Here is a 144,179-nt window from a genome sequence, read left to right as displayed (position 1 = left end):
CTAAAAAGATGACTTATTCCAATTCCACTAAGGTACTAAATGGAAAAACTGGTACTGAAATCCTGGCATTCAAACTCAATATCAACCATTATTTACACTGCGCCAGACACTGCTTCTCCTTGTCAGCTGCCTTCCCTGTCACAGACACCCATCTCAATCATACAGAATTTTGAAGGGATTGAAGAAGATGCCAAAATTAATCATATCTTTTCTCTTTCTCATTTTTATTACCTCATACAGCAGAAATTCTAGGAATATTCTCCCTAATTTATCTTGCATAATGGTAAAGCAACCTGAAGACACTGGTTTTAAAGAATTTGCTGGCCATTAATTGTCAATATTCGTATTTCCAGAGAAAGGACTAATAGAAAAGAAATCTTGGCCAACAAAAAAAAAAACAAGAGGGCTATAAGCTAGATATGAAGAAGAATTTCCTAGTGGGTTAAATTGTATAATGGGTTAAAGAAAACATCTGATAACCCTAAGCTACTTTTGGGTTTTCCAACATAAAATGTGAGGTGTTTAAGGTTTTATTGACTACACAAAGGATAATTTAAGAAATGAAAGCAAAAATTTCTAATTAGAAAGTAAAAGCAAAACAAAAATATTTATTAATCACTTACTATCTTAAAATCACCATGTTAGGCATCAGCTTATAAGTTATAAAGTTCTTTTGACTCTTTTTTAAAAGTGTGCTTTTACATCAGTCATTTCTCTAAACCCAAAAAAGAATAAATAGGGAAGATTAGCATATTAAAACTAATACAACAACCATATCTGAAAGAATATGTAATATTTTACACACACACACACAGACACACACATACACAAACACACCATGTTCTCTAACAGGCAGCTAAAGTGGAGGAACTAATCTGAAGCACTTGGAGTAAGGAAGAGTTGAGTTTGAAATCTGCCACAGACTTTCTAGCTGAGTGATTCTGGGAAAGTTGCTTAATCTATCACTGTCTGTTTTCTTATCTGTAAAACTGAAATAATAATAACTACTTCATGAGGTTATTGTAAGGATCAAATGAGATAATTAATATGTATAAAGCATTTTGCAAACCTTAAAGCAAGATATAAATGCTAACGATTACTATTATTATTTTGCATTAAAGGGAGGGAGAGACATGATTTTTTTTTCAATTCTTAACCTGAGTCATGGTTACTTTTTATGTTTGTACAAGTTTACTTTTATAATTTTGGTTCTGTTCATTTTTTTTTGGTAATTATGTAAATTGTATTACTTCTGCTTAATTTACTTTTAATAAGTAAGTATAATATTCCATTACTTTAATGTACCACAATTTGTTCAGCCATTCTCTAATCAGTGGGCACCAATTTCATTGCCAGTTCTCTGCTACCTCAAAAGGTATGACATTTTATAGTTTTGTGTATACGAAATATTTTCTTTTCTCTTTGATTTACTTGTGAGTGGGATTTCTGAGTCAATTAGAATGAATATTTTAGACTAGTTCTCTTCACAATTCCAATTTGCTTTCCAAAAATTTTGGAATAATTAACAATTTCACCAGAATTGTATTAGTGGGCCAGTTTTTCAATAGATCCTTCACCATTGACTTTATCCATATTTAAAATCCTACCTGACACATATTGACTGTATTATCCTGGGTCAATGACAACTTCTCAACACTCTAGACTAAGAGTTTAAGTCACAGAGAAGACCTTGACCAGAATTGGCAGAAAGAATTACTTCATCTGAAGGTACCATCTGCCAATGAAATAACTGGCTCAATCTCTACCCACTTGTAAAATATTGTGGTAAGTAGTATTAGATATTGGTCTTTTCCTTTTATATGTTAAACTAGTTATAGCATTTACAGTAGTTTTTATCAAACCAGAAATCATTCCCAATGCAATTCATGGTCTCTAGTTCATTGAAGACTAGGTTATTTGGTTGTTTTTTTGTTTTTTTTTTTTTTTATTCTGCCATTCTTAGTCTGTTCCTATGTTCTAACTTTTCTATTTTTTTTTAAAGTAGCAGTTTTGATTATTCCTGCTTCAGAGTATAATTTCATGTCTAGAAATGCTATTCTCCTTTCATCCCCTCTTTTATTTCCAGTATTTTCCTTTGTGATTCTAAATTTACTATTTCTCCAAATTAATATTATTATTTGTATATATCTAAGGGTCCCCCTTATTTAATAGCCTTAAACATGTAGTTTTAGGTAGTATAATCATTTTCATTACATTGTTGAGGCTAAGACATAATTTCTGGAAAGTGATTTGTATTTGTATTAACATAAATCTTAATTTTGGGATTATTTTGAATGGGTTTTCTATTGCTATTTTTATTCTGGATTTTGTTATTGCTGAGTATTATTGTTGATTTGTTTCACACCTTGCTACTTTACTTAAGCTACCAGTTCTCTCATTTGATTTATTTATTTGTTCTCTATGGTTTTCTAAGTAAGCCTCCATGTGTTTTCAGAAAGAGCTAACTTTGAATCCACTTTGCCAATATTTTATCTCCAACTTCTTTCTCTTGTTGGTATTGATGGGGTGCTTGGATGCTTGTGCTTGCACCCTAATTCTAATACCATATTTCTCCTTAGCCTCTGATTGGGTGTCTGTGCCTTGTCCCCAATTCCAAAACCACATCCATTTCTAAAATCACATCTCTCCCTAGACTCACAATACTGTCTCAGGCAGTTCCTCTTCAGTTCAAGGGCAGCATGCCCCAGCAAAATACTTCTCTCCTCCTGACACAGTAGCCAGCTATACCTACCTATAGAATTTATTGGACTCGAGTCCCTGTGTACATGCTAAACTGGCAGTGCACTGGGCCATAATATATATATATATATATATATATATATATATATATATATATATATATATATAGATATATAGATATATATATATAGATATATATATATATAGATATAGATATATAGATAGATAGATATCGATAGATAGATATCGATAGATAGATAGATATACACTCCCTTACATTTTTCTTGTCTAACAAGACATTCATAGAAGCAGCCTGGATATTTCCAGTCAGCCCTGACCATTAGTTGATTTAGTGACATTTCAGGCCTAAAACCACCCCTCCATGTAGCTCCCCACTTGGGGTATTTACCAGTGAACTCTGGGTAAGGTAACTGTGCAGTAGATACAAAAAGTGCATGTTCCTTTAAGAATTTACCACCCCTTAACCACTCCCTAATCCTACTCCAAAACAACTGATTAATGTATTTGGCAGGTTTTACCATCAAATATCCCTGCAAGGTTGCAGGTTCCCTAACAACTCTTGCCCACTGAAGAGTGTAATAAATTTTTGCCAGCTTGACTTAAAGAATGCTTGAGCCCATGAATTCATTCCAGACAACCCCAATCCTGTCCAGTACTCGGGTTCTTGAGGGGTACTCCCCCTGAGCTACCCTGTCTGGGAACTCCAGTTTTGGGGTTCCTGGACCTCATCCCCCTCACCCTCAACACTATCACAAACATATCTTAAAATTTGTCAAGTAAGTGAGCAATTAAGAAGTATCCTGATTTTATTCTATGTATATTTTGAAAGCTTCTTGGGCTTGCTGCTTAATAAATACTGATTGATTGATTAAAGTTACCAGAAGTTTACAGTGTTGTGCTTTACCAAGGGCTTTTTCAGCACTTAATCATTGAATAATTTTGTTTGGAGATGGTTTTTTTTTTGCAATATTCTTTTAAACCAGATCTATGATTTCACTAGTATAGATAACTACCACTGAGAAGTCCCTACTCTCTCTCTACCAGTGAAGATCAACAGCTGCTCTGAAATACATAATTTTCACCTAGGACACTGAGAAATTAAGTAACTCATTCAGGATCAAACAACCAGTAGATATCAGAATCAGGGATGTTACTTCAGGTTTATCTTACTTCTGGTGTTCTATTGACTATTCCAAAACTATTTCTTTAATAAGATTATTTATATAAATTACTACTCCAAAGTTTGAAACATCTTTGTGTACATGGTATAAATCCAAGTTGGCAATAGTGAAGATTTTTGATATATTACTGTAGTCTATTTGCTACAATTTTAAAATATTTTATATCAATATTTGTTGATAGTATTGATCTATGGTTCTCTTTGTTTTCATTTTTTAAACTAATAAGACCATACTTTTCTCATAGGAACTTCATAGATTGATTTCTCAATATTTTTGAGAATTTGTGGGTCATGTAGGCAAAGACGTATTTAGAAGAGCATGCTGTATGTGTTGTCATATCTTGTGGCAATTTGACTATTAGTCTTTCCCCTTCTCAGAATAAGTAAGTAGAATTGGAGAAGCATAACCTTATATGTGAATCTATGATCAATGGATCATAGATTTTGAACTAAAAAGGATCATTGAGGTCATTCAGCTGAGGCATTTATTTTAATAAATGAGGGACGTGAGGTTGCTTGTTCAATTTCGGACAGATAGTAACAAAGATATTATAGCAAGTAACAAATATATTAGTTAAATCCAGATCCTCTGACTATAGATCTAGTGTAATTTCCACTGGACCATGTTGCCCACCTAGAATTTAAGTTTGGATGGTTCTTTAAGAATTTGAAAGGATTCATTTAGAAACCCTGTTGGTGCATGTTGTCCTCCTGCACCTCTAACCCCTAATTCCTTGTGGTTAAACCATTTATGTTCTGTTATTGGAGCCATTTTATTCTTATGTGGGCAATTAGCTTTTTCCTCTAAATTCTAGGTTTCTCTAGAATATGATATAGTGTAGTAAGTTCTACTTGTTTTAATTTCTTCTTTCTTACTTTTTATATTATTATTTTTTATTATGGGAATTTTTTTCTATTTTTATCAAGTTAAAGAGTTTTTTTTTGTATTTTCAAAGAACAGACTTCTTTTATGTCATTTTCATAATTTTTCCATTTATTTTACCTCTAATCGTTAAGATTTCTCTTTTGGGCTTATTATGTATGTAAAATATATTGTGGTGACATATCATATAATTCAATGACATGCCATATCATTTTGTATTATATAGTTTCATAACATACTATCATATATTAAATCATGCCACCAAATCTGGCAGTATTTTGTCAGTCTCCATTCTTCTTGAACTCTCTAACTTTTAACATTATTGATCAGCCTCTTTTCATTCATACTCTCTTTGCTCTAGGCTTTTGTGACATTACATTCTCCTCATTCTCCTGCTTATCCAGTTGCTCCTTTTCAGTCTCCTTCCACTGATCTTCACTCTGGTCTTACACCTCCAACTATTTATTGGGCATCATGAACTGTATGTCCCATAGAAATCTTAAATTTCATATTTCTAAAACTGAGCTCATTACCTTTTTCCCAAAACCTGTCCTCTTTTGAAGCTCCTGCTTCAGCTGTGGCTGTGGCTATAGCAGCCTCTGGCTCCAACGGGAGCTGCTTTCAACCATCCGGCTTCTGCGGGGGTGTAAGGTACGCCGGGGAAAGCACAGGTTCTTTCCATCAGCTTAAGCAAGGGAAGCAAGGTGAAGGGGCCGACAGGCTTACTCCAGTCCAACATACAAACAGTATTCAGTTCAGGGGAAAAAGCCAAACTAGTCAAGGGCACTTGTTGACTAAGTGCTAAGGAGCCCATTTTTGGTTGCCAACACACTGAGTGGGAGGAGAAATAACAAAGGTGTTTATATTTATCAATGATTGGGGCAATATTTTTACATTTATTAATAGTTTACAAATCTTGAGAATTGTTTGAGAACTGCTGTTGCTATTGTTATTGTTATTTTTCCATATCCCTTGACCACTTATATCTTGGGGAATGGCTCTTGGTATTATATATTTTTGTTATTTCTCTGTAACACAATAAGTATTCAAAAAACTCTTTATCTAGGTCAGAACTATCTTGGATGTTTTTATTGCAAAGATATTTCCCAAACCACATCTTCTTTCTTATCATAGTTTCATTAATTTTGTTCATTAAAATTATTTCAATTTTATGTAATCAAAATACCTCTTTTGTTTTTTGTGATCAACTTGATTCCTGCTATTTACAAGTATTTTCCTACTAGACATAACTGTAAACATACCTGATATGGTTCTCTGCCTTTTTTTGATAGTATAAATTTCTGTATCAAATTTATGAATCCATGTTAAATTTATTGTTTTCATGTTATGGCATTTTTTTTTTACCTAAGGTAGATGTTTTTTCATAAGGTATTATTTTTACATAAGATAATCTCATAAGCCTAATTTCTGTCAGAATGATTTTTAGTTTCCCAGCAATTCTTATAAAGTAAGAAGATTTTTTTCATTACCAAATTAATTCATGTTTTCAGTTTCTTAAATACTTTTTTGTTGAAAAAAATTTCTTATTATTATTCTTCCTTATCTAGTCTGCTTGACTGAGCTAGGTTTCTATATTTTTTAAATCTGAAATAGATTTGATGATTTTTGCTTTATGATGCAATTTGACATCTTGAAGTTTTTTTTTTTCATTTCTACCTTTTTCCATTATTTCCCTTAAGATTTCACATCTTATCCCTTTAAAATGATTTGTGTAACTATTTCATTTAGCTCCATCAAGTATGTCCTTGTTAGTTTGATTGGCATAGCACTAATTCTGTAAATTTTGTATTTGCATTTTTATTGTATTGTCACAGCCTAGCCATAAATTGTGAATATTCCTCCATCTATTTCAATCTTTTTTTAAAAAAAATTATTTCCTTAAAATGTGTTTTATAATTTTATATGAGTTTTTGTTTTTCACTGGCAAAATGTGTTTTTTAATTGTGTCAATATTGGTCACAATTGTGACCTGGCAAATAGATTCTCAAATATTTAAATTGTCTAGTTATTTTGAATAAGGCTTTCCTTTCCATTATTTTCTCTTGGATTTTGTTATTATCATAATGAAGTATTATTGGTTGTGTTTCTGGGGGGGAGTGGATAATATCCTGCTACTCTGCAAAAATTATTGACTAACCCAAGGTTTTTTTTTCTTAATTCTCTCAGGGTTTTCTAAATAAACAAGCATTACCAGTATAAAAAAGAAGGATTTCTCTTCTTGCAATATAAATTAATTTTATTGCTAACAAGAAAATTTCTAGAATTAGATAAAATAAGAGTGAGAAAAGTGGATATCTTTGCTTTATTTTAGTTTTATTTATTGGAGAAGATTCTGATGATTTCTTTTGCACATAATGTAAGGTTTGAGGCTTTTTATTTACTTTTTATCATGTTAACATGAATACCATTCCTGGCAACAATATGGTATATATATTTTTTTCTTTTTAGCATAAATTAGTACTGTATTTTTCCTCTTTTTTGTAGAAATTGATATAAATTTATGATTTGAGATGTGTGGCAATTTTGTTTTTACTTTTAACAATTTATTATGAGTTTTTTCCTGCTAATATTGAGACATCCTTGAAACCCTGGCATAAATCCAGATTTTCCATAGTTAGAAATTATTGAATTCAATTGTCAGTCAATAAGTAACTCAGTATACAATAAAACTAAAACCTGTAACAACAATGTTACTAACAGCTGCTGTGAAGGTGTAAGGCCAATAACACAGGAGGGCTGCTAGCAAAGATTCTTTGATCTGCTTTTCTAAGGAAAGCAACTTTAAGGGGTTTACAATCTCACTTTAATTAAACATATGCATATTATTCACTTAGTACAGGGGAAAAGATCAGCACCCTGAACTTCAAAGAAAACACAAATAGAGATTATATAAACAGAGCAAAATTACACAAATCAACAGATAGACTACTACTGTCTGTCCAAGACATTATATACATAGTTACCAGAGAGAGAGAAGTGCCAACATCTGGGTTTTTCAAAGCCAGGGGGTGATTCAAGAATCTGGCTAGCAGCTGTTGTGGGGGGTGAAAGACCAACACAAGCCCAGCAACAAGAACGCTACCAGCACGCTGCAAAAGCACAGGTTCCCCTAGTTAGGTCAGTAGAGGTATGAAGCCCTGGAGAGTTGTGAAGCACTCTGACCCTGAAGAAATGTGTGTGTGTGTGTATATATATATATATATATATATATATATATATGTATGTATGTATGTATGTATATGTATATGTATGTATGTATGTATATGTATATATGTATATATATGTGTGTGTGTGTATGTGTATGTGTGTATATGTGTGTGTATATGTGTGTGTGTATACACACACACACATATACACACACATATGTTTTTATATAAACACGTGCATGGATGTGCATATATATAATAAATATATCTATATATCCTTATATATTTGCATAATGATGAGTACATATACATGTGCACACAATATGTGTATTGTGTGAGGGCATGTATATATACATATATATTCATGTATTATACTTGTGAGTGTTTTGTATATATTGTTCATAGTGTTGTTTTTCTGCAAAAAAAAAACAACTTTTGTTTAAAAATTTTAGAATGTCATTTTAACTCTCCTTTTATGTATATATCTTTAACTTTTGTTAATTGTATTGATAATAATGATGTTGTCTCTAAGGATATTTTAATTATTTCTTTAAAAATATTTATGATTTAATGTGACTTAACACCTTTTCTTTTTTTAAAAAAGGGTATGATTTGATTCTCAGAAATAAATACATCCTTCAGTGTTTGAATTCAGTAAACACCATAACTCTTTTAGCTTTAAATTCTCCAAGATTATTGAGTTATACATTTTCCTTTTTCTTTAGTTTCTCTTAGATTTGTCCAGTTTTAAGAAGGAAAAATCAAAATTTCCTGCTATTATTGTGAGTGTTTCTTCTTAATATTCAGTCCTTTATGAATTTAGATGCCATATCACTTGGTATATCTGTGTTTAGCATTCATATTGATTCATTTTTGGCAGTTCATTTGAACATAACATATTTTCCTCTTTATCTCCATTAATGTTGTAATTTTTTTTTAATTTTCATGATAGCATGTTTATAACACCTGCTTTTTATTGATTAAACATAGTGAATTTTGTTCTGTGCTCACATATTCATTCTTTATGTATTCTTAATTTTTATTTATTCATTTCTTGTATATTTTTTATATATCTGTAAATCTGACAGCTTTGGACTTTATGAAATTGAACCACGATAAGCAAATTATAGTTTTCCCTCAGCCATGGTGTTAATTTATGTATCTGATTGATCAATCATGGCTTCTTTTTTTGTCTACACTAAAACTTTCATATAGATTTTTTAAAAATTCATACATCCTGATGTTTTTTTTTTTATTTTTAATTAAGATTTTCTGAAAAAACTATTCTCCTTAAATTATTTGTCTTCATCCTATCTTAGTTTCCCACATATATATACACACATGTATGTATGTGTATATATACATATATACATGTATGCATATATATGTGTATACACATATATACATGTATGCATATATATGTACACACACTAATATATTTTCTTCTATTTCTGTATATCATATTCCAAATTTGCTGTTTTTCTTTAAGAGCCTATCCCTTTTAAATAGTATCTTATTTCTTTCCAATTACATGTCAAGATGATTTTTAGCATTTATTGTTACAAGATTTTGAGTTCCAAATTTTTCTCCCTCTCTTTCTACCTCCCCTCCCCTCTTCCAAAAGTGGTAAGTAATTTAATATAGGTAATACATGTGCTATCATGTAAAATATATTTCCTTATTAGTCACAGTTGTGAAAAAAGAAAGAGACAAAAGGGGGGAAACACAAAAAAAGAATAAGTGAAAAAATATGCTTCAGTCTGCATTCAATGTATATCAGCTCTTCTTCTGGATGTGGATAACATTTTCCTATGTGAATCCTTTCTACTTGTCTTAGAGATCATTGTGTTGCTAAGAAGAGCTGAGCCATTCATGGTTGATCAGTGCACAGTGTTGCTGATACTGTATACAATGTTTTCCTGGTTCTCCTTATTTTACTTTATGTCAGTTCATAAAAGTCTTTACAGGTTTTTTTTTTCTGAAATCTCCTATTCATCATTTCTTATTGCGCAAAAAGCATCCCATTACATTCATTCATATACCACAACTTGTTCAGCAACTCCCCATTTGATAGACATTCCCTCAATTTCCAATATTTTGCCACCATGAAAAAGGCTACTATAAATATTTTTTCACATGTAGGTCCTTTTCTCTTTTTTATGATTGCTTTGGGATACAGACCTAGCAGTGATATTGCTAGATCAAAGGGTATGCACACTTTGGTTGCCCTTTGGGTACAGTTCCAAATTGCTCTCCAGAATGTTTGGATCTGTTCACAACTCCAGCAACTCCATCAGTGTCTCAATTTTCCATATCCTCTCCAACATTTATCATTTCCTTTTCTGTCACATTAGACAATCTGATAAGTGTAAGAAGGTACCTCAGAGTCATTTTAATTTGCATTTCTTTGATCAATAGTAATTTAGAGCACTTCATCATATGCCTATAGATAGCTTAGATTTCTTCATCTGAAAACTGCCTTTCATAATTTGATCATTTATCCATTAGAGGAGGGCTGTCCAACCTTAGGTTTTTATTGAAACAACAGAAAGTATATTCTGATTTGACATTTTAGTAAGAGCTCTGTGTGACCATGGCTTCATTTACTAAAGCATTTATGTAAATTTCTGTGCTTGTATGTGGGCCACATAAATTGTACTGTGGGCCTCATGCAGCCTGCAGGCTGCATTTTGGAGAGCCCAGCTTTAGAGAATGGCTTGTATTCTTATATAATTGACTCCATTTTCTAAATATGTGAGATGTGAGGCTTTTATTAGAGACATTTTCTGTAAAGATTGTTTCCTAGCTTTCTGCATTCCTTCTAATCTTGGTTGTACTGGTTTGTTTGTATAAAACATTTTAATTTAATATAATCAAAATTATCTATTTTATATTTCAAAATACTCTCTATCTCTTGTATGGGCACAAATTATTCCCTTGCCCATAGGTCTGATAAGTAGACTATGTCTTACTCTCCTAATTTGCCTATGGTGTCACCCTTTATGTCTAAATCATATACCCATTTTGACCTTACTGGTATACAGTGTGAGATATTGGTCCATACCTAGTTTGTTTCCTATTGTTTTCCAGTTTTCCCAGCAGTTTTTGTAAAATAGTGACTTTTATCACAAAACCTAAGGTCTTTGAGTTTATCAAAAGCTAAATTACTATGGTCATTGACTACTGTTTCTTGTGTACCTAACCTATTAAAGTAGTCCACCAGTCTATTGCTTAACCAGTACCAAATAGTTTTGTTGATTACTGATTTGTAATATAGTTTAAGATCTGGTATGGCTAGACCACCTTCCCTTGAATCTTTTTTCCCCATTAGTTCTTTTGATATTCTTGACACTTTGTTCTTCTAGATGAAGTCTGTTGTTATTTTTTCTAGCTCTATAAAAATAATTTTTGGTAGTTTGATTGGTATGACACTGAATAATTAAAATAGATTAGGCAGAGCTGTCATTTTTATTATATTGGCTCAGTTTACCCATGAACAATTGATATTTTTCCAATTTTTTTTAGATCTGCCTTTATTTGTGTGAAAAATGTTTTGTAATTGTGTTCATATGGTTCCTGGGTTTGTCTTCACAAGTAGACTCCCAACTATTTTATATTGTTTATAGTTACTTTAAATTCAATTTCTCTTTCTCTCTCCTTCTGCTGGGCCTTTTTTTGGGGGGGTCATATAAAGAAAAGCTGATAATTTATATGGGTTTATCTTATATCCTTCAACTTTGCTAAAGTTGTTAATTGTTTCAAGTAATTTTTTAGTTGATTCTCTATGGTTTTCTAAGTAGATCATCATATTATCTGCAAAGGGTCAGTTTTATTTCCTCATTGCCTATTCTAATTCCCTCAACTTATTTTTCTTCCCTTATTGCTATAGTAACATTTCTGGTACTATATTGAATAATGATGGTGATAATGGACATCTTTGCTTCACCTCTGTATTGGGAAGGTTTCTAGCTTATCACCACTACAGATAATGTTTGCTAATGATTTTAGATAGATACTGTTCATCATTTTGAGAAATGCTCCCTTTATTCCTATTTTATCTAGTATTTTTAATAAGAATGGGTGCTCTATTTTGTCAAAAGCTTTTTCAGCATCTATTGAGATAATACTGTGATTGCTGTTGGTTTCGTTAGTGATATGATTGATTATGTTGATAATTTTCCTAATATTGAACCAACCCTACATTCCTGGTATAAATCCACCCGGTCATAGTGTATGATCTTTATCATATATTACTCTAATTGCCTTGCTAGCATTTCGTTCAAAATTTTTGCATTAAAATTCATTATGGAATTTGGTCTATACTTTTCTTTCTCTGTTTTAGTTCTTCTTGGTTTAGGTATGAGCACCATATTTGTGTCATAAAAGGAGTTTGGTAGGATTCCTTCTTCGCCTATTTTTCCAAGTAGTTTATATAGTATTTGGAATTAATTGTTATTTGAATATTTGGTAGAACTCACTCTTGAATGCATCGGGCCCTGAGGATTTTTTTTCTACAAAGTTTATTAATGGCTTGTCCAATTTCTTTTTCTAAAATGGGATTACTTAGATATTCTATATTCTGATCTGTTAATCTAGGTAATTTATGTTTTTGTGAATGTTCATTAATTTCATTCAGGATGTTGGATTTATTTGGCAAATAATTGCCAAAATATTTCCTAATGATTGATTTAATTTCTTCTTCATTGGTGATTTCTACCTTTTCTTTTTTGATTCTGAATATTTGGTCTTCTTCTTCCTTTTTTAAATTAAATTAAACAATTACTTTTCAATCTTTTTTTCACAAGACCAGCTCCTAGATTTATTTATTAACTCAACAGGTTTTTGCTTGCATTTTTAATTTCAATCTTATTAATCTCAACTTTGATTTTCAGGTTTTCCAATTTGGTGTTCAATTGGGATTTTTAATTTATTCTTTTTCTGTTTTTTTGAAGTTATATGCCCAATTCATTGACCTTTTCTTTTTCCATTTTGTCAATGTAAGAATTGAGAGAAATAAATTTTCTTCTAAGGATTGCTTTGGCTGAATGCTGTATGTTTTGGCATGTTGTCTCATTGTTCTCATTCTCATTAATGAAAGTATTGCTTGTTTCAACGATTTGTTCTTTGACCCACTTACTCTTTACGACTAGAATATTTAATTTCCAATAAATTTTTAATCTATCTTTACACTGTTCTTTATTGAATGTAATTTTATTGTACTAAGATTTAAAAAAATAATATTTCTTTCTTTTTACATTTAATTTTGAGGTTTTTATGCCCTGTTATGTGGTCAGGTTTTGTGTAGGTGCCATATGCTCCTGAGAAAAAGGTATATACCTTTCTCTTTCCATTCATTTTTCTCCAGAGGTCTTTCATATCTAACTTTTCTAATAGTGTATTTATATACTTAGTTTCTTCTTTGTTTTATTTTTGGTTGGATTTATTAAGTTCTGAGATGGGAAAGCTGTAGTTCCCTAATGTTATAGTTTTTCTATCTGTTTCTTCTTATATTTCACTTAACTTGTGCTTTATTTTCCATTTGGCCAATTGTACACTTTAAGGAGTTGGTTTCTTCAGTGGATTTTTTATATCTCCTTTTCCATTTGTCCAGTTCTACTTTTTAGGCAGCTGCTTCCTTTATCTAAGCTGTTGACTCTTTCATTTTTCATAATTCTCTTCCATCACTCTCATTTCTCCTCCCAGTTTTTCTTCTACCTCTCTTATATGATTTTTAAGCTCCTTTTCGAGCTGTTCCATGAGTTCTTTCCGGGCTTGAGACCACTTCTCATTTTTCTTTGCAGTTTTGACCATAGGTAGTTTGACATTGTTGCCCTCTTCTGAGCTTGTGTGTTGTTCTTCCCTGTCACCATAAAAATTTTCTATGGTCACACAATCATTTTTTTGCTCTATTTTTGCTCATCTCTTTTGGTCGTTTTCCTTTCTTTTACATTTGAGCTCTGCTCCCAGGGTGGAAGGGGCACTGCCTCAGGCTTCTTGTGCCAGGGGCTTCAAGTACTGGCTATTTACCTGGTGCTGCACTGATGTTACCCTCAGGCCCCTAGAAGACCCTCCTGTATGGTGCTATGTTGAGGGGAAGAGGAAAGGGGAGGGGTGGCTGGCACTGCCAGAGGCTATAGGGGTCTGGCAGCTTACTTGGTTCTGAGCTGGGATCCTAGTGCTGCTGTCTGGCATGTATTGAGGATAATGGGATGTTTCTGCATTTCCCTAGGGCTGCACTGGAACATCTGGCAGTCTGGCTGCTGGATATTTCCAGTTTGCCAGGGACTACAATGAAGCACGTGGAATCTGGCTGCTGGGGGTTGCCTCTTTGCCCTGGCCTATGCTGAAGCACATGGCAGTTCTTAGAACTGAAGCCTGCAGGTTCCCCTGGCTATGCTGAGGTACATGGGGGTCCTGGTGTTGGTGTTTGTCTTCTGTACTGCACTGGGGCTCATGACCTCCCACTGGTTTTCTGAGGTGAGGCTTGCTGCTGGCTTGCTGGGATTGCATTCCCCTTTTAACTGAGTGAGAAAGACATCTCTTGATGATCTTCCAAGTTTCTTTGGCTAAAAGATTGTTTCACCCCATCTTTTTGTTGGTGCTGCTGTTCTAGGATTTCTTTTGGGGCACTATTTTGTGGTTATTTGGAAGTGAATATGGGAAAGCTACAATGATTTATTGCTTTCTCCACCATTTTGGCTGCTGGAGAGATTGCTCTAGTGCTTATTCTTCTTCGGAAAGGTTTTTCTGTTGGATTTTCTAAATCATGTACCTTTTATTGATCTTATTTAATTCTAGGCTGAGAATTCCAATTTTCTTCCTCCATTTTCTTTGTTCCCTCCCCCTTCTGTTACCTTCTAGGCTTTCAACTCATTCCTCCTGTATGAGACTGACCCCAGTCACTTTTCCTTTCTTCTCAGAGATGTCCCTAGGGATTCCTTTCTACCTAACTTTTGTGTACTCAAATCTTCTACTTCAGTCCTTTAGTTATTCTCCTTTTCTTTCATAATGTGAGTAGAATTAGTGTCTGGGCAGAGCAGTGGATAGAGTGCCATGCCTGGAGATTGTCTCTATGACCCTGGGCAAGTTGTTAAACACTGTTCGCCTTAGTTCCTCATCTGTAAAATGAGTTGGAAAAGGAAATGGCAAACCATTCTTTGCTAAAAATCAATCATTTTAAGAAAACAACAAATGGGGTCATGAAGAATTGGCCATGACTGAAACAACTGAACAACAACAACAAAAGAACTACTGTCTACCATGTCTTTTGGTGTTGAGGTGGGTGGTCATAATGAGTTAGTGTGAAATGGGAACTGGGAAGGGACACTGAGGAACCAGACTGAAAGTTTGTTCTCACTGGTAATGGAGTATAGAGTAAGAATTGGGTCACTGAATGGCAATTTATAAAAATACAGTGAGAGAAATGATTATTTATAAGTAACAATTTGGGGGGTTCCAGAGTTTCCTCTGTTTTTAAAGTCCTGATTTTAAAAGTGCAGTCTCTTGAAGGACATTGCTGATAATGAGATTCGGTAAACTTTCTTGTTTAGAACCCACTCAGGGAGGTGTTTTGCTCAGGCTTGGGTGGGGCATAATTTTTTTAAATAGATTCCCCAAGAATGGAGGGAACTTATAAGTGGATGACTTAATGAAAGTTCAGATCCCGTCCCTTATTGTAATATTCATTCTCACATTAGTTGTTAACCTATCAGAGTTGATTGCCATACTTTTGAGCATTTGCCAACACACCAATTCTGAAAGAAAATATGAGCCTTGAGGATGCTACCATGATTGTCTTTTGTTCTAAGAGAGCTGGCCAAATGACCATCCTTTTATTAATAAACATGCTTGTTTTATAAATAAAATGATTAAATTACCCAGAAATTATGTCTCTCAAACCATTTTAATCACCACAACAGCTATTTTATTTCAACAGATTTTTTTTTATATTTTAAGGTACTGTCTTCTTACCTTGGGAATCCAGTTTCAATTATTTTGTAACTTTATACTTTATACATCATGTTTGTATGTATGCACTTATGTATATATGTGAATTGATTGACAGAAAACAATTACCTTTCCCACTTGTCAGTCTTTCTCTCTTTTGACTTCTCTACCGCCATGATCTTATTCCTGTTTTAAATTCATTTCAAACTCCATATTCCCAGTGAACTTAAAACAATCATGATATCAGCAATGACATACTAGCAATTTGAGTCTTGGCCTTTTAGAATCTGCTTCACTCACTCCAAGCTCCACATGTTAAAATGCTGTTTCCCTGGTAAATTTCCTCTTGTCTCCTCCTAGTCTTCTATTTCTCAAGAAAAAGTTTTTCATAGGCTCCATGACTTCTGCCACAACAAAACTCTATCATACCTTGGTAATGCCATACTTGATAATGGCCAAATTAATGGACTATAGGCATAGCAAAGTGATGTCCTTGTCCACTTGACTCTAAAAGACACTTTCCTTTCTCATTTCTTAAATTCTCTCAGGATTCGGGTTTTGTAATTCCTATGCCATCCCCTAATAACTTTTATATGCTGAAAAAGTGGGTTTTCTATTCCTCTTTTATTGTCTGGCTCATCTCCCTCTCTGTCTCTGTTTTCATCTCTCTGGTTGTCTCACCATCTGCCCTTTCTCTTCATCTCATCCTTACCTTTATTCTCTTTTCAAACTTATACTATGAAAAAAGAAAGATTGAGGCTCCTTATGAGCAGGGACTAATCCCTGCCCCATGTTTCTTCCTTCTCTAATAGAATGTCTTTTACTTAGTGTGCACACATGCTAATTAATTTTGGGATTTCAAATATTTGTTGAAAGATCTCATTCAGTAAAACAAGAAATAACTTTAGTTAAGTATGGTTGAGTTAACAACTCATCTTGGTAAATTAATTTTGATATAAGTGCAAAATTTTGAATGGAAGTTCCTTGAACATAATTGCTAGTTAGGACCCAGAAACTTCCCCCTTTATCCTCTACCACTTGACTCCAGCACAGGGCCAGAAATTAGGTGGTTAATTTTCAAGTCATGGATATTCCTCTAGCTACTTGGATAATTTCAGGTAATCACTTCACCTTATTGAACCTAGATGTCCACATGTCTAATATGACATGGTTGGATTCCAGTATCCTTAAGGTCCCTTGCAGTTCTAAGTTATATGAATGTATATATGTGTTTTGGGTGTTCCAACCCATGGCAATAAATCTGAGGATTTCCCTAGACTATGAGATTATGGCATGATATAAAGAAACACTGACAAGTGTTGGTGAGAGACTGGGAACACTTAAGGTGGAGCAAGAAAGATAAAGAAAGCCCCAGAGTATCTCATCTCTATGATTTTTCTTTCCTCAAACATCACTATCCTATATTGATTAAACTTTTATATGTGAGGGTGAGGATGTATATGGTAACCATGGGACCAGGTTGTGCCTAGAAGGTCACGTGGCTACTCACCCTAGTGAACTGTCATATAACTCTAAGATTAGAGACTGATGCTCTGGAAGAGTTAGTGCCCCCATGTCCCTGTTCCCAGAGAATACCAAAGAGTCAACAATTTGAATAAAAAGACTTTCCTGGAAGTAAGGAGAACTTAGCTCTATTGTTTATTCTGACACTAACTCTGGGTCTTTGCTTCCTGCTTTATAAAATGAAAGGGTTTAACAAGATGGTCTTTAAGTAGTTCTTTGCCCATTTTCCCCCAAAACTTCAAATGTATGAGGGGAGGAGGACTAAGTACCTCATATTTAAATATGAGAAGTGAGAAAATAATCATGTGGTTGATTTTTGACATGTACTGTGTATGTGTGTGTGTATATCCTATGTCATAATCATCAAAACTTCCAAGGGTCACAGAATTTGAAAGCTGGAAGACACCTCAATAATCATCTTGTCTCACCCATATAGGAAATAATTTTCCCTCATACCTGATAAGTAGTGAAGACCCTGAAAGGTGGGGGTGGAGGAGACTCAATATCTTTTGAGGTCAGCCATTTCTACTTTTGGGTAGTTCCAACTACTAAAATGTTTTCTTCATAGGAAGGAAAGGCTATTTTACTCTCTTCTTAAACTTTCAGAAGTTAATTCCAATTGCATTGGCCTTTATTTTTCATAATACTCAAGGACTGATATAAGAGTTATGTATCAGTCAGTGAGGAAACAAGAATTTATTAAGCATTTTCTATGTGTTAGGAACCATACTTTTGTATTTTGGGAATACAAATAGAAGCAAAAAGAAAACAATCCCTTCCCTCAAGGAGGTTAACATTCTAATGAAGAAAGACAACACATAAAAGGTAGCTGAAAATCTGGAAGTGTTATAGAGAAAGGGAAGATACTTGGTATAAGAGTATTATAAAGAATGTCTTATGGAAATGGTAAAGTAGTGCAGCCTGAAGAGTTATGTGTATGATGTGTGTATGTATGAATTTCTGTATGTATGAATGTGTATATACTCACAGAGGATGGAAACTAGAGATGCCAATATCAATATCATGAGGAATATGGAATATATTAATAAGGATTCTGTTGTACCTACCTCTGCTTCTTTGCAGAGATGGAAATCAATGGTTTTTGGAATATCAAATATTACATTTTAATTAGTTGCTTGTTTTGCTGATTTTTATCTTTTTTTTTTACTTCATCCATAAAGGATGGCCCTAAAAATGGAAATGAAGACATATGAGGGGTATGTAGATGTCTTAGTTAGCTAAGTGTCTCTTAACTTTAATGCACACCATTCCAGTGACCACTTTTGTGATGATTTGTTGCCTGATGACCCCAAAAGAAAAATGATTACCTTTTTAAAAAAAGTTGTTACAGTCACATTCTATTAAAAAAAAATAATTAAAGGCCTAATCTATATCCAGCAATTATTCTAAGAAATGAAGAGGACAGAAAGTAAGGGAGGAATACATTATCCATGGCTTCAAAATATTAGTATTTCAAAATTAAGGCATTTTTACATGAAACAGTAAAAAATAAAATGTGTAGTAGGTTATAATAATTTAAAAAATAGATGGGGTATAATGAAAAGGTGTTTTTAAGTACCTAAGACTAGAAGGGGAGAGAATTATTTAAGAAAAGCTTTTTGGAGGATGTCAAATTTCATGTTTGAGGGATCACTTTGGCCTGAGCATTTCAGGTTTAGAAAAAAGCATGAGCAACAGTATGAAAGAAATGTAGACAGAGAGGCATGAGGAAATAGGTTTGAAAAAAATATTCCGCATTTGGCATCTTTCTAGAAGAATCAGGTACTTCAGGACTGCATAACATATTACTTCCTGGATAAAAGAGAAAGAGAACAGTATCATAAGAAGGCATCATCACAGGGCCAATCCATGGCACAGGGCCAACCCCTGCCTTGGATCTCCACATAAAAACATAATAATGATGTCATCTCTATCTGAGATGATTCATATTATGGCCTTCATAACTTATAGCAACACTCACATATCTCTCGTTGAAGTTGAAGTTGGGGGTGGTGGCAAGATGCCTATGATGGCAGGAAAGAGTATCACTATATCTTTCCTTTCTTGACATAAGTAATACCATTTTAGAATAAACATTCATTTTCAGTGTTAAATGAGTGCTCACTTCTAATCTTTATTTTTCCCCTTTCATTACCTGAGGTCTAAGAGTATGGCCAAACAAAAGGCAAGGTCCATCCTGTTATAGGAACATTAGGGGAATGACAGAAGAGCAGATGAGAAAGGCTCTATTTCCTCCTTTATAACCCAACAAACTGCCCCCCAGAACAGTAGTTGCCAAGTTGTAAACCCAGCCTAACTATGTACTTGTTTCCTATAAGTACCTCTGGGACACAGTTTGTATTACGAAAAGCACTTACTCCATTGGTTGTTTGTTTGTTGTACTTTGTTCTAGAAGAGGACCAAAATGGCATCTCTATGTTAGTGTCAAGTTACAGAGTGTCAGACTATGACTTATCAGACCAATAGCTCAGAGCTCAGGCACAAGTACTCAATGTGAACATGTGGGATGGATTCTCTAAATTTGCACAGCTTCCATTTCTTTTGAAAAAATGGTAAAGTAATATGGGTGATGTCATTTGATTAGTGTATATGTTGGATTTAAGTGAGGTTGCATGAACTTATCAGTACCACTCTGTCTTCCAGCGCCATCGCAGTGCAGTAGCAGAGTCAATATGACTGGTGATGACTCATGATGCAATGGCATCTTCAATGTCGAACCAAGATTTGGGCACTCCACAGGACCTGCTTCAGCTGCCTTTATGGCCATTAGAACAATTTGTTTTCATCAGCCCATTCCACCAGTGGAAGTCTTCACATGTTTGAGGAAGATACCTCCCTAACTCACTGATGCATTTGACAACCCTTGGTTACCCTCAACCTGGTTTAGACCATCTACCAAAACAGTTTACTAGGGTGTGGCCACTACACATGCTACAGCTTCTTAGAGCCATAGGTGAGAGTTAGGTGGATCAGGTGGACCCCAAAGGTGGAAAGTAGACTTGAAAGGGCTTGGCAGAGATACGCTGCTTCCCTTAACGAACCCTATACCCCACTTACTCCACAGAGAGATAATATGATACTGACAGTTGATACTTATCCCTGACTAGGCTTGTATTGGGCAGAATAAAGGTTTTACTACTTCATATTGAAAACCTTAATAAAAGTGATTTTCTTGCCACAATAGAACCATCCCACACATCAGTATTCTGGAACACAAATCACAATTGTGGAGAATATTTAAAGGTCCTCATGAGATTAAGAGTAACGGGCTGCTGTGTGGTCTTAAAGTCAAGTTTGCAATCAACATAGCTTTCCAATCGCCTGATATGAGCACATGCAAAATCTCAACATTGGCTTCCTACTGATAATCATAAGGCTATTCCACCTGCGGCCATCCTCACCAATTGTCAAAAAAGTGTCACACACAGGCTACCTTCCTGAAGTGGTACAGCCTTAGGAGAGAGAGACAGGAAGCAGCATCTGACATCAAGAGAAACCACCACCACCACTACCTTGACCACCATCTCCCTTCAGACACTGATGTGGACAGTGTAGCATGCTAAACCCAATAGCCCTGGAAATAGTAGTACCCCCCCCAAAAAATCATTAGACTTGCTTCTAGCCCCACTCCCACAGAGACTCTTAAGGGGAGAAATGATTGTGGACAACACAACCATCTTTCTCATCACCCCTAGCAATAACTATTAACCAGATGCCACCAAAAGGCAGAAGCACAGGAACAATGAAAATAGATCTACCTCCCAAATCACAATTCTTGTTTCCATCCCCAGAGATTTTAGTCTATATATATATATATATATATATATATATATATATATATACACATACATATACATATATATGTATATATATGTGTGTGTGTATATATATATATATAGTCAAATATAGAAAGAACAGCAAAAAATGTATAAATATTTATAGCACCAATTTTTTTTAAATTAGGGAAGACTTAGAAACAAAAGAGGTAAACAGTGATTAAGGAATGGTCAAAGTTGTTTCATGAATGTTATGGTGTAAGATACAATGAATACAAAAATACTGAAAAATTGTGGAAACATATCAACTGATACAAAGGGAAACAAACAACAGAAAATAATAAAATATGCAATTTTACAAAATTGTAAATTGAAAGACTATCACATGAAAATGAAATTAAACATTGTATAAATATAATGACCAAGCCTGACCCCAAAGAAAAGGTGAGAAAATACACTTTTCCCTTCTTTGCATATTTGGGTGACAATCAGTGAGTAAAATCACATAAGCTTTCAAACTCACTTTATGTTTTGATTAGTTTTGCTGAACTCCTCATTTTTCCTCTCTTTGTTTCTTTCTTTCTTTTTTAAAATTTTGTTGCTGGTGTTGTTATATGGGGATGACTCTTTGGAAGTCTAGGGATTAGAGATGTTTTTAGAAGTGAAAGCAATATAAGAAGTAACAGATAAAACAGACAAAACCTGAAAAAAGGCTCTTAACTATAGATTCACTATGATAGGAAATATAAGATAAAAATAAGGGATCAGTGCTGAGAAATGAAGTCATGTGGATTGATAAAATAGTCAGCAGAATTTGAATTGTGGTAATGAGACAGGAAAACACACAAGAAAGTGGAACCAGAATGCAGGAAGCAAATACAGAATAGGGGCTTTTGGAAGATGTCACGGGATATACCAGGGGCAAGAAATAGTATTTCCCTTAGATCCTGTAATTAACAGAGTCATAAATCAGTTGTTCTTCAGGTTCCAATTCTCTAAGAGAACCATGGGGTTCAGATCTGTGATAGGTCCTTTTAAAAACACATTGAAGTACACTAATCCAAGTTTCTAAAACTCTGTGAGAATGGCCTGTTGTGATGTAACAATTAGTGTTTCTATGTCTCTTGGAAAGAGTGAAGTGGGTGTTGGGCTATGGTCCTTACCTGAGCTGTAAGGTTTTCTTTGACATCCACATTATATCCCAGGTCCTGAAGTAGTTTATTCATTCCCAAAACATCATGTTCAACCCCACTTCATTCAGGAAAGTGATGAAATTTAATGTTACAGATAATGAGAGCCTGGCGTTTACGGACACCCTTTTCCATTATAGGATATATCTGTAAGGGATGGATATAGAATGAGTTGGCTCCATTTCTTCCTGTTTGCCTCTTGAGCCTAAACAGAGATGCTATCTTAAATCCTAGGAAGAGCTAACACCACTGATCTTCATGTTACTTATTGACCTTCGTTTGATTTAGCAATACTGTGCTAGAAGTGAAGTCTTATTTCAATTTTACTAGATATTGCTAATACTTTAAAAGAAGGTAGCTAGGTAGCAAAGTGATTAGAGTATAAGACCCACAGTCTGGAAGACCTAAGTCCAAATCTTGCCATGAACAATTACTAGCGTATATGCCTGGACAAGGTATCCTCTCTGCTTGCCTTAGATTCCTCATTTATAAAATGGGGATACTGGGGCAGAGCCAAGATGGCAGCTGGTAAGCAGGGACTGGAGTGAGCTCCATACAGAGCCCCTCCAAAAACCTATAAAAAATGGCTCTGAACAAATTCTAGAATGGCAGAATCCACAGAACAGCAGAGGGAAGCCCGGCTCCAGCCCAGGACAGCCTGGATGGTCTCTGGGTGAGGTCTGTCCCGCACGGAGCTGGTAGCTGGGAAAGGAGTAGAGCAGAGCCCAGCCTGAGCTGCGTGGACCATCCAGACCAGAAGCCGGGCGGAGGGGGCCCTAGCGCCCTGGATCAGTGAGCTGCAGCAGTTAACAGACCCCTCGACCCACAAACACCAAAGACAACAGAGAAGGTTAGTGGGAAAAGCTGCGGGAGTAGAAGGAGTTCCCAGTTCAGCTTCCGGCCCCGGGGGCAGCGGAGGTGTGGCAGCTACAGCTGTTGTTACTTCCGGCTCCAGGCCCACCTGGTGGGAGGAATTAAGTGGCGGATCAGAGCAGGGGTGCACAGCCTGCCGAAGATCTAAGCCCAGTTCGGGTTGGGGGTTGGGGAAGGAGCAGTGCTGGTGTGGCTGAGCTGGCACCTCCCCCCCAAACGTGGAACATAGAACTCTGTAGTCTACAAGCAGTCATACTCCACTGAAAAACTCAAAGGTCAAGTTAGTTGGCTGGGAATATGGCCAGGCAACGAAAACGCACCGAGATTCAGTCTCAGACTTTGCAGTCTTTCTTTGCTGACAAAGAACACCAAAACATACAGCCTAAAGAAGTCAATAAAATGCAAAAGCCTACACCAAAAGCCTCCAAGAAAAACATGAACTGATCCCAGGCCATGGAAGAGCTCAAAAAGGATTAGGAAAAGCAAGTTAGAGAAGTAGAGGAAAAATTGGGAAGAGAAATGAGAAGGATGCGAGAAAACCATGAAAAACAAGTCAATGACTTGCTAAAGGAGACCCAAAAAAAATACTGAAAAATACACTGAAGAAAACAACACCTTAAAAAACAGACTAACTCAAATGGCAAAAGAGCTCCAAAAAGCCAATGAGGAGAAGAATGCCTTGAAAGGCAGAATTAGCCAAATGGAAAAGGAGGTCCAAAAGACCACTGAAGAAAATACTACCTTAAAAATTAGATTGGAGCAAGTGGAAGCTAGTGACTTTATGAGAAATCAGGATATTGTAAAACAGAACCAAAGGAATGAAAAAATCGAAGACAAGGTGAAATATCTCCTTGGAAAAACGACTGACCTGGAAAATAGATCCAGGAGAGATAATTTAAAAATTATTGGACTACCTGGAAGCCATGATCAAAAAAAGAGCCTAGATACCATCTTTCAAGAAATTATCAAGGAGAATTGCCCTGATATTCTAGAGTCACAGGGCAAAATAGAAATTGAAAGAATCCATCGATCGCCTCCTCAAATAGATCCCAAAAAGAAATCTCCTAGGAATATTGTTGCCAAATTCCAGAGCTCCCAGATCAAGGAGAAAATATTGCAGGCAGCCAGAAAGAAACAATTTGAGTACTGTGGAAACACAATCAGAATAATCTAAGATCTGGCAGCTTCTACATTAAGAGATCGAAGGGCTTGGAATGCGATATTCCGGAGGTCAATGGAGCTAGGATTAAAACCTAGAATCACCTACCCAGCAAAACTGAGTATCATGTTCCAAGGCAAAATATGGACTTTCAATAAAATAGAGCACTTTCAAGCTTTCTCAGTGAAAATACCAGAACTGAATAGAAAATTTGACTTTCAAACACAAGAATCAAGAGAAGCATGAAAAGGTAATCAAGAAACAGAAATTGCAAGGGACTTACTAAAGTTGAACTGTTTTGTTTACATTCCTACATGGAAAGATGATGTGTATGATTCTTGCAACCTCAGTATTAGAGTAGTTGAAGGGAATATGCATATATATATATATGTATACATATGTTTATGTATATATATGTATAAGTGAATGTGTATGTATGTATGTGTGTGTGTGTATATATATATATATATATATATATATATATATATATATATATGTAAAAGAGAGAGAGTAGACACAGGGTGAGTTGAAGATGAAGGGAAGATATCTAAAAGAAATAAAATGAAATTAAGGGATGAGAGAGCAACATACTGAGAGAGGGAGATAGGGAAAGATAGAATGGGGTGGATTATCTCACATAAAGGTGGCAAGAGGAAGCAGCTCTGTGGGAGGAGGGGAGAGGGCAGGTGAGGGGGGAATGAGTGAACCTTGCTCTCATCAGATTTGGCCTGAAGAGGGAATACCATACATACTCAGTTCGGTATCTTACCCCACAGGAAAGAAGAGGGAGGAAGATAAGAAAAAAATAAAAGGGGGGGATGATGATGGAGGGGAGGGCAGATGAGGGTGGAGGTAATGAAAACAAACACTTTGGAAAGGGGACAGGGTCAAGGGAGAAAATTCAATAAAGCGGGATGGGTTGGGAAGGAGCAAAATGTAGTTAGCCTTTCACAACATGAGTATTGTGGAAGGGTTATACATAATGATACACATGTGGCCTAGGTTGAATTGCTCGACTTCTTAAGGAGGGTGGGTAGGAAGGGAAGAGGGGAGAGAATTTGGAACTCAAAGTTTTAAAAACAGATGTTCAAAAAAAAAAAGATTTCCTTTCTGTTTTCTTTTCTGTCTCAACCTGTTAACTGAGAATTCATTGAGGGTAAAACAGTGAAGATGAGATTTTAGATAAGATTGACATATGGAGAAGAGGGTATCTAGAACTTATTTTATTACCATAATAAATAATATTAAAATTAGCTTGACATTTAAAAAAATATAAAAATAAAATGGGGATACTACTGACGCCTACCTCACAGAGTTGTGAAGATCAAATTAGATAATATGTTTAAAGCACTTTGCAAGTACTATATAAATGCTAGCTATAGTATCATCATAATCATAATTATTCATAGGATTCACTCTTTTTTCTCTAACATCCTTGGGGCTTTCCAATGACTTTTTTCATACTATTCCCCTTTTCAAAAACTCCTCAGGCCCAACCTCCTCCACTCATTAAAATTACACACAATATTTAAGAATCCCCTTAATCAAAGGTGTCAAAAATAGTGTAGTCCACAACATTACAGAGTACAACCCAAACAAGATTAAAATGCAATTACCAAATATTTAATAAACTGAGTAAAGATATAATAAAATATACAGAATATTACATTTTAAAACTAAGTCAATGCATATAGTTTAGTGGTCCCTGTTTCTGTTTGTTTGAGACCACTATTTTTAAGTGCTAGACTCTATAAGAAGTGATCCCTTATGCCCACAATCTAATGATGTCTCTACTGAGCATTGGTATTCACCCAGATGAGAATGGGAACACCATCATTCAACCGGTAATGGTGATTGTGAAAGCCTGGTCCTTCTATGCAACACATATACTATATATATATACATAATTTTTATTTTCAGTTTCAAGTTCTCTCACTCCCTCTATCCTCAATCCCCACTCATTAAGAAGGCAGTAAATATTACCCATTATACATATAATGTCATGAAAAACATATTTTGGCCTTAGCATTGGCTATGTTCTGAAAAAAGGCAAGGAAAATAAAGGAAATAACAAAATATGCTTCAACCTGCATGCTAAGACCATAAGTTCTCTATCTGGGGTGGGGAACAACCTTTTATACCATGAGTCCATTGTAGTTGTGGTGAATCACTGTGATTGTCAATTACTCAGTCTTTCACAATATATTATTTTTACAATATTTCTCTTACTATGTACATTGTTTTCCTGATTCTGCTCACTTCACTTTACATAAGGTCACAGAATTCTTCCCAGGTTTTTCTGAAACTACTCTCTTTATTATTCTCTTACCAGAACATAAATTTACCTGTGGAAGCATTCTCTTACTGGAATATAAATTTACGTGTGGAGGTAGGGCATTCTCTGCCCTAGGCAAACAATGTCTGTGTAATGTTTAAACAGGTATGGAGGCTGCCACTCTTCAGCATCATTGGTCCCAGGATCATCGATAGTTACTTTCAGAGACTGAGAGTGAAGGAACAACAATTGGCTAAGTGCAAAGAAAGTACTCTCTCTATATTCAATCACAATGAGAACCACCTGAGGCAAACAAGGTTTCCACCTTATTTTAATTCAGCTGACATTTATTAAGGCCCTAATGTGTAAAAGGGCTAGGCTAGATTAAAATATACCTCCAGAATGACAATTATCATCTTCAAAGAGCTTACATTCTTCTAGGAGATACTTTCAAATAACTAAATTGTAAATTAAATGTATATGTAAGATAATGCAAGGGCATTTAAAAAGAATCCTTGACAATCCTTAACAATCAATGTATCAGATGTTAAATATTCCAAGACCAAGCACATATCCCCAGGGCTCTTCACTGGAGACCTCTTTCCACACTGACATTGAACTATTTAGTGACTGTGTTTTGATACTCACCTTTTAACTACTCTAAGTCTATTTTCCCCATCTTTTTGTCTAAGTTTGTCTCTTGCATTTAGGAATAAAATGAGAAGTATCATCAACTTTTATGCTAACACTTTGGTAAACATTTTGTACAACATTCTTCGGATATATTAATGGAACAGCCTTTTGGCCTAAAGGAACTAAGTTGTTCTGGAAAAGGGAGGGGTGGAGCCAAGATGGAAGAGGGAATTTAGCATTTCTGCTGAGTAATCTCTAAACCAACTCTAAACTTTTTTTTAAATGCTTCAAATCAAACTTTGAGTGAAATAACAAAAAAAAGAAAAGAAAGATAACAGTATCTTATTTTTTTCCAGCCCAGGACAGCTTAGAAGGACTGCGAGGTCTGCCTATGGACACTGGGGTGGCAGCTGGCCTATGTGACAGAAGCTGCATCTGCTGTGGGGCCTGAAGTTGTCAGCAGCAGCAGCAGTGGTTATACCAAGAGTGGTGAGTTAACTAAACTCTTGATCAGAAAGTTATTACAGGGGATCCCTGTGCTAATGCAGGATCGGATGTCATTTGGCAGCTCCTTCACCTATTACCTATTTCTGGGACACTGTTCAAGGATAGAGAGAAAGGTTTATGGTTTGGGGAGCAGAGGCCCTATTTGGATTCGTCTAAGGGAGCAGAAACCTTATTTGGGTAAGCACAAAGTACAGACCAGAAGGCTAATGACCAGAACTCTCCTCCATCAGACCAAATTGCAACCACTGGAAAAAAAAACCCACAAGAATTCCTGGAAGAGTTAATGAAAGAGATAATAAAGCAAAAGTGAATGAATGAATAAGCAAGTGAACAAATAAATAAATAATCAATCAATAAATGAGTAAATAAATACATATCAAATAATAGTAATAGAGGAAAAAATGGCAAAAGAAATGAAAGCCAAGATGGCAGAGTAGAGAAAGCACTCAGCTGAGCTCTCCCAACATTCTCCTCCAAACAGCTTTAAAATAATCTCATATCAAATTATAGAATGGCAGAGCTAACAAAAGGTCAGAGTGAAACATTCTTCAAATCCCAGACCACTTAGGAGGTTGGAAAGAGAAATCTGCGACAAAGGGGTAGAGGCTGGGCTGAAGTACGTGTGGATGAAACAGTAGGGGTGAGAGTAGGTGACTAGGTGGTGGTGACAGAAGCAGTAGCAGCTTTTGTGGTTCTAAAGCCAGAGAAGATAAGGGGACCTGGCAATTGATCAGAAAACAAGATTACAGGGGAACCATGTGTTAGCACTGGACACAGACTCTATTGTGCAACTCCATTGCCTATACCCAATTGTGGGTCATAGTTCAAGAGAGAAGAGGAGCAGTTTTGATCAAGAGAGAACTGGAGTCTAAAGGAGCAGTATCACTTTTGGTCACAAGGGTTCAGGGACTCCAAGGAATAGTATCACTTCCTGTCCCAGGGGAGTAGAGGCCTAAGGAACAGTATTGATTGCAATCCCAAGGGATCGGGGCTCTTCTTGCGTAAGGACCAGAGTGCAGATCAAGAGAGCAGTGACCACATCTTTCCCAGATCATCCAACCTTGGAAGCACTGAAAATTTCCAAATCCCCAGAATTAGTTCTGTAAGTAGCAGTACAAAAAACCTTGAAGTTTCATAAACAGGGGGAACAGAGCCCAGCATTAACATAGTGTGCAAAGTAAAGAAAGAAGCTGGAAAATAAAAAGAACCTGACCATAAAAATCCATTATAGTGATAGGAAAGATCAAGAAACAAAGTCAGAAGGAGTCAATGAAGTCATAAAAGCTATAAGGAAAGCCTCAACAAGGAAAAATATGAATTGGACAGAAGCCCAACAAGAATTCCTGGAAGAACTAGGCCAAATAATAATGCCAATAATGCCAAAACCAAATTAAAACAGTAGAGGAAAAATTGGATAAAGAAATGAGAGCAAAAGAAGCAAATTATGAAAATACAATTAACAAGTTGGTGAAAGAAGCACGAAAAATTTACTGAAGAAAATAGCACCTTATAAAATAGAATTGACCTAATGGAAACGCACACACACACACACACACACACACACACACACACACACATACAAAAAGCTCATTAAAGAAAATAATTCTTCAAAAACTATAACTGGGGAAGTAGAAACTAATGACATCATGAGACATCAAGAAGCAAACAAATTCAAAAGAATGAAAAAAAATTCAACAGAAGAAAATGTTAACTACCTCATCAGAAAAAGAACTGGCCTGGAAAACAGATCGAGGACAGAAAATTTAAAAATTATTGGACTACCTCAAATTCATGATTTAAAACATAGTCTAGACACCATATTTTGAGAAATCATTAAGGAAATTTCCCCAGATTTCACAGGACCAGAGGGCAAATTAGACATTAAAAGAATTCACTGACAACCTTCTAAAAGGGATCCCAAAATGAAAACTCCCGAGGATATTATAGCTATATTCCAGAACTACCAGATCAAGGACAAAATATCAAAAGCAGCCAGAAGTAAATCAGTCAAATATCAGGGAAGCACAGCCAGGATCATACAAGATTTAGCTCCTACTACTTTAAAGGAGAAGGACCTTATAATGTGATAATCCAGAAGTCAAAGGAGTGAGGATTACTAACAAAAATAAACTATCCAGTAAACTAAGCATAATCATATGGGGGAAATGGATATTTAATTAAAGAGAGCATTTTTAAGCATTCCTGAAAGAAAGACTAGAACTGAACAGAAATTTGGCATTCAAATATAAGACTAAAGAGAAGTAAATAGTAAACATAGAAGATAAATCAGAAGGGACTTAATAAGGTTAAAATGTTTACATTCCTACATGGAAAAATAATACATGTAACTGCTCGGAACTTCATCATTATTACAGTAAGAAGAGTCTATATGGACATGGGTACGACTCTATAATGGCGGGATGATGTAAAAGAAAAAAAAAGAATGGAAGGGTATACACTGGGAGGAGGGAGAAAGGAGAGGGAAAAAGTAGAAAATCATCTCATATAAATGAGGCACACAAGAAAGAATTTTTAAAATGGAGAGGAAAATGAGGGGAAGTGGACAACACTTGAATCTCACTCTCATCTGAGCTGATTCAAAGAGGGGACCGAGTGGTTCCAAGACATGGAGATAAGCAGGGAAAGCTTTACAGACACGGGGAACAGACTTTCAAAGGCGCCAAGCCAGAAGTTGTAAAAAACATCAAATAGATCAATTTTAACCAGAATGTTGAACATTTGAGGTGAAGTAATATGCAACCTGCCTGGAAAAATAGATAAAAGACAGGTTATGAAGTGTTTTTTTTCAAATTAGTTTATATCTCATCCCAGAAACAATAAAGTTCCACAGATGGTTTTTGAGCTGGCAAGAGACAAGGTGACACTTTTACTTTGGTGATACCAACTTGACATCTATTTAAAGGAGAAACTAGAGAATGAGGCTGGCTGCAGGGATATTGACTAAGAGGCTATTGGAAAAAGTCACATGAAAGCTGATGAAGGTCTAGAATGCTTGCCATGTTAATGAAGGGAATTGAGTCAGTAGCTTTAGCATTCCAGAGAGTATTCATATGAGACTGTGCCAGGTTTTTGTTTTTATGCTCCTTTAACTGCCCTTGCTTCCATGTTCTGTACATGTCTCTTTAAGAACTAAGTTAACTAAAAAGTTCCAGGTCCACCTATATCAGTTGCTTAAGAGAGCTCCCTTTCTTCTTGTTGATTGGAATTGTTTGTATTTATGATCTCTTCCATCACCTTTCAAATCCCTCAGTCACCTTGTTGCATTAATACCACTTACAAGATTGTCAAACAGTATATCCTTAAAATATTTGTTGAATTGAATTAAAAATGATTATGACCTCACAAAGGGAAGCATTTTTCTCTGTTTAATGATAGAGATCAGAAACCTAAGGTCTAGGAATGACCAAATGGATGACTTTCTTTATCCTCCAGTTGATTCATAGTTATTTGCAGGCAAAAACAAAAACAAACTCTAAAATTTCCTCATTCTCTATATTTGAGGAGGAATATTGCCTCTTTTTACAACTGTCTCAACATTGTACCTCTCCTTCCATTTTATTCAATTTCTGGTAAAGATCTGGGGGGCAGAGCTTGACCTCATTATGGAATTCAGGAGCCTTGATTGTCAGGGGAACTAGAAGAAAAAAAATCCCAAAAGTTTATGAGATGGAATATTCCTTGACCTTACACTTCTATTATATTCTATATCCTTAACTTTTGTCATCTTGGGGAAATGCCTCTTTGAAAGCTGATGAATTCATATTTATAAGAAAAACTGAATGAAGAGGGAAGGCATTTCTTGCCTGGAAGCCATTTATAAAATATTTTCTTTTATCCGGTAGTGCAAATAAATACCACATTAGGGCACTAGGGCTATAGCAAGACTTTTGTAATAACAATAACTATACTTTTATATAATAACAATAGTTTTATAATATTCTGTAGCTTTCAAAAAATTACACTCATTATCTCATTTGATTTTTCCATTATCCTTGATAGAAAGGCCATGTGGAAATGATTAGTTCCATTTTATAGGTGGGCCAACAGAGGCTCTATCATTTTAATTCGCTCACATGAATTTACATGGCTAATTAGAAAAAGAGACTTGATTTTAATCCAGGTCTTCTGATCTTTGGCCCAGGGCTTTTTATATTACATCACTTTGCTTCTCTGAAAATATTTCTGTTCAGAATCCTAGATTCACTTCATAATTCATTTGGAAGATTACATATCTGAGAGCAATGTTTGGTCTTAAAACCTGCAGCCTTGAGGCCACATTTGGCTTTCTAGGTCCTTGGGCAAGGCCTTTCAACTACATACAAGTTTTACAGAACAAATTTTATGAAGGGGATTTGTTCTGTGAAGTTTGGATTCAGTCAAAGGGCTGAAATTGAGGACCTAGGACTGCCACAAGTGGCCTCAAGGATTCAGGATCCCCACCCCTGGCTTACAGGAAAAAATACCTGATAAGCAGGAAGCCACTGACTGTGGCTCCACTACCTTGTCTTTCACCTCCCAGCGTTCTTCTTCCTCTTCTTTCTCTTCTCTCTCTTCTTCCTCAGATTCTGAAGAAGAAACATAGGAAAAGACTATAAGTATCTTGCATCTTTCTGAAGAATGTTCTCCAAACTGCACTGAAATCTCTTTGTTCAGTATTATTGGGTTGTGATTGGCCTGGAAGCCATGGTTTCTCTATAAATTCAAGCTCATATCTTAAGTCAGGATCTGCTAGCTCATTGAATAAGGTCATTTTTTATTAGCTGACGAAACATGAAAGTGAATGAAATTGGCTGCATTATCTTTTAGTGCTATTAATACAGCGTAGGCTTCCATTAAGTTATCATAATTCAAGACACATGTAAAGGAGCATGCCCCACACATGGTGAATAAAGAAGGAATGACCCAATTTACAGGTTAGATGATTTCCACAAATAGCGAAGCGGATCTGTAGGCACATGTGACATATGCAGAATCTGAAAAGCAGGTGAATGAAAACATTCCTTCCTCAGTTACTACCACCTCCAACAATCTTCTCTAGGCCTAGTCCTTTGAAGAGTCAAGGTAATTCTGGGACAAAGAAGTTCTTGCCATATGATGAGGGGGATATGTATTGGGACAGAAGTTAGGTTGAATCATAGAAATTTACCTGAATCTATGTGTTGCTTAAGATTTAAGAATCTGTTCATCAAAATCTGTTCATCATGTGTTTGCTTTATCTTACCCATTATACATACCAGGTCTTTAATCTGTGATTAATGCAAAGCTTATTTCCTATATGACTAGTGGAAAGTCACACCACAACTCTGGACCTCAGAGCTTTTTTCTATCTTTTTTGTCTATAAAGTTAGGAGATCAAACTAAATGAACTACAAAGGCCCTTCTGGTTCTAAATTTATAATGGTATTTTGACAAGTTTTCTTGTTTTTTGGTGATAATTTAAAATTATTTTTTTTGCTCTGACACAAGGAAAGAACCCTGGTTCTGAAATCAGAAAACCTGGGTTGAAATATTGACTTCATCAACATCTGAGTGACCCTAGGTAAGTCACCTAATTTTTCTGAAACTCTCTTTTGTCATCTGTAAAATCAGGAGTATGAATTAGATGACTTCTGACTTCCCTTTAAGCTCTAAACTATATCTGCTTTTCTTGTTTTACATTTTCAAATCACTAAGAGTTAAAAGCAAGAAGAAAGAGTTAGGAAATATAAATAAGAACATGATTTGATTTATTTCCAAAGACCAAAGACAACGAGGCTCATACTTAACCATACAACAAAAATAAGTTTTTAAAAGCCCTCACATTTACATAAAATCTCATCCAATAACGGAATCATAGAATTTCAGAATTGGAAGGACCTATTTAGTTTGATTCAAATAATCTCTGCCACATACTCAACAAGACACCATGCAACTATCATGTAAAAACCTTCAATGGACCTTTGGATAAGTTTTCCCTTATATTGGGTCAAGTTTCCCTCTGCAACTTCAATCCAGTTTTCCTATTTCTAGTCTCTGAACCCAAGTAGAAAAAAAAAATCTAATCCCCTGTCTAAGTGGCAGCTCTTTAAATGTTTGAAGCATTAGACTTAGAAGAAAGCTATCACGTCACTTCCTCCCCTCAAGTCTTGTGTTTTCCATGCCAAACATCTCTAGGTCCTTCTACTGATAAACATGTGGAATGAACTTGACTCTTCACTATTATGGCAAACTTCCTTTGAATATCCTAAAGTTCATCAAGGTCCTTCTGAAAATGTGATGCTGTATCCAGAATAGCCTTTGTTTTCTTTGAGTAATTCAGTGAGCCTTACTAGGTGCTAAGCCCCAGGCCCAAACCCCATTAGGTGTTAACCTAATCCATGTGGATATGAACCTCCCAGGGTCCTAAAGGGAGGGGCCAACTCAAGAACCAATCACCAGAGCCTGAGCTCTTGTGATTCAGATGATGTTTGATGTCTGAAGTCCTATAAGAAGGGAGGACAGACCCATTTGTGCGGGTCTCCCGAGATGGTGTTGCTGAGCAGGCTCCAGGCAGCTGTAGCTAAGGAGCCCTCCAGCTTGTAAACCCGGATGCTGAAACTTTGATTGAACTCTGATAACTGTTAGGATTTGAATCAAAGTCTGTTGATGTTTGTAATTTGTTTGCATTTTGTTTTGAAGTTCAGGGTGCTGGCTTTTTCCCCTGAACTAACTGAATAATATTCAAATGCTGAATTAAAAGTAAGCTTGTCAACCCCTTCACCTTGCTTCCCTTGCTTAAGCAGATCAGAAGAACCTGTGCTGTTGGCAGCTTTCTGGGCACTGGCTGTGGGTGAATCTTATACCCCCACAGAAGCTGCTACCCAGATTGTTCAAACAGATGCCCACAGCTGGCATGGTGACAAGGGCAAAGCACCATATTAGGACTAGTACATCATTATTGCTAAACATTATACCTTTCTTCATGCGAAGATTAAATTGGTTTTCTTGACTACCATAGCAGACTATTCACTCATATTTACTTACTAGTTTACTAAAAGTCCCTGGATACTTTTTTCAAATTCACTTTTTATCTAAAACACACTCCTAACTTAGACTTCTGAGCTTATTTGTGGCCCATGCAATGCATATATTTACCCATTTAAAATTTTACCTTTTAGGTTGAGATCAGCATTCTAATCTTTCAGAATCTTTTGTATTTATTTATAATGCATCCTTTCACAACAACCCAGTAAGATAATTGAGATATACACTATTATCATTTCCACTTTACAGAGAAGGGGAAAAAAGGCCCAGAAAGATAAATTGATTTGTATGTTGATTTTCCCCTCGATCATGATACCTGTCTAACTAATTTTTAACCACTCCCTTTCTGCTTATTGCCTCTATATTGCCTAGAAACATGCTGATGTCTTCCTTGTCCTCAAAAAATTGCCACTTGATTCATCCGTCTCTAGTAAATACCAACCCATATGTCTCCTCCCTTCTATGGTCAAACACTTCGAGCAGGCTGTGGACAAAAAGGCCTCTGCTTCATTACCTCTCACTCTCTTCTTAACCCTTTGAACTTTGGATTCTGAATTCATCAATCAAATGAAACTGTTCTCTTCAGTTACTATGAACCAAATTTAATGGCCTTTTCTCAGTCCTCATCCTTACCATCTTCTCTGCAGGCTTTAACACCATTTACCACTCTTCTTCTTGACACTCTCTTCTCTATGTAATTTTTATTGACTATTCCCCATGAAAGTCTCAGCTAAAATTCTATTTCCTGGAATTTTGCTCAGTTTCTCAATCAACATTTTTTTACTGCTTGGTGCCTTTGCCTTGATTACAGGTACACCCACACCCATACACCCACACCCAGACTCCAAATCTAATGTTTTGTTTTGTTTTTTTCTGCTGTACCACATACTGTTCTACATTGCAATCTCACTTTGCCATCACACACAACCATCTCATCCATGAAGAATAGATTTCAAGGTACCAAGATGCCTTTACGCTATTGCTGAGGAGTATAAAAATTAATTATATTTTGATTCTCATTTTTATTACTTCAGACAGCAAAAAATCTGGGGATATTTTATCAAATTTATTTTAATAAATGATAAAGGCACCCAGAAAATGCTAGTTTTAAAGAACATATTGACCACTAGCTGTTCACGTTCACATTCTTAGGAACGGACTAAAAGAAAAGCAGACATAATCTATAATAAAAAAGTGGTGGGGGGAAGGATACAGGCTAAATACAAAGAAGTATTTTCTAACAGTAGAATGTGTTAAGGAGAACATTTTATGACCTGAAAATATCAGTCTTTTTCTTTTCCCAATAGAAAACCCCAGGCTTTAAGTGCTATCACATTTCATTATGCTGAAGTATATAAAGGGTGACAAGGAAATAAAGGAAGAATTTCTATTTGAAAGTTAAATAAAAACAAAACTTATTAAGCTCAAGTTTACTGAGCTAGGAACTACTATACTGATCAAGATACTGCACTAAGAACTAAATAATTAATAAATGACAAAAGTAATTCATTTAAACATTTAACTATTTAAAATTTTATACCTTTTGCTGTATGTAACATACATTTATAAATATACACAAACAAGAATAAATAATTATTTTGTATAAACATATACAAAATAAAAATAAATCATAAATACAGAATAAGAAGCAAAAAAAGGTGTCATTTAAAATTAATCAACAGATCAACCATGTCTGACAGTAAAAGCAACAATTCACAATTAAGCAGTACCAGACTACATTATATGTTTCCTCTTGCCTACGCCTTGATTTAAGAGTGATTTTAGAAACTTATACTTGCCTTGTAAATGAGCTAAATAACTATGAAGAGACCCAGCTCCTGGGACAGTCTCTTAAAGAAGACAAGGCAATTACGGTACTCATAGGTTTGGAGATTAATGGCATATAGTCTTTAACAAAAATACTATCAAAGATGAGGCAGTTAGGTAGCACAGTGAATGAAGCATTGAGTCTGGAATCAGGAAGACCTGAGTTCAAATTTGACCTCAGTCACTTATTAGCTGTGTGACCCTATAGAGGTCACTTAACTTCTGTCTTCTCCAGTTTCCTCATCTGTAAATGAACACAATAATAGCATCTGCCTCACATGGTTGTTGTGAAGATAAAAAAAGAGAATATTTGTAAAGGGCTTATAGTACCATGTCTGGCATAGAGTAGGCACTTCAATGCCTATTTCCTTTCCCATAGTAACTGAGCATCAGAGAGACTCATATGGTTATACAACTAGTATTTGCCAGAGGCATCATTTGAAGCCCAGTTTTCCTGACTTTAAGTCCACAACTCTATCTGCTATACAACATGACCACCTGTAAGCTTTATCTCTTAATATCTTTCATTATAAATATTTAACTCCAAAAGAACAGGAGCTGGGAGAAGTTTTAATTTAGTTTCTGTAGCCAATTAGTTTTGAAAATCTTTGTACACACAATAAATATCACAGGCATTGAATTAGGGCCTCCACAATGGTAGAATGATGCTCATAGAGCTGAAGCTATACAAAGTGAGACAAGGTACAAGATGAAAAATACCTTTCTGGTTTTCTGAACACCTCTGGTTCAAAGAATACTGTCTCATATGGGGAAAGAATAGGTGGATATGAATCACTGTTACCAAAAACCACAACTTTCTGGCTATTGACGAAGACTGATTGTTCTCAAGGGACTAGGTCTCTTCGCTAAAGGATGAAAAGTCTTCAAGCACCTGGCAGGTGAACCTATCCAGGAGAATGAAGGATTGATGGAAATTGTAAAAGCTCGATGAGAGCCCAAAATGGAATAAAATAAATAGGTCCTTTGGACATTGCATTTTAATGACTCTCAGGTTGGAGTTAAGCCATCTTCCCTATGCTAACTGGAATAATAAACAAAAGTGATGATAGATTGAAATTAAAAGAGATTGTTTAGATGCAGAAAATGTCAGTTTGTTAACGTCAGCTAAAGTTACTTACCTGAATCAATTTTTTTTCAATAGTGTTCTTCAAGATTTTGTATGTTTGGTGACTTTTCTGAGTGAAAGTATTCATAACGCCTTCAGCCTTTTTTACAATAGAAGTAAGGTCTTTTTCTATCTTCTCAAATTCATTTATATTCAGCACATTTTCATCTATCAGGTTGTCGAAAACATTATCAAGCAGGCCTGTGAAAATGGCTAGTCCAATCTTCATTGGATCCTTTTCATTTTGTTCTGTTGAAAAGACAGGACAACCTTCAATGCTGACTTGAGAATATCTTACAAGATTTGGGATATTTTAGACCAAGAGGGAACTTTGAGGATCTTCTAGTTCAAAGTCATTACTTGGTAAGAAAAAAAAAGTCAACACTTCGTAAGCGATAGAACAGAAGATTTTATTGGTAAGGAAACCTATAATTGGTCCTACTTTGTAAATATCTACTAATATCTTAAGTAGGTAAGTAATTTTATTCCTCGAGGCCTCACTTTTTCATCTGTGTAACAAAGGTTTTAAACTGAGTAAATGCTATGGGTCCCTGAAGTTATGAAGACCCAGAGTTCTGTGATTTTATGAATCCAGTATCGAGTGAGGTTAACTGACTTGTTCACAGTAGTAGTCAAAAGTCTGAGAGCCAAGACTAAAATTCATTCTTTGGACTTTTTGCTACATTTACTGTTTATTTTTTCCATTTATTTCGTCTGACTTCTACAGGGTATAGTTGTTGTTTTCTTAACCATTATTAAACACTTTAGTTTCAGATACTGTGACAGAGTTTTTGTTTATTAGTTTGTATTTTCCTAATGGCTGATGACAATTTTCAAGTTAAGAACTGTATGCATACTTCCTCTACTCTAACCAGCATTAGAATAACAACTCAGTAATTTATAATCTTAGTTATCTGGGTTATGGAGAGGTCAAGTGACCTGTCCAGCTAATACAAAAAACAGCAGAGAGCACAACTCTGATGGGCTGGCCATGTTGTTCGAATGCAAAAGGTACACTTGCCAAAAAAGACCATTTTATGGAGAACTCACACAGGGCAAGCGTTCATAGGGTGATCAGAAGAAGTGGTACAAGGACACTCTCAAGGTCTCTCTTAAGAACTTTGGAATTCATTGTGCGACATGGGAGACACTGGCACAGGACCGGTCAGCATGGCATGCCCATATCAGAGAAGGTGTTGTGCTCTATGAGCAAAGCAGAATTTGAACAGCTCAAAAGAAATGGAGGATGAGCAAATTTAGAGAATCCACCCCAAATGTTCACATGGACTATTTGTGCCTGATTTATGGTAGAACATTCCAAGCTTGTATTCATCTGATCAGCCACAGTCAGACACATGGTAACTTGACTCTAGCACAGTGATATCATTTTGTTTCTCTTTGAGAACAAATGACAACAACCAACCAGCCAATGGGAAAAAGGCAGGCCTTAAATCCAGATCTTCCTAACTCTAAGGTCATGCCTCTGTCTATCACTACAACATTCTGCCTATGACCTAAAAAAAAAAAACAAAAAACATTTATTCCAAACCAAAACACACCATCACATGAGATCTTCTATTGGTTCTCTCTGCATTCTGCAAGTTATGGCCACAACTTCAGTTTGTGTGTAGTTTACTAAAAGCTGGAATTTAGAAAGTCCTCAGAAGGAAGCTTGCTGAGGCCTCCATCTAATTGCAAATACTTTCAATTACGATTTTTTTTTAATAAGCCATTACTTGAATGACTATGTGAGCTTTGCGGTCCAGTTGCTGGAAGTATCTGGGCATGGGGAAAGAAGGGTAAAAAAAGATATTGAGACAGGAACCACAGGAAAACAGTAAGGATTCAGCCTAAAGACAGTTCATCCTCCTCTTTTCTTGCTTCAGGCAGCTGACCTTGTTATCATTCCCAACCCAAAACAACACTAACACCAGGAAGGTTTGCTTCACACGTGGTAACCCTTTTCCTTCACTCTCAAACTTTTGCCAACAACAGAAAGCTGCTCCTAAAAATATTTCTATTCTTGGTGCTCCCAGGACCCAAGAAGGAAAAAGAATGCTTGGAACTAGGATTGAGCAGAGCTTCCTCTACCTCACAACCTCACCTTAACAAAACCAAAAGAAAAATAAAAGGATTCACACTCACCTGCCATGATCTTTTTGACTTTGTTTCTTTTAAAAGATAGTGAAAATGAAAATGACCCTTTGGGTAACTGATTAGAGGAAGGGAGGGTTGTAAGGGTTTTTTAACCAGCTGCCTCTGAAATTCTGTGGTTCCTTGCCAGAACAAAAAGCCGGGGAAGTGGGCGTGGCTTCTAGGCCTACGGAATGGATCATTTTCCTTTAGCAGAACGGAGATTAAAAGCTGATTCTCTCTCTCTCTCTCTCTCTCTCTCTCTCTCTCTCTCTTTCTCTCTCTCTCTCTCTCTCTCTCTCTCTCTCTCTCTCTCTCTCTCTCTCTCTCTCTCTTTCTCTCTCTCTCTCTCTCTCTCTCTCTCTCTCTCTCTTTCTCTCTCTCTCTCTCTCTGTCTCTCTCTCTCTCTCTCTCTCTGTCTCTCTCTCTCTCTCTCTTTTTCTGTAAAAGAAAGCACAAAAATGAAAAATATATATTTGATGCCCCACTTAAAAATACTTGTTCATATACAAATGAGGTGCTTTGGTCAAAAGGAAGTGCAAGTCTTAAAATTCTAGTGTAGTATTGGCCATTATTTTAATCATTGTTGGAATTGTTATACTATAGACACACAGACCTTCATTTTTTGCTCTTGGTCTGTCTGGAAATTGAATTAACTGGCATTTCCAGGAAGGTCACTGTGGAATTAGGTTGAGAGTCACATTGGATCTCCAGATAGCTGCAAAATCCCTCTCCTTTGCCATCTCCTTTTTTTCTGTGCATACCCTCTATGAAACCTTGAATTGGGTGTACAAAGTTATTAAACATGCCCAGAAAGATGTTCTAGCATTTTTGCTGAGAACTAACAAAATTAATTATATCTTTCTTTTTTCCCACTCTCTTTTTTTTATTCTCTTAGATGTCTATTCTGGGGAAATTTTATCCAATTTATTTTGCATACTGGTTAAGGGGAGGCTGAAAAATCAGGTTGACAAAATATAACAATCATTAATCATCCATGTTCATGTTCCCTGAAAAAAGTACTGACAGAAAAAAAAAATGGGGTGGGATAGGGTGCTTAGCCTGCAACATGAGGGAAAGAGGCTATACCTGGGGAAGAATTTTCTAATAGGGAAATGGGTAACCATCAAGGGGTGAGCTGGAGTTAGCTATCAGCTACTAGGGAGCACTTACACCTCAGAAATTGGTGAACGTTACAAATCAGGGCTTGAGGTATTGTTTTGCTAATTTAGGCTTAAGCACATTATGGGAAATATTAATAGTGTAGATTAAAATTTAGAGAGTTATTTTTAATTCATTAATTCACTTTTTGTTTACTGGGGTTTTTTTAACATTATTATCACTTACAGAGAGCTAAATATTAAACATTTTACCATGGACACCATGAAGGATAGCACTTATCTCACATGTCCAAATACGAATAAACTTTCTCTGAACTGGGCTTCTCGTCGTCCTAGCTAAGGATATACCAGAGGTCACCACCAATATTCCTTTCTTCTTTGCCTTTCTCACTAAAAACAAAACACCTGTCTTTTCTTTGGCTTGTTTAAAGGGCATGCTGCTCAGGAGGTAAAGTAGGAAGTCAGACAATGCCCAGTGGGTAGTTGCTATTCCTACAGGTTTCTAAGACACTCTTTGGGTCTGGACTCCCACAACTGTAATTCACTGGACATTATTAGTATGCTTCCTCTTTAGAGTTACACAGTAAACACAATTAGCCCTAAGCAACAGATTTTGTATAATGACATAGTAAGACTAATAAGGGACAACAAGGTGGCTCAGCAGATAGAAAGCTGGGCCTGGAGTCAGGAAGACCTGAGTTCAAATCTAGCCAAAGATATTATCTATATGATCCTGGGCATGTCACTTAACCCTAATTGACTCATTTTCCTCATCTGTAAAACGAACTGGAAAGGAAAAGTCAAACCACTCCAATATCTTTGCTGAAAGAAAGTAGGGGTCATGAAGAGTCAGACCCAACTGAAATGATTAAACAACAACAAAGAATAATAGCTACAAAACATCCCCTGTCTCTCTCCCACTCCCCTCAAAAAACAAAACCAAAAACCTGGAGTTTTATTCTCTGCGTCTGTCTCTCTGTCTCTGTCTGTCTGTCTCTATCTCTCTCACATATACACACATACACACACACACACACACACACACACACACACACACACACAATTGTAGGAAGAGTGGGCCCACCTTAGAGTCTAATGGTTGTGAGGCACACATGTAGGTAACACATATGGTCAAGGCGACTCATACCTCTGGTCCTACAGTCCTCAGAGCTAGGAAGAGCTGAAATCAAGTCAAGTGCCTCAGACATATTGACTGTGTAATGCTTACTAAGGCACTGCCTCAGGCAGTTTTCTAAGAGTATAAATGGATAAGTGGCAGAGTAGGTGCCTAGTTATAATTGTAGAGGGAATTCCTCCTCAGGAACTCCATAGATTTGGTATAAACAAACAAACAAATAAATGAAACAAGGATTAAATAAATAAATAAAATTAGGATGCCCTGCAGTTCTGGATAGTTTTTAAATTATTGAGGCTAGTAAAGATTAATTCTAGTCTGACATGACAAATCCTGTAAGCTAATCCTCATTCTCTCTAAATTTCATCTCTCTCTTGATTGATTCTCTTCTGCAAGGTCTTATCCTTGCTGTTAATTTGTTAGCTCACCTTTCCCCTTCCCTTTCCTCCCCCACCACTTCATACTCTAGTTCTGTCTCTTTCTGTCTCTGTCTCTGTGTCTCTGTCTGTCTCTGTCTCTCTCTCTGTCTCTCCACCCTTCTCTCTCTCCTCTCTCTACCTCCTCTCTCTCTTTCTCTGTGCCTGTCTCTGACTTCCCTCTCTTCCTATATAAATAAATAGGTGGTAGACAAAAATAGAGATAGAAGTAGGTAATATAGAGATTTCCTCTAGTCTGCTCAGTTTTAAACTTGTGTGGGGCTTTATATTTATCCCTATTAAATTTCAATATTTTTACCTTTGACTGAAAACAAAGTAAAAACAACCTTTTCTTGTTGTTGTTTTAGGCATGTCTTCTCAGCTAAAAGAGAATTTTAGTCTTTTATACCCTATTCTTGTATGATTTTGCTTCTCATACTCATCTTCAGTTACCTCCTGTTATTTCTTCATTTGTACATCTTGCATGTGGATATTTATATCCGATGATTGGCCATATCAATCTCTTTAGAAAATTATTTTTCCCCATCTTGCTCATCATCAATTTTATTTTTTTTTACATTTTAAATTTTTTTGTAATTTTTTAATTCATTTTAAACTTTAATACAAAATGAGAAAAGAATGTAAAAAGAACATTGCCATGTATACAACAAAACAGGAGAGGATTCAATATAAAACAATAAATTTCCATTTCAATAAAACTTATCTAATAATACTACACTATGTTTTCCAATCTTTTCTTTGCTTCCTTGTAGTTGTTCTTTTGTTCTCTGCTATGCACTTTTTACTTTATCTACCCTACCCCACCCCAACTCCTGCTCATCATTAATTTTAAAGGCACAGTGATATAATGGATAGAGTACTAAACTTTGAGTTAAGAATGTTGTTGTTCAGTCATTGCAGTCATGTCCAAATCCATTTATGGTTTTCTTGGCAGAGATACTGGAGTGGTTTGCCATTTCCTTCTCTAGCCCATTTTATACAAAAGGAATTGAGGCAAACAGGGTCACCTCGCTAACAAGTACCTGAGGCTGGATTTGAACTCAGATCTTCCTGACTCCAGGCCAGTCATTCTATCCAGTGTGAGTTAAGAATAACTGAGTTCAAATCCCATTTCTTAAATCTACTAGCTATGTGACCCTAGTCAAGTCAATGAGCTTCAATATGGTCATCTACAAGTATGTGTAGTTGGGCTAAATGACCACTAAGGTTCCTTCTAGCTCCAAATGTCTGACTCTGTAACTTAGGATTATGCCACTAGAACTTTCTGATTTGAAGACTTTCATTTTCCTTAATTAAATTTCCTTTTGAGAATATGTATCAGTAAGTGAAGATTCATTACCTTGAGGATGACCATGAATATGTCTATATAGTTCGGAATCACAAAGTATGAAAAATTCTCTAGGTAGGAGGCAAAGGAAGTATAACATTTATTTAGACACCAGAGGATCCAATCCCAAAACCAATTACTCAAATGCAATATAGCAGTAATTATATTCTAAAACAAGTAAGCCCACCTCAATGTAGCAACATGGAAATTATAACACAGTATTATAGCAAGGAACCAAGTCATCCTGTAACCTTCCCCCAGGCTGTGGCTTTCCCGTAAATAATCACTAACAAATTCTAACTCTCTGCTTGCCTGCGTCCTCTCCCACAGTTCTGAAAGCCCTTGCAGTTCTCAGAGTCCTTGCATTCTCTTGGATTCTCTGTATTCTCAGTTCTCCAATCTCTCAATGCTTTAGATTCTCAGCTCTTTGATCTCTGCAACTCTCTGGTCAGCACTCCCCACTATGCAGTTTCTCTAGATGCTGGCTCTCTCAATGTCTGCTCTTCAATGTCTTCTTGATGTCTGCTTCTCAATTCTGCTTCTCTCACACTCTGGGCTCTCTTTATATACAGTTCTAGCTGGCATCTGATTGGCTAGAACTCAGGTCTCTGATTGGCTGAATTCATGCACATCTGATTGGCTAGAACTCACTACACATACAATTGTCTGATCTTAACACCTCTTCTTAGGGCTCTGAGGGCTTCACACCTCTTGTGACCTAATTAGCAAAAGGGTGTGGGCCTGGGGCCTCACACCTAGTTAGTGAAAGGGTGTGGGCTTGGGGCTTTGCACCCAGTTAAGCAAAGGATGTAAGTAAAGGCCCTATTGAAAGGGCCTGGGAAGATATTTAATCACATTGACACCACAGAATCTTAAACCTCATGTTTCTAACTATTCTCTCTATTGTGTCTCTTAAATATGTCTTCTTAAAGTCAGTTTATGCCTGATATTCCCTTGCTTAACTACGATAATCCTTAACATAGCATAGTCATTGCCTTCCAAGATGTAATGTAAGGTGTAAGCATATAACCAATTTACTATTACTTACGCTAACTAGTGGATGAAAACACTGATGAGTTATCTCAATGTATGCAATTGAATTTTATGAATCAAAGTGTGTAAACAATACACTGTAACAACAAATCAGACCTCCACCATTTTAGTCTTCCCAAGAGGCAGTCATCTGACTATCAAGCAGCACTGCCTTCAAGCCAAATTGGATGGCTTGAGTCTTAAGGGTGAGAAATGCAGAAGCCAACACTATTCATACTCTAGGAGCAGGCTGGTAGCTGGGCCCTCAGGTGCTTAGTTTGTTTATTTATGCTTTTTAAGCTATGTATGTTCCTCAAGTTATTTACCACATAATTTGTTTGGCACTTTACTTCAAAATTACCGATAAGGTTGCTTATAATATTTTTCCCCATTAATTGTCTTATCAGAGGGTCCACATATTTTTTCATCAGATGTATAAGAATACACATCATTTCACACAATTGCTTTTTCTGTTTTTGAAAAAAAAATAATCAATTTACTCAAAATAGCTCAATCTCAAAATGGAAGCTTAAAACAAAATGGAGTCAGTTGTACTAAGTTGGCAAGCATTCCTACAATATTATTGAAGTACTAAATTTATTCTCACTATACAAGGCTTATCACATCTCATAGTAAGAACTTAATACATGTTTATTAACTTGTTTCATAACTACTACTTCCTTAACAGTCAGGCTCTGATTCAAAATAACAATATCTTTCATGCATAATGTACTGCATGCATAAGTCAAGAAATCATTCAAGTGCTCTGCTTTTCATGGAAACCTCCATGAGATATCCTCAGATAGTCAGTCTCCCATCACAGTTCCATCTTGCTTTTATGCCAGCTTTGTGATTTGTATTAGATATTCATTGTCTAATTACTCCAGTTATCTGATGTGCTATTACATATGGCCATTGCCATTTTACCTATATCTCTCTTTTTGTGCTTACCAAGGTGGTTGTTCTCTGTCATGCCTTCCCATAAAGTTAAGGGATTTTTCCAGAGATCAATTTTCTGCATTTTCAATGTTATCCCATTTCTTCCCTTCCCTAATCTGCTTCTCTTGAAAAAGTTATATTTCACCCTTATCATTTTCTAGTCATGTCTCCCACCCCAAAACCTCCAGGAATAGTGTCTGTCTGTCTACTGACCTGCTGTAGCTCTGACCCTGTACCTTCAGGTGGCTGTTCTCTAGATCCTCATTAATTGGCTCAGCTGACATGAAAGATTTACTCTGGGGTCAACAGAGATGGCAATGAATATGACTTCTTTTAGCTAGTAATCAGACTACTTTTTGCACTCTCAGCTTGCTTCATTCATATGGCTTATGCCAACCCCTTCCCATCTGCTCTACACTGCTACCACTACCTCCATCCAGCTCTAGGATGATTAATTATGTATGGTTCACTACAAACCAAGGTTATAGTAGAGTAAAAATTACCTTATCTGACAGTTTTAGAAAGAAACAATTCTCTCTATCCCGTAGGGGTAGAGACCCGCTACTAAGAAAAAAGGAATCTGTAACTTAAATCTTTGAAAATCTTATAAAGTCAATGATTTCCCTTTTTGCTAGGATGGCATACAGAGTTAATAATAAATATAAATAATAAATAAATAAATAAATAAATAAATAAATAAATAAATAAATAAATAAATTAAAAAAAATAATAAAAATAAAATAGAGGACTTGCTAAGTTGCTTTCTAGGTTCAAGGTTTAATTTGCACATGACTTGAGAATTCAGGAAGTTACATTTTCTGGCCCAGAACTACTTCCTCATTTGTCAATAAGAATTTAAATAACAAGGACCACTTTAAAAAGAGGTTCACAATAGTTTGAAGATCTCCTGGCTTCCTAGTTCACATGGTATAGGTGGTGTCTATTCAGTTATTTTTCAATCATGTCTGACTCTTTGTGATCCCATTTTGGGGTTTCTTGGCAAAAATACTTAGAGTGGTTTGCCAGTTCCTTCTTCAGCTCATTTCACACCTGAGGAAACTGAGGCAACCAGGATTAAATGATTTTCCCAGGTTTGTCCAGTTGGTAAGTGTCTGAGGCAGGATTTGAACTCAGGTCTTTATGACTCCAAGCCCAGTGTTCTGGCTGCATTGTATATGTAACATCATTACCCAAATTAAGGCCTAGATGACTTTTCTCCTCTCTCACCATGTGAAATTTTATCCCCTCCTGAAGAACCTAAAAGGTCAACGTTTATTTGTTTTCATGTTTATTAGACTTTTACACAAGATCTAAAACAATTTTTAAATATTTTATTTATTTTGTTGTGTCACCTGAATCCCTCACCCCAATGTCTCACAGAGAAATAAATTCTTTTAGAATAATATTTTTTTAAAAGAGCAATAAAAAGTTCAGCGAAACTAAGCATTATATTGAAAAAGTCTGATATTATCTGTACTGTTGGATAGGACACATAGCCCTCTAATTCTGCAATGAAGTTGGGGGAAGTATATTCTTATATCTCTTTTTTGGAGGACAAGCTTGGTCATTATAATAATTTTGTGACATTCTATTGCTGTCATTACTTGTGTTCTTTCTATTAACATTATTGTAGTCATTATGCATTTTGTTGTCCTTATTCTGCTTCATTTATATCAATTCATATAAGTATTTTCATACTTCTCTATATTGATAATAATTAGATTTACTTAAAGCACAGTCATATTTCATTGCGTTCATGTACTACAGTTTGTTTACCTACTCTCCAACTAATGGACATCTACCTTGTTGCCAAAATTTTGCTGTCACCAAAAAAGCTGCCATAAATATATTGGTGTATGTGGGCCCTTTATTTTTTTCCCCTTTTACTTTCTTGGTATGTATAAGTAGCACATATGTTTGCCTAGATGACTATTTTACAGAGAACTTACACAAAGCAAGCACTCACATGGAGGTCAGAAGAAGTGATACAAGGATACTCTCAAGGTGTCTCTGAAGAACCTCTGAATAGACTGGCAAAGTACCATCCCACATGGCATTCCCACATCAACCAAGGTACTGTGCTCTATGAGCAAAGCAGAATTGCAATAGCTCAAAAGAAACTTGAGATGCATGAATTTAGAAACATCTCCACTCTGAATGTTCATGTGTACTATTTGTGCCTATCCAGTTGTAGAGCCTTCCAAGGTGGTATTGGTCTGATCAGCCACAGTTGGATACACTGTACCTTGATTCCAGTATAGTGATATCATTTTGGTCTTCTTCGAGAATGAAGGACAACCAACCAACTAGCACTGGAGGCTCTGGATCCAAGAGTATGGTCATTTTAGTCACTTAATTTGAGTAATCCAAAACTACTCTCCAAAAACCCTGGATTAATTCACATCTTGACCAACAGTGCAGTAATGTGTCCATCTTTCCACAGTCCTTCCCATATTTACTCTTTGCATTTTAATAAGTTTTATTAATTTTATGGGTGTGAGAGTAAACCTCAGGGATCTTTAGTTTTGCATTTATCTTATTACTGATTTGGATCATTTTTTAATGTGGTTCTGAATAGTTTGTATATATATATATATACATATATATATATATATATATATATATGTAGGAGAACAGCTTAACCAGTTATTTGATATTTGAAGGGCAATATCTTTTGGTCTCATATATTTCTATTAGTTGCCTACATATCTTGGATATCAGACCTTTATGATAAATATTACGTGTGTGTGTGTGTGTGTGTGTGTATTCCCAACAAATCAGTTCTTTCCAATCCTAGTTGCATCAGGAAATGTTGTTCTGAAATAAGTGGATACCAAAAGTCCCAGCTACTTGGATTTTCCTAAAGAAAAAATAGAGAGAATAAATGTGAATGCAGATGGTAACAGAGCTGATAAGTGACTTGAGACTAGTGCCTGAAGTAGCAAACACTCTAATCAGAGTATGATTTCCCAGTTATTCCCATGTCTGATAAAAAGAGGAAATAATTGTAATTGGACTTTAGCAATTGTGTAGCAGAACCAACATGAAGCTTGATTGTTTTTTTAAACAGGGGGTTGGTCCACTCTGGTTGATAGCAGAACTGAAAACTTTATAGTAATTATTAACTATGCAATTTTCTCATACTTGTCATGTCATACCCTCCCCTATTCTCACAAAAATTCAACGTGTCAAAGACTACCTCAAGTTCAGACAAATAACAATGGCTACATTACAATACCATAGCCATATTTTTCTCAGCTCTCATCTCTGACAGATGCTCAAGCAGAGTGGTCTTGCCCCCCAACACACATGCAAACTCACTCACATTTCACCTTCTCTTCTGTGTCATCCTTTACAAGGGCTCCTACAGTTACTTACTAGGTTTAAATGCCTGGGAAGAGGTAAAAATATCTTGTCATGGACTGTCTTTCAATGGTGGGCATTTGGACCTTAGCTTTGGGAATTTCAAATGCATTCTGAACCTAAAAGGCAAAAAGAAGATTTTGAAGGAGTCATCTTTTTTTAAAAGTTTATTTATTTTTAGTTTTCAATATTCACTTTCATAAGTTTTAAATTTTCTCCTCCTCCCCCTCCCCTCTCCCCAAGATGGCAGGCAATCCAATATAGGCTCTACATATGCATTCCTATTAAACACATTTTCACATCATAGAAAAATTAGAATGAATGTGAGAAAGAGAAAAAAAGACAAAACAAAGAAAAAGAAAATAGTCTGCTTTGCTCTGCATTCAGATTCCATAGCTCTTCTCTGGATGTGGATGAGATGTTTCATCATGAGTCCTTCAGAACTGTTTTAGGTCCTTACATTGCTGAGAAGAGCTAAGTCTATCAAACTCAGTCATCACACAATATGACTGTTACTGTGTACAATGTTCTTCTGGTTCTGCTCACTTCACTCAGCATCAGTTCGTGTAAGTATTTCCAGGTTTTTCTGAAGTCTGCCTGCTCATCATTTCTTGTAATACAATAGTATTCCATTATATTCCTCCACTGTATTCCATCCAGAACTTTTTCAGCCATTCCCCAATAGGTGGGCATCCCCTTGATTTCCAGTTCTTGGCCACCACAAAAAAGAGCTGCTATAAATACTTTGGTACATGTGGGTCCTTTTTCCCATTCATTTTACCTCTTTGGGATACAGCCCTAGAAGTGATATTGCTGGGTCAAAGGGTATACATACTTTTATAGCCCTTGGGCATTGTTTGCTGTAGTCATCTTTGAGAGGAAAGACACCGAAGGAACAAATTGTAGCATAAAATAAGATGGGACAGCTGAGCTTATGGATATTTATAAGAGCATATGGGTCCTTAGAGAGCATAATATCCTACCTTTTTCAAGAGCATCACTTCCCTAGGCCAAAGTCTTCACTTTACAATTCCTCATCCATTCTCCTGATATTCTGAGCCCTAAACGTAACCACCAATGATCTGTCAGGACCTGAATCACTAGGATACTGGCCTCAAAGACATGACCATTACTCCTTACAAATGCCTAACCCTAGAGAAACCAATTCCAAGATATTCTGATACATGTTCATGACCTTCCTTCTAACTCCAAGATCTTTGAACTTTTTTTCCTCAAAGGGTTTGATTCTCAAACTCCCTCCCTCTTCCAACCCTTTCCCAGGTCCAATGAGATTCTGAATCATTCTCAAATAGCGATACCCAATCTCTAATCAGAGTTGTCCCTGAAAATCCCAACCATGGAAATTTATTTACCAGCATTAACTGAAATCATGATCCTTTTCAATACACACACATTTGGATGACCTTAATTCTAGAATTTAACCCATATCCCCTTGACTTGAAACATTGATCTTTTTTACTTTCCCTCTCCTAAAAAGTATATTCCTCAAAGCCTCTACTGTATTAGTTACCAACTCCATTTGGTCTTGATTCTACTGCTTAAGACACATAAGTTTTCCTTTCTTGCACAATTCGTTTCAACAAACCCTTGTTATGAAGCTACAATACAGATATTTTCATAGGGTCCTGTAATACACTGACTAAAAATGAAATAGTCCCTGCCCTCGAGGAGTTTACATTTGATTCGTTAGGAGTTGGGGTAGAAAATGAAAAAGACACATAAGTAAGTAAATACATAGTGGATACAAAGGAATACAAATTAATTTCTATTTTGCCATATTTTTTTCTATTCAGGTTACAAATTCTGCTCTCATAATTCTCATTTTTTATTTTAAACCACTCAGGAATAGTACATTATGGCTTCATGTTCTTAAAGTCTACAGGATCTTCTCTCATCAAATACCGAATCCTTTGTTTTGAAATATTTATTTACATATGTCTAAAGGTGTTTGCTAGATCTGGAGAACATATTTTCTCCTGCTGTTAATATTTTCCCCGTTGATTTATCTGCTTATATTCAAGGCTTTTGAGTTGTGTTCTTCCTAAGATATTTGGTAATGTCAATCTGTCCCCAACCACTCCCATTTTCTTCTGTTGCTCACTTTCAGATTCACTCTCCTCTGATGGTGATTTTTCTGGAGGCTATATCTCAAAGAATCTTAGCCTCCTCCCACATAGGCAATTCAAAATTCACTAGCTTAGGTCTTTGTCCCAATTGATTTTTAAGGTAAGAAAATTGCATTTTCAGTCAAGGTTAGTAGTGTCCTGAGGCCCTCCTTCTTGTTCGTGTGACCCAAACACAAATTAATTTCCAAAGAAATTAAGTTTTAATAAATGAAGGCATCAAGCATGGACTCATGTAGGAGGTGATGCCTTATCTGTGCTTTGAAAGAAGTTATGGATTCTCTGAGTTAGATGAGAGCAGTGAGTCCATCTCTAGTATGGGGGACTGACTCCTTCCAGTTTTATAGTTCCTTTTCATACCAAGTGCCTTTAAATCTACAGTACATTTATGAATTCAGTTTGTTTTTAATGTTTGAGATAGAGAAGATAATTTCATGGTGAAATATTCATTTATCACCCTGAAATCCCTCAAGTAATGAGGTTCTCCCAAAATAGCTAGAGTTGACTATACACAACAGACAATAATCTGTCACGGGTACAACAAAATCCTAGAGGTACCTGTACTACAAGATTTTTGTGGTCCTAGGATATGTATGGCCTACAATCTGTTTCCCATATACCTGAGATTCTTTCTTCCACTTCCATGCCTTTGTTCTTTCCTAGGATGTACTTGCCTTCATACTTCTGCCTGTTAGAATCCTGACCTTCTCCCAAAGCACAGCTCATGTGTCACTTCCTGAAGGACACCTTCCACTGACTCGCCATTTAGTTATTTGTCAGTCTTGGAATTACTTTGCATTTTGTGGTTTGTACAAAGCCCATGCCTTCAGCAGAATGAAAATGCCAAGCACTTTTCATTCTTTCTTTTTCCTTCTTTCTTTCCTTCCTTCCTGCCTTCCTTCCTTCCTTCCTTCCTTCCTTCCTTCCTTCCTTCCTTCCTTCCTTCTTTCTTTCTTTCTTTCGTTCTTTCTTTCTTTCTTTCTTTCTTTCTTTCTTTCTTTCTTTCTTTCTTCCTCCCTCCCTCTCTCCCTTTCTTTCTTTCTTTCTTTCTTTCTTCCTCCCTCCCTCTCTCTCTTTCTTTCTTTCTTTCTTTCTTTCTTTCTTTCTTTCTTTCTTTCTTCCTTCCTTCCTTCCTTCCTTCCTTTCTGCCTTCGTCTACATAGCTCCTGGCAAAGTACCAATAAATGATTATTGACTCTAGATGTCAGGAACTTTGGTATTGTTTACTTTAAGTTGTTACTAACCAAATGTGTAACTTAACTTAAGGCAAGTAAATTTTAAAGGATTCAGATTCTTATTTATAAAAATTAAAGGATTATATGAGAAATAAGAGAAAGGTACAAAATACATATTGCCCTGGCATTACTGGCTTTTAGAACTTTTATATGTGGAATAGAGCAATCTGGGTAAATGATTATTAGGTAACCTATGTGGTAAATCCTGAGCTGATAAATTTAGAATACCTTAGCCCACATAGCGAAAGCATCTCAAAAGATCAAAAGAAGTATGTAGGAAACAATCATATCCATTATTCATTATCAGGGTTTCTAATTGGGTCTACGGTTCAATGTGACGACCATATCATGTTGGTACTTCCTTGCAATAAGTTCTCTAAGGACTCTATCCTTTTTCATCACTGCTGCATTAGTTTCTCTCTAATCCCCAATTGATATAAATCCTAACAATACCTCACTTCTCTTACCTTTCACAAATGTGATGCTTATTCCTACTCTATGCAACAAACATTTATCAGATAGTTATTACATGAAAGGTGCTATGTGATATGTTCTGTGTATATAAAGATGCTTTTTTAAAACAAATAATTCCTGCCATCAAGAAGTTTACAATCTAATGGGAGGAACTGATGCTCACATTGGTAAATATAATACAATTTATAATGTGATCGGTGAAAGGAAATAGCCAGAAAAAATGTAAGAAATATTGAGGAGGAAGAGATCATTTTCAACTTTGGGTAAAGGGGAAAAGTTCATGGACAAGATGATTCTTGAGCTGTGCTTGAAGGAAAGGAAATATTCCAACTAGCAGACATATTGAGAGTGGGGAGAGGTGTCATCTGTCTCCTTGTGCTTCTCTTCCTTTTCCTTGACATGTCCTGTCCTCCTCACTTGGCCAATCTAAAACCTATTGTCCTTTCATGGTTGAAGTAAAATTTGCTCCTCAGTGAAGCTTTCCTTCACTAACCTATCTCAAAGTGACATTTTTCTTTGCTATATTACACAACTGATAGTCTGTGTCAGATAATCTTGTACTCGTTTGTACTTAGTCCTATATTGCTTTCTTCCTGGTTTATAAACACATATTCAGTCCCCTAACATCCTTGATTGGGACTTTAAATTCAATAAGACTAGCTTTTTATGTTCCTTTTTGTGCCCAAAATGGGAAAATAAAGTAGAAAAATATTTTCTAATAGGTGAGAAAATGAATGAAAGAAGTCAGTGAAATAAGTCATACCTCTCGGAAGATTTCTTCTATGTGGTAACACCAAGAATATTGTCGGAAAGAACGGATGAGCTCTGTAATGAAGATGGAGCCATTTTCAATGTCTCTCCAAGAAACATTATCTGAAAAGAAAAGAGATTTTAACTTTCAAGGTCCATGAGCCCCACCTGGGCAATGAGATATTGGGAGCTACAACTTAGAGACTTCTTAGAGGTGGCTAAATGACACAGTGCACAAAGAACTGGGCCTGAAGTCCAGAAAACCTGAGTTCAAATCCAACCTCAGATACTTTCTAGTTTCATGACCCAGGGCAAGTCACTTCACATCTGTCTGCCTCCATTTCCTCAACCGTAAAATAAGGATAATAATGGTACCTACCTCAAAGGATTGTCAGGGGGATTAAATGACATAATATTTTTAAAAGCAGTTAGTATATTGTGAGCTGATCAAACCATTCTGGAGAGCAATTTGGAACTATGCCCACAGGTCTATAAAAAGGTGCATACCCTGCACCAAACAATACCACTTTTAGGGCTGTATCCCAGAGATTACACAAGTGGGAAAGAGATCCACATGCACAAAAATCTTTATAGCTGCTCTTTTTGTGGTGGCCAAGAACTGGAAATCAAGGAAATGCCCATCAACTGGGGATTGGCTGAACAAGTTGTGGTATATGAATGTAATGGAATACTACTGTGCTATAAGAAATGATGAGTAGGAAGAATTCAGAAAAACCTGGAAAGACTTACATGAACTGATGCTGAGTGAAGTGAGCAGAACTAGGAGAATATTGTATACAGTAACAGCCACACTGTGGAAGGACTGATTTTAATAGACTTAACCCTTCTCAGCAATGCAAGGACCTAAAACTTTTCTGAAGGACTCATGATGGAAAATTCAATCCACATCCAGAGAAAGAACTATGGAGTTGCAAAGCAGAGCGAAGCAGACTATTTTCTCTTTTTTTATTTTTTTTGGTTTTCTTTCTCATGGTTTCTTCCATTCATTATAATTCTTCTATGAGACATGACAAATGTGAAAATACATTTAATTGGAAGGTGTAGACCCCATATCAGATTGCATGCCATCTTGAGGAGGGAGGGAGGAGTGAGGAGGAGAAAATTTAAAACTTATGGAAGTGAATGTTGAAAATTGAAAATGAATAAACTAATAAATTGGGAAGAAAAAAAGCAGTCAGCATAGTACCTGGCACATTGTAGTAACTGTATAAATGCTTATTTCCTTCTTTCCCTTTCCCTTCTTCTATTAGGCTTAGGTAGAAGAACAAAAATCCATATTCTTGAATTAGCACAGATACCCAGGACAAAGCATACCAAAACAAAGGTTGTCCAAGCAACTGACCCTGTAAGAATGATCCCCATTTTAAGGGAGCCTGGTCAAGATAGGAGAGCTGGATGTTGGTAAGTTCAGGAACCTCATGAAACTTAGGAGAGGGAATGAAGTTGTAAGAAGCAGGGATAAAATTCTAGTTTTTCCTTGGTAATTCCAATGCAATCTTCTTTTTTTCCACCAACATTCAGAAGAAATTCTTTTATTCTCTGGGAGTCTTTTTTTAACATTGTCCCATTCTGGTCACTCTCACCAGAAAGCATATTATTGCTGAGTTTTGACTTGTCTATTGCCCTGGTCCCATTGCAAGCATTAAAGACTAGCAGCTCACAGTGTGTTCTGTGCCTCCTGCTGGCTGGGAATACAAATGTTGCTTCAGTACTCATGTAATAATAGAATCACTGCATCTAGTCAAGTGTAATATCAATTGTGCCTACCTTTGTCTGTATCATATTCCCCACCTCCATGAGATGCTTTTTTCTTTACTTGTCATTGTTATACTCATCATCTTGTATAAAACTAACTTGTATAAAACAACTAAACTTTAAGAAATCCTACTTAATAAATCACACTGGACTCCACCATTCCTTCAATCTGTATTTACTCCATCCTTATGTACTTCAAAAATGCTCTCAATTTGCAAATGCTATTGCTTTGCTTGGTAATTGTTTTCTATAATTTCAAAAAAGGAACTCTGATCCACTGCAAGGCTGCAAACACTGTGGGTAACAATAGAAACATAAACACATGCATTGTGTAAGCATATGTGCATGCATGCATTGCATTGTGAGTGTGATATACAAATATAAAAATGCAAGTGTGCGCATATACTTATATATGTGACTATATGTGTACACACATTTTCTTTAATGTTTATTGAATGACTGATCTATCACTTGAAAAGAGAGCATGCAAAAAGGGTGTCTAGAGCATTTGGTAACTCAGATATGGGTCATATGGCAAGGAAAACATGATCAGCATAAAAGGACTATGGAAACTAGGAGATCTATTTCATTTTTGTAACATTTTCTGAAAATCCTAAAGTTTCCTACCCTGCCCCAAGTAGGTTAGACCTGTCATATGAGGACACTCTAGGCTTAGTGACTTACGTGGCGTTGAGGAGCAGAAAGTAATAAAGTCCTTTTCTATATGGGTCTTCTGGACAGAGTCATCCTCAAAGACTTGCAGTTGACTTAGGCTGTCTTCAGCAATTTCTGGAGCATCACTCACCCACATATCCCCACGTTTCACTGAGTAAAAGAAAATTCATTGTTTGTACCATCTCTACCTTTTTCACAGTGCTAAAGATGTTATTTGTTGTTTTTATTTTTAATATCATTATTACCCAAAACACAAGGCCCATGAGGAAATTGATGGAATTGAGGGCATTAGGACAGATGTGGTTAACTGTGGGAATTGTGTGAACCACACTATCTTGTAGCTGACTTCCAGAGCTAGCTCAGTTCCCTTTATATTCAATTATGGGTCTTGTCCAACTTCTGTCTTTTGAGAAAACTTTATTCAATGGTGGGAATTGGGAGAAAACTTTATTACATTGTTTAAATCTAGCCCTGCATTATTGGAAAGCTGGACCACCCCTACCTGCTGCTTAGAGACCCTTAACCAAAGATCTAGGTTATGCTGATAAGAAACCTGATTAGATCCAAAGAATAATGCCAACAGTTTTCTCACAATTGTACATCTCAAGTAACCCATATGTCTTATCTGAAAACTAGCCCCATAAAGATCAAGCACTTATCGTTTTCATGTTCTTTTAATTGTTCACATACCCTTGGGGGAAGTGGGGAACCTCTTTTTCTGAATTCAGGAAATTACATCTGTTCACTCTCCCCCTACCGATTTGGAAAGACTCTAATCTTTCAGCCACTTAGAAATCAGATTACCTAATGTTGTATTATTTTCTTTTGGCCTTATTTGATTAGTTGTTTTTAATGAATAAAAGTCTGTCTCCCTTTATAGGCAGGGTCCAGCCTTAAACTGAGGAAAGGGCCTGGTCCTGATTTGTTAGGCAGTTGGCATGCGTTGCTTAATAAATTGCTATGATTGGAAGACCAAACCTTGTTTTCTCAATAATTTGATCTTTCACCATCTATATTCTTTCCCACCACTGTTTCATAAATGTATAGCTCTTAAATTGGAAGAGACATTAGAGGCCATCTAACTTAACTCTCTCATTTCACAAATAATGAAACTCTTAACTCTCTCATTTCACAAATAATGAAACTGAGGCCACAATGAAATTAAGAGGCTATCTCACAGTAAGTGGGAGTGCCAATATTCGGATTCAGGTCCCCTCTCTACAAATCCATTACTCTTTTGAATGCATCATATTACTCTTATCTTAAGGATCGTTTAACTTAGTAAACCATATGAATTTTGAGTGTTAGCCTTTCAGAAGTTAAAGTTATTCAGTGCATAGGAGGGGTAAGACAACCTTTCGGGAGCAGTTAGATCCTGGGGCACAGAATTTCAGAGTTGAAAGAGATCCCAATGCTTATCTATTCTAATCAAAATGTGACCAAAAATAAATTTAAATTATCCATAGGTGGCAATCTATACTCACCCTCAATACTTCCAGGAAAGAGGAAGCCACTAACTCTACCCACATTCCATTTTTATACTTCTCTTACTGTTAGGAAAGTTGTATTTTATTATGCCACCCCCCAACATCCAGCTTTGAAATGCTTTGTTCTATCAATTGTCCCCACAGGAAAAAAAACAAAAACAAAACAAAACTATACTGCCAATAGTCCAGATTATTTCCTATGATGATTGTCCATTGAGATAAATTTCTAATGTTACATATACAGAATTTGATACTGTTAATTTCAATTTCTCTAGGGATCAAGCCATGGATTGGGTCTTGTCAGCTGTCACCTTCAGTAGAAAAGGAAAATAGCACCATTATCTTTCAGTACAAGGAAACTATCTAGACATTAATCAGAGTAATCAAACATAGTACTCACCCCCACGACAAGCCTGGATTATGATGACCTTGGGTTTGTCTTTCAGATTGACACAATTCTTGGTGTTTAGAATTGTGAATATGGTGTCATAAGCAAGCACATCTGGTTTATCAATATGATGATATTTCCCACAAATTCTATCAAGAAGACCATGAGACATGAGCACAACAAAAGTGCTATCAGATGATTTGTGCTCGGGGCGAGCAGCAAACTCTCTCAGGGCTGACTCCATTTCCTAGAAGAAATTAACAGTCACTCACTTGCAACACACAGTCTTCTTCAGTTGTAACCTACTAACATAAGGTAATATAATCATCGCCTTTAAAAGAACTCCTAAATATTGTTATACAAAATTCAGTATCCATAGATTAAAGAAAAGTGAAAAAGTAAACATGGTAGAGTGTAAAATATGGTAGAGAAAATGAAATAGAATTGTATTACTCATGCAGGTAGAAGGGTTGACCTTGGCAAGAAGGCATACCAAATTATGTGGAAGAGGGGTGAAGAAGGAGGAAGTAATGGCAGAAAGCATCGGAGTAATATGAGTTGAGAAGGAAGAGAGAAGAGTAAGCTCTTGATGAATGACCTCAATTTTTTTTTTTCAGTAAAATTTGAGGCAAGGTTTTCAGATAAGAGGAGTGGAAGAGCATGAACCATAAGAGGTTTTAGGAGGGGTAAAAATGTATGGAAAAGATGCTGTGATGAGTGGGAAAGTTAATTAATTAGAAAGGTATAAAAGGATTGCTTGTAGCAGTGAGGGCCCATTGCAACTTATATAATATGAATTGATGGTAAACCCAATCACCATGATTTTGTGATTTTCTCTAATTTTTTTTTGCTCAGTGCGTTTAGCAGCATATAGGAACAAAGGAAACAGAAACTGCAAGTGACTGAAGACTGAGACTTAGGGCAAAATCAGTGAAAGAAAAAGGGGCAAGGAACTCAGAGGAAAACAGTATAGAGTTGAAGTAGTTTACTAAAGGGTTATGATACAGAAGGAAGGAGAGTGTAGCTTGGGTATGGGTGATGGCCTGGGAGAGAGGTGAGAGAGTTGAGCAAGGAATTGGAGCTTACATTGTAGACGGATAATAGGGTTTGGAGTTTGAAGGCAGGGAGAGAAAGATATAATTACAATAGACTATGATCAGATAAAGGAATTTCAAAGTTCACAAATATGGACATGATGCATTTGTGGATGATGGCAAGATTAAGTGTATGACCATCTTTGTGTATAAAGGAGATAAAGTTAAGGTCATGTGAAATGAGTAAATTGACAAAACTTGAAGCTAAGGAGCAGCAATACATATTGGGGCATTCTGGGAAGATGGAAGAGTAGAAATTTCTAAGCTGTCCAGATTTCCTCCACAAACAAACAGAAAATCACCAGAAAATGAACATAGGTTCAGCAAAAATAAAGGGGTAAAGCAGCTGTCTTCCAAAGACAACTTGAGAAGACCTCAGAAAAGATAGCCCCTTTAGGGGCTGAAGTTTGGCCTGAGTGAAGTGTAGACACCTCCAGGCTCACTCTACTGTATTAACAAACAGGATGCCCTGAGGGCAGCTCTGTCAGAAAGCAGGGTAGGCCTCAAGAAATTTCACCTTATGAACTTGCACCCCACAAACTTTCATCTAAGGAACAGGAAAGGGCTGAATGGGGGAAGATTGAAAGACACCTCACCCATCAATCCGACTACTGTTTCTGGAAAACAGGCCTAATGGGGCTGTGGTGGTAGGCAAGGAAGAGCAGCCATGCCAGATGAGTGCAAGATCATACCTGGAGCCCTAACTGGCTTAGAAGAGGAGAGGAGTCCCTGAGATTAAGCCTCCTGGGCAGAATTCAGAAAAGTAAGGAAGACCTGAAGCCTAAAGCAACATTACCCACAAGTCAGGATTAAAACTTGATAATAATAATATTAAGCTGATAAAATTAAACAAAATAAAAATTAGTAAGCAAAGGAAAAAGAATCTGATTATAGATAGCTACTTTTGGTGTAAAAGAAGATCTGGGTATATATGCAGAGGAAGATAATGAGGTAAAAAAAAAATCCACTCCTACCCAAAGAGTAAAATCAAATGGTCACATACCCAAAAAGAGTTCTTAGAACAACTAAAAAAGGAATTAAAAAATCCAATAAGAGAGATCAAGGAAAAATTAGAGGAAAAAAGCAAACAGAAAATTATGAAAAGAAAGTTGACAACTGGAAAAAGAGATAAAAAAATCTTAAGGAAGAAAATAACTCCTTGAAAACTAGAACTGGACAACAAGAATCACATGCTGTTATAAGGCACCAAGAAATAATAAAACTAGAAAAAATAAGAGAGAATCTGAAACATCTCATTAGAAAAACAACTGCTCTGGAAAACAGATGGAGGAGAGACGATATAAAAATTTTCAGACTACCTGAAAGTTATGACAAAAAAAGAATCTGGAAACAATATTATAAGAAATTCTTAAAGAAAATTGCCCTGAAATTCTAGTAAAAGAGGGTAAAGTAGAAATAGAAAAAGAAAATCTACCATTCACCACCTGAAAGAGATCCCAGGAAGAAAACTTGCAGGAATGTCATAGCCAAGTTTCAAAGCTCCCAGGTTAGGGAGAAAATATTGCAAGCAACAAGAAAAAAAAAAAAAACAGCAACAATACAAACACCTTGGAAATACAGTCAGGATTTCACAAGACCTAGCAGCTTCTACTCTAAAAGATCACAGGTCTTGGAACATTACATTTCAAAAAGCAAAAGAGCTGGGATTGCATCCAAGAACAACTTACCCAGCAAAGTTGAGTATAATCCTGAATGGAGATAAAAACAAAACTAAAACAATGACAAAACACAGACATTTGACAAACTCACCTTTGTAACAAAAAGACCAGAACTCAATGGAAAATTTGATATAAAAAATCCAGAAGAGATATAAGGAAAATATTAAAGACTAACTATAAGGTACTCATTAAATCAATTTACTCATTATACATATGAAAATGCTTCAGTATTTTTAAAATTGTTATCATTAATAAGGTAATTTGAAAGAAAGATTGGGGCTGAGCTTTATATGATGGGATGACTCTAAAAAACCAAAATTGAATAGGAAAAGTTAAAAGGGAGCCATTGTATTATAAAAACAAGATGTGAAAGGAAGAACTAATATAGAGGAAGCAGGTGTGTGTGAAGGGCTAGTAACTCTCATCTAGGTTGGAGAGGAAACAACATCTGGAATGGTGTAGAAGTCATCTGAACATGCAGAAAGATGAGAAAACTAGGGGACAGGGTAGGAAAGGGACTTTTAGAGGAGCATGTAGATTGGGATTTGGGAGGGTGGGGGGAGATGATGGAGGAGGGACTTTTCAAGGGGTGTGTGGCTTGGGATTGAGAGGGTGGGAACAGGACTCTTGGAAGGGTGAGTGAAATAGGGAGTGGGAGGGTGGGGGAAGAAGATAAGATAACTGGGATAGGGTAAAACAGAGGCTGAGAAAGAAAATAAGCAAAAATGAGATGCAGAGAAATTCACAAATAGTAATTATAACTTAAAATATGAATGAGAAGTTTACAGCAGCTCTCTTTGTGGTGGCAAGGAAGTGGAAATTGCAGGGATTCCCATCAATTCGGCAATGGCTGAACAAGTTGTGATGTGTGATTGTGATGCAATACTACTGTGGTATAAGAAATGATGAGCTTGATGATCTTAGAAAGGCATGGAAAGACTTGCACAAAATAGTAAAGAGCAAAATGAGCAGAACCAAGAGAACACTGTATACAGTAATAGCAACATTGTTTTGAGAATGACTTTGACTAAGTAATTTTGACTATTATAAATATACAAATTAAAAATAAAGGATATATGAAGAGAGGGAAAATGGATAAATAGAATTAATTTTACACACATACATACATATATAAATACATACATACATGTGTGTATACACAGACATACACACTTATTAGTATCTAATGGTAGTCAGTGGGACAGGGGAAGAGGGAAGAAAAAAGGCAAAAGAAGAAATTTACTTGATAACTTTATCATATATTCAAAAAGAATAGCCAGTTGTACATAATTGATTTACAGCTTCATGTGTAATCATGCTTGTTTTATTCCATAAATATAAATTAAATAGATACATATGGTAAAGTTCTCTAGTAAGAGAGTAGGAATTGAGGAAGAGAGGAAAAATTGTAGACTAAGCACTAATGTCATTGACAAAAGACGGGGAGTGTATTGAAGGTCAGGCTACCAGAACTTTGAATTGGTTGTTAGTATGGATTTAGTGGCCCTCAAAGGAGAAGGAGTTACTGAACAATGGTGGTAAAGGGAAAACCTGAAAGTACAATGTGGAGCAAGCAGTATCCCAACTCTTCCATCTCTCTCAGTGAATCTTAGTTTCCCAGTTACCAAGACTGGAAATATCAGTGTGCAGCTCTATCTCTTCAGTTCAAGAAACATTTGATTTAAACTCTTTCCACCATTTTGTCCAGTCCCACTCAGTTGTTAGCTGTTTCCTTAGTTTTGCCTTTACATCAGAGTATGTTATATGCTCTCTCTCTCCCTCTCTCTCTCTCTCTCTCTCAATCTCTCTCTATCTGTCTTTCCTCAATAAAATTCTAGTGGATCCCTATCACCTCCAGCAAATATAAGAATATTGACATTGAAAACCCTTCTTATGCTGTCGCTTTATTGTTCCAGTCTTCTTACACCCTCTACCCCCTTATATACTGACTGTGCTATAGAATGACATTGGCCTCTTTGCTGTTCCTCGAACAAGCCACTCCATCACCTAACTGTGAGAAATTTCATTAACGTTTGCATCTAGTGTTCTCTTCCTTATCTCTGCCTCCTGACTTCCTTGGCTTCCTTCAAGTCTCAAATAAAATCCCACCTTCTACCTGAAGCCTTCCTGATTCCATTTAATTGTATGTTCTTCTCTCTGTTTATTATTTCCAACTTATCCTGAACATAGTTTATTTCTTTATAGTTGTGTGTATGTTGTTTCCCACATTAGATCATGGTGTCTTTGAGAATAGGGACTATCTTTTGCCTTTCCTTGTATCTCCAATTCCTTGCCCAGTGCCTGCTACCTAGTAGGCACTTAATAAATAATTGATGCATGACCTTAAAACTTTTAACACATTAAAAAAATTAGTACCCAGTATACCTCCTCTCCCTGATAACATCCAAAGAGGACAAATCCACCCCCACCTTAAAGACATTCCATTCCAGAATGAAATTTGTGCTTTGTGAACAATGCTTATTTTATTTTATTCATTTGTGTCCTTATTTTGCTGCAATCATTTGTTTCATACATTTGCTATTAAGTTCATAGGATTTGAACATGTATTCTTTAATTCTTCATCATGAAATCTCATTATCATCACATTGGATATTAAGCGTACCTTTGCATGGATCATTTTTCCAAATCTAGCTTTCTATATAGCTAACAGGTTTTCAATTTCATTTAAATACAATGAGTTCCCAGACCACCAAAATACATTTATCTCATTTCCATGGATATGTTTTTTGACCTTTCAGTATATATCATATGATATAAGGTCATATTACAATATTACCTTTCTTGCTGGGGTTTTCTATAAATCCAAAATAATTCCACATCTCAGTACATTACTAGAGTTCCTCATTCCTTCAACAAGGACAAAACTTCTAGGCCCACTAGACATAAAAAATCCTCAAAACAATTTTGAGAGAATGGAAGATTTTTTTTAATTTCATGAAGATCCCAAGATTTCATAGGTTCAACTGAAAATTTTCTGACAGTAGCTTTTTAGAGCCTTAAATTTCCTTCTTGTTAATATTTTAATTTTTCCAATAACACATAATAAAATTTTTAACCTTTTTTTAATTTTGAGTTCCAAATTCTCTCCCTTCCCTCACACCTCCTTGAGAGGACAAGTAATTTGATATGGGTTATACATGTGGAGTAATGCAAAACATATTTCCATATTAGTCATGTTGTGAAAGAAAACAGACAAAAAACAACAACAACAACCAAGAAAAATAAAGTAAAACAAAAAAAGTTTGCTTCAATCTGCATTCAGACTCCCACAGGACTTTTTCTGGAGGTGAATAGCATTTTCTTCATAAGTCCTTTGGAATTGTCTTGGATCATTGCATTGCTGAGTATAGCTAAGTCATTCACAGCTGATCATAAAATATCACTTTTACTATGTACAATGTTTTCCCTGTTCTTCTCATTTCACTTGACATCACTTCATGTAAGTCTTTCCAGGTATTTCTGAAAGCATTCTGCTAGTCATTTCTTGAAGCACAATAATATTCCCTCACAATCAAATACATAACTTGTTTAGCCAATCATCAATCTATGGGCATTCCCTCAATTTCCAGTTCTTTGCTACAACAAAACAAGCTGCTATCACTATTTTTGTACATAGAGGTCCTTTTCCTTTTTTAAAAAATCTCTTTGGGGTATATACCTAAAAGTGGTATTACTGGGTCAAAGGGAATGCATGGTTGTTTAGCCTTTGGGGCATAGTTCCTAATTGCTCTCCAGAATGGCTGGTTCAGTTACAGTTCTATCAACAGTACTTTAGTAACCCAGTTTTCCCACATCCCCTCCAATATTTGTCATTTTCTCTTTCTGTCATATGAGCCAATCTAATAAATGTGAGGTAGAATTTCAGACTTGTTTTAATTCACATTTCGCTAATCAATAGAGATTTAAAGCACTTATACATGAGTACAGATAGCTTTGATTTCTTAGTCTGAAAACTACTTGTTCATATCCTTTGATCAATTACTAATTGGAGAATGACTTGTATTGTGGTAAATTTGGTTTAATTCTCTATTTATTTGAGAAATGAGGCTTTTATCAGAAACTTGCTGTCAAAATTTTTCCAGTTATAATCACTATTTCCCTCCATCTTATTTTCCCCTGTTCATCTTTGCTCCCTTTGCCACTCCTTAAAAAGTGTTTTGATTTTAACTACAGCCTTACCCAATCCTCCCTCCCTTCTATAAGCTCTCCATTTTTTCTTGTCCCCTTTCCCTCCTGTTTTCCTGTAGGGTAAGATAGATTTCCATACCCAACTGAGTGTATTTATTCTTCCCTCTTTGAGCTAATTCTGATGAGAGTAAGGTTCAAGCACTGTCCAGCATCTCAACTCCATCTTCCCTCCATTGTAAAAGCTCTTTCATATCTCTTTTATGTGAGACCCCATTCTATTTCTCTCTTCCCTCTTTTTCCAGTGCATTCCTCTTTCTCATCCCTTAATTTTGTTCTTTTTTTAGATATCATTCCAGTGTAGTCACCTCTCTTTCTCACCTCTTAATTTCACTTTTTTTAGGTAATATCCCATCACAGTTACCTCATACCCATACCCTGTGTCTATGTATACTGCTTCAAACTGCCTTAATGAGAAAGTTCTTAGAATTACAAGAATCATCTGCCCATGTAGGAATGTAAACAGTTTAACCTTATCGAATCCTGTCTTATTTCTCTTTTTTGTTTGCTTTTTCATGCTTCTCTTGAGTCTTGTATTTGAAAGTCAAATTTTCTATTCAGGTCTGGTCTTTTTATCTATTTCATTAAATATCTATTTTTTTCCTTTGACGGACTGCAATTATTTTTCTGGGTAGGTGACTCTTAGTTGTAATCCTAGCTCCTTTGCTTTCCAGAATATTATGTTCTAAGCTGTCTGATTCTTTATTATAGAAGCTGCTAAATCTTGTATTATCCTAACTGTGGCTCCATGATATTTGAATTGATTTTTTCTGGCTGCTTGCAATATTTTCTCTTTGACCTAGGAGCTCTGGAATTTGATTATAATATTCCTGAAAGTTCACTCATTTTGGGATGTCTTCTAGTGAATACTTTCAATTTCTATTTTACCCTCTGGTTCGAGGATATAGGGTAGCTTTCCTTGATAATTTCTTGAAACATGTTGTCTTGCCTCTTTTTTGGTCATGGTTTTCAAGTAGTCCAGTGATTCTTAAATAAGCTCTTATTGATTTATTTTCCAGTTCAGTTATTTTTTTCTAATGAGATATTTATCATTTTCTCCTTTTTTATTCTTTTGGTTTTGTTTTCTTGTTTCTTGATGTCTGATGGAGTCACTAGCTTCCACTTGCCCAATTCTAATTTTTAAGGGATTATTTACTTCAGTAAGCTTTTGTACCTCCTTTTCCCTCTTACCAATTCTGATTTTTAACTCTTCAGTAGATTTTACTATTTTGCCTATTCTATTTTTAAGGTGCTTTTTTGTTCAATATTTTTTGTGCCTCCTTTACAAAGCTGCTGGATTTTTTTCATTATTTTCTTATATCCCTATCATTTCTTTTCCCAATTTTCCCTCTACCTCTCTTATTTGATTTTTAACATCCTTTTGGAACTCTTCCAGGGCCTGAGACTAATTCACATTTTTCTTTGAATCTTTGGATGTAGCTGTTTTGTCTTTTCCTCTCTTCGTCTTAGTTTTTGCTTTGAACTTCCCTGTCACAATAGGAACTTTCTATGGTCAGGATCTGTTTTTTTTGGGGGGGAGCTGTTGAGAGGGAGTTGTTTGCTCATTTTTTTCCAGCCTGCTTGACTTTGAACTTTATATTAAAATTGGACTCTGCTCCTGAGGTGGGGGGGACAGTGTCCCAAACTTCAAGTTTTTCATGCTTCTTTTTTCAGAGCTAGTTCTGGGAATCAGTAAGTTTTCAATTCTTACAAAGTTTCATGATCTAAGGATAGGTGTAGTTACTACTCTACTGGCCTGTGCTCTGGTTAGCAAGTGACCACAAGTATTCTTTTCCATTCTCTGTCTTCTCCTTCTGACCATTTGTGCAATCCCTTTATTATTTGGGAGCTGAGAGTTCTAGAAGCTGCTACTGCTGATTGAGTCAACCCTAAGGCCTGCTGCTGGCTTGCTAGAATGTGGCCTGTGCTTGTATTGCCTGCACTAGACTGTGCTCTAGTCTCCCCTCAGTGAGACAGACCTTTCCTACTGATCTAAGTTGTCTTAGGCTAGAAAGTTGTTTTACCCCATACTTTTGTTTGTTCTGCTGATCCAAAATTCATTTTGAGGCATCATTTTAAATTTGATTGAATGGGAATTTGGAAGAATTCAAGCTAGTTGCTTTCTTTACTCCACCATCTTCAATGAGTTAATTTCTTCAATAAAAATTACCTGTTTTGAATCTTTATTACTCTAATCTTTGTATTGTCTTGACCATAACATTTTTTTCTCTCAAAGCAATTGTTAGTTTGTTTCTTTTAACTGTTCTACTCCTTTCAACATCAAAAAATCCAGGCAACAGCGTAATCAATAACAACTGTCTCATATTTTGGGTCCTTTTGAAAGCCTTTAATTGCTTTCTGAAGATTAAATAGATTTTGCAGCAATAATATGTAGTTTCTTTTCATTCATTTCTACTTTCTATTATCCTGTCCTTTCTCCCTTGTTTTAATTAATCATGTTTCATAGTGGATTTGAATGATTCGTCAAAGCCACCCTTCCCTACACCAATAACTGCTGAAATATTTCTAACAGTCATCAAAATGGGATCAAGAGCTATAATTTGTTCATGTTTCTTTGGAGTGGTATATCTATTCTTAAAAACTACCAAATTAAGAACACAAAAAAGAGAGCAATGAAACTCATACATTTGGTGTGAAGTCTAGCATTCATTTGAAAGAAGATTAACTGAACTAGCAACTAGATTACTTTGGTTCATTTGATCAAGGATGAATTTTCTGAGTCTGCCTAATATCAGGACACATAGGCATAACTACTGATATAAAAAAGAATCTATATCAAATTATTGCTTATGCCAAATAATTGGCAAACATCTACATTTACCCCGTTGTGACTTTGGGAAAGTTCATTCATCTGTGTCATATAGAATAATGGATTTAGAGCTGGGAGGGAAATTAGAGGTCACCTAGTCCCACCAACTTATTTGACATATAAAACACCAAATAGAATGAATGAAATACCCAAAATCAAAGAGGTAGCAAATGAAAAGCCATGAAACAGATGGCAATATTCCAAATTCACTGCACTGGTAGATTTCTAACTTCCTGTATAAGATTATTGAGATCCTTACCACCTCTGAACTCCTTTAGTCTACATCTAAAATAGAAAGTTCACCCAATTCATTCCTTCATATTATGCTAATATATCTGAAATCTGGTGATTTTTTTTTAAATAGAGATTGAAAGAAAGAATGGATGGTGGGCATGGGGCATGGCTTGGTGATCTTGAAATGAGAATACAGAGTATGCTATTTTACAAGAAAGGTACTTAGGATATTTGAAAAAAAATCACTAAGTACCAAGTTAACCTAGGGACATGTAGATATTTGAGGTAGCAATATTAGAAGCCGGAGAGAGAACATTACCCAAATAACTCTATAAATAAAAGTTTCCAATAATCGGGACTTCCTAGTTAAATAGAAATATTAGAGTCAAAAGAGACATACTGTTTTTTTGTCCTTGAATAGGTGATTTACCTTACTGCACATCAGTTTCCTCTCTTGTGTTCCATATAAATACTATTATCCTTGCAGACTCAGAGAACAGCTTCCCAAAAGGGAATGTGAATAGAGTCATTAGATATAGCTGATGCCATCTCTCTAAAGAAGGTCAAATAGTCCATTGATATGCTGAGCCATATGCTGTGTACATGAATTGTAGAGAGTTAAAGCCCCAGGTATCCCCACAGTGGAATCAGTTAGATTTCTATTAGGACAATGAAACTGTATCCCGGTGATACCCAGATCAAGAGTTTAGGGTCTATTAAGAGGGGTAGGGGGCTTACTTCTGGCTCTTACCAAAGATGTGAGGTTCTTTTGGACATCTACACTGTATCCTAGTTCTTCAAGAAGGATTTTCATCCTTTCAATGTCAAGTTCAGCTCCAGTCCTCTCAGAGAGATGTTCAAATTCTATGTTACAGATGATGAGGGCCAACCGTGTACGGCCTTCCTTCTCCTTCACTGGGTATATCTGCAAAGAACAAATATGGGGTGAGCTGATGAAGTTACTCTCCTTTCCCTTCACAGCCCAAACAAAGTGTTCATATGTAGGGAATCAAGGTGATTCTATCCATTGTCCTTTCCCTGTGTCTTGCAAGAAGACAATACTTCATTCATTCTTGTTCATGGATATTGTCCATGAAAGAAAGCAATAGTGTGGAAAACCAGTATAGTCCTGAGGTATGTGTGAGTGCACAAGTGTGTGTTTATACAAACAAATAGATACATACATACACACATAGATACATACACATACACACACATGTACATATCCACAGAGACACATACATATATGTCTATATAAATATAGATTTGAATAATGTGGAGACAGATATAGACATAATCATGTAAATAGAAAGATAGATATGTATGTTTGTATACGTAGGGATTTGTATAAGAAAGATACAGATAAACTATTCATACACACACATACCTAGCTGTTCCCCACATGAGGTTACTCATAGTTAATATATATGCAAATATGAATATATATACACTTATACATATATTTGTGTATATGCATGTAAGTACGTATATGTATTATCTGTGTGTATGTTTTAGAATAGGAATAGATATCAATTTCCTATGGCTCTTGAGTGAAATTGAAATATTTTTTCCCTGGATGTCTAACAGTTTAAATCTAATCCTTGACTCAAAGTTTAGATCAAGTCCCACTTGCATTACAAATCCTTCCTCAATTTCTGCTTTTCCCTTTTCAGAGCTTTGACCATTTGTTATCTCTATCACTGGGGCACTTATATTTACTGACTATATTTAAAAATAGGACCTCTGCAAATGTAAACCATTGCCCTACGATGAAGTATTGCTCACGGCGGGGGAGGGGTAGAATACACGTAGGTTTATATGTAAAAATTATATGATTACAAACCTAACTCAAGTTTTATACAAGTCATATTGGGGGTGGGAGAGAAAAACCTATATTTGGAACAATACAGTTTATAACCTCATGCTATCACTTAACCATTCGCTATTTAAAATCTTCATTCTGTATATATCTTCTCTGCCTTCTCTCCCAAGTAGATTGCAAACACTTTAGACAGAGGATTATACTTTAAAATTAGATTGAGCATAGAGCCATCCATATATGTGGCAGGTGATCAGCGCCTACATGCATACAGTCACATGCATGTGTATGCTTGCATATTGAATGAATGGCTTTAAAATAGGCCTTTTAGGGCAAAAGGAAAAGGAGATCTAGAGCCTGGGGCAGACAGGCAGACGGCTTTGGGGTTACTCAGGGACCTCTTGCTAGAGTCATTTTGAAATATCTAAGAAAACTCTTCCTATAACATCACAAACGCCCATGACTTGACAATTTATTGCTTCCCTTTCTCCAGCCTCTAGAATCAGGATGTAAAATTGAACAACTTCGAGAAACTCTGATCAGTGTAATGACCAATCACAATTCCAAATCTCTGATGATAAAACAAATCACCCACCACCTTATAGTGGTGATGGACTCAAAATATATTCTGAGACATTCATCTTTGGATGAATGAGGTCCATGTAGGAATTTGTTTGGCTTGACCATGCATATCTGTTGTTAGGTTTTTTTTTCTTTATAAATGTCAGAGAGAAAAATATAAATGCCTAGAACCTGAAAGAAATAAAATTTATTTTTTAAAAATAGCCTAGTACCTGTGTTTTCCTCTCTTTGCTCAGCCTTTGGAACTCTTCTGGAGAACATAGCTTGAATGTACCCACAGGCTCAGCTGACATGGCCTGGCTTGCTGCAGAAGCTGCAAAAGATAAAAATATTTTTAGTAGTAACATTGATTTTCTTGGAAATCAAAGTGATGCTTTGGCCTAATTGGTGCCCTGCTTAAAGGTTGTAGAAGAGGGCCAATATATGTATCCAGCAGAGATAACCCTTGCAAAGAAGATATCTTAAACCAGAGGGATAACAATTGCATCTAAATCATACCTAAAATAGTTCAATCATTATGGAAGAAGAGAAGAGCTAGTGAGAGTTAGGGAAGTAACAGGTGCGACATGCAGAACTGTCCAAGCTGTAATCATAGGAATTTTTGTTTCTTCAGAAAACACCCAGAGAAATCATGGCCCTTTATGGGATAAACAAGATTCAATAGGGTTGTGTTCAGGGCACTACGGAAATAATCTTAATTCCAATCCTATCCTCTCCCTTTTCAGATTTCATGGCAGGAGTTTCACATTCTAGGTTCCTCAAGGGTTTTCTCTCTAGCTCTCTCACCCTAATTTCCCTTCTTCTTGTTCTTGTCCATTAAAAAAAAAAACAGATGTGACTGAGTGGTTGCTTTTATGAAATACTCAGGGAAAGTAGAAGTTGTAGGATTCAATAGTTGTTCTTGGTTTCAGAAGCACAGTTACTTGCTAACTTATAGGAAGGAGATACTGCGTGGATATGCCATTGTTCAATATTTGTCAATCAGTTTCTTCCCTTGGATTGATCAGGTTACATCACTAAGGTGCAAAAAACCTTGAGTGGCTCCCTATTACCTCTCAAATAAATGTCAAATTCCTCTACTAGGAACTCAATGTATTCTACAATTTGGTGCTGCCTTGTCAGTCTAGCCTTATCTTATATTGCTCCTTTCTACCCACACTACATGCAAACTTGTCTACATTACAATACTCCCATGTCTTTTCCATATCTGTCATCATCATCATCATCATAACTTTATGTTGTGCTTCAAGGTTTGTAAAGTACTTTACAAATATTAACTCATTTAATAAACAACCCTGTAATATAGGTGCTATTTTCATCCTCATTTTATAGATAAGAACACTGAGTCCTAGAGATTAAGTTACTTGCCTAGGGTCGCATAGTTAATGTCAAGCCTTCCTGACTCCAAGTCTAGTGCTGTATCTACTGCATCACCTAGCTATCCCATGCCTAAAGCACCTCTTCCCAATGCCTGAGATGTCCTCTAATCCAAAATAACTGTATGTGTTAAACTTCTATCTATGATTTAGAGTCCAACTTAAAAGACCCCCCTATGAAGTCTTCTGTGATCCTCCTGGTCAATAACGGCTGTCCTTCTCAATGTTTACACAGCTCTCTAAATCACTTACATCCGCCTGTGTCTTATTCTTCTACTATACCAGAAGGTCTAATGAAAAGTGAAAACATCTATAATCTGAATGCTGTACCTTCCCCAGAACTTAGTACAGTTTTCTGATCATAGTAGGTGCTTATTTTAGGTGCTTATGTTAATTTCTATTGTTTCTACTTAACCCTTCATCACTAGCATCTTTTAGTTGCTATTTCTGCACCTATCAAGGACTAATGCTTAACACAGCACCTGTTACACAGTAACAGTGCCAGTTACACAGTGCCATCCCTGGACTCAGGAGGATCTGAGTTCAAATGTGACATCAGACACTTGTTAGCTGGGTGACCCTGGGCAAGTCACTTAATCCTGTTTGCCTCAGTTCCTGATGCATAAAATGAACTGGAGAAGGAAAAAACAAACCACTCTAGTATCTTTGCCAAAGCAAACCCCAAATAGGGTCACAAAGAGTTGAACATGATTAAATGATTGAACCTCATCCTGACTATCAAAATCAATCAACGATGTATTTTTTAGCCCCTTCCTACATGCAAGGCACTGTTATTTGTGCTAAGAATTCTCCAGAAGAGTGTTGCACCCATCTGTCTGATATTATGGTGTTTAAAGTTGTTATTAATGGTGAAGATGAAGGCTTATATTAATATATAATTGTGTGGGTACATATGTATATATAATATTGTGTGCATATTGTATATCTATAATATATAGATCATAACATATAGTATGTATAACAATATGTAATATGATTAACGTGTAATAAATATCTAGTAATTGCAAATTACATGAAACTGAGAGTAACATGTTGAATGACAAAATCCTCACAATACACCCAATGACTAAAAAGATGAGAGAAAATTAATAAAGATAAAATTTATATACATAGAAGCAAAGCATCAAAAGACAAGGTAGTACTTCATATTCACTTGAATATGTTTATTATTTATTTTTTTATTGGCTATTTCCTCTCAATATAATGTATCAGAGCCAGGAAGATCTGAGTTGAAATCTTGTCTTGGATACATACTAGCTGCATTACCCTGAGCTGTCCACTTAACATCTCACTGGTCTAAGCAATTCTCTAAGCCCGTGAGTGGCAGAAAAAGTGAAGATCTGTATTGGCAAAGGTAATTCCTCACCAGGGACATTTCACATAGATGAAACCATAGATCCAGTTTTTATCCTCTTTCCCTCTCTCTGTAAAATAGATCATAGGATTTAGGGCTGGAGGGAGTTTTAGAAATCAGCCAGTCCAACCCCCACATTTTACAGGTGAGGAAACAAAAGCAAAGAAAGGTGAAATGTCATGTGTACAGTTGGGCAGGTAGCTTAAATTATTTAGAACTTGGATAGGGCAGTCTTGACTAAGCAACAGCTGAAGTGGAAAAAGTCTGGGGTGTTCAGTAAATTAACAGCTCAACATGAACCAATAGTATGGCATGGCAACCACCTAAAGCTAATGTGATTAGAGGCTGCACTAAGGAAGACATGGAGAACAGAATGAGGCAAATGAGAGAACCACTGTGCTGCTCAGTCTACACATCCACTCTACACTGTTCAATTCTTAATGTCACATTTTAGCAAGAACACAGACAAGCTGGAATGGGTTCAGAGGAAAGTGACCAGGGTTGCGACAAGCCTAGAATTTGGCTTAGATGGCTGACCTCCAAGGTCCCTTAAAATATTGGTGAGTTTGGTTTTCCATTTGAGAACCTGATAGAAAATAAAAGGCAGGGATTGAAGTGGCTGACTGGCTGAGAGATTTCCCTTCCATTTATTAGACGATCTGGGGGTTTCCCTGTACCTGAGGTATTTAAACCACAGCTGGATAATCATATGTATGGAAAGGCTTTCTCAGGCAGGTAGGTAGGAATAGAAGACTGTTGAAGTCTTCTACTTATTATATTCTCTGATACCATGAAAAGGAGACAGTACTGCTTCAGTCACTTTATAGTCAAATGGGAGTATAAAACATGTGGATACATCACTATAATTCCCTAAGACACCAGTCTCTTAAATTATTTTATATTCTCTTGAATATATTTTGTATTTAATTCTATGTTCACATCCTATTTCCTCTCAATACAATGTAAAATGTTTTAATTTTAACTTTGGTTCTCTACCAAAACACTATGCCTATGAAAATGTAGATGCCTATAGTTGTAAGTTCATTCACTCCCGCAGTAAACATTTACTAAACTCCTGTTATACACCAGGCACTGTGTTAGGCACTGGAAATTCAAAGAAAAAACCAGCCTCTGTATTCAAGGAACTTACCTTCTACTGGATTGACTGACATATGACATAGACCATAATACGATAAAGTGACTGAAAGAGGCTAAATAAAGTTGGATGATAGATTTGAGGGAAAAGAAATTATTTCTAGCTAGGAGGATAAGGATATGCCACATGAAAAAAAGAGACATGTTTCTTTGATCTTATCAGGCTCAATTTTATTTCTGACATCACTTTTTGTTTTCTTCTTCAGTAAATAAGGCACTAGGTTTGTGGCTCTTGATATACAACACAAGAGTAACATGAAGTGATTCCTTTGTTCCTTAAAGGTTTTTTTTTTGTTACTTTATGCACCATAATATATATAATAATTTTGAACTAAAAAAAACAAGTAAACATTTTTGAAAATCTAAAAAGTATAAAATCCTTACTTAGTCTTTAACAGAAAAAAAGGAAATCAATTAACATGCAGCAAATAAGCATGTGTCCATCTCCACGCATTCCAAGTTCCTCCACCTTTGGTTGGCTTTACTTAGTTTACTTATTTACTTCTTTTATTTTCTTTTAAAAGAAAATATCATTTTCAATGTATATACAGTTTCAGTTCTTCTGATTTCACTTTTTATCACCTCAGGTAGATCTATGTGTTTATCTTTTTTTTAAAGGCACAATATTGTTACACTACCAAACTATAATTGATTCAGCCCTTGCTATGTATTGTTTCCATTATTCCTCCTCCTATATCCCTGATGTTCTTGATTTACTACTAAATGAAAATGGGATTCAAGAAATCATCTGATACTAGAGTGCATACTATGTGGAGGGCCGTGGTTCCTGCTGAGACCTGAAACTGCAGGGCTCCAAATGACAGAGTAGATGGTGCCCTATACTTTCAAAAAACCCACTTGTGGGCCAGAGTCATCTAGAGACTCTGAGTGAAGATGCAAACAAAGGTACCCCTGAGGGTAGTTTTATTCCCATAGTAAATTTTGCCTCATTTATGCCATCTGTTATTATAAAGGGTGAGATCCAGCAGAACAGGGCCTCAACTGAGCATCAACTTGAATTCTGGGTCCATACACCAATGCACACATTAAAACCTCGAACAGATTGTGACTTGGAAACATAAGGCCTTTATATCATCCTCTGGATTGAAGCTTGAAGGGGGAAGGAATAGGATGGGGCATGGTAAGCACTCCTGTTGTCTCCCCTAGATCTTAAAACTCTTCATCTTAGAGAAAAGAGTCAGGGATATAAGGACTTTGACATCTATAATCTAATAGCCTGAGTATTAAGGAAGACTACAAATTATTTCCACAGTAGCCAATCCCTTCTCCTAAGAAGTACCAACATTCAAGCCCAGGTGAGAAAAAAAAGGGCAGAGGGACAGAAAGTTGGGATGATGATGAGAAATACGTGGAACACAAAGCCCAGTCTTGGGGATGATAGCCTATAAATGAGTGAGTTAGGTAGCCTTATCTCGCAAACTAGAAAGATAGAGAGGTGAGCCATTTCAGAAATTATTTAGGCACTTTACTGAGCCAGAAATCTTACCGGAAGGTAGTGACTTATCATCGTAATCCTCTTCATCTTCCTTAAGCAGGCTTTCAGTCAACACTTGCCCTGCATAGCGGACTTTCCGAGTAAGAGAATTTATCAGTACCTTAGCTCTTGGTTCAGGTTTGGCTTCAGCTTGAGCTTCACGGTACTTCTCTCGTTCATCTTCCTCCAACTTCAGTATATTCTTTTCCATGAAATCATCTAAAACACTGTTGAGTGCATCCTTTCCCAGTAATTCCAAAGCCTTAAATGGATTTTTCTTGGTGTTCTTATCTGTTGAAAGCAAAGATATCCCTTCAATCATCGAAATGGGACATACCCCCTCCCTTAATTTTAGAGAAAGTTCCCAACTCACTGTGATCCCTGAGGTCCTCTTTAACGCCTTAGTGCCCAACATACTTAGCATTTTAAATCTTTTTTTTTTAACCTCTCGAAAACCTTTTCTCCAAGTTCCATGCCCTCACTCACTCACTCAAAACATTATTTGCCTATTTTATAAAATGACAATCTGATTTTGGTTTTCTCTTCCCCCATTCAGGGTTCTTCTTCATTTCCCTTATTCACTTTTCATTTACTTCCAATCAATCAAAAAATATTTATCACTCACTATGTACAATGCTCTTTTAAAACTTCTCTCTCTCCCACCCTCCACCATACTGCTCCATGTGGACCTGCACTGTACTCCAAAGTTCTTAGGAGTTATTCTAAGTAACTCTCCCAAATAATTCAATTCCACAAGTATATTAATAACGTACTACGTGCAGAGTATTATGCTAGATGCTTCAATAGGTATAAAATTTAAATGACTTCGTAGGTTGATATATTTAGAGCTATAAGGGACCTTAAAGATTTCTCACTTTAAATGAGAATGTTTGACTCCTTCCCCAAGGTCACTCATGTGATAAGAAGTCAAGATCGAGCTTGAATCTAGTTCCTCTGATTGTAAATCCAGTATTCTTTTCCTTGGCCTCATGGATGTGGCAATCTGGCAGGGGCAGGGATCTGATAATCTCATTTCTTTGTATATCAGAATGTGATTTTTGATAATTCATTGTAAAAAAAGAAAATTAACAACATTATTTAAAAGATTTTTTATCAAAAGAATGATATGATCGGAGTCATAGTTCATGAAAGTTAGTCTAATAGATGCATACAAGGAGACACAATGGATTTGGAGCAGGGACATGAGTTAAAAAGCTATCACGACAATCCAGGTACAAAGTAATGAATGCAATTCTATGAGCCCTTATGGGTTTTTCATGAAAAAAGGAACTTACCAAAGACAGGGTCTATGAAGTAAATAGTATCAAGTCATCACAGAGGCCTTGATATTTGTTGTAAGACAAGTGATAAATACACATGGGGAATCATGTCATGACCATGTAGGAGGATACTAAGGACAAGCCAGTGATCAAATATCATGTATTTGTCAAACCGACCTCAAGAACAAGACCCCAATGTGACTATCTATTAGAACTATAGGATCAAAGATTTAGAACTGTAAGAGACTTTAGAGGTCTAACAACCTCATTTGATAAATGATGAAACAGAAGCCCAGAGAAGTTGAGGGACTTGTTCAAAGTCATACAACTATACACAGCAGAGTCAGGATTTGAATTCAGGTCTTCAAACTCCAGGGCAGCTCGGTGGCACAATGGATAGAGCACCAGATCTGGAGTCAAGAAGACCTGAGTGCATATCCAGTCTCAGACACTTAACTAGTTGTGTGTCCTTGGGCAAGTCACTTAACCCTGTTTGCCTCAGTTTGCTCATTTGTAAAATGAGCTGAAGGGGGAAATGGCAAATCATACCAGTATCTCTGCCAAGAAAACTTCGTATCGGGTCACAAAGAGTCAGACATGACTGACCAATCACAACCTCAAATTCCAAATTCAGCATTCTTTCCATTGTGCTATGTTGCTGTAGCAAATATTTATGGAACTATCGTACCACACTTTTCTCATACTTTTTCTGGGGATCATGCTTTAAGTATTTTGACGTCAAAAATCTTTTATCTTCACAACAGCCCCATGAAAAGTAACTTCACATGTATATGAATTTTAAGATTTACAAAGCCCAACCTTACAATTACCCTGAGATAAGTAGAGTAAAAATATTATCTTCAGTTTACAGATGAAGAAACTGAGGCTTAAAGAATAAATGGCTTAAACCTAAGCATCACAAATCTAGAACGGAAAAGAGATATGATTCAACCCCAGGTTTTCTGATATTTTTTTATCCTTGCCTATAATGACTATACCACACTGTTGGATGGGTAAACCGAATCATGGAATTTGTTAATGATTTACATAAGATCATTTAGTATTTTACTGGTAAAGCTGAGATGACAAATCAGATCTTTGAACTCTTAACCTAGAAGGTTTTTTATTTGTTTGTTTCTTCCGATATACCAGAGTGATTTGGGGTCTAGCACTGGTGAGACTACAAGGATATAAAAGATAATCCTTATCTGGGTTCATGTCCTAGATCTGCTATTTACAAACTGTGTGAGCCTGGGTAAGTCACAACCTCTCTAGGCCTCTTTTTCCTAATATGAAAAATGGGGGAGAGGGGAGTGTTGGAGTAGATCAATTTTTGTTTTCATTCCGCTCTAAATCTATAATTCTTTGATAAATTATATGACATTAATTAAAGCTGAGGAATTCAGAGAAGTAAGAGTTCAACAGAAATATCTCAAAATCATCAAGTCCAAAACCCATCTCCTCCAACCTTCTCCTCTTCCAGACTTCTTTATTTCTGTCGGATACTAGCATCCTTCTAGGATTTCATATTTAAAATTTCTCTAATATCCTTAATTCTTCATTCTCCTTTATCCCACAAATCTTATTAGTCATCACATCTTACCATTTCTACCTCTACAACATTTCGGAAATCTAATCCCTTCTCTCTATTCATGTAGTTAACAGCTTAGTTCAGGCCCTCTAACTTAGCTTACTGCAATGGCCTCCCAAGGGACTTCTCTACGTCAAATCTCTCACTTCCACTCTTGCTATCAAAGTAATTTTCTAGAAGTGCAGATCTGACCATATCACTCTCTTACTCTATAAACTACAGGAACTCCCTATTGCCTCTAGGATAAATATAAATAATTTTTAAAAGTTTTTAAAGCCCATTATTACTTAGCTTTCATTTATCATTCAAGTCTCATTGGACATTATCCCTCCTTCCTCACTCTTCATTCTAACAAAATTGTCCTTCTCTGTATGACACCCCATTCCCCTTTCTCTGTCCCTCCACTTTAGCTGTCCTAAATATCTGTTACGTCCTCCCTATTGAACTCTGCTACATAAAGGTCTTCTTTTCCTTTGATACACAGATCAAACACCACCTGCTCCATGAAGTCTGTCTGATTCCCACAGCTGCTAAAGCCCTCCTCTCCAAACTACCTTTAATTTAACCACGTTCTTCTATTAGTATCTATTCTCTTTTTTGTTATTGTGCTATCTTCCCATTATGATGTAAGCTTCTGGAGAATCAGCATTGTTTCTTTCTTTACTTTTATGTCTACAGTGCCTAGCACATAGTAAGCAGCTCACTACCGAGTTCGGTGTTACAAATTCACTGTGGGATTGAGGAAGAAGCCTGAAGCTAAGAAATTTAGCCTCTAGAGCAAGGACCCATAAAGCATCCCTAAACTATGCACTGAGCAAGGAGAAAATAGTGAAGCAATTAGTCACTATGTGACTTTGACCATGGGGAATGGAATAGATCTCAGATACAGCCCCAAGCCCAGTCTGAAGCCTGAAGTAGAATAACCAGGACAAGAAGTTCTGACTGAAGAGGTCCCTGTAGTTCTGTTATTCTGAACCTGTGTTGTAACTCCAACCAAAGACAAGTCTACAGTTATGTTGTTCAGATCCAAGTCCAGGTCAGGAGCTTGCTGGTCAGGGAGGCACACAGACAATGCTCATGATTACAACACTCTGGTATACTAAAAGCTTGCAAGTCTTATGTCTGTGTTGTCCCAGAGATCCTAAAAAAAACATAATACTCAACATACTGAGAAAATACAAGCAGAACTTTAAGTGGAAATAAAAACAACAAAAGTCAGGAAGCAAGGCTAGAAAAATGAGAAAAGAAAAAGGAAAATATTAATAATAATAATCTCATCATAAAGAACCATTATGGTAAGAATGGCATGCAAATAATATGAATAGGCCATTTGTTGAAAGAAGAAATATAAGCTATCGATAGCCAAGTGAAAAATCCTCCAAGTCACTAATAACGAGAGAAAAAGAAATTAAAGCAATTCTGAGGTACAACCTCATACCCCTTTGATAGGAAAAGTTCACTGTAAATAAAAGGAAAATGACAAACATTGGAGGGAAAAAATAAAAAAGGAGATACATCAATATAATATCGGAAGAGATGTGAATTGCACCTGGAAAGTAATTGGTAACCATGCCCCAGAAGTTCCTAAACTGTAACTTTGAGACATCCTGACACAACAGTACTACTAGATCTTTACATGAAAGAGATCAAAAAAGCAGAAAAAGGGCACATATGTATAAAAAGAATTATAGTGATTCTTATTGGTGGGTGTCCATCAGCTGAGGAATGGCTAAAGAAATTATGTTATAAGAATGTAATAGAAAATCAAAATGGAAAGGATGGTTCCAGAGAAATGTAGAGGCAGAAAGTTTCAAAACTTTGAAAGAATTAATAGCTCTGATCAGTGCAATGAGCAACCATAATTCCAGAAGACTGATGGAGAATGTTACCCCACTTTAGACTGAGAGGTAATGGACTCCAGATACAGAGTAAGGCATACATTTATTCATGGCTACTGTCAGAATTTATTTTTCTTGATCACATATTAGTTTTGAGGGTTGTGTTTTTCTTTTTTCAGGGGGAGGGGAGAAAGGGAGAAAATAAATCTTTGTTGATTTAAAAGGGGGAGAATCAACTACATAAGACTACATGAATACCTAGAATAAATGTGGCAACAGATAAAAATGAAATAAAAGCACTTGAGAAAAAAATGGAAGGAGAATACGTAACTTAGAGGAGAAGGGAATAAAGTTTTGCTTGGAAATACATTCCCTAAAAACTATATTATAGGCTCAACTGAAAGTAATTACTATGTAAGAGGGTAAAAAATATTAGAATAAAATCAAAAGATTGAAAAGAGAAGAAAATTTAAGATATCTCAAAAAAACTGACTTCAAAAACATGTCAAAGACCATTGATAAAAGCCATATTTTTAGAAGCCTGGAAAACATGTCAAGTAATTATAAATGAAAACTCCAATTTATTAGAACAAGATGACAAAGTAAGATAGAAGAAATCCATCAATCACAACCTAAGAAAAATACCAATAATCTCAGAAGTCCTATAGCCAAAGTCCAGAGGTCCCATATTACTTTTTTATGAATACATGAATGAATAAATGGAAAAACAAATAGATAAATGAGTGAATGCTGTATATATGTAGAAAGAAGCAGTTCAAGTACCAAGAACCATATTTAACATCCGTCAAAACCTGGCACCTTTATCCAAAGACAGAGGAGATCTTGGAAAACAGTATTTCCAAAGGCAAAAGAATAGGTTTGAAACCAAAAATAAATTTTCTTTCAAATCTGAGTATAATTCTACAGGAAATAATAGAGAATAGAGAATTTTCAATAATTTCTGATGAAAAGTTTGGATGTAGGTAGGAACTTTGAAATACAAATAAAAGAGGCAAGAGAAACCTAGAAAGGTAAATATATTTGAATAATTGCATGGGGCTATGGGATGATGCAATGCCAGCCTCTAATGGGGGAAAATAAACAATTGCCCTTTCAGAAACAATGACTCCAAAGGTTGATTATGAGGTAGGTAAATAAGAAAATCAGATAACCTTGGGGTCAATTGGTTATAATCTGACAATTTGAATAGGAGAAAGAGATGTCTAATTAAAAGGAATACACTAAGGTAGAAAGATGAAAGAAAGGGACATAGCTTTTTATTTCTCATAATTAAGATGCAGGCGTAGAGTATACAAATATGGATGAGACAGCAGGCATTAAATGAATGACACTATCTTTAATGGACAACTGAAGGTTGAAAACACATAAGTTGTTATAGAAATACATCAAACTCAACCAGGAAATAGGGATGGGAGTTTAGAGGGCAGATAATACTGGGAAAGAAATAGCAGCGAACAAAACAACCTTCTTGATCAATAAAGGGATCGAAGTGGGAAGACCCTACCACTACTAGACCTGTATTCCAAAGAGATCATACAAAAGGGAAAAGGACCTATACGCACAAAAAAATATTTATAGTGCTCTTTTCTAGGGGCAAAAATTAGAAATTGAGGGAATACCCAACAACTGGGGAATGGCTGAACAAGTTATGGTCTATGAATGTAATGCAATATTATTGTGATATAAGAAACAACAAGCAGATCGATTTCAGAAAAACTTGGAAAGACTTACATGAACTGATGCTGAGTGAAGTGAGCAGAACCAGAACATTGTACACAGTAACAGCAATATTGTGTGAGATCAGCTATGACAGATTTAGCTCTTCCCAGCAATACAATGATCCAGGACAATTCCAAAAGTTTCATGATGGAAAATGCTATCCACACCCAGAGAAAGAACTATAGAATCTGAATGCAGATCAAAGCATACTATTTTCACTTTTTTCATGGTTTTCTTCTTTTGTTCTGTTTCTTCTTTTACAACATGACTAATGTGGAAATTTGTTTAAGATGAATGTATATGTATAACCTTTATCAGATTGCTTGCTATCTTGGGGAGAGGGTCCAGGAGGGAGAGAGGGAGAAAAATCTGGAACTCAAAAGCTTATAAAAAAATGAATGTTGAAAACTATCTTTACATGTCATTGGAAAAAATGAAATATTTACCAAAAAAGTGGGGAGGGACAAGAAAAATAAGAATCCAGGTAACTTTCCATCAATTGAGAAATGAAACATTTTGTAATCATGAGAGTTGACAAAAGAGATAATTTCAGAAAATGCTGGATAGTACGGACTGATGTGAACTGAGCAGAAAAATTCACAGAACAACAACGTAAAAAAATAACTTTGAAAGACTTAAGAACTCTGATCAATGCAGTGAACAACCATGTCTCTATAGAACCCACTATGAGCATGTTAACCTCTTCCTGAAAGGTGACAGACAAAGGGTAGAGAGAAAAATATACATTTTTAGACAGGATTGATAGGTGGATTTGTTTTTCCTTGACTATATTTGTTACAAGTTTTTGCCTTTTATTCTAATGATTGGCTTTTTTTGTAATTGAGGGAAAATTGAAGGAGAGAAGTAGCAGTAGTGGTGAGAGAGAGACAGAGAGAGAGAGAAAGAGAGAGAGAGTCATTGAAATATTTTTAAAAGGCACAGAAGATAAAAGAAGATAGGAAAAAAAATCAGAGAAAAGCAAGACAATTTTGAAAGTAACATGGAATATTATATATATGTATATGTATGTATGTATAAAATAGAGATTGATGGTTTCATTGCATTCCTTATTTTGTGTTTTATATAACTAGAAATTTCTATTTTGGGTGTTTAAGATCATAATAAAAAGATTTTGTTTGATATTGTGATTTTTTTAAGGAGTTAGGGAATGTTGGTAGGAAATAATCTAGTTAGGCCTTGGAAAAATAGACCAATATACAGAGGAAGAAAATAAAGTCCTGGGCACTGCAAACATACGATGGCAGCAGAAGTAAGGCCATATAAGAAAACAAAAAATATGAGAGTTGGGGTGAGAGTGGATCAGTCAAGAGACCAGTCTGAATAAAGCAGAGAGACACTGTTGGGGAGGGAGCCTTTGTTTATTAGAGAAACTGTAAGATGCTCCTGGGGGAGCAGAGAGAGATGATTTCATTTGGTAGGCTGGTAGCAGAATGTGCAGGGTCTCAAAAGGTAAAAGAAATTAGATTTTATATGATGAGCAGCAGAGAGTTGCTGCAGATCTTTGAAGAGGGGAATAATATGATGAAAGCAGAGAAGCATTTGAAAATTTGGAGTGAAAGCCCAAGAATGTCCTCAAGGCAGCAATAACCAGCCCCTGCCCTCCTCTCCTTTTTGTTTCACTGAAGCTGTGAGATAAGAATTAGCCTCTCTGATTTTCAACAGCCCTTGGCTCATCTTACCAGTGTCTAAGAACATGTTTACATAATGGAAATGCAGAGTGGAATGAAAACGGTATGTTTCACAGAGCTCCGTGCTATCTGCCTCCGTGATTTTCTTCCTCTTTCAAAGTGAGATCAAGGAAGAATCGAGTGGTCTATAAGATCCAGAGGGGTCTTGCTCCAGGATCTGAACTTTTAGCCAGTTAAAGTCCCCTTACTCACCAGCCATGGCCCGTCAGGGTTGTGTCCCTCGTTCTACTTCGTGCCAGGTCTGAAAGCACTTTAGTCAAAGGATATCGAAAGTTAGAAAGAACTTCCTCTAGGAAGAGAAGGGGACGGCCGCCAGTTGTGAAACGGCCGATTTCTGCAAGACCGAGCTTTCGTCGGGAAATTCCGTCTGAATTTGTTGAAGTTCTTGCTGGTTCTGCCATCCCCACCCCATCTTTGACCCTTTCACTTTCTGTCTCCCTCCCTCCTGCCCTCTCCCTTTCTCGAATTCTCTTCCTCCCTCTTTTTTTCCTTCTTCCCTTTTGCATTCTCTTCTTTAATATTTTGCTTCTTTATTTGTCTCGAACTTTGTCTCAGTCTCTCACCTACTCTTCCTTTCTCCCCTCTTAACTTCTCTTTCTCCAGAAAGGCGGAGAATAACTACTATTTTATTCTCTTCGTGGCTATTTACATACTCAGTTAAATGTTTGCTATTGAATTAATACCTTTTGCCTGGAATGGTACAAGATCACATGATGTATTGGATCAGCTCAGGCTTTGATTTGCATAAATGATTACGTTCGCCAGTCACACTGGACTTGGGAAAAATAGCTAGGGGCTCCAGAGCCAGAGTTATCTACAGACTTCTGGTATTTTATGTTCATATATCTCGAAATGAACAGACACAGTGTATCTTGCAACCTCAGTTTTCTTCATCTGTAAAATTTTGCAACGGGACAAGATAATCTCACTTTCTCTCTAGATAGATAGATACAGATGTTGATATAAATATAGATATAGCTCGAAGGGAACATGCATTTAATAAGAACCTACTATGTGCCAGGCACTATGCTTAGAGCTTTACAAATATTACTTCATTTGATACTAACAACAACCCTGTGAGGTAGAAGCTATTTTTACCCCAATTTTGTGGTTGAAAAAACTAAGGCAGAGGTTAAGTCACTTGCCTGGGCTCACGTAGCTAGTGTCTAATGCCAAGTTTGAACCCGGATCTTCCCAACTACAAAGGCTAGAACTTCACCTACTGCACCACCTAGCCTAACTCCTGAGCCAGGGGGAAAGTCTGTTCCAGATACAAGATCTCCAAATGGAACATTTAGTCTCAACTTCTGGTCACTTAGTTTGCTTCATGGGTAGTACTGTGTAGTAAAAAGAGTCCTAAATGAGTTCAAAAGGTCTAGAACACATTGGCTGTTTGATAATAAACAAAAGGTTATCCTTTACAAACCTCACTTTCACTATCTGTATGAAATAAGGGCTAAGACATTTTCAACTTATGCCTCTCATTTGAGTTGCTAGGGAAATTAAGTGATTTTCCCCCCATAAGAATATGGGATAAAGAGAGAAAATAAGGAATCTTAGAAATCATCTGGTTCAACTGCAAATTTTTTCAGAAGAGGAAAACTGAGGTTGAAAGATATATGGCCCATGTTCATTTCAAGATATATGAACATAAAATACCAGAAGTCTTTAGATAACTCTGGCTCTAGAGCCCCTAGCTATTTTTCCCAATTCTATGTGACTGACTAAAGTAATCATTTATGCAAATCACAGCCTGAGCTGATCCAATACATCATGGTCTATTACCAGTCCAAGCCAGAGTTATTAATATAATAGCAAACACTTAACTATGTATGTAAATAGGCAGGAGGAAAATGAAGTAGTGACCTTCTCTGACTTCATAAACAAATGGGCACAAATCATTCTAAATCTTCCTAGATAGAAGGATGAAATAGAAGTCTTCCAGCAAAACTTAGGAAAAGGTGAAGAAATTATCCGTCAGTGTATGGAGTGGGGAGTGAGGGATGGAGGGAATGGGAAGAAACAGTTAATTAGTCCCCTGACTCCTTTCCGTGTATTTTCACAGGACAGTATTGAGATCTTCTACCATCTCAGGGCATATTGGAGTGTAGTGAAACCTCTTGTCTTGGTCTGGAATTAGCAGGATTGCTTTTAGATTCTTTTCCATCTCGATGGTCTCTGCTTTTTCTTGTGAGTCCGTTCAGAGGCATCACTTGAGTCCCATTCTTGCCGACCATGGATCCTTAAGAAACATCCCAAGATTCATTTGGCAGGGCCTAGCCCAAACACCTCCCCCTCTCCCCTCACTACTGTGGTCCTGTCAGCCCTGATTATAGCACTTATTCTCCCTTTCCCTTCTCATGCATGAGAGGGCTATAGTGGCAATAATATGTATGAGGGATGCTTATTTGAGATTGGGACCCTAGAGGTTTATGTCTCTCTTTGGCACTAAAATGCTTACTCACTTCGAGGCCTATGTTTGTCTTTCCTCTTTTTAAATTTCCTTCTATGTAATTCTGGGAAGCCACATGATGATATGGAGAGGGAGTTGGAATTAGAATCAGGGAAAACCTGGGGCACTAACTGTGACACATAATATATCTTTGATTGGAGGCACTTCATATAACATCTCAGTGCCCCAGACAGCTTTCAAAGACTAAAAACTAAGGGTTACTGGTCTACATTGGCAGTAAGAGTTCTTCTTTTATTACTTTACATTGTGGACCAATGAACCTAAACATTTCAATATCTAAAGAACAGCAAGAGAGAGAATTGTACATAAAATTATGCATTTCCATCATGTAGTTTTTTTAAGTGCATATTAGATTAAACAAGATAGTGACAAAATTTGTCTATTTGTTCAAGTCCCCATCTGAACTTTTTTTTAATTTCTGTGTAGCTTTTTTTTAAGAAACATTTTATCAATGTTCTTTCCTTTCCTGAGTTGCCACAAGAGGGAAGTTCCCACTTTGAAGAAATCATAGCTCTGGACTCCACTTTTGCTTTCTCCATCCTCCCCCTACCAAAGACACACACACACACACACACATGAACACACACACATATTGTGAAATGTATGTCTGCAAGTGGAAAATCCATCTCAATACATTAGATAAGACCATGCTTACTTTTTCTCAAGCTTCTTTGGTGGGAACTAAGAATCAAAAGAGAAAATTTACCAAAGGCTACTACTTGGGTTTTTTGTGACCAGAGAGACTCTGATACCTGGGTTATGTGTAAATATAGTATGATTATATGAAACTACCTAACTCATAGGTTAGAGTTAAGAAGAGTTCTATAAAATAAATGAGCAAATATTGTCATTGTAGTTTTTGTTAATGTCATTACTTCTTCATACTGTAGCTCATATATACAGACAAATCCAGAAGGTATAAGGGAGCTATTGTTCAGGCCTTTCTCAACATAACTTATTCCAAGTTATTCCTCTCTATTGGAAGGTAATGAAATACTGTTTTCTCTTTCACACCTGGGAATTAAATTCATGAAGAGGATGCTTTAAAAAAATATATTGTTTACAGAAGATTTACAAAAGGACTTATGTTACAGAAAGAAGTATGTAGGAAATAGGGAGAAGAATTTTATTTACATTAGAATGATTTACTGAGAAAATCTGTTTAATTTCAACTTTGGAAGGTCATAGAACAATCAGAGATTCCCTTCTTGCTGCCCTGGGTTATCATTAGGGATAAATTTGTGACATGTGAGCAAGAGGGAAATCTTTTATTATTTAGGGATGGTGGTAAGGATATGAAAGTATAATATAACAGGAAGGACCTGGATTTGAAATCAGAAGATTGGGATTTAGTCCCAAATATTTCAGTTTCTACCTGTCTGACCTTTTATGCTTAAAGCAGTAAGACTAAACAACAGATAAAGCCCTTATGTAGAATTAGATTTGTTTATTATTTATTGTATACTGAACCTGATCCTGCATCCCACATTTGGAGAGTTTTCCTTCCTTGGCAGAAACATTTGTATCAGGTAGAGTTTGGGTTATTGTTTAGTCATTTTTCAGTTGTGTCAGACTCTTCATGACCCTTTTGGGGGTTTTCTTGGTAAAGACACTGGAGTGCTTTACCATTTCCTTCCCCAGCTCATTTTACAGATGACAAAACTAAGGCAAAAAGGGTTAAGTGTCTAAGCAGAGTTTATTGTAACCCTTTCTACTTGAATTTTGAGTTAATATTTTCCTTTGAAATATAATCATTTGAATTTCGTTGTTCGCCTAATTGAAGTTCAATAATTGTCCCTTCTTTACTTGTAACTATTTGCAGAAAGTCATTCTATCCGTTCTGAATGCATCTTATTTTAGTCTGCTATGCTACATCTCTCCATGTTGTCCACAATGAAAATTGGTAAATGGTTTGCTAATAGCTAGGTATTCTCTTTCAATATACTAAGTCTACTAGACATATCAGTCTAGTAACCTTATGAATAATGGAAATGAGGATAGTCATCTGCTATTACCTGTTCTTTATGAAGCTGGTTGTCAGTAATGAATATTTTTCACATTTTTAAAAATCTTCCTTTTAATGAATTCTAGAATATTAACGGTGATCAAAATCAATCACCAGCCCATATTTCAAAGACTCCACCCTTTCTCCTCTTTTAAAAATTGAAATAATTTCCCTTCTCTTGGTCTACATGATTTTTCAAAGATTGCTCACAGCAGCTCAGCAGTCATACCCACCATTTATTTTTTTTTTATCCTGTTATGTACAATAATTCTTCAGAACCTGATTAACAGAATTTATCAAAGGCAACAAGATAATCTTATCTTCTCACTTATTTTGGATTTCAAAATCCTTTAGACCATGTTTGTGTAATCTTTTACATCCTGAAGACCATTCCTCTTGGCAAATTGAAAAAAACAAACATGAAAAAAAACCCAAACTTTTGGGTATTCTGACTTCTCTTTTTTATCAATTATCACCTCTTTCATATTCATTTATCTTCCATCCTATCTCTTCTTTTATCCTCCTGTTATATAACACATAGCTAAAATAGAGAGATACGGGGGAAAATCTTTTATTATTGTCTAGCACCAAATTTAGTTCACTCTAAGCTTTAGCCTTGCTTTTCTTACATGATACTACCAGTTTGTGGGTATAGATAGGGAAGTGTAATTTGTATCCAGGATGCCAGAAGAGGACAAAGCTATCAAGTGACTAGAGACATGGAAACCACCAGGAAGGGTATAAGATATGACCTCAAAGACATGGCCTTCAGAATGATTTGATTGCCAGAGTTTGGAGGGGTTTTTTGCTTGCGTGTTTTTGGCGGGGGGGGGTAGCTTTCCAAGAAAATGTCTTTTGTCAGCAATGGTCTTCAGACCACCAGGTCAGAAAATTAGGAAGCAGCTATTAGAAGGAACTAAAAATTCTACCATAAGACTTAAAGCTGGAAAGGAGCTGGAAAGAGATCTATTACAGCCACTTAATTTTACAAATGAGAAAATTAAATTTCAAAGAGATAAAAGGACTTGGTCAAAATCTCTCAGGCAGTAAGAAAGAGACCACACATTTTTGAAACCAGATACTTGGATGATTAATCCACTGCTTTTACCATTATCTGCAAACTACCAAGTGCTGGCAACCTTGCTAAATCAAATATTCTTCAGACTATGTATGAGCCAGAATCTAGCCTTCAACCCAGAGAAGACGGATTAAGGTTTGTTACTTTAGGTACAAGAACTACAAGATAAGCCAGCAGAAAAGAGAGAGGAGATAAGAAAGGTTAGTCCAAACTAAATTTACATATTCGTTAAAGATGAGGATTCATTTTCAAAGCATCTTGAAACTTTCCCATTCTTTGAATTATTTTAAATCTGGCTATTTCCCTGTATTATTAACAAGGAGAATAAATCATAAAATATCCCTCAAAAGGGTTGTTTTAGAGAGAGGGGAGAATGACTTTTAGTTTTCTCATTAGTAAAATGGCAGTAATAACAGAACCTGCTACATAGGGTTGTTTTGAGGAAGGTATTAGTGACTCAACAACAAGCTTTTTTTGAAGACTTACCCTGTGTCAGGCACATAATACTGCATGTAGTAAATTTACAATACTGTACACATGAGGACTTCTGAGCATAGAGCAGATCTGGAAGGGACTTTAAGGATTAGTAAATTGAACCTTTTGGGGCAACAGATGAAGAAAAAATATCCCACAGAAGTTGTTACTCTGTGACCCTGAGCAAATCATTTTTTCTCATCTGTAAAATGAGAAGATTGGAATTCGATAGACTCTGAAGTGGTGAACAGCAGAGGAAGGAATTTGTAACCTTTATTTGGTTTTTGTGTATACATTCTGTATCTTCAACAAAAGTATAAGTTCCTAAAAGGCAGGGACTGAGTTTTCCACTTCTCTTGTATCTCCCACAGTCCACACAAGGGCCTGAATAGGGAGCTGCTGCTCAAAAACACTTACTGAACTAAATTGAAAAGCACTGTACTAGGAAAGCTAGAATATTCTGTACTGCCCTGTCCTGCTTGGACAACTACTGGGCACTAATGGAAATCTCTCCTGCATAGAATTCTTTTGCCCAGTAAGGAACCCAAAAGGCTGACAAATTATTTGATTTTGTATTTATTGGACTGTTTAAGGAAAAATCAGACAATAATAATGCCGACAATTCCCATGATAAAAACATCATTCCAGAGGACAAAGGTATGTAAGTACTGCATCACCTGTGACTTCCTAGAAAAAAGAAAGAGAGAAGTACAACATGAGAAAGGGTAATGCCATAGTTAATTCTTAGACCAGGCCCAACCCCTGTAGTGAAGGATATAGCCACAAAAGCATGATGCCTGGATATCCCCCAATATTTACTAATCAAACTAATGGATAGAAAGACCCATAATAATCTGAATTGGAAACCTACCAATAACACCAAGTTCTATCTTGGGATGTCCTCATAGAGGAATATCCTTGCACTGAAATACTTTGGCTTACAATTTAGGAATAGAAATAAAACTGTTACTTGCTGTAACAAAAGGTATAACTGACTCCATAGTAAGGGTGTCATAAGTTATAAGAAAATGGTCTTTCTACTGCATTGTCATCAATGTGGGTATATTCAAGATCAAAACGAGGGAAGAACTCTGAGGCACTATTATCAACCAGGACAAGAGGATGCTCTGGCCAGCTTTCTATGAGCCTCATCATTACCTTCTCCATTTATACAGGGTATACCTAAAGTCCGAACACATAGGCAAAAATGCATATTTTCAAAAAATGAAATGAAAAAAAAATTTTTTAATGCAATTTATTTATTTAACATATTTGGTTTTCAGCATTGATTTTCACAACATTTTGAATTACAAATTTTCTCCCCATTTCTACCCTCCCCCCCACTCCAAGATGGCTTATATTCTGGTTGCCCTGTTCCCCAGTCAGCCCTCCCCTCTATCACCCCCCTCCCCACTCATCCCCTTTTCCCTTCCTTTCTTGTAGGGCAAGATAAATTTCTACACCCCATTGCCTGTGTATCTTATTTTTTAGTTGCATATAAAAAACTTTTTTTGTTTTTGAACATCTGATTTTAAAACTTTGAGTTCCAAATTCTCTTTCCTCTTCCCTTCCCTCCCACCCTCCCTAAGAAGTTGAGCAATTCAACCTAGGCCACAGATGTATTATTATGTATAACCCTTTCACAATACTCATGTTGTGAAAGGCTAACTACATTTTGCTCCTTCCCAACCCATCCCGCTTTATTGAATTTTCTCCCTTGACCCTGTCCCCTTTCCAAAATGTTTGTTTTGATTACTTCCACCCCCATCTGCCCTCCCCTCCATCATCCCCCCGCCTTTTATTTTTTTTTATCTTCCTCCCTCTTCTTTCCTGTGGGGTAAGATACCCAACTGAGTATGTATGGTATTCCCCCTCAGGCCAAATCTAATGACAGCAAGGTTCACTCATTCCCCCCACACCTGCCCTCTCCCCTCCTCCCATAGAACTGCTTCCTCTTGCCACCTTTATGCGAGATAATCCACCCCATTCTATCTCTCCCTATCTCCCTCTCTCAGTATGTTACTCTCTCATCCCTTAATTTCATTTTATTTCTTTTAGATATCTTCCCTTCATCTTCAACTCACCCTGTGTCTGCTCTCTCTCTTTTACATATATATATATATATACACATATATGTATATATACATATAAACACATATATATATACACATACATACACATACATACACATACACATAGATATATACATACATACACATTCACTTATATATATATACATAAACATATACATATATATATACATATACATATGCATATTCCCTTCAACTACCCTAATACTGAGGTCTCATGAATCATACTCATCATCTTTCCATGTAGGAATGTAAACAAAACAGTTCAACTTTAGTAAGTCCCTGGCAATTTCCGTTTCTTGATTACCTTTTCATGCTTCTCTTGATTCTTGTGTTTGAAAGTCAAATTTTCTATTCAGTTCTGGTCTTTTCACTGAGAAAGCTTGAAAGTCCTCTATTTTATTGAAACTCCATATTTTGCCTTGGAACATGATACTCAGTTTTGCTGGGTAGGTGATTCTAGGTTTTAATCCTAGCTCCATTGACCTCCGGAATATCGCATTCCAAGCCCTTCGATCTCTTAATGTAGAAGCTGCCAGATCTTGGGTTATTCTGATTGGGTTTCCACAATACTCAAATTGTTTCTTTCTGGCTGCTTGCAGTATTTTCTCCTTGATCTGGGAGCTCTGGAATTTGGCAACAATATTCCTAGGACATTTCTTTTTGGGATCTATTTGAGGAGGCGATCGATGGATTCTTTCAATTTCTATTTTGCCCTGTGGCTCTAGAATATCAGGGCAGTTCTCCTTGATAATTTCCTGAAAGATGGTATCTAGGCTCTTTTTTTGATCATGGCTTTCAGGTAGTCCAATAATTTTTAAATTATCTCTCCTGGATCTATTTTCCAGGTCAGTGGTTTTTCCAAGGAGATATTTCACATTGTCTTCCATTTTTTCATTCCTCTGGTTCTGTTTTATAATATCCTGATTTCTCATAAAGTCACTAGCTTCCACTTGCTCCAATCTAATTTTTAAAGTAGTATTTTCTTCAGTGGTCTTTTGGACCTCCTTTTCCATTTGGCTAATTCTGCCTTTCAAGGCATTCTTCTCCTCATTGGCTTTTTGGAGCTCTTTTGCCATTTGAGTTAGTCTGTTTTTTAAGGTGTTGTTTTCTTCAGTGTATTTTTCAGTATTTTTTTGGGTCTCCTTTAGCAAGTCATTGACTTGTTTTTCATGGTTTTCTCGCATCCTTCTCATTTCTCTTCCCAATTTTTCCTCTACTTCTCTAACTTGCTTTTCCAAATCCTTTTTGAGTTCTTCTATGGCCTGGGGCCAGTTCATGTTTTTCTTGGAGGCTTTTGTTGTAGGCTCTATGACTTTGTTGTCTTCTTTAGGCTGTATGTTTTGGTCTTCTTTGTCACCAAAGAAAGAATCCAAAGTCTGAGACTGAATCTGGGCGTGTTTTCGCTGCCTGGCCATATTCCCAACCAATTAACTTGACCCTTGAGTTTTTCAGTGGGGTATGACTGCTTGTAGACTTACGAGTTCTATGTTCTACATTTGGGGGGAGGTGCCAGCTCTGTCAGAGCCACACTCCTCCTTCCCCAAGGACCCCCAGTCCAGACTGGGCTTAGGTCTTCAGCAGGCTGTTGCACTCCTGCTCTGATCCACCACTTAATTCCTCCCACCAGGTGGGCCTGGAGCCGGAAGTAACAACAGCTGTAGCTGCCCCACCTCCGCTGCCCCCGGGGCTGGAAGCCGAACCTCGAACTCCTTCCACTCCCGCAGCTTTTCCCACTAACCTTCTCCGCAGTCTTTGGTGTTTGTGGGTCGAGGGGTCTGGTAACTGCCACAGCTCACATATTTAGGGCGCTAGGGCCCCCTCCTCCCGGCTTCTGGTCTGGATCGTCCACGCCGCTCAGGCTGGACTCTGCTCCACTCCGTTCCCAGCTCCCAGCTCCCAGCTCCCAGCTCCGTGTGGAATAGACCTCACCCAGAGACCATCCAGGCTGTCCTGGGCTGGAGCCCTGCTTCCCTCTGCTGTTCTGTGGGTTCTGCCATTCTAGAATTGGTTCAGAACCATTTCTATAGGTTTTTGGAGGGACTCAGGTACGGAGCTCACTCTAGTCCGTGCTTACCAGCCGCCATCTTGGCCAATGAACGAAATTTTAAACCACATTTTATTTAATTGGAATATTAACAAATAACAACTTCAATATGATTTCTTAACATTTGTGATGCAATGGTTGATACACTTTGCAAGATTCACGTGAACTCGATGCAATAACTCTACACTGCCATCAACTTTCCTGTGTCGAGACTTCAGGGACACCCTGTACAATCAGGGCAAGGACATGTAGATTAAAAAAAATCCAAGAAGAAAGTTCTACATTATTCACAAAAACGACTACCATTTTATACTTTTTTCTGTTATCCAAATAAGACCAAGAGATGGGAAATTTTATCTCTTCTACATTAGTGTAATTTACCTGAGCTGCCAACAGTCACTGTTGCTGATGCTTTCTAGTTTTAATTGCCCGGGAAAAGATAGAAATTCTTTGTTAATGTTGCTCTCTCAATGGTGGGCATTTGCATGATCAACTCTTTGGTCTCAAATGAATTCTGGACCTAAAGAAAAAAGAGATGAGTTTCTGAGAAAAAACAAAATATTCATGTGTACCAGAACCAAGAAAAATATGATACCAAGCAAATCTCCCTTCCTATTAGCTAGTCTCCTAGGAGAAGAGAGGAGATAAAACAGTCCTAGATTCTTGCCCAAAGTTGGTGACCATTGATATAGTTTGCTACAGGGTAGGAAGAGAATATGAAGAACTAATTGTCCCATGGCTATTATGATTTATGAAAGGTCAAGCTGCTTCTGACCTAGGTTAGGAAGGACCTTCATAGCTTAACAAGACAGAAGGGCAAAATGCAGAATAAAGATGGATAGAAATGAGCTCGTAAAGCACTGGGAAAAAAGCCTATGATGTGTTGCTTATCTTACCTTGAGGAAAATTTCATACAGATGACAGCACCAAGCATACTCTCTTAAGTATTTAATTAATTGGATGATGAAGAGAGAGCCCTTGTGGATGTTTCTCCAAGACATATTATCTGGGAATTGAATTCAATTTTCCAGGTATTAGACATCTGATATATACAAGGCATTTCAAAGATGAAAAATAATACATTTCCTTCCTTCAAAGCATTTACAATCCAAAAGATTGAACATAAACACACCTGAGTAGGTAAACAGGTAGAGTATAATAAGGACAAAGAAGAGATTCAGAAAAATTGCTATAAAAGGAGAGGGTATTTTCACCTTGGGAAAGGGGATTAAAGAAGATTTCCCAGAGAAAATACCACTTAAAGGGAGTTCTGATGGAGTGTAAATATTTCAGAAGGGCAGTAGAGGAAAAGATGGAGGGTGATATCAGGGTATTATTTGTTTAGTGCAGCTAGAACATAAAAGGGAAGAAGGAGGCATGGTGTGGTAAACATTTTGGAGGGCTTAAAGGCAAGGCTAAGGGTCAATATCTTTTACCTTCTAGGAAATTCAATTAAGCAATCATTGATTAAGTGCCTTTTATTTGCAAGATATTGTGCTGCGTTCAAGGGATAAAAATGAGGAGCAATTGGAGATTTCTGAGCAAGGGAATGACATGATTTTAGATCTGTACCTTAAGAAGATCCTTTTGGCAGCTATGTAAAAGATGGATTGGAAAGAGAGAGAATGAAGGTGGTTGTTAGGAACTCATTACAATAGTCCAAGCTAGAAGTGATGAGGACCCAAATTAAGTTGGCACTAGATTCTATAAGCTAGGTACCTTTTGTCCCTGTCATACTGAAGAAGGAGAAGCAAAGAGGCAACCGGCAGAAAAAGTTATAATACCCTACCTATAGTATATGCTTAATAAATGGTAAATGAATGAATGAATGACATTAGGCTATCTCTTCTTGCCCCAAGCATAACTTCTTCAATAATATATCTTATTGGCCTTTTTTCACTACAAAGCACAGTTTCTTCTTCCTCAAAAGAGGTACTCTCTTCTCCAGAAAAATATGTATGGGAGTGAGATGCTAGGAAATGTAGCAACCTTGGCACATGTGCCTATAACTTCTTCCCACTCTTCCTCTACAAGTCACCCCCTATCATCTTCAATTTCTTTCTTAGAAAACAGTCCTCATAGGAACACTTCTCTAATCCCATTTGACTAGGACTTCTTTGTTTTTCTTCTTAATCAATATATTATAAATGTGATTAATTTGTCTTTCCAAAATTGTCATCCTGCTTGTGTTTTTAAGTTGCTGATGTCTATATTTTTTGCCTACACAAATTGCAAATTGTTTTAGGTTCATGATGCTTTGCCATATAGGACAGTGCTTTGCAATCAATAAGTTCTGAGTCAGTCAGCCTTACTGAATGACACAATAGAAAAATGTGTATGATATCAGTGGCTGTGGAAAAATGTACACAAAATTTAACTGGAAAGCACCAATGAGGTTTTCTGGAAAAGGACTAGAGAAACCAAGAATGCTACGTTCCGCCACCAGACTCCTAACAAACATGGCTTCTTGTTCCATTTTGTACTAGATGAGTGGTGATTGTACATTGGGAGGCTCTCGTTACAAAATTCTTGCCCAGGAAGCCTTTTACCTGGAGTTGATGAGCAGAAAGCAACGAAGTCCTTCTCCACATGGGCCTTACGGAGAGCATCACTTTGAAAGATATTTAAGTCCTGGGTACAGCTGTCTGCAGAGTGTATTGTGGAATCATTGACCCAAACAACCCCTGGATTATCTGCAGAAACATGAGATTTGGGGTTAATATCTATTGAGCAGGGACAAGCATCCTCAAATGTTGAGTCAACATCTGGCACTAAAAATTCATATACATACTCTCCCTCTCTCTCCCTCCCTCTCTCTCTCTCTCTCTCTCTCTCTCTCTCTCTCTCCCACACACACACACACACACACACACACACACACACACCCCACAGGAGCCATTCTTCTACAACTGATATGGCTTTTCTCAAGATCATAGTAATAGTAACATTTCTACACCACTTTGAACATTGCAAAATATTTAACATTTGCATAACAACTTCATTGAAGTCTCACAATAGGTGCTACATGTCTCCAATTTTATGGAATAATAAAACTATAGCATTGAGATTTTAAGAGATTAGTATGATCACCTGTCTAATCAGTGTCAAGGGCTGGATCTATAGGAACTCAGAGACAGTTTAGTCCAACACATTGTTTTTTTTTATGAATTTCTTTATTTATTTTTAGTTTACCACACATGGTTCTACATAGTTTTGAGTTCCAGTTTTTCTCCCCTCCCTCCCCCCTCCCTCCCCAAGACGGCATGGAATCTCATATAACTGTCATGAATAACTTCGCATTGAATTAATTTATGCACTAGTCAAGTCGTGGAGAAGAATTTTGACCAATGGAATGAATCATGAGAAAGAAGAAAGAGAACCAAAAAAAAAAAAAAAAACCAAAAACAAAAACAAAAGAGAAGCAAAAAAGGCGAGCATGTATTATGCCTCAATCTGTATTCAAACTTCGCAGTTCTTTGTCTCGATGAAGATAGCATTCTCCATCGTGAGTCCCCTGGAGTTGTCCTTGCCCCTTAGGTTGCTGAGAAAAGCGCAGTATGTCAGGGTCGGTCCTCACGGAATCCATATATCTGTGGCTGTGCACAACGTTCTCCTGGCTCTGCTTCGCTCACTCAGCATTATGTCGTGTAGGTTTTTCCAGGTTGTTATGAAGTCGGCATCATCCCCATTTCTTATGGCACAATAGTATTCCATCACCTTCATATACCACAGCTTGTTCAGCCATTCCCCAATTGATGGGCATCCCTTTGATTTCCAATTCTTGGCTACCACAAAGAGAGCTGCTATAAATATTTTTGTACATATGGGTCCTTTTCCCGCTTGTGCGATTTCTTTGGGATACAACCCTAGAAGTGGTATTGCTGGGTCAAAGGGTATGAACATTTCTATAGCCCTTTGGGCATAGTTCCAAACTGCTCTCCAAAATGGCTGGATCAGCTCACAACTCCACCAGCAATGCAACAATGTTCCAATTTCCCCACATCCTTTCCAGCATTTATCATTTTCCTGTTTTGTTATTTTAGCCAATCTGACAGGAGAGATGTGGTATCTAAGAGCTGTTTTGATTTGCATTTCTCTAATCAGTAGTGATCCAGAGCATTTCTCCATATGCCTGTAGATAGCTTTAATTTCTTCCTCTGAAAACTGCCTGTTCATATCCTTTGACCATTTCTCAATTGGGGAATGGCTTGTATTCCTATATATTTGGCTCAGCTCCCTGTATATTTTAGAGATGAGGCCTTTATCAGAGATACTAGTTGCAAAGATTTTCTCCCAATTTTCTGCTTCCCTCCTAATTCTTGTTGCATTGGCTTTTTTTGTACAAAAACATTTCAATTGCACATAATCAAAATTATCCATTTTGCATTTTGTAATGCTCTCTATCTCTTGTTGGGTCATGAATTCTTTACTTTTCCACAAATCTGATAAGTAAACTATTCCTTGCTTTCCCAAATTACTTAGCAGTATCAGCTTTTACTCCTACATCATTGAACCCATTTTGACTTTATTTTGGTATATGGTGTAAGATATTGGTCTATGCCCAGTTTTTGCCCTACCATTTTCCAATTTCCCAACAGTTTTTTGTGAAATAGTGAATTATTAGCCCAGAAGCTGGCCTCTTTGGGTTTATCAAAGAGTAGATTGCTAAACTTGTTGATTTCACCTACTTGTGTACCTATCCTATTCCACTGATCCACACCCCTGTTTCTTAACCAGTACCAGGCAGTTTTGATGACTGCTGCTGTGTAGTACAGTTTCATATCTGGTGTGGCTAAGCCACCATCTCTAGCATGTCTTTTCATTAATATCCTAGATACTCTAGACCTCTTGTTCTTCCAAATGAATTTTGTTATTATTTTGTCCAGCTCAGTAAAAAAATTTTTTGGTAGTTCAATTGGTATGGCACTGAATAGATAGATTAATTTAGGTAAAATTGTCATTTTTATTATGTTAGCTTGGCCTAACCATGAGCAACTGATATTTCTCCATTTATTTAGATCTGATTTTATTCACGTGAAAAGTGTTTCATAGTTATGTTCATATAGGCCCTGGGTTTGTCTTGGCAAATAGACTCCCAAATATTTTATAGTGCCTTCAGTAACTTTGAATGGAATTTCTCTTTCTATCTCTTGCTGTTGGGCTTTGTCAGTAATGTATAGTAATGCTGAGGATTTATGTGGGTTTATTTTATATCCTGCAACTTTGCTAAAGTTGTTTATTATTTCAAGTAGTTTTTTACTTGATTCTCTAGGTAAATCATCATATCATCTGCAAAAAGTGATAATTTAGTTTTTTTCTTTGCCTATTCTAATTCCTTCAATTTCTTTTTCTTCTCTTATTGCTACAGCTAACATTTCTAGTACCAAATTGAATAGTAGGGGTGATAATGGACATCCTTGTTTCACCCCGATCTTGTTGGGAATGCATCTAGCTTATCCTCATTACAAATAATGCTTGTTGATGGTTTTAGGTAGATGATATTTATAATTTTAAGGTAAGTTCCATTTATTCCTATGCATTCTAGTGTTTTTAATAGGAATGGGTGATGTACTTATATATATATATATATATAGAGAGAGAGAGAGAGAGAGAGAGAGAGGGAGGTTCATTTAAATCTGGGTCCTCTTATGCCAAATTGATTGATCTTTCCACTTCATTTTAACCAAAGACTTCCTGAATCCAGGTCCACAACTCTCTCCATTAAACCACACCACCTCACCTAACTGTTTAGATTGCCAAGGTGACAGAATGGGATGAGATTCATTCCCAAGGAGCAGTAGATGGGGATATTTAAAATAATCAAGGCAATTTCTTCCTAACTCACCAGACCTATTACCAGGAGGTATATCAGACCACTCAAGGAATTTCCATAGGAAAGTATGTCTATTGGTGACATTGCATATTTTTTTCATCCCAGTTGAAGTATATAATAACTGAGATGTGTAGTTTATCTTAAAGAAGATGAAGCACCCAGAATGATTATACCCTGGATTAATCCGAATACATACTCACCCCCTCGGCAAGCCTGAAGGATGATGATCTTGGGCTTGTCCTTCAAACTGGGACAATTAGAAGTGTTGAAAATTTCGAAGATCCTGTGAACACGTAGAATCTGGGGAGCTTCCTTTTTGTAATCCTTCCCACAGATGCCATCTGGCCCACCATGAGACATGAGCACTAGAAAAGTACTATCAGAAGTCTGGTGCTCTGGGAGGGAGGCAAACTGCTGCAACACTGACTCCATTGCCTAAGAGAAAGTCTACATTGGGTGACCCAGGAATGTTTAGTCAAAGAAACTGGTAATGTGACATTCAGGGTATCTTAAGGGTAAAATGGATGATTTGAATTGAAAGGAGAGTTCACGTTATATTTTAAAGAAAGGACAGAAACATTCCAAAATCAGCACCTTTAGGGAAGTATCAGGGAATGAGAGTGGTCTCATCAAGTCCACAAAAGACTCCTCACAGTAAAGATTTATTACCTTCTTGCTGTGAAATGGTATGTTAAATGGTGCTGAACTCTGGGGCCAAATCTAAGTTCTCTTGGCCCTTGGAATGAAATATCTGCATTGCCTGGGATAGGGATTTTCTATCACTTTTGGAGTGGGGAAGTGCTTGCCTCTGTGCTTACCAAAGCCGTGAGGTTCTCTTTAACATCTACCCTGTAACCCAGACCCTCAAGGAGGTCATGCATGCCTTTGATGTCATATTCGGCACCATTCCGGGGAGGGAGCCAGTCAAACTTCGTGTTACAGATGATGAGAGCTCGACGTGTGCGGGCTACTTTTTCCATCACTGGGTATATCTACAAGGGATAAAGATGAATGCGAATGAGTCTTCCTCAGCCACTTTGAATTCAATGACAAAGAAAAGTTGCTCAGATGAGAGTATAGTAGCCTTTTCCCCAATGTTTATGGGATGTCACCATGCAAACACTCTCTTAAATAGAAATGGTGCTGGGCATAGGGAACAGAAGAAAGAAGTATCACAAATCAGAAATCCAGGGTGGGCTACTGTTGTTCATTGAAAGGTCTTGTACAACAATGTGAACTTTGCTTAGCAACTCGAGAAAAAAGGATAAAGAAATCTGGTGTGGGAACTGAAAAGATCTTGCTCTTTCGTGTCTCACAATCATTTAGGTAGCTGTAGAAAATATCCCCTTCCCACCAGAGCATCACATATTTGTATAACTCAGTGAGTTACACCAATTCTTTCTTCCCTTCACCCCAGTGAAAAGAGCATGCATAGCACCTCTCCTGCCATCGTCTTCCTTAGCCTTTGGAAGTCTTCATGGGAGCAAAGCTTGAGTGTATCTGTGGCACTGGCCCGGACTGCCTGTGGAGCTATAAAATAGAAGATGCCTTGTGATAGATGATATTGCTCGCATGAGGATCCCTACTACATGCTATGATCCTCTTGTGTCCTAGTAAAAGGCCTCATAGGTTTTTCATGAATTCAATCAATCAACAAGCATTTATTAAGTGCTTTCTTTGAGACAAGTGTTGTGTTAAGCACTGGGAATATAAAGAAAGGAAACAACACAAAAACAGTACATTTCTTCAAGGAGCTTTGACATCCCTGTGAAGAATGAATAAGAGTGGGAGAGATTTAAAGCAGAGAGAATAGGTACAAGGCAGTTGCAATAGTCCAAGTGAGAACTTGAGCAAGAGCGTTAGCTTTGCAAATGAAGATAAAATAGAGTATGTGAGAGATGTTGTTAAGACAGAAATAGGAAGAATTGACAAGTGATTTGGACACTTGCGGTGAATAAGAGTATGTAATAGAGGAATATACCAAAGTTTCAAACCTGGATGACTGGGAAGATTTTGGTACTTACAATAGAATAGGAGGGTTCAAAAGAAGGGAGAGTATGGGAAGAAATATAAAGAATTCTGCTTTAGATATTTTTAGCTTGAGATTCCCAAAGGACTTCTTGATAGAAATTGCAAATAGGCAGGTATAGAAGTGAGACCAGTGTTCAGAAAAGAGAGGTTGGTCAAAAAAAAAGTAGGGTTGGTTATAAAAGGTTTGAGAATCAACAGTATAGAAATGATAATTTAGTCCAGAAGACTGATAATGTCACCAATAGAATAGAGGTAAAAGAAAAATAGGGTACAAGGCAAGGACTTGGGGTTCACCCACCATTAGAGATTAAACTGAATGAAGATGCATTAAAGGAGATTGAGATAAAAAAGGCAGAAGGAGAATCCAAAAAGAGTAGTGCCATGAAAACCAAAGGGGAAGAGAAAATCCAGTAGAAGTAGAAGAAAACCAAAGGGGAAGAGAAAATCCAGTAGAAGATGATAGTACCAAACACTGCAAAGAGTTTGAAAAGGGCAAGGGTTGAGAAAAAGGCCATAATATTTTGAATAAAGAGAACATCATCAATTTTTCACAGCATTCTTTCCAGTTGCTAAGTTATTGTTGCAAAGACAGCAACTGCAAGTGGTAAGGGAAAGTGAGGAATATTCTCTCTCCCTGACTCCACAACCAGTGCCATTCTGGCAATCATTGTCATCAGAATGGAGGTAGATCTCAATGAGTACTAGAAGATGGAAGGAGTGAGAAAGGAAAACATATACACTTATTCTTTTCTTAAAGATGCTAATAATAGAACACACGTTCCAGAGAGCATAGCAGAAGAATAAGGCAGATCTAGAGCAGGATTGGCGGTGAGTAGGATCTAGGTAGATATAGGAATAAGGGAGATATCAGCTGTGATTGCAGAAAGAGAAAATAGGGAGAATTAAAGTATGTGATTAGAAGAGGGGAAAATAGTAGGTAATCAACGGTGAACCATGAGCTGAAACTTTGGCCAAAGGATAAGAATTAGTCCTGAGGAAGAAAATAACATATAGAAAGAAAATAGGTATGGTATGGAGAATTATAGCAAACTCATATAGCTAAATCATGGGGTTTGGAGGCCAAACATAGTCTTATTGTACTGGTTGACTCATCCACTCTAGGTGTTCCAGGTATTGTGAATAAGAACCCCTTACAACCCTCCTGTGTCTCTGGTATTTCCAAAGATCTCTATACCAGACAAAGAAGGTAAAAAGGTTTTTGCTTAGGACCAAGGATGAAAGGCAATTTTCCCACTCTTATTTTACCCCTAACCCCACCACTTTTCCTTGATAAACCTTTTACTAATTTGAAGGTGGGCAACTTGAGCTGAAGAGTTTGCAAAGAGAACTCTCCATTATCCTAGTCACCCTTACCCTGAGGGTTTTTATTTTGGTCTGTTTGTTTTGTTTTGTTTTGAGCAGAAAGGGAACCCAGGGCATGTTCTTTATGGTTATTTACCTGGTGAGGAAGGAGAATTTTTCAGAAACACTTCAACATTAGATACAGCTAGTAGCTGTCCTGTTTCAGATCCTGTAGAGAGGAGCAAAGTATCAGATTTGTGAGAAAATAATTTTCTTCTGAAGCGCTTTCTTCTTAGTGTGTTAACCAACTCAAAGACTGGACTTCTTTTTTGAGATGGAGATTTTTCTTCTCAGGATTTAAGGCACAAACTACTTTGCCCTCGATGTAAAACATAAGGCTAGATAGAAGTAACTACAAATCCCACAGGGAAACTGAAAAATTAGAAATGAGAACCAAGCCCTTTCTTTAGAGCTACCATGGTTCATGAGCAATCATGAAGGAGAATTTCTCTGAGGCCCAGAGGAGAAAGAGAGGTTAAAAAAACACTCATCAAGGGCATATTACCCGTGAGAGTTTGTATCACTATAGTCTGAGTTCAAGGACTTATAATAATAATTAGAGTTCAAGGGCTTGTAAGGTAGGCTTATCCCCCACCTCCAAGATCTTCTCCTGCCCCCCTGCTCTACCCTCCAATTTCTCAGGGAATTCAGAACCTGACTTTATTACAATGGTTGCTAGGCCAGAGGGAAGGGTGATATAACCTGATCCTAACCATATTGACAATATTTTTACAGGCTAGATAAAGAGTAGATTCTGTGTATTGCCTAATTTTCTTGATTATATTATTTCTGTGTTTAATGTTTCATTGGGTGTGCCTTTCATTTTTATCTTATATTTTTTTTTCTTGGAGAGGGCCCAATGAAAGGTGAAAGGTTAAAGCAGTAATAGAAGAGAAAAGGAACACTACAAAGGCAGCACTAGACAAGGATCAGGATAATTCTGGATTCAGTCCTGCCTTTGACACTACCAGAGGTAGTACAGGAAAAAGACTACAAAGAATCAGAGGATCTCTTCCATCTAGTGACTCTCTTCTCCTCTGGGACCCTATCTACCATGCCACCTAGATGCTGTATTAGGTGGCTAAACTGTATTATGTAGCCAGAAAGTTAGCTGGAGGGTTGAAAACTAGCTAAAGTGGAACTATACCATTCACTAAGATGCCCTGGAGACATGACACCCAACAGGGAGATCTGGCAGAAAGTAGTACTGCATCTATCAATGATACCTCCAGAAGACACAGGCAGGTCTCAGCATTGTTAATGTTGACTACCCTCAATACATGTGCTCTGATCAAATGTGTCGCCATGTGTACATATCCCATATACAATTCTTAGACATTTCTACTCTTTTGACTGAGGGTGTGTATTTGTAGGAGAATGAGTTGCTCTCCATTAGTGATGTTAAACTCAAATACAAGTTGGAGCTACTCATCTGTGCATAAGTATCTCTATGACTTAATTTTAAAATATGATATTATCTATATCTTATTTATTTAAATATTTTCCAATACTATTTTAATCTGTTTCAAGCTGTACTCAGAAGTGTTGTGGGCTGCATGCTGCCTGAGGGCCACATTCTTGATGCATCTACTCTACCTTATTTCTTTGACTTTGATTTAAACTAAGAGCATAATTTTGATGATTAGTAAAAGTAAACACATAATGGTGGAAGAGTCAAGAGCTATAGTTTCCAAAATGGTATGAACCACAAAGTACCTAGAACTCGGAACGGCTTTCTGGGAGCCCATGAGTGAACTTGTACATATTGATGTAAATAGATATTTTAATGTATGTCAGGGTTTATGTATATATGTGTGTGCTGCATGTCCATGTTAAAGTAAACATATGTATAAGAATGTTTATTAATTGGCCAATAAACATTTATCAAGTGTTTCGTATATGTTAGACACAATGCTAAGGACTGAGGACACAAAAGGGGGCAAAAAACAGTTCTTTCCCCCACAGAACTCACAATCTAGTTGGGCAAATTAGCAAACCAATATGTACAAATGAGCTACATAAAAGATAAATGGAATATAATTAAGAGAGGGAAGGCACTAGCATTAAGAGGTGTCAGGAAAACCTTAGTGTAAAAGATGGTATTTTAGTTGGGACTTAAAGCAAGCCAGGGAAACTAGTAGGACAACATGCTGAGAGGAGAGTATTCCAGGCATGGGGGACAACCACAGAAAATGCCAAGAAGCTAGAGATGGAGTGTCTTATTCTTAGAAAAAGCTAGGTCAGTGTCACTGGATCGGAGCATATACTACCTGTCTCCTGTATTGTTACATCAGCCTCCTGATTATTAGCATCTCATCTCAAATCTCTCCCCTTTCCATCTATCATACTACTACAAAAGTGACATTACTAAAGCATAGGTCTCATCATATCATTTTCCTCATCAATAAACTCCAACAATTCTCTATTAACTCTAGCATCAATACACAATAAGTCTGACCATTTTACCCTATTACTAAACAAGGGCACTGCCAATATTTTTTTCATCTTGCCCTTCTAGGTGGTATATTATCTGCTATAACCCACAAAACTTTAATTTGCTCAATGGTCGGGGAAGTGGTCCAGGTTGCTGCAGTACATTCCCTTAAGTTTTACCAATGAGACCCCATTAATAGCAATCTGAGGTCCAGGATGACAGATGGGAAAAAAAACTAATTGAGGCTAGACTTATACATTGACAGTGGTTACTGACCTGAGGAAGCTGGAAGAACTGGAGCAGGAACTAATCCAAGATTCTCTGTAGGAAAGAAAAGCAGAAGACAATGAGAGATCTATCTGTTGCATAAGTAGATAGTTTGGAGCTAAAAGAAGGAATGGAGGTGGAGGACAGCATTAAGGAAGAGATCTCAGTTTGGGACCTGAGGAGTTGGAATGAAATGTGCTGAGTCTCAGCACCATAAACTCCACAAACAAAGGGTTGTTGACTGATACAAACACAACAATAAGATTTGTAAGCTTGGAAAGTTTAACTATATGAGATAGTGAATCAACTAAGCAACAAGAATTTATTAAGCACTGACTATGTGTCAGGCACCACAATACTGAAGGCATGTAGAGAACCAGGAGTTCAGGAAAAAAGAGGGCTCTCTGCAGACTGATGGATTACAGAAGACTTCTTGAAGGATTTTATCTAGGTTTCAAGGGAGTGGGAGGATCTTCTGCATTGCGCAGGAGGAGGAAAGAAAAGGATCTAAGGGCCTCTTGGCTCTAGCTGAGTAGAAACTTGGCTTAATGTTATCAAGTTGGTTCTTGTTTTTGAATTCTAAGTGAATATATGAGGAGTTTTAACTTCTTTAATGACTGACTTCAGATGTTCAAACTGGAGACTGATATCAAGTGGGCAACACTGTTCAACACACCCCTGGGCTCTTGGATGAAGTTTTCAATGGACAAAGGGCTTGTGGTTTAGACCTCTGTTTCCTGGTTAGGCTGAACTAATCTGAGACACTAAGTGAGAGAGGGGGTCCCAAATATCACACCACTGTTTCAAAGACCCTACCTCACTGTCTTCATTTTAGAACTTTAAATGACAATTCTTGCTATTTTCTGTTTCTTCTCTCCTCCCAGATTTAAGGTACCTGAATATCAAGTCCTAGATAGGAGTGGGCATAGAGATGCAGATGGTATGGGCCACCCCTGAACTCTCTGAATGCCTATGGGGTAACTTTTTGATGATAATCCATTAAGATTTTGGGCAGCTAGGTGACACAATGGATAGAGGGCTGGACCTGAAATAGAATGAATCTTCCTGAATTCAGATCTGGCCTCAGACACTTACTCCTACCATCCTGATTGTTAGGAAAAAGCATAGAGATGACCCTCTCTCCCTCTCTCAGTCCTATGTCATGTATCCCAATGGGATCCTCTTATTCTAAATTCAAAAGTCAGAAATTATTCGATAAGCATTTATTAAGCACCTTTGATGTGCCAAACACTGGACTAGGTGCTGGGGATACAAACAGGAAAATGAATCAGTGCCTGCTCTGAAGAAAGCTTATATTCTTTAGAGGGAAACTACTTGTAAACACAAAATCTTTGCACAGTATATGGTAAATTTGGTTTGAGATAAGCCCTAGAAGACGATTTCAAAGAAAGAAAGAGGGAAGGAGGAAAGAAAGAAGGAGGGGAGCAAGGGAGGAAGGAGGGAAGGAGGGAAGAGAGAGGAAAGAAGGAAGAAGGGAACTTGGGGGCAGGTGGGTGGAGGGGGAAAGAGGTGAGGAGGGCTTGTGCAAGCCGGAAGGGGAAGCCCCAGTCCTCAGGCGCGCCCTTACCCTTCTTGGCTTTCTCCCACAGCTCCTTCAGGCCCATCTTTTCCCAGATGCTCAGAGCCTTCTCCCAAGCCTCTTGCTGCCCAAGAGAGCTGACCAGGAGATCCGCAACTTTTATGCGATCGGCCTCCTCCAGGGCGCCCCGGGAGAGATCATTCACCAGGTACAACTTGAATTTGTTCAGTTCCTCCAACGTCAGGTAGTCCAAGTGCCGAAGTAGCCAGCAGCGGACTGTGTCGGCCATCTCAATCTAATCAGCTGTCAGATCTCAAACCAAGTGGGACTAGGAGGAAAAGAAAGCGCAAGTAAAGTGTTCCGAGGCAAGCAGCCTCAGTAGGTCTAGGCCACGCCCCTGGAACTCCGAGCCAAAGAGCAAGGACTCAGAACAGCCCAGGAGGTACAGATGTTCTGGTACACTACTTGTTAAAGAGGAAGGGAGGAGTATCCTGATTGGGCTTTGGGGCCAGGCTTCTTTTTTTGACAGTTAACTCTTAGCAGCCTGGACCACTCCCAGCACCTGGTCAGGGCTGGAGGTCCCGGGAATGAGACTGGGCTGGAGCCTGCATGACACACCCTACCCCAGCCCAGATATTTGCATTTTCCTTCTACCAGCCTCGCCTCCAGACTAAAGAGATCTAGTGACTAGGTAGCAGAGATCCTAGATTTATGTCCCACCTATGACAGTTATTGCCAGTATCAACTTAGGAAAGTCACTTAACCTCCATAGGTCTCAGTTTCCTCATCTGTAAAATGCAGGACAGAAATTAGACTAAATGGCCCCTGAGATGCCTGCCTTTTCACAGAAGATATTTGTAAAGCATTACCCAATGCCTACCATAAATTAGGGGCTTAATAAAAGTTAATTGAATTGAACTGAATTTCAGGATGCTTAATAGTGTCTGTGTCTGCGATCCAAAGATCAGTTCTTTCCTGAATCATAGATCACTCTGTCTCCTTTTTGATAAGGGGTATCTTAATTTTGTACTTTTCCTCATTGCTATAAGTAACATTTCTAGAAGTAAGTAGGAGATAGCCTTTGTGCTGAGATTTGAAGGAAACTTTGTATCCTCAGTATTTAGCACAACAGGAGTTGCTTATGGAGCAACACGGATGTCTAAAGCAGTTATTCTGTTACCTCCAACTCTTTGTGACTCCATATGGATTTTTCTTGGCAAATATACTGGAGTGGTTTGTCATTTTCTTCTCAAGGTCATTTTACAGATGAGGAACTGAGGTAGAGTAGAGTGACTTGCCCAGGGTCACACAGCTAATAAGTGTCTGGGGCCAGATTTGAACTCAGGAAAATGATTCTTCCTTACTCCAGACCCAGCACCCTATCTACTATGCCACTAGCTGCCCCATATTAGCAGTTCTTGAGATCTTTAGAGTGAACCCAGAAAATTGGAAAGGCAGGGACTCTTCTCCCTTTTGTGATATCTTAGGACAACAAAGTTGCTCTCATTTGCTTGTTTAGGCTATAATGGAAGAAAACAAGGTCAAAGAAGGGGTAGGGACTTTCCTTGAGTAGGATAGGAAGATTGTGTATATTTGAAACAGAATACAGAGTTCTATGTTTTTCCCTGAGTTCACATATGCAGTCAGTTTCCAAATCTTAATGTCTTTACCTCCACATAGGTGCTCACATCTGTCTCCTCTGTGTTGCTACAACCACCATCCGAATTCAGTCTCTCATATCCTCCTACTCACCTGGACAGTCAATAGTTAATTAATTTCTACACTTCGAATCATTTACTTTTCCAATCAACCTCCCCAGTGCTGCTACCAGTGATATTTCTACAACAGGTCTGTCTGTTTCACTACTCAAAAACTACAGTGGCTCCCTTTTGCCACTAGGATGAAATATAAGTACATTTGATTGGTCCTTAAAGCCCCTTAAAGCCTGATCCTACTGAGGAAAAGAATAGTGATATTGTATGTTTTAGAACCAAGTCTTCCATAAACAACTTTATTTAAATTATCATTATTCAGTATGAAAGCCCTTTCTAAATTGAAGAGAGAGATTTTCAAACTGGAATAATCCACTGACATATCTTTGTACATGACTGTCCTAAAAATGTTCTTTTCCAAAACTCGGTCACCTGTATCAAAATCTTGACACCAAATTTAGGCACTGTGCAGTTTATTCCATCAACAATTTTCTAAGCTGGACAATTGCTAATCAATAAGGTTTTTTCAGCCTATCACTTAAATAAGACACATATTAGCTTATCATATAATACCACTATCTTCTTCATTATCTTCAACTCTAAAGCATAAGTGAACAGACAAGGACAATTTTCTTTTAAACATTAAGAAGTAAGGTGTAAGCCTTATGTCGTCATTGTATGTAGCAGTGAATACATGCTTTAAATTGATATGTGTTGACTTCTGCTTAAATTTTAAAATTTTCACATATCTAGTAAGTTGTGGTTGAAGTGCTCAGGCTGTAGATCTTGAGCAGGGTAAGGGCTCATTCTACATTTCTTGATTCTTATGAAAGACAATCAATCTCATTAAAATTTGCTTTCCAATTCTACTTTGATCAGAGTGAATTCTGACTGTCAAGTCATATACTTGAAATATTTTTTCCCACAATACGTTAGCAATCATAGTAATCTTCTGATTTTTCACTGTGTATAATGAGTGGCATTATCAGTGACCTCTAGAATATAATTCATGGCTTTATCATTTCTTGAAGAGATTTTCTCTCTCTCTCTCTCTCTCTCTCTCTCTCTCTCTCTCTCTCTGTGTGTGTGTGTGTGTGTGTGTGTGTGTGTGTGTGTGTAAACGCACATAAGCTCCAAGAATTGTTGTTATTGTCGTGTCATTTAGTCATGTCTGGCTCTTCATGACCCCATTTTGATGAGGTTTTCTTGGCAAAGGCACTGGATAGGTGTGTCATTTCCTTCTCCATAGTCCCCATTTCATATTTTTAAAAAGTGAGGCAAACAGGGGTTAAGTGACTTGCCAAGGATAACATAGTTTCTGAGGCAGCATGAGCACTTAGGTTCTTTGGAATGATACTGCCCAGTAACCTGCACTGGAGTCTTGTAATCTCAGGCACCTTGTGATTTGGGGTCATGCTTTTTGTTTTCCTTCAATCTTCAGTGGCAGGAGTGGTTCGGTTTGTTTCTTCCTTAACCAATCAGGGAAATGGAAATAGAAGAAATTTTCTAGATATTAATGACATCAGAGGGGAGGCTCTACAAGGCAAGAAGCACTTCCTGGGAGATCACCTAGTTTAATAATTTCTTATTATGGTTAAGAAATTTGATGTTCACAAAGCAAAAGTGATAAGAATTCATTATTTGGTAAACAATCATTGGAAAAACTGAAAATCAGTATGGCGAAAACTGAGCATAGAACAATATCTTACACATTTAGCAAGGTGAGGTCAAAAATGGATACATAACCTAGATATGAAGAGAGAATTTACAAGAAAATTAGAACACAGAATATCTTGCTTCTCAGACTTATGGATAGGTGAACAATTTATGACTTAATAATTTTGGAATCTGGCTACAATACTCCTTGGAGTTTTCATTTTGGAATCTCTTTTAGCAGGTGATTGCTGGATTGTTTCAATGACTTTTTTACCCTCTGGTTCTAGGATATCAATTTGAACATGACAGAGAGAAGGCAGAAAGTTGCCGGAGCTCTCTCCAGTTTCCCTCAGAAACAATGTTAAAACAAGCCTCTAAACAGATACTGGAGTAATAGAACCCACAAAAAGTTGAAGTGAAACAATTTTCCAGCTTAAGATAATTTAGAAGGACTTCAGGAAAGGTCTGTCTCACTTGGGTAAAACGGGAGCACAGCCCAGGACGGACAGTATGTGGGCAAGCCAGTGAGAATCTCTTAGCCACAGCACAGATCAGCAACCAAGCAACCAAGACCCCTCCATCATGGCTCAGCAGGCAGGTGACACAGCAGACAAGCTGTGAGGCCTTCAGCCCCAGCCCAGAAGGCAAATTGCCAGGCCTGGAAGCCTAACACAACAGGTAGGATTCGGCCGGGCCATCCCATCCCAGCACAGTGGGCAAGCCACAAGCACCTAAGGCCCCAGTGCAAAAGCCCCAGGACCCAGGCCACCAGCACAAGAAGACCATGCTCAGTAGTAGGATAGTTGAAGGAAATATACATATATATAGACAGAGGGGACAGGGCAAGTTGAATATAAAGGGATGATATCTCAAAAAAATAAAATTGAGGGGTGAGAGAGGAATATATTGTGCGTTGGAGAAAGGGAGAGAAAGAATAGGGTAAATTATCTCACATAAAAGTTGCAAGAAAAAGCAGTTATAATGGAAGGGAAGAGGGGGCAGGTGAAAGGTGATGACTGAATCTTGCTCTCATCGGATTTGACTTAAGGAAGGAATAGCATGCACATTCAAGTGGGTATCTTACCATACAGGAAAGTGGGGGGTGGAGGAGATAATAAGTGGGGGAAATGATAGAAGGCAGGGCAGATTGGGAGAGGAGGTAGACAAAAGCAAACACTTTTGAAAAGGGACAGGTTTAAGGTAGAAAATTGAATAGAGGGGGACAGGATAGGATGGAAGGAAATATAGTTAGTATTTCACAACATAACTGTTATGGAAGAGTTTTGCATAATGATACATGTGTGACCTATGTTGAATTGCTTGCCTTCTCAAGGAGGGTGGGTGGGGAGGAAATAAGGGAGAGAATTTGGAACTCAAAGTTCTAAAACCAAATGTATATAAAAAAGTTGTTTTTACATGCAACTGGGAAATAAGATATAGAGGCAATCAGGTACAGCAATCTATCTTGCTCTACAAGAAAGTAAGGGTAAAGGGAATAAGGTGGGGGCAGGGAGTGGGGTGATAGAAGGGAAGTCAGACTGGGGAAAGGGGCAATCAGAATTTATGCCATCTTAGGGTGGCGGAGGGGAGAAATGGGGAGAAAATTTGTAACTCAAAATCTTGTGGAAATCAATGTTGAAAACTAAAAATATTAAATAAAGGCAAGGAAACAGGCAAAAAAAATGGTGAGCAGCTAGACTTCAGAAAAATACCTGGGAAGATTTATATGAACTGATGCAGGTTCATTTATATGAACCAGGAGAACACTGTACACAATAACAGCCACTTTGTGTGATGACTGACATTGACAGATAGCCCTGCTCAGCAGTTCAAGGAACTAAGACAACTCCAAAAGACTAACAATGGCAAATACTATCCAGAGAAAATACTTTGGAATCTTAATGCAGATGGAAGCATCCTATTTGCTCTCCTTTTCTTTTGTTGTTTTGTTTCTTCTCTCTTATGTTTCCTCCTGTTAGCTCTAACTCTAACATCATGACTAATGTGAAAGTATGTTTAATATGAATGTATAAGTAGAACCTATATCAGATTGCACAGCATCTTGGGAAGGGGAAGGAGAGGACAGGGAAGAAAATTCAAAACTCAAAATATTAGGGAAGTGAATGTTGAAAACTAAAAATAAATAAATTATTTAAAAAAAAGAAAATCACAAATTAACATTATCTGAGTTGGATGATAATTTATTTTATTTTGTTAAACATTCCCCTTTGATTCTGTTGAGATGCGCTCAAATGTGTTTTAGTCTCAAGTTTGGCCCCTATGGACTAAAGGAAGTGTCTTTCTCTGAGATACCGTAATTCTGTGGGAGGAAAACAACAGAAGATCCTTGTCTCTGCCCTGTGAATTAGTGGGTGGAGGAGGTTCTGTCTTCATATGTAAGAACTAATATGGCAATTGTCTTTAACAGTTCCCTCTATGCCCCTCTTCCAGATCCTGTCTTCCAGGGCTGCTCAGTCTCCTCACACTAGACACATAGATCCTTTCTCACAGAAGGAAACAAGAATGATCATTGAGACAAAGGAATACATTTCTGGTGAAGTGGATGGACAAAATACAGACTAGATAAGTCCATTGCATTGGTCAGAGAAAAGTGGACTCTCCTTTTAGCAAACCAAACCTGGAAGAAGCCAGGTAAGTGAAAAGTGGAAGGCTCCCCTAGTTAGAATACCTTTTAGCAACGAAAATATCTTAGAATCAGATTGGTAACCCCATATCAGACTGCGACTCTGGGGTCCCTCTCCAATTTTCCCTCCTCATAACTCATTTTGTGGTTCCAGTAAAGAAATGGAAACTAATAGGGTATCCATCAAATAAGGAATGGCCAAACAAGTTGTGATACATTAGGTATATTGTTGTGCTCTAAGAAATAATGAAGGGCATGATTTTAGGGAAATCTGGGAAGACTTGTATGAACTGATTTGGACTGAAGTGAGGAAAACCAGGAGAACAATTTATACATGACAAAGTGTACAAAGACAAATGTAAAGACAAACAACTTTTAAAGACTTCAGAATACTGACAAACATAATGACCCACCACAGTGCCAGAAAACTCATGATGAAACATACCACCCTTCTCCTACCCGAGAGATGATGGACTTGGTACAGAGTGAGCTACATATTTGTTGGACTACGCTAATATGGAATGTTATTTTTTTGCTTGATCATGCATATTTGTTACAAGAGTTTTCTTTTTCTTTTTAATTTGTTGGGGTGGGGGGGAAGAGGAATGATTGTGACAGGTCTATTAGATGAGGGTTTTTTTAATTGAAAAGATTAAATTAAAAAGTTTTTCATCTGCCATGTACTCTATCTACTTTTTTAAGGCTCTGATGCCTAGCAAACATTTTAAAAAGGAAACTTAGGGCACTGAACTCAGTGTTTGAAGTTTATAGTTCTACTTTTCCAAGGCCTCATACAGAACTTCATTCCTTCATCACCAAATAAATTAAAATTCAGAGCCAAAGTTTTTAGGTTCTCACTGTTATAGATAAGAGGGAGGACATCCTGAAGACAAACAGCAGTGAGGTCATACCGGGACAACCTGGAGAAAAACCATCAAAGGAGAAATGACAATTTCATTTCTGTAGGGTCCATTCATTTCCTGACTTTTTGTGGGAAGGGGATCAAACCCACAGCTCATTCATAACCATAACAATCAGAACCAGAGTGAATATTAGGCCAAATGTTGGAATTTGTTTTCTTTGACCATGAATATTTGTTATAAGGCCTTTGTTTTACTTTGTCACAAAAGGGGAGGGAGGAAGGCTGGTACCTAGGGAATAAGGATAATAGAGTGCTGTTGTTCTTTGTCCCTCATACTTGAAAAGTACCAAGGCATCAAGAAGGTGATGCCTTGACTTGCAAATGAATTGGATTTAAGGAGGAGGGCTGTGGAAAGTCACCAGCCTCATTTTTTCCTCTGGAGCCTTCTGCATCCAGTGGCAAGATATAGATCAGGTTGACTACAGATGGCCACAGATGCAGTAAGAGACCTTGATCTTTTTAAGTTAAGGTCTTTCCCAGGTCTCAGTTTGACTGAGGCAATACCCATTCAGTGACTAAGGCTAGATAAGAAAAAAGGCAAAGAGTGGTCTCTTTTTCTTGGAGCGGGTAGGGAAAGAGAGAGAGAGAGAGAGTGAGAGTGAGAGAGAGAGAGAGAGAGAGAGAGAGAGAGAGAGAGAGAGAGACTGAGAAAGAAAATCAAATCAGTCCAGGAGGGGAAGATCCTCAGTGTTTCTGGCCAAAACTGAAACTACTGCTATTTAAATTCACTCTGAGCTGTCAGGGCCTAAACAGTGACAAAGTGAAGCTTAACCTGGAACCTATGGTTGGCCAATCAGTGAAAGCAAGAATGATCTGTCTTTAAGGCATGGTCCTTAGGAAAGAAATCTAGCCCGTAAACTGCAAGATGTTTTGTGAAGTTTTAGTGATCAAAATTTACGTTCCTTTGGGCAGATCACTGGCCCGTAAGGGTATGATACCTTATGTGAACAGAGGAAGAGGAGGGAGGGAGAGGAAGTAAGAGTAGAGGAAGGAGAAGGAAAAGGGAAGGGAATATCAAGGGAAGGGGAAGGAAAAGGGAAGGGCAAAGGGAAAGAAAGGGGAAAGGGCATGGAAAAGGAAAAGGGAATGGGGGGAAAGGAAAGGAAAGGAAAGGAAAGGAAAGGAAAGGAAAGGAAAGGAAAGGAAAGGAAAGGAAAGGAAAGGAAAGGAAAGGAAAGGAAAGGAAAGGAAAGGAAAGGAAAGGAAAGGAAAGGAAAGGAAAGGAAAGGAAAGGAGAAAGGAGAGGAGGAGAAAGGAGAGGAGAGGAGAGAAGAGGAAGGGAGAGGAAGGGAGAGGAGAGGGGAGGAGAGGGGAGTGGAGGGGAGGGGGACGGGGAGGGGGAGGGAGAGGGAAAAGGAAGGCCTCATATCAACAGCTTTGCTTTGCTCTTTAAGAACATTCTCCACTCAATCCATATTCCAGTGCCTGAGAATTCCGCATATATTCCCATGTGAAGGTCTAAGAACAGATGGCTGGAAAGATTGCCTTCTTAAAGCCAAGCTCTGCACTAAGGAACTGGTGGGCCCTGGGGAAAATTTCAATAGGCAGGGATCATTTGCTTATACTGACCACCCTAGCTAGCCCATCAATTTTTTGACAGCAGAGCTGGGACCATTTGAGAATGCAAATGGAGCTACAACTGAAAATCAAGGCAGTGAGATTCAAGAATCAGATCCTCACTGTCTTTCATAATTTCCTTACCAGAAGTGTTTCTCTGAAACTTATGAAACTGGAAAACACAAACAAACAAGAATTAAATCAGAGTATCTTTAACCCTCTTACCTTAACTCTGAGAGCCCAGGCAGTACAGGAAGCTCCAACCTAAGGCAATGTGGGGACGGTATTAGGTATAAGGTTACATACCATTTCTAGACAACAATTTCCTCCCTACTCCACTTTTGGTCAAACATGCTGTGTGCTCTAGAAGATAGAGGTTGTTTTCTAAATGTTTCTTCCCACCGCTCCCTCCCAAAGTGACCTAATTGATCTAAAAAATACCCTAAATCACCAGCCACACTCCCTCCAGCACTTCTTGAGCTGGAAGAAGTATATTGAAAGTGAAACTATGCATCTTCTTCCTTTATTTGTCAGGAAGCCTGATGTGAATTTATATTGCAAAATGACTTGGGGACTCTGCCAACATAGCATTGCGAAAAGAACTAGGGTTCTGTTTTTTGGATCTTGTGTGCTTATCCTTTCCACTTTTTGATATGTGTCTGCCTACGTGTGTGACCTGTAGAGTCCCTTCCTTCCCACTGGAACAAGAAGGGGGAGAGAGAAAGAGAGAGAGAGAGAGAGAGAGAGAGAGAGAGAGAGAGAGAGAGAGAGAGAGAGAGAAGGAGAGAGAGAGAGAGAGAGAGAGAGAGAGAGAGAGAGAGAGAGAGAGAGAAGGAGAGAGAGAGAGAGAGAGAGAAGACAGACAGACACATACGGAGAGACAAAGAGAGACAGAGTCAGAGAGACAGACAGGGAGACAGAGAGACAAAGACAGAGAGGAGGTGGCGGGGGGCTGCCTCTATAAGCAGGGACTTCGTGACAGGGAGCAGCCACACTGACCCCTACATCTTAAACTCCTTGCAGCTGGATTTTTCACAATAGGGTGGCAGCACAGGCCACACACTTGGAATAGACCCCAAAATGAACCAGAGGATAATAGAAGTTGGTGTTGGAAGGGAAATGAGAGTTCATCTAGTCCAGTTTCCTCATTACAGTCGCTCAGTGAGAAAACAAGCAGAGGTGAATTGAATTCCCCCAAATCAGCTAGGTAGTGACAGAGATGAATTGTATACACTCCAAATTCAGTGGTCTATACACAATCCTAAATTAAATGATGGCTTGCTAAACTGAAGATTAAGATAATAACTATAGCGTACATGAAAATCTTAGAAAGTGTCAGTATGAAAGAAGGCTAGTGTAAGCAAGGCAGGGTCATTGTTAAAGACCTAAGAGGACCTCAAGAGAAGGAATATTTAAGGCAGTAATGCTCTTTTAGACAAAAACAGTTCCTCTAAGGTTTGAAGAGCTATTTACATCTGTTATCTTGGATGGATTATGAAGGATTCTATCCCTCCTCAAAGTCATAGGCATTTGCAAAGGTCAAAGAAGGAAAGTCTCTTTTCAGCTATTTTCAGCAGTAGAGAATTCTTCTTTCCCATATCAGCTCTCAGGAACATAGTCTATCCTCTAATCAGCGCAATTCCAATCAGCAGAAGTAATGCCTGCCTTCTCCAGTCAGTTCAGCATGAGAAAAATATAGCATTTAAGCTCTTATCTTAATTTTTGGTGTGGCTTGTTTACCCCACCCCCGTCCTATGGTGTATTCATATAGTTACACTGAACAGAGATTAGTTTTGAAATTGAAACTCCTTTGTTCCTAAATGAACTTTACTGTCAGATATCCATCTAAGTACACATCTAACCATCAAATGAATTACAAATTCATACTAGACTGTTACAAAAGGAGTTACAATTCATCAGTGGAAACTTCTAGAGAAAGAGTTACCTCGTATGATTACAAATTCTCCCCGGTGGTATTGCTATCTTTTATACTCTGCAGACTGTAACCCTACTCATTTCAATGGCAGTTAGGTTGACTTATTGATGGTTTCTCACTAGAATATAAATAAGTCGTAATAACCATTTCACTATATGAGGATAGATGAGGAGTACATAATCATTGCATTCAACAGGTTGTTCCTTTAAATAGTCATCGAGATTGTCAGCCTCGATGTGGATTTAGAGGCAATTTAGCAGTATTTGTCAGGCAATGTGATTTGTTTTTTACTGTCTCTCAAAAATCTTTTCAGGATCAGGTAATTGAATCCTTTGGGATTTCAAATTCCTTGTCCTTTCTTTTACTGGCTAGACATGATGAATAAACTCTTAATGTTTCTATGCAGTCTGAATTAAGTAATAGGAGATTCTTGACCCTTTTTCTGTAGAATTTGTCAAATTTGAGTATGAAAGTCTATAACTTGTGAGAGCAAAATGCTCAGTACATCTGTTGCAAATACCCATAAATTAGGTCCTTTGTGGTAAGAAAACCTTCATTGTGACAATAAAAAGAAGAGGTGATTTTGACAGAAATACCTTTTATTGCATTTTTAAATGGAAAACTCTGACAATGCATTGGCATTCATCCCTAGGGAATTTGGGGCAGAGATCTGAAAGTAGGAACTGAAGGAACCCTGAACTTATGATGCCCTCTCCATTTACCCTGTTCTTCCTCAACAAAGTGAATGCAGATGCTGAATGAATAGTGAAAAACCAGAGGGACCAATAAGGGGAGTGAACAGAGAGGGACAGCCCTTCTGATGCAAAACTCAGGGGTCTAAGAGGCATAGTTATTCATATACAACAAATGCATATATTTCTGCTAAAAGGCTAGGGATCTGAAGTCACAGAAAGCTGAATTCTATTTTTGTTGCTCTCCAGTTATTGGCAAAATTTTAATCTCTGTAAGTTAAAACTGTTTTCTGAATATGCAATATTAGGCTTCTAAATAGTAATCTGAGATAGTGGGGAAATCATTAAAACACTTGTAAAAGTTGTTTTATGTGTTGAGGGTGGAATCAATGTCTAGAGTGTGTGTTAAAGCACTTTGAGATTATGCCTCCTATCCTTATTGATTCCATCTGAATTGAAACTCCTCCCCTAGTCAGAGCCTCGAGTCTAGTCAGTCTTTGCTGGTTTACCAAGTCACTAAGACATCTAGTACACTGCAGTCTCTTATTTGATGAGAGGAGAAACCAATGAATTAACCATTTTTTTTTTAATTACTGAAAAGTAGGTCATGAAATGAAACAAAAAACTTAAATGAGAAGCACCCATGGGAGAGGGGTGATGTCTGACGTATAACAGTCCTATCAAATTTAGTTGTCTTTCCATCATCTTTCTAATTTCAGTTGTGTTTCTGTCATACACACGCACACATACACACACACGCTCATACACAGGCCAAAATCATTTTTACATAACTAAAGCATAATGTAATAACAATACTCTATATGTATTCTGCAATTTGATTTCGAATGTGACTGGCACAGATGTGAAAGATTAAAACTCAGGCAAGGTATTTGATTTGAAATTCAGATGATAAAATCATATTCCTTAGCCAGTGAAAGACATTGGCTAGTATTTTTAGGGGAAAAGCAACTAATTTAGAATTAAGACAAAAAAGGTATTGTATTAATTTTCAATTAGTTGCGTTACTTGTAGGAGAACCTTAATGTTGACCAATAGAGGAGAAAGATCTAAAGCCAGTATAAAACAAACAATAAAATTGATCATTTTCTAACAGGTAGAAAAGATAAAAATGAAATTCAATATACACCTATTAAGTGCCTCAAAAATGCAGACCGCTAGGATAGACTCTGAAGATACAAAAAGAAAAACAAATATTACCTGTTCTCAAGGAACTTTAATTCTACTGGGAGGGGTCATAGAAGGGAGGGAAGAAGTAGTAAGGCAAAAGCATAAGAAAAGGGGCTGAAAGGGATGTAAAATTGAGGAAGGCAATAGTCAAAAGCAAAATTCTTTTGCGGAAGGGAAGGGAGAAGGGAGAAACGAAAGCATAAACAGGGCAGGGAAATAGGATGGAGAGAACACCACAGATAGCAATCATAACTGTGAGTGTGAATGGAATGAACTCTCCCATAAAACAGAAGAGTATAGCAAAATGGATTAAAAACCATAATCCTACAATGTGTTGTTTGCAAGAAACACATTTGAAACAAAGGGATACACACAGGATAAAGGTAAAAGCCTGGAGTAGAATATATTATGCTTCAGCTAAAGTAAAAAAAGAAAAGCAGGAGCAGCAATCCTAATATCAGACAAAGCAAAAGCAAAGATAGTTCTAATTAAAAGAGATAAGAAAGGAAACTATCCTGCTAAAAGGCACCATAGACAATGAAGTAATATCATTATTAACATATACGCACCAAGTGATATAGCATCCAGATTCTTAGAGGACAAGTTAAAGGAGTTACAAGAAGAAATAGACAGCAATACTATACTGGTGTGGGACCTCAACTTCCCCTTCTCTGAATGTGATCAATCTAAACTCAAAATAAACAAGAAAGAAGTTAAGGAGGTGAATAAAATTTTAGAGAAGGTAGATATGATAAACTTCTGGAGAAAATTAAATGGGAATAAAAGGGAATATACATTCCTCTCAGCGGTACATGGCACCTACACAAAAATTGACCATGTACTAGAGCAAAAAAACCTCACAATCCAGTGCAGAAAAACAAAAGTATTAAATTCATACTTTTCAAATCACGATGCAATAAAATTTATATGTAATAAAGGGCAATGGAAAGATAGACTAAAATTAATTGGAAACTTAATAATTTAATTCTAAAGACTGAGTCAAACAACAAATCATAGAAACAATGAACAACTTCATTCAGGAGAATAACAGTAATGAGACAATGTACCAAACCTTATGGGATGCAGTGAAAGCAGTTCTTAGGGGAAGTTTTATATCTCTGAATGCTTACATGAATAAAATGGAGAAAGAGGAGTTCAATGAATTGGGCATGCAACTAAAAAAGTTAGAAAATGAAAAAAAAAATTAAAATCTTCAATTAAATAACAAATTAGAAATACTGATAACCAAAAGAGAGATTAATAAAATTGAAATTAAGAAAGCTATTGAACTAATAAATAAAACTAAGGGCTAGTTTTATGAAAAAGCCAATAAAATTCATAAACTTTTGGTTAATTTGATTTAAAAAAGAAAGAAGAAAACCAAATAACCAGTACCAAAAATGAAAAGGGTAAATTCACCTCCAATGAAGGGGAAGTTAAAACAATAATTAGGAATTATTTTGCCCAATTGTTTGCCCACAAATTTGACAATTTTAGTGAAATAGGTCAATATTTACAAAAATATAAATTACCCAGATTAACAGAAAAGGAAGCAAAATACTTAAATAACCCCATCCGAGAAAAAGAAATGGAACAATCCATCAATGAACTCCCTAGGAAAAAAATCTCCAAGGCCAGATGGATTTACAAGTGAATTTTATCAAACATTTAGAGAATAATTAATTCCAATACTATATAGACTATTTGGGAAAATAGGTGAAGAAGGAGTCTTACCAAATTCTTTTTATGATACAAACATAGTACTGATACCTAAACTGGGAAGAGCCAAAACAAAGAAAATTATAGACCAATTTGCCTAATAAACATTGATGCAAAATTTTTAAATAAAATATTAGCAAAAAACACTACAGCAACTTAGCACCAGAATAACACATTTTGATCAGATATGATTTATACCAGGAATGCAAGGCTGCTTCAATGTTGGGAAAACTATCAGCATAATTAATCATATCAACAACAAAATTGATCGAAACCATATGATTATCTCAGTAGATGAGGAAAAATCTTTTGACAAAATGCAACAGTCATTCCTATTGAACACAGTGCAGAGTCTAGGAATAAATGGAGCCTTCCTTGAAATGACAAGTAGCACCTACCTAAAACCATCATCAAGCATTATATGTAATAGGGATAAACTATATGTATTTCCAATGAGATCAGAGGTGAAAAAAGGATGCCCATAATCACCACTGTTATTTGATATGATACTAGAAATGTTAGCTTTAGCAATGAGAAGAAAAAGAAATTGAAGGAATTAGAATAAGCAAGAAGAAATTAAGTTACCGCTCTTAGCAGAGAATCAAGTAAAGAACTCCTTGAATTAATAAGTAACTTTAGCAAGGTTTCAGGATATAAAATAAAACCACATAAATCATCGTCCTTCCTACATATTACTAACAAAGCCCAACATCAAGAGATAGAAAGAGAAATTCCTTTAAAGTTACTGTAGACATTATAAAATATTTGGGAGTCTACCTGCCAAAACACACCCAGAGAATATATGAACACAATTACAAAATACTTTTCACACAAATAAAGTCAGAAAAACATCAGTTGCTCATGGGTAAACTGAGCTAATATAATAAAAATGACTATTTTAAATAAATTAATTTACTTATTCAGTTCCATACCAATCAAACTACTAAAAATTATTTTATAGAGCTAGAAAAAGTAATATCAAAATTCATCTGGAGAACAAAAGCTCCCGAGTATCAAGGGAATCAATGAAAAGAAATGCTAGGGAAGGTGGTCTAGCCATAACAGATCTTAAATTGTATTATAAAGCAGCTATCATCAAAACCACTTGGTACTGGCTAAGAAATAGAGGAGTAGATCAGTGGAATATGTTAGGTACACAAGACACAGTAGTCAATGATTATACCAATTAACAGTCTGATAAACCTAAAGACCCCAGCTTCTGAGATAAAAACTCACTGTTTGACAAAAACTGCTGGGAAAACTGGAAAATAGCATGGCAGAAACTGGGCATAGACCAACGTTTGACACCATATACCAGAATAAAGTCCAAATGGGTACATGATCTACTTATAAAGGCTGATATTATAAAAAAAATTAGGGGAGCAAGGAGTAATTCATCTGTCAGATTTATGGGGAATGGAAAAATTTATGACCAAACAAGATATAGAGAATACTATGAAATACAAAATGGATAATTTTGATTACATTAAATTGAAAAGTTTTTGCACAAACAAAGCCCATATTACCAGATTAGGAGTGAAACAGAAAACTGGGAAAGAATTTTTACAACTAGTGTCTCTGATGAAGACCTCATTTCAAAAATATATAGAGAACTGAATCAAATTTACAAGAATACAAGTCATTCCCCAATTGATAAATGGTCAAAGGATATGAACAGGCAGTTTTCAGAAGAAGCAAGCCATTGATGAACTGAACAAGCCATCAATGAACTCCATAGGAAAAAATCTCCAGGGCCAGATGGTTTTACATGTGAATTCTAGCAAACATTTAAAGAACAACCAATTCCTATACTTTGTAGGCTATTTGGGAAAATAGGTGAAGAAGGAGTCCTACCAATTTCTTTTTATGACACAAATATGGTACTAATACCTAAACCAGGTAGAGTCAAAATAGAGAAAGAAAATTATAGACCAATCTCCCTAATGAATATTGATGCAACGATTTTAAATAAAATATTAGCAAAAAGATTGCAGCAACTTATCAGGAGAATAATACACTATGACCAGGTAGGATTTATTCCAGGAATGCAAGGCTGGTTCAATATTAGGAAAACTATTAGCATAATTGACCATATCAACAACAAAACTAGCAGAAACCATATGATCATCTCAATAGATGCAGAAAAAGCCTTTGACAAAATACATCACCCATTCCTATAAAAAACACTAGAATGCATAGGAATAAATGGAACTTACCTTAAATTATAAATATCATCTACCTAAAACCATCAACAAGCATTATTTGTAATGGGGATAAGCTAGATGCATTCCCAATAAGATCAGGGGTGAAACAAGGATGTCCATTATCACCCCTACTATTCAATTTGGTACTAGAAATGTTAGCTGTAGCAATAAGAGAAGAAAAAGAAATTGAAGGAATTAGAATAGGCAAAGAAAAAAAAAACTAAATTATCACTTTTTGCAGACGATATGATGATTTATTTAGAGAATCCTAGAGAATCAAGTAAAAAACTACTTGAAATAATAAACAACTTTAGCAAAGTTGCAGGATATAAAATAAACCCACATAAATCCTCAGCATTCCTATACATTACCTACAAAGCCCAACAGCAAGAGATAGAAAGAGAAATTCCATTCAAAGTTACTGTAGGCACTGTAAAATATTTGGGAGTCTATTTGCCAAGACAAACCCAGGGCCTATATGAACATAATTCTGAAACACTTTTCATGTGAATAAAGTTAGTTCTAAATAAATGGAAAAATATCAGTTGCTCATGGTTAGGCCAAGCTAATATAATAAAAATGACAATTTTACCTAAATTAATCTATCTATTCAGTGCCTTACCAATTGAACTGCCAAAAATTATTTTACAGAGCTGGACAAAATAATAACAAAATTCATCTGGAAGAACAAGAGGTCTAGAATATCTAAGGTATTGATGAAAAGAAATGCTAGAGAAGGTGGCCTAGCCATACCAGATATTAAACTGTACTATAGAGCAGCAGTCCTCAAAACTACCTGGTATGGGCTAAGAAACAGAGTTGTGGATCAGTGGAATAGGATAGGAACACAACATGGAGAAGTCAACAACTATAGCAATCTACTCTTTGATAAACCCAAAGAGGCTAGCTTCTGGGCTAAGAATTCACTATTTCACAAAAACTGCTGGGAAAATTGGAAAACGGTAAGGCAGAAACTGGGCATAGACCAATATCTTACACCATATACCAAAATAAAGTCAAAATGGGTTCATCATTTAGGAGTAAACCCTGATACTATAAGTAATTTGGGAGAGCAAGGAATAGTTTACTTATCAGATTTATGGAAAAGAAAAGAATTCATGACCCAGCAAAAGATAGAGAGCATTACAAAATGCAAAATGGATAATTTTGATAATGTGAAATTGAAATGTTTTTGTGCAAAAAAGCCAATGCAACAAAAATTAGGAGGGAAGCAGAAAATTGGGAGAAAATCCTTGCAACTAGTATCTCTGATAAAGGCCTCATTTCTAAAATATACAGGGAACTGAGCCAAATATATGGGAATACAAGTCATTCCTCAATTGAGAAATGGTCAAAGAATATGAACAGGCAGTTTTCAGAGGAAGAAATTAAAGATATCTGTAGGCATATGAAAAAATGCTTGAAATCACTACTGATTAGAGAAATGCAAATCAAAACAACTCTTAGATACCACATCTCTCCTGTCAGATTGGCTAAAATAACAAAACAGGAAAATGATAAATGCTAGAGAGGATGTGGGAAAATTGGAACATTGTTGCATTGCTGGTGGAGTTGTGAGCTTATCTAGCCATTTTGGAGAGCAATTTGGAACTATGCCCAAAGGGCTATAAAAATGTTCATACCCTTTGACTCAGCAATACCACTTCTAGGGTTGTATCCCAAATAAATCACACAAGCGGGAAAAGGACCCATATGTACAAAAATATTTATAGCGGCTCTTTTTGTGGTAGCTAAGAATTGGAAATCAAAGGGATGCCCATCAATTGGGGAATGGCTGAACAAGCTGTGGTATATGAAGGTAATGGAATACTATTGTGCCATAAGAAATAGGGATGATACGGACTTCATAACAACCTGGAAAAACCTACACGACATAATGCTGAGCGAGTGGAGCAGAGCCAGGAGAACATTATACACAACCACAGATATATGGATTCCGTGAGGACCAACCCTGACAGACTTCACTCCTCTCAGCAACACAAGGTACAAAGACAACTCCAAAGGACTCACGATGGAGAATGCTATCTACATCCAGAGAAAGAACTATGAAGTATGAATGCAGATTGAGGCACACTTCATACTAGCCTTTATTCTCCCCCCTTTTTTTTCCATGCCGTCTTGGGGAGGGAAGGAAGAAAATCTGGAACTCAAAATTCTGTAGAACCGAATGTTTTAAACTAAAAATAAAAATTTATAATAAAAAATGAAGAAGAAACTAATGTTATCTATAATCATATGAAAAAATGCTCTAAATCAATATTGATTTGAGAGATGCAAATAAAAGCAACTCTGAGGTACCATATCACACCTACCAGATTGGCTAACATGACAAAACAGGAAAGTGATAAATGCTGAAGAAGATGTGGGAAAGTTGTAACATTAATTCATTTTTGGTGGAGTTGTGAGCTGATCCAACCAGTCTGGAGATGAATTTGGAACTATACCCAAAAGGCTATGAAAATGTGCATACCCTTTGACCCAGCAATAGTGCTTCTAGGGCTGTATTCCGAAGAGATCATGAAAATGGTGAAAAGTCCTACATGTACAAAACTATTTATAGCAGCTCTTTTAGTGGTGGTCAAGAACTGGAAATTGAGGGGAAGCCCATCAACTGGGGAATGGCTGAATAAGTTGTGGTATATGAATATAATTGAATATTACTATACTATAAGAAGTGATGAGCAGGCAGACTTCAGGAAAACCTGGAAAGACTTATATAAACTGATGCTGAGTGAAGTGAGGAGAAAAAGGAGAAAATTGTACACAGGAACAGCCACTCTGTTCATGAACTGATTCTGAGAGAATTAGCCTTTCTCAGCAATTCAAGGAACTAAAACTTTTCCGAAGGACTCATGATGGAAAATGCCATCCACATCCAGAGAAAAAACTATGGAGTCAGAAAGCAGAGTAAAGCAGACTCTTTTCTTTTTTGTTTTGTTTTTTTTCTCATGGTTTCTCCCATTTGTTGTAATTTTTCTATGCAACATGACTAAAGTGAAAATGTGTTTAACAGTAATGTATGTTTAGAGCATATATTGGACTCCATGCTGTCTTGGAGAGGGAGGGTGAGAAAATTTAAAACATATGGAAATGAATGTTGAAAACTGAAAATAAATAAATTAAATATTAAAAAAAGAAATTTGGGGGGGTGGAGCCAAGATGGCAGCTGGAAAGCAGGGACCAGCCTGAGCTCCCTGCCGAGCTCCTCCAGGGACCTATAAAAAATGGCTCTGAACCAGTTCTAGAACGGCAGAACCCACGGAACAGCAGAGGGAAGCAGGACTCCAGCCCAGGACAGCCTGGATGGTCTCTGGGTGAGGTCTATCCCGCACGGAGCTGGGAGCTGGGAGCTGGGAACGGAGTGGAGCAGAGCCCAGCCTGAGCGGCATGGACTAACAAGACCAGCAACCGGGCAGAGCATGCCCTAGCGCCCTGATTCAGTGAGCTGCGGCAGTTATGAGACTTCTCAACCCACAAACACCAAAGACTGCTGAGAAGGTCAGTGGGAAAAGCTGCGGGAGTGGAAGGAGTTCGAGGTTCGGCTTCCAGCCCTAGGGCAGCGGAGGTGGGGCAGCTGCGGCTGCTGCTACTTCCGGCTCCAGGCCCACCTGGTGGGAGGAATTAAGTGGCGGATCAGAGCAGGGGTGCACAGCCTGCCGAAGATCTGAGCCCAGTTCGGGTTGGGGGTCCTTGGGGAAGGAGCAGTGCTGGTGCGGCAGAGCTGGCACCTCCCCCCCCAAACGTGGAACATAGAACTCTGTAGTCTACAAGCAGTCATAACCCACTGAAAAACTCAAAGGTCAAGTTATTTGGCTGGGATTATGGCCAGGCAGCAAAAACGCACCGAGATTCAGTCTCAGACTCTGCATTCTTTCTTTGCTGACAAAGAAGACCAAAACATACAGACAGAAGAAATTAATAAAGTTAAAGAGCCTACAACAGAAACCTCCAAGAAAAACATGAACTGGTCCCAGGCCATGGAAGAGCTCAAAAAGGATTTGGAAAAGCAAGTTAGAGAAGTAGAGGAAAAATTGGGAAGAGAAATGAGAAGGATGCAAGAAAACCATGAAAAACAAGTCAATGACTTGCTAAAGGAGACCCAAAAAAATACTGAAAAATACACTGAAGAAAACAACACCTTAAAAAATAGATTAACTCAAATGGCAAAAGAGCTCCAAAAAGCCAATGAGGAGAAGAAAGCCTTGAAAGGCAGAATTAGCCAAATGGAAAAGGAGGTCCAAAAGACCACTGAAGAAAATACTACTTTAAAAATTAGATTGGAGCAAGTGGAAGCTAGTGACTTGATGAGAAATCAGGATAGTATAAAACAGAACCAAAGGAATGAAAAAATGGAAGACAATGTGAAATATCTCCTTGGAAAAACCACTGACCTGGAAAATAGATCCAGGAGAGATAATTTAAAAATTATTGGACTACCTGAAAGCCATGATCAAAAAAAGAGCCTAGATATCATCTTTCAAGAAATTATGAAGGAGAACTGCCCTGATATTCTAGAGCCACAGGGCAAAATAGAAATTGAAAGAATCCATCGATCGCCTCCTCAAATAGATCCAAAAAAGAAATCTCCTAGGAATATTGTCGACAAATTCCAGATCTCCCAGATCAAGGAGAAAATACTGCAAGCAGCCAGAAAGAAACAATTTGAGTACTGTGGAAACCCAATCAGAATAACCCAGGATCTGGCAGCTTCTACATTAAGAGATCGAAGGGCTTGGAATGCGATATTCCGGAGGTCAATGGAGCTAGGATTAAAACCTAGAATCACCTACCCAGCAAAACTGAGTATCATGCTCCAAGGCAAAATATGGATTTTCAATAAAATAGAAGACTTTCAAGCTTTCTCAGTGAAAAGACCAGAACTGAATAGAAAATTTGACTTTCAAACATAAGACTCAAGAGAAGCATGAAAAGGTAATCAAGAAACAGAAATTGCAAGGGACTTACTAAAGTTGAACTGTTTTGTTTACATTCCTACATGGAAAGATGATGTGTATGATTCATGAGACCTCAGTATTAGGGTAGCTGAAGGGAATATGCATATATATATAAGTGAATGTGTATGTATGTATATATCTATGTGTATATATATGTGTGACACAGGGTGAGTTGAAGATGAAGGGAAGATATCTAAAAGAAATAAAATGAAATTAAGGGATGAGAGAGCATCATACTGAGAGAGGGAGATAGGGAGAGATAGAATGGGGTGGATTATCTCACATAAAGGTGGCAAGAGGAAGCAGTTCTGTGGGAGGAGGGGAGAGGGCAGGTGAGGGGGGAATGAGTGAACCTTGCGCTCATCAGATTTGGCCTGAGGAGGGAATACCATACATACTCAGTTGTGTATCTTACCCCACAGGAAAGAAGAGGGAGGAAGATAAAAAAAATAAAAAGGGGGGGGGATGATGGAGGGGAGGGCAGATGGGGGTGGAGGTAATCAAAAACAAACACTTTGGAAAGGGGACAGGGTCAAGGGAGAAAATTCAATAAAGCGGGATGGGTTGGGAAGGAGCAAAATGTAGTTAGTCTTTCACAACATGATTATTGTGGAAGGGTTATACATAATGATACACATGTGGCCTAGGTTGAATCGCTCGACTGCTTAGGGAGGGTGGGTGGGAAGGGAAGAGGGGAGAGAATTTGGAACTCAAAGGTTTAAAATCAGATGTTCAAAAACAAAAAAAAAAAAGTTTTTGCATGCAATTAAAAAATAAGATACACAGGCAATGGGGCGTAGAAGTTTATCTTGCCCTACAAGAAAGGAAGGGAAAAGGGGATGAGAGGGGAGGTTGGGTGATAGAGGGGAGGGCTGACTGGGGAACAGGGCAACCAGCCATCTTGGAGTGGGGGGGGGGGAGGGTAGAAATGGGGAGAAAATTTGTAATTCAAACTATTGTGAAAATCAATGCTGAAAACTAAATATGTCAAATAAATAAATTTAAATTTAAAAAAAATTAAAAAAAATAAAAAAAAAAGAAATTTGTGTGGGCAACATGAAAAAGTTAGATACACAAATATCACTATTCATGGAACCATCTCTATTCTTTTGGAGGCCAAAATGACAGCACTGCTTTAAGGAATCGGTCCAAGAACTTTTAAATAAAGCCATATAAAATGAAATGAAAACAATGTCAGTGGGATCCAGAGCCCTTACTCTTTAAGCAGAGCCATGTCGTTTTCTATAATATGCTTTGCTTAGAAAATGAGGACTTTACTCAGCCATAGCTGTACTAGAATCGTATTTGAATCCTTGCTGACAGCAAATACAAAACAAAACAACAACAACAAAAAAAAACTCAGATGCAACCCTGGAGAATGAATGAGTTGTATAAAATGAGTTATAGATTATGGTATGATTTGCTTTCTCAGCATTATGAATCCCCTACTTCTTTGCCCATAGTAGGTACTTGATTAATGTGTAAATTGTGCCTGGATGAAATTGAGTTGAATTGTGATTGAATGAATAACAAATGAATTTTGTAGACACACACACACATACAAACACAATGGCACAAAACTTATAAGGTCCATATATTTGACATTTTAATTTAGGTTTATTTTATCATTATATCACAGTTAAGTCTCTTACCTACCTTATAGATTTGTTGTGAGGGAAGAGTTTTGTAACATTAAGATTTTTTTTGCCCAAATTGTATTGCCAGAAAACATTACAATTGCCCCTGTGTTCCCAGAACACATTACTACTAGCTAAGAGTAAGATTTCACTGTGTGATCTCTTTTTATCCTCAATGGACTTTTCTCAATCCTCAAGCTTCTTGAGGAAGCTAGGTGGAGTACTAGATAGAGTTCTGTACTTTGGAGGCAGAAAGAGCTGCTTTCAAGACCTGAGTACAAATTTGGTCTCAGACTAATGCTATTCTATTAACTGGCTATATGATCTTGAGGAAGCTATTTGACCTCTGTCAGCCTCAGTTTCCTCATCTGTAATATGGCATAATAGCACCTACCTTATAGGGTTGTTGTGAGGATGAAATGAGATAATATAAATAAATTATTTCACAACACTAAAAGTTCTATATACATGTTAGATAGTATTATTATTGAGGTCTCCATAGCATTTGACATTATCCACTATTTATAACTGTATTCTATTTCTTCTCTTAGGTTTTCAAATCACTTTTCTCTTTTGGTTGATTACCTAAGTGCTCCAAAAGAGAAAACAGTAAAAAAGTCTCACCTTAATTACCATTACACCTGTCTGCCCTTGCCTGCTCAGTCTCCTTTTTCTTTCTCATCATCTCTAACTGTAAGAGTAAGACTCCACCCTGAGCCATCTCCTCTTTCTGTCTCTGTCTCTTTCTGTCTCTGTCTCTGTCTCTCTCTATCTCTCTGTCTGTCTCTGTCTGTCTGTCTCTCTCTATCTGTCTGTCTATTGCTCTCTCCCTGTCTCTTCTCTCAACCTCATCAACTTCTACGTATTCAATCATCTTTACACAGATCACTATATACCTAACCTTGGTATCTTTCCCAAGCTCTAGTCTTGTTTTATTAACTTTTTATTGAATAGCTTGAACTAGATGTCCCACAGACATCTCAAATTTAGCAAATTCAAAATGAGCTAATTACCTTTATCCCTAAACCAAGCCCTTTTCCAAACATTTCTACTTCTATCAAGCTTTCAATCCACCATCACTATTGTCATAGGACAAGGCTGACCAGAGTGACAAAGGTCTGAAAAACCTGTTAGGTACCTTAGGTTGCGAACGGGAAGAAATGAGGCTGTCATTGTCTTTTACTATAACATTAATGAAAAGAGGTTTTCTGAGTCATACCAGGGTAAAGACATTCAGACAGAAAGGGATGTTTATTGAGATTCACTTGATTCACGTGAGGGCAGCTTTCCCATGATGCTGCTGGTCTTGCTGCTGTCTAGGCTGTCTTCATGCTCACTTGATCAGGTAATTTCATCAAAGTCTTGAGGCTTAGTCCCCTAAGTCAGTTAAATCTAGAGAACAGTTTCAATACCTTTAATGAAAACTAGCCCTTTCTGCCTAGGGCGAGTAGGGTCTTTGTATATTTCTCCCAGTATAACTCTAGTCACCCCCATTCACAACCTCAGAATCATCCTTGACATTTTACTCTCCAACACTACACAACTGAGTTGCCAAGTCTTATCTAGTTTATATCCATAACATTACTGATCTATCATTTACACTCTACTCACAAGATTGTCATCATCTCTTACCTAGATTATTACAATAGGCTCATATTTCTCTCTCTTTCAAGTTTATCCTCTCTCCAATGCATCTCCCAAAGAGTTGTCAAAGAGATACTCCTAAAGCATAGGTCTGATTATTATCAGTTCTCCTCTCCATGGCTTCTTATTATACCTATGCTCAAATATACAAACTTTTGCATTTGGCATTTAAACTTCTTTATAATTAAGTTGAAACATTCTTTTACTGCCTTATTAGTTAGTACCTTCTTTCATATATTATACAGTCCAATCAAATTAGTTTTGTTGCTCTTCCTCACACATAATATTCCATCTTCTCTCTGTGTGTCCTTACACATGCTAGAACGCATATCCTTCCCACATACCCTAAAATTCCATTTCTTCCTTCCTTCTTCAAATGCCAAATCCTATATGATGCCTTTCCTCAAATCCCTGTCTTCTGGTGCCTCTCTCATCCCCTGACATTGCCATGTATTGACTTCATATATATTTAACATCCACAGACCATTGCTAGACTTCTATGGGTTGTACCCACTTTCTTTCCCTAATGGGCTTTCCAGTCAATTTCATAATGAACTTTATAAGACTTAGAATAGCCTAATTATAATGGACTATTTAAGGCAAATGAACTATTGGGAAATATTCAAATGAAACCCTTGCAAAAACGTTAGGATTCTTCACAGAGTGTATTGTTGTTTTTCCATAGTTTCAGTCAGGTCTGACTCTTCATGACTCCATTTGGAGTTTTCTTGGTAAAGATGCCAGAACAGTTTACTGTTTCCTTCTCCAGTTTATTTGATAAATGAGGGAACTGAGGCAAACAGAGTTTAGTGACTTGCCTAAGGTCACACAGCTAGTAAGTGTCTGAGGCCAGATTTGAACTCAGGTCTTCTTGACTCTAGGCCCAGTGTTCCATCCTCTGTGCCACCTCATTTACCCCAAAGAATATAAGTTACTCACTAGATTAGGAACTCCTTGCAGGCTAGGAATCTGTTTTGTTTGTCTTTTCGTCACTATTTCCCTAAAGAACTTAGCACAGTGTCTCAAGCATAGTAGGTATTAAATAAATGCCATATGGATCGAGTTCATTAGCAGCTTATTCTAATTGTGTAAGAGTGAAAGGAGTGAGGGTATTGGCATTGCTCCTTTAATTAAAAGGCAGGCAACTAGCCAGGCTAGAAAATGGAAATGAAAACCTCATAATATTGGGGAGGGGGAGTAGAAAACACAGTACTTCATTCAAAATGTTACTTCATGAAAATAACCATTATAGAAGAGTATTGCATATATAACTTTGGGATGGAATTATATACTTCGGCATAAATGCCACCCAGAAATCAACAAAGAAGCAGCAGCAAATGACAGGAAAAAAAAGTATCATGAAGATCTCAAACCTAGCACTATCTCAGTTCTGTCCTCCACCTCATGGAATAACTGTTAGTCAGACAATGAGACACACAGACACACACAGGCACACACACATACACACACACACACACACATGCACACACAAAACTTACTGCATTCTCTCCTTCTCTTAGAGTAACAAGGGAGCTAGCTGGCTTCAGGACCTGCTCTTGTACTGTGTTATGGCTAGAAGTGTACCTTCAGATAGCACACATAAAGATGACCCTCAGTTTAAAGTAAACCAAATATAAGTATGGATTTGAAAGCAGATAAACTATGGGGTGGGGTATTGATTTCACTTTATTAGAGGTGGTTGTGGTACAATGGATAGAGACAAGGAGACTTATTTCGAGTCTTTCCTCTCCCACAAAGCAGTGGTATGGACATCTGTAAGCCCCTCAAGCCCTCCATACTCCAAGCAAGTAAGTTACAGAGGAGTTGTTGATTGGTAACAAGGGAGAGTCTCCATATAATGAGTTCCTTATATTAAAGAAATCAGAAATTCAGAAGAAAAACAAAATTCATTTTACACATGGTTGACCATAGGGTTATTTGAAATAATTTTATCTCTAGTCCAACTTACAGGCAGCTAGGTGGCACAGTGGATAGAGTACAGAGCCTGAAGTCAGGAAGACATGTTCCTGAATTCAAATCTGACTTCAGCCACTTACCAGCTGTAAGACCATGCACGAGTCATTTAACCCTGTTTGCCTAGTTTTCCTCATTCATCAAATGAGCTGGAGAAGGATGTTGCAAATCCCCCTAGTATCTTTGTAAAGAGAACTCCAAAGTGGGTCATGAAGAGTTGGATACAACTGAAACAACTGAACAACAAAAATTACAACTTAGGCAAGTCAGGACATTTCCCTGGGACTCAAATTTCCTTATCTGTAAAATGAAGACGTCAGACAAGATGATAAGGTCATACATCTATATAGTTAGATAAGACCTTAGAAATTATGTCCAATCTTTTCAATTTTCAGAAGGGAGAACTGAGGCCTAGAAGTTAAATGACTTATCCAATATCTCATAGGAAGTAAGTGGCAGAGGTGGTATTTGAACCTAGGTCCTCTGACTCCAAGTATCCTACCCATCAAGATCAGATAAATAGTAAGTAGCTGAGACAAGATTCAAATCCAGGGCTTTGGGTTTCAGATTGGGTGTTCTTTCTCTAAAAACTTGTCACATGTTATATTCTCCAATACATCTTTTTGTGTTCTTGGGACTAGAACTTAATTACACTAATAATCACTAAATACAAATATAAAACAAAAAGAAATAAATAAAAATAAGTAGCAAAGGAGAAAGAACCCAATCATAGACTACTATAGGGATAGAGAAGATCTGGGCTCATATTAAGAGTAAGATAATGGAGCTGAAAAAAGTGACTCCTTTTTCAATGAGAAATGTCAAATGGTCCCAAGCACAGGAAAATAAAAAGTTTTGGAGGAACTTAAAAGGACTTGAAAAATCGAATAAGGGAGATGGAGGGAAAATTAGAAAAAATAAAAGCAATTCAACGAAATCAAGAAAATAATTGGAAAGAAAGTCAACCAAATTTTAATAGAGAATCAAGAACTTAAGGAAGTAAATAATTTCCTTGAAACTAGAATTTGATAAAAGGAAGCTAATGGCATTCTAAACCACCAAGAAATAACAAAAAACAAAATCAAATGATTGAAAAAATAGAAGAGAATGTGAAACATCTCATCAGAAAAGCAACTGATCTGGAGAACAGATTGACAAGAAATAATATAAGAATAGTCAGATTACCTGAAAACTGCAATTAAAAAAAAAAGAATCTTCATGCAATATTACAAGAAGTTATCAAAGAAAATTTTCCTGAAGTTCTAGAACAAAAAGACAAAACAGAAAAAAAAATTCACCAATCACCACCTGAAAGAGATCCCAAGAGGAAAACTTACAGGAATATCATAGCCATGTTTCAAAGCTCCCAGGTTAAGAATAAGATTGGAAGCAACAAGAAAAAAACAATTTAAATATCATGGAGCTACAATAAGGATTACACAAGACCTAGCACTAGCTACATTAAAGGACTGTATATCTTGAGATATTATATTCCACAGAGCAAAAGAGTTGGGGTTTTGACAAAAGGTAACTTACCCAGAAAAGTTAAGTGAATTTTGAATAAAAAAATGGACATTTAGTGAACTTAAAGACTTTCAGGTATTTGTGACAGAAACCACAGAACTTAAGGAAAAATTCACATATAACATCCAGAAGAAATATAAGGTAAACATTAAAGAACACTTATAATGGACTCAATAAGGTCAAATTGTTTACTTCTTATATGCAAAAATATTGTGAGTTGTTTTATGACTGTAATTATTTAGGTAGTTTGAAAGAAAGGCTTGGGCTGAACTGAGTATGATGAGGTGATTCTAAAAAAAAATAAAACTGAGGAGAGAGAAATAAAAAAGAGTAATTATCTCATACAAATCTGGTATAAAAGCAAAACTTGACACACAAGAAACTAGTAGGGGGAAGGGTGCATGGTGCTAGAACCTTACTCTCATTGGGAATGGGTTAAATAGGGAATATATATATATCTAGAATGGTATCAAAGTTTTCTAAATTTAGAAAGAAATGAGAGGGGAAGGGGTAGGCTGGAGAGGGGAGGATAAGGGAGGGACTCTTGGAGGGGTAGGCAGCTTAAGAAATAGGAAGCCAAGATAATGGGTAGAAGTAAAGCTTTGGAGTGAGGAAGGATAGAAATAGGGTTAGAAGGATAATGAGGAAGAATAGGAAGTATGAAAATACACAGCAAAAAATTATAGCTTAGAATGTGAATGGGATGAATTTACCCATAAAACAGAAAATGATAGCAGATCAAAAACTTGAATTCAGAAAATGTATTGCTTTTGGGAAATGCTAAAAAAATAAGAGATACACAGAACAATAAAGGTAAGGAATATAATTTATTATGTAAAAAAAGCAAGGGTAGTAATTGTGATCTCAAAGTTAAAGCTAAAATAGATTTAAACAAAAGAGAAAAATAGGGAAACTATTCCTGCCTATGTGTAAGATATATTCTTCAATATTGTTTTAGACCATTTAAAATAACTAGACAGTGTAAAACACGTGAGAGTATACCTGCCAAAATGGACACAGGAACTTTTTAAAAGAATGTAAACATAGAGTACTTTTTATACAAATATAGTGAACTCTAAATAATTGAAGTAATTGTTATTTTTCTTGGGTAAGTAACACCAATGTTATTTTTAAAAAGACAATTTTACCTAACTATTCTACTTATGTAATGCCATCCTAATTAAATTAACAAAAAAATTATCTTACTGAGTTAGGAAAAAATAATAACACAGTTCATTTGGAAGAACAAGAACTCAGGAACTTCAAAGAAACTAGGGAAAAAAAGATGTAAATGAAGTAGAATCAGTGGTATCAGACCTTAAACTATATTATAAAGGTGAGATCACTGATGAGGTATAAAATGTATAATTCTGACTTATATAAATTAAAATTTTCTTGAATAAATAATGAAGCCAAGAATAGAAAGAATGCAGAAAATTGGGGAAAAAGCTTTCCTAGACAATATCTCAGATAGGGTGTGACTGGGTGGAAATATTGCTGCAGTGTAGGAAATGAGTTGATTGATTTACAAAAACATGGAAAGATTTGGATTCCTGAAGGAAGACACTATCCATTTTTAGAGAAACAGATGACAAATGGAAATAAGCATACTATGGTCTTACATATATGTGTATGAATGTACATGTGTGTATGTTTGTAGATATATATGTATGTATGTATTGTGTATCCATAAATACATATGTGTATGTACAAACATATGCATATACATATATGTATGCATATATATGTATACATACATATATACATACATATACACACATACATATGCATATGCATATACATATATATGTATATACACACCAGCACTTAATTGTGGCCTTCTTTATGGTGGGGTAGGAGGTGGGGGTGGAATTTAGTAAAAAGTGCACAGCAGAGAACAAAGGAAAACCTGTAAGGAAGTAAAGAAAATTTGGACAGCTTCAAAAAAAAATATGAAGTATGTATTATATAGGTTTTCTTGAAATGGAAATGTATTGTTCTATGTTGAATTTTTATATAAAATTGTTTAATATTGAATCCTCTCACATTCTTATGAGTATATGGCATTTTTTTCTTTGCTTGTTTGGTATTCAGTTTTAACATAAATTTAAAAACCTACCAAAAACCCCACCAAAAAAGTGAAGTAAAACCTGTTGGCCTCATGCAAATCAGTTGATCTTTCTGGGGCTAAGTTTTCTCATCTAGAAAGCAAAGAGTTGGACTAGATAATCTCTAGCTTCACTTTAACACTAATTTGATGAGTTGTGAACCTGTTGCTTTTTCCTACAATCCAATGTTCACTGCTTTACTCTACTTTTAAAAACAAATATGTTAATTATAATAAAAGAAAATGCAGGAATAATCTTCAATAATATAATCCCTCCAAAGAAGTCTTGACAGTATGGTTTACATAAAATATGTATTTTTAAAAGAGGAAGTACATAACAGTGTCAAAAGAATATTAATGACCACAAGTGATATTTCCCAACTCAAGAGCCCCTCCATGACATTTAATTTTTTTTTCTCTTTTCCCTCTGTTTCTCCATAAAGTATTCCTGTGCATCTCAAGATGGAGGAAACACAAGAATATTCCTTTCATATACAGAAGAATCTGCTTGCCAGGAAGACTGTAATAATATTATCCAATGCCCTTTGAGTCTGTCCTGTTTTGTAATCACAACAAACCAAGAGATAAGGGATCAGCAGCTCTTTAAAGCAACTGCCAGCTGCTACTGAATGAGCTATGTTAGAGACCAAAAAAAATGAGTAGGAATTTATTTACCTTCGTGCATAGAACATTTGACCTCTATTGGTCATATGGAGACAAAGATGTCCTTTTGATGAGAGAGAGACAGAGAGAGACAGAGAGAGAGAGAGACAGAGAGAGACAGAGAGAGACAGAGACAGAGACAGAGACAGAGAGAGACAGAGAGAGAGAGACAGAGACAGAGAGAGACAGAGACAGAGACAGAGAGACAGAGACAGAGAGACAGACACAAAGACCGAGAGACAGAAACAAAGACAGAGAGACAGAGACAGAGACACAGAAAGACAGAGAGACAGACAGAGACACTACAGCTCTCTTCCTATTTCTATATCTTTGTCTCTGTCTCTCTGTCTTCATTTTTTGTCTCTGTCTTTCTCTGTTTCTCTCTGTCCCTGTCTGCTTCTCTTGGTCTCTGAATAGAAAATTCAGGAAATTATGAAATGAGGGCAGGCATACCCGGTTCTTCTCACCAGGAAAGACTATAATAGTAGTAGGAAGTGAGGCTGCAATCACACTTTAATAAGAAACAAAGTGTGTAGGGGCAAAGGACACAAAAATTACAGGGACAAGCAGCCAAGAAAGGTGGGGTCCAAAAGCAGATAGTGTAGGAATGGGGTGGTAGAGGAAGTAAGGCATAAATGGGGAAGAGAACAGGAGTGCAGAGAATAGGTGCAGAGAATCCATCTCATAACCGTGGATTAGAGTTAGGAACACTAAGCATTATGGACCACACCCATGGAGATAGAAGAGTGCAGGAGGAGGGGGAACAGGAGTTTGAGGTCTCATTTTTATAGGTTTTGGGGAAGAGAAAAGATTTTTCTTTGCCACCTTGGGGTTAATTGATTAACATATCCAAATCATTTCAAAATTCTTGGTAAAATTTTTAAATTAACATATCCATGTCAACTCAAAGTTATCAACACTATTTGGTGTTCTGGAACTCTCTGAGTTTTACATATCACAGGACCAAAAGGCCCTGACAGAAAAGATTAAATGGCTTCTCCTGATTTAGTACATATTGCCAGGATGTGATTTTTTAATTAATATAATTAATACAATTTATAAATGATGTCCCTTTTATCTTTGGAACAGTTTGTATGTGACTTCTAAGTTCCACTTTGCAGTCTTGCTTCCTGTGATTGCTATTTTACACTGGCTACTTAAAAACTTACTATACTAACTAGATGGGGAATTAGGGGACAAGAAAAAAATACTATTTTAAAATAGTCCCTCTCTCCATCTCTGAAATTGAAAATTCAGAAAGAGAATCAAGATAACAATTATTCTGTACTTCTAGTATAGTTCTGGGGTCACAGTAAGATTTTTTTAAGAAAAGAAAAAAGGCCTAAAAATAAGAGGAGGAGTCTATTTAAGATCAGTACCATTTTAGCCACTCTTACTCCATATGAATACCCTGCACAATCACCAAGTCTCATAGTTAACATCAAATATTCCTAGTGCACTAAGGAATCAGTGTAGGAGGAAAAAGTATAAGGGAAGCATAGTTCACATGTGATCTTATCAGAGGAAGTTTAAAGATAGAATAAATTCCGATAACTTCTAGGGGAAAAATTACGTGCAAGTGGACCAATAAGGGTCCACCATGAGAGAGCAGGTTACCTTAGTCTTTTGTAATTTTTGTACTTTTGTACTATACTGTTAGAAGTCAATGCCTGGATACAAGCAAAACGTGGAGCTTTCATACACATGATTTAACCACAGGAAAATACTGTTTGGTGATTTTCAAAGAATCAGACATAATACTATAATGAGATGGCTGTAGTGAAACGGAGTCCATGGATACATCCCAGAGGATCTGAGAATTCAGATGAGAAAAAAAGCAAATTAAATCTTTATTACACTAACTTTGAATTGAATTAAAATTTCTTTCAATTATTTAAAACATTATTCTAAGCAGCCTATAGAATTCACCAAACTGCCAAAGGGATTAATGATACACTAGATGGTTAGGAACCAGTGACTAGTGGCTTTCAAATGGTTTAGAGATATTCTATTTGCCTCATTCACAGGTCAACTCACTTTCCAGACTGCCTAACCCAGGGGTGGGGAACCTGTGGTCTCAAAGTCACCTGTGGGCTTCTAGGTCCATGGGTGCAGCCTCTTGACTGAGTCCAAGTTTTACATAACAAATCCTTTTATTAAGGGGACTTGTTCTGTGAAGTTTAGATTCAGTCAAAGGGCCTCACTTGAGGACCTAGAGGGCCACATGTGGCTTTGAGGCCACAGGATCCCCATGCCTGGCCTAATCTCTTCACCAGCTGTTTTCTCCGCTGAAGATGCCTGTAGGACCTGGAACCTGCTCTCCTGATAGCTGAAGCCCTAGCCAGTATAATAACTGCATAAATACCCCCAGTCATTCTCCTTTCCCTTCAGGCTCAACTGATTCTTCAGAATGATCTACCTCCTCTCACCTCCATCTCTGCAACACACTTCCCAGCTCATTTTCCTGCATTTCCAAAGGAATTTGTTTTACTTTAATCTTTTCTTTTCCCTACTGAGACAGGGAATGGGAAGGAGACAAAATAGATTTCTAGTAATTATAAAAAGCAGGTTGCAAAGAAGGAAGAAAAGAAGGAAAGGGAAGGAAGGAGGAAGGAAGGAAAGAGAGAAGGAAGGAAGAAAAAGGAAGGAAGGAAGAATTATGTATTAAGTATTTACTATGTGACAATCTAAGTGCTTTGAGTATCACAAAAGGCAAAAACATGATCTGTAACCTAAAGGTACTCAAACTCTAATAGTGAAGACAAGCATGCAAACAAGTATGTGTATATAAGATATATATGATGTAAATGGAAAGTAATCACAGAGGAAAGGCTCTGGGGAGAGAAGGTGGGGAAAGAGAATAGGACCAAAAAAGGCACTTTGCAGAAAAAATGATTTGAGCTGAATATTGATGGAAATCACAGAACTTGGGAATCAGGTTTAGAGTAGAGAACATTCCAAACATAAGGGGCAGCCACAGAGAAGACACTAAGTCTGGTGATCAAATGTCTTATTCCAGGAACAGCAAGGATGTCTGTGCTACTCTGGATCATACCATACAGGGAAGTAAAAGAATGAATGGGTTAAAAAACAAATCATAAAAACAATCAATAAATTCATTTAAAAATGATAATAGTGAGACAACATATCAAAACCTATAAGATGCAGCAAAAGCAGTGCTCAAAGGAAATTTATATCTCTAAATATTACATGAATAAAATGAAGAGCAGACTAATAAATTGGGTGTGCAATTAAAAGCACTAGAAAAGAAACAAACTCAAAATCCCCAATTAAACACTGAATTTGAAGTCTTCAAAATCAAAAGGGAGATTACTAAACTGAGTCTACATAAACATCGAAATAAAAAAGCTTGAAGTTATTTTGATGAAAAAAACAAATAAAATTAACAGTCACTTTGATTTTTTAAAATGAGAGAATAAAACCAAATCACAAGTATCAAAAGTAAAAAGCATGAATTTACCACTAACGAAGATGAAATTAAAGCAATTATAAGGAGTTATTTTGCCCAGTTATTTGCAAATAAATTTCACAATGTAAGTTAAGTGGAAGAATATTTACAAAGACATAAATTGCCTAGATTAGCAGAAGAAAAGATAGAATATCTTAATAGACCCATCTTAAAAAAAGAAATTGAACAGGTCACAAATGAGCTGCCTAAGAAAAAAAGCACCCGGACCAGATGGATTTACAAGCGAATTCTATCAAGCATTTAAGATAAACTAATTCCAATATCAAATAAATTATTTGGGACGATAGGAAAAGAAAGGATCCTACCAAAATAATTTTATGAAACAAATATGACACTGATATCTAAACCAAAAAGAGTAAAAACAGAGAAAGTTATAGACCAATTTCATTAATGAATATGGATGCAAAAATCCTAAATAAAATACTAGCTAAAATATCACAACAATACATTACAAAGATTGTATATTATAATTAAATGAGGTTTATACAGGGAATGCAGGGGTGGTTTAAGACAAGGAACACTACTAAAGTAAATGGTTATATCAATAATAGAAATTTTTAAAAATTATGATTATATCAATTGATGCAGAAAAAGGTTTTTGAAAAAGTTCAAGACTCATTTGTATTTAAAAAAACAATTGAAAGAATTGATATGAATTAATTTTTCCTTAAATTGTTAAAAAACATTTATCTAAAACCATCAGTGATTATTATTTGTAATGGGGATAAATTAGAAGCCTTCCTAGTAAGATCAGGTGTGAAACAAGAATGCCCACTGTCAGGGCAGCTAGGTGGCACAGTGAGTTAAGCACCAGACCTGGAGTCAGGAGGACCTGAGTTCAAATCCAGCCTCAAACACCTGACACATATACTAATGGTGTGACCTTTGGCAAGTCACTTAACCCCAATTGCCCTTCCAAAAAAAAAAAACCAAACAAACAAAAAAGAATGCCCACTGTCATGAATATTATTCAATATTGTATTGGAAATCCTAGCAGTAGCAATAAAAGAAGAAAAAGAAAAAGAAGGAATCAGAATAAGTAATGAAATAATAAAATAATCTCTTTTGCAGATGATATGATGGTATATCTAAAAAATCCCAGAGACTCAACTAAAAAGTTAGTTGAAACAATTAATAATTTTGGCAAATTAGCAGGATATAAAGTAAATCTGCATAAATCATCAGCATTCCTCCATATCATAAACAAAATACTACAAGAAGAGAAAGTAAAGAATACCTCATTTAAAATTACTCTAGACAATATAAAATACCTGGGAGTATACCTGCTGAAACAAATCCAGGAACTATATAAACAAAATTATTTAAAAAAACTTTTTACACAAATAAAATCAGATTTTAATAATTGGAAATATATTCATTGTTCAAGGGTAGGCAGGGATAAGACACAAAAGTGTCAATTTTGCCTAATTAATTTATATATTCAATGCCATCACAATTAATTTGCCAAAAATTAGCTTACAGGAAAAAATATAGTAACATATTGCATTTGGAAGGAAAAAAAGTCAAAAATATCAAAAGAACTAATAAAAATGTAAAGGAGCAAGATTTAACAGTACCAGATCTTAAACCATATCATAATGCAGTAATTATCAAAACCATCTGGTACTGGCAAGGAAAGGTAGATCAGTTGAACAGAGTAGACTTAAATTTTATAGCAGCAAATAAATATAATAATATTGTATCTGATAATTTTAAAGACTTAAGATTGGTGATAAGAATTCATTATTTGGTAAAAATTGTTGGGAAAACTTGAATAGAATATGGCAGAAGCTAGGCATAGATCAGTATCTTACACCATTTATTAAGATAAGGTCAAAATAGTTACATGACCTAGATATAAATGGGGATTTTACAAGAAAATTAGAAGAACAAGTAGCATAATACTTATCAAACTCATTGATAGGTAAACAATTTATGAATAAATAAGTGATAAAGTACAAAGTTAGGTGTAAAATGAATCATTTTGATTACATTAAATTTGAAAGTTTTGGGCAAATAAAACAAATATAGCCAAGATCAGAAGGAAAG

General features: G+C 36.7%; 2 protein-coding genes across 3 annotated transcripts; both read right to left on the bottom strand.

Moving 5' to 3' along the window:
- Positions 1 to 48,580: 48,580 nt before the first annotated feature.
- On the bottom strand, positions 48,581 to 84,658 carry CASP4 (caspase 4). 2 transcript variants are annotated; one of them, XM_036747874.1, is made up of 9 exons: positions 84,444 to 84,658; positions 76,106 to 76,384; positions 70,905 to 71,005; positions 69,043 to 69,216; positions 58,261 to 58,495; positions 56,383 to 56,523; positions 53,936 to 54,045; positions 49,335 to 49,438; positions 48,581 to 48,816 (listed from the first exon to the last, which is right to left on the bottom strand). In XM_036747874.1, exons 1-8 carry the CDS (start codon positions 84,448 to 84,450, stop codon positions 49,340 to 49,342), a joined length of 1,146 nt encoding a protein of 381 aa, XP_036603769.1. In that variant the 5' UTR covers positions 84,451 to 84,658; the 3' UTR covers positions 48,581 to 48,816; positions 49,335 to 49,339. The 2 variants fall into 2 exon arrangements, with proteins under 2 accessions (XP_036603769.1, XP_036603770.1); XM_036747875.1 differs by lacking the exon at positions 84,444 to 84,658 and having other exon boundaries at positions 76,215 to 76,288.
- Positions 84,659 to 90,841: 6,183 nt separating this feature from the next.
- Positions 90,842 to 116,820, bottom strand: LOC118839465 (caspase-13-like). The gene is made up of 11 exons (XM_036746931.1): positions 116,602 to 116,820; positions 107,934 to 108,213; positions 106,355 to 106,399; positions 103,742 to 103,813; positions 101,690 to 101,781; positions 101,070 to 101,243; positions 100,452 to 100,686; positions 96,968 to 97,111; positions 95,315 to 95,424; positions 94,800 to 94,938; positions 90,842 to 90,968 (listed from the first exon to the last, which is right to left on the bottom strand). Exons 2-10 carry the CDS (start codon positions 108,172 to 108,174, stop codon positions 94,840 to 94,842), a joined length of 1,212 nt encoding a protein of 403 aa, XP_036602826.1. The 5' UTR covers positions 108,175 to 108,213; positions 116,602 to 116,820; the 3' UTR covers positions 90,842 to 90,968; positions 94,800 to 94,839.
- Between the last annotated feature and the right edge of the window lie 27,359 nt (positions 116,821 to 144,179).

The sequence above is a fragment of the Trichosurus vulpecula genome, chromosome 2 (assembly GCF_011100635.1).
Source record: "Trichosurus vulpecula isolate mTriVul1 chromosome 2, mTriVul1.pri, whole genome shotgun sequence".
Taxonomy (NCBI): Eukaryota; Metazoa; Chordata; class Mammalia; order Diprotodontia; family Phalangeridae; genus Trichosurus; species Trichosurus vulpecula.
The sequence above is the reverse complement of the archived record's forward strand: the minus strand, read 5'-3'. Positions and strand labels throughout refer to the sequence as shown.

Coding starts and splice junctions, on each gene's coding strand:
- LOC118839465 (XM_036746931.1), bottom strand. CDS start 108,174: ATGGCCGACACAGTCCGCTGCTGGCTACTTCGGCACTTGGACTACCTG. Junction 106,400..107,933: donor GTGGGAGAAAGCCAAGAAGG/GTAAGGGCGCGC, acceptor TCTTTCCTACAG/AGAATCTTGGATTAGTTCCT. Junction 101,244..101,689: donor GGAAGACGATGGCAGGAGAG/GTGCTATGCATG, acceptor TATCCCTTGTAG/ATATACCCAGTGATGGAAAA.
- CASP4 (XM_036747874.1), bottom strand. Junction 56,524..58,260: donor AATCCAGGCTTGTCGTGGGG/GTGAGTACTATG, acceptor TCTTTTACTCAG/TGAAACGTGGGGATATGTGG. Junction 49,439..53,935: donor TAGAAGAAATCTTCCGAGAG/GTATGACTTATT, acceptor TTTGCCTTTTAG/GTTCAGAATGCATTTGAAAT.